The sequence below is a fragment of the Nuphar pumila genome, chromosome 9 (assembly GCF_984573655.1).
Source record: "Nuphar pumila chromosome 9, dmNupPumi1.hap1.1, whole genome shotgun sequence".
NCBI lineage: Eukaryota > Viridiplantae > Streptophyta > Magnoliopsida > Nymphaeales > Nymphaeaceae > Nuphar > Nuphar pumila.
This window is the reverse complement of record NC_143257.1, coordinates 4380296-4513388: the sequence shown is the minus strand read 5'-3', so window position 1 is coordinate 4513388 and position 133093 is coordinate 4380296. Positions and strand designations below refer to the sequence as shown.

The 133093-nt window shown below is 37.9% G+C and overlaps 4 protein-coding genes across 7 annotated transcripts; 2 read left to right on the top strand and 2 right to left on the bottom strand.

Annotated features, from left to right (window-relative positions):
• Positions 1–36549: 36549 nt before the first annotated feature.
• LOC149828258 (cation/H(+) antiporter 15-like) lies at positions 36550–46292 on the bottom strand. Its single transcript, XM_090018139.1, has 4 exons — positions 46107–46292; positions 43915–44440; positions 38797–39275; positions 36550–37863 (listed from the first exon to the last, which is right to left on the bottom strand). Exons 1-4 carry the CDS (start codon positions 46290–46292, stop codon positions 36550–36552), a joined length of 2505 nt encoding a protein of 834 aa, XP_089874265.1.
• Positions 46293–53613: 7321 nt separating this feature from the next.
• On the bottom strand, positions 53614–74089 carry LOC149828257 (RHOMBOID-like protein 1). The gene is made up of 6 exons (XM_090018138.1): positions 73845–74089; positions 72374–72537; positions 71354–71517; positions 71001–71260; positions 53830–53956; positions 53614–53736 (listed from the first exon to the last, which is right to left on the bottom strand). The coding sequence occupies exons 1-6, from the start codon at positions 74087–74089 to the stop codon at positions 53614–53616; spliced, it is 1083 nt and encodes a 360-aa protein (XP_089874264.1).
• Positions 74090–86951: 12862 nt separating this feature from the next.
• On the top strand, positions 86952–96298 carry LOC149828256 (oxysterol-binding protein-related protein 3C-like). The gene is made up of 10 exons (XM_090017480.1): positions 86952–87309; positions 89806–89899; positions 91202–91318; positions 91454–91526; positions 91618–91736; positions 92504–92625; positions 94489–94665; positions 94993–95137; positions 95452–95630; positions 95896–96298. The coding sequence occupies exons 1-10, from the start codon at positions 87221–87223 to the stop codon at positions 96137–96139; spliced, it is 1359 nt and encodes a 452-aa protein (XP_089873606.1). The 5' UTR covers positions 86952–87220; the 3' UTR covers positions 96140–96298.
• A 20773-nt stretch (positions 96299–117071) lies between these two features.
• LOC149828255 (telomere repeat-binding protein 3-like) lies at positions 117072–125472 on the top strand. 4 transcript variants are annotated; one of them, XM_090017476.1, is made up of 11 exons: positions 117072–117281; positions 117862–117940; positions 119258–119487; positions 119584–120586; positions 120765–120968; positions 121048–121110; positions 121218–121297; positions 121698–121948; positions 122246–122566; positions 123448–123511; positions 125095–125472. In XM_090017476.1, exons 3-11 carry the CDS (start codon positions 119419–119421, stop codon positions 125266–125268), a joined length of 2229 nt encoding a protein of 742 aa, XP_089873602.1. In that variant the 5' UTR covers positions 117072–117281; positions 117862–117940; positions 119258–119418; the 3' UTR covers positions 125269–125472. The 4 variants fall into 4 exon arrangements, with proteins under 4 accessions (XP_089873602.1, XP_089873603.1, XP_089873604.1 ...); XM_090017477.1 differs by having other exon boundaries at positions 117072–117286; XM_090017478.1 differs by lacking the exon at positions 117862–117940 and having other exon boundaries at positions 117072–117286.
• Positions 125473–133093: the final 7621 nt, after the last annotated feature.

Genomic DNA, 133093 nt, shown 5'->3' with positions numbered 1-133093 from the left:
TCTTCATAGTGTGCAGCATGTCTGTAAATCGATTGGCAGCCACCTTCTGCCACACCTTCCTTGTATCATTTTCTTCCACCGTAATTGCGAAACGATTCGAAGCCTACAAATATTTTCAGAAAGTTAGTAGACATTGCTTAAATAAATTAAATATGAAACACATTAACTATGAGGAACAACTGTATACCATGAATGAGGACCACAATCTGTCTAACACCTCCTTTGGGTACTCTTTCCATTGAGCAACTGGTCCTAGTAGATGTTGAAGAAGTGAATTCCTAATCTCCTGTACTACTTCTTGTGGCTCAAACCTCGTGCTGCACATGAATTGTTACACAATAAATATCAATATAAAATATTTAAAAGATATGCAATAATTGAAAACAAAATACTTACGGTCGATTATCGATATACACTATTCGAATGAGTCTTCTTGTGCCAGCCTGAGAAGACTCTGTTTCCTGTGTTGGCTGTTGACTTGTGTGATCAACTGGTGTAGGTGGGTCGTGTACAGGCGCAACATCATCTGTAAAAAAATACATTAGAAATTCTCAGAATGTGCATTTGAACTAATCAAGCATCTAATTAGTTATATGATATACCTATCACAGGAGCCCATGAAGATGAAGGTTGAGCCTGGCTACTACTGGATGAGCGACCACTATAACCTCCACGAACCATATTCTAACAAATAACATATGTCATACAATACATTCAAATAATTCACATCAAGTATTACAATGCATTCAAGTCATTCACATCAAGCATTGCAATGCATTCAAATAATTCAAATCATTGACATCAAGTATTGCACTAATTCAAATCATTCGTTAATTGCATAAATTATAATACATTCAGATAATTGAAATCATTCACATCAAGTATTACAATGCATTCGAATCATTCGTATCAAGTATTACAATACATTCAAATAAAATTTTTAATCATTCACACCAAGTATTGCAATACAACTCACATCAAGTATTACAATGCATTTAAATAGAGGTTTGTAGTATAAGATTTTGCTCACTAGGTTGAGAATTCTTTCTCGTCACTAGTTTGACTTTCTTCTTCATTGTTTGCCCATCCACTTGGTACATCATTTGGATCACATTCCTCTATGAATGTTTCATCGGCCAATGGAGATATGACATGCATATCATGCGCAACATCGTGACCATAAGCGAAGTCACAGACATCATCTGATTGATAGTAATCACTGTCTTCAGCTAACTCATCTTCCTGTAACTGATCATACTCGGGGTATAGTTTGGATTTCACCTTGCAAACTGCCCACCATTCATTTCTATCTGACTTTTTTATACTCGGATATGAAGTATAATAAACTTGTTGAGCTTGCGAGGCTAATATGAATGGTTCATATGTTCCAAACCTGAATTTATGATTCACCTCCACAATGCCTGAAGCTTTGTCGAGTCTTGTTGCAGTTGGATCAAACCAATGACACTTGAATATCGTAACCCTGTTATTCATGCCTAAATAAGTCAACTCCATTATTTCCTCTATAACACCGTAGTAATCATGTTCATTTTCACCGTAGCTGCTACCCTTGACACACACGCCACTATTTATCGTTGATTTGTTTATACCGTAGTCTTTTGTATGGAATCGATAACCATTTACGATATACCCGTTGTAGCATTGCACAACTTTGGTCGGACCATTTTCTAAATCACATATTCCTTGATCTTTAACTTCACCATTGCGAACCTACGCACAAACATAAACAATGATTGTGATCACGATCAATTAAGTAACTTAGTGTTGTTTATAAGTACAAAATTTATGTTAGCTTCTTTACCAACTGTTTCAACCACTCCACAAACTTAGTTTCACGTTCTTTTTGTACTTCTGCATCAGTGAGATGTGAAACTTCGTTTTGCAACTCCAGATCAAATCGTCTGCAAACCACAAATACTTATATTACCGAGTCATGTATCCACATATAAAACATAAAAGGATTTATAATTGAGTTGAATATACATATACTTACTCGATGTATGGGTCGATCGCTGAGCAATTAAAAAGAATATAGATGTGTGCTGCATCTTTGTAAGACCCGCAATTTTTCAGAAAATATCTGAATAAAATTCATGAGGCATTTACCGGTAAAAATAGCATTTCTTCTCAGAATGCGAAACGAATCAATTCCTGCGAGCCAGTTATACTTAGGATATTCGTCGAATCGCGAATATATGCTCAAACACTCGGGAAGCCATAACTTCCTAACTAAACGAAATCAATAGATTCGTACGAGCCAACTTTCTTAGTTACGTCAATACGAAGAAAATGGCGTACTCAGAATTTTTCGGAAAAAAATCGCCGGAAACCCGAAATTCTTGCGGGACCCACGGAAATATTGGTGGGACCCACAGAAATATTCCTCAGAAAATATCTGGTGGGACCCACAAAAATATCCCATGGAATATCCAAGTGGGCCCCACACCAAGGAACCTCTTGGAATTAAAAAGAAGCCAAGGGGGTAGTTTGGGCATGGAAAAACCAAAGAGGAGGTGGGTTTGGGCTATAAATAGCCCTCCCCACTCTCTCTCTTCTCATAAAAATCGACCCCCCCTCTCTCTCTTGCCTTCTCTCTCTCTCCTAAACCTCCCCTACCTAGCCTAGCCCACCTGAGCCCACCTGACCTGGTCTGAGCCTGCCTGACTTAGCCTGAGCCTGCCTGACCTGGTCCTAACCCACCTGACCTGGGTCTGAACCCACTTGACCTGGTCCAAACCCAGTTGACTTGACTTGAACCTAGTTGGGTTTAAAGTCAAAGTCAAAGTCCTTTTTAGTCCTAATTCCGGTTTGGGTTTCTGAACCCAGACTTAGCCTACTTGAGCTGAGTTCGAACCTGCTGAACCCAGTTGACTTGGATTGAACCCTGTTAGGTTCAAACCACTTAGGTTGAGTAGCTTGACCTGCTCTACCTCTTTCTCAACTAAGTCAGCTTCATCTGACTTAGTCTGACCTCTCGAAGGAAGGCTCGAGGCCAAAGAAGCAACCCGGAGCCGTTTCTTCCACGATTTGAAGTAAGTTCGCTTCGTTGATCCATCTCTCTCAAGTAGTTGATTGTTTGTATATAGAATATACTTTCTGAAGTAGTATCTTGCTTTAGTTCTTGGTTGAGCCCTCTAGGACGCTTCGGTGTTCACGCGCTCGCCTCGTAACTATCGTCGGATATATCTATGTTCAAACACGCAGTATATGCGTTCTTCAAAATGGTATCTCGCTTTAGTTCTTGGTTGAGCCCTTTAGGACACTTCGGTGTTCACCCGCTCGCCTCGTAACTATCGTTGGATGCGGATCTAGGTGTATATCTGCTGATTCTGCCGACGCGTCTTATATCGCACAGGCTATGTAATTTACCTTTGCCGTCGCGTCGTATGATGCCAAGGCTCCCTGTTTTCTGCACTTCCGATTATGCATTTACTTACGCCGTCGCGTCGAACGATGCCAAGGCTCCTGCTTTCTGCAATGTCTTTACTTACGCCGTCGCGTCGAACGATGCCAAGGCTTCTGCTTTGTTATATATGTAGAATATTTCGTTCAGTTACACACCCTGAACAATAGTATATGCATTTCTTTACGCCGCCGCTGTATAAAGCACAGGCTTCTGCTTATACTACATATATAGCGCATAAATGAGCGTTCAAATGGAGATCAAACTCCAAATCGCCCATGCGATTCCTTGACCGCTCCTCGTTCAAGATTCTGCTTGACGAATGAAGCCCCTATTGGAAAGGCTTCGGTTTTTTGGCAAAATGCTCTTTACGTAATGACTAAGTCAATTTCGTATGGCCTGGCTATGGCCAAGGGTTCCTGCAACCTTGATGGATGCAAAGTACGCACAACGGTGCGCATCCATTTCCCGAATTAAGCGTGGCGATTTCCTACCAAAGAGGGGAGATGCCGCTGAAATGGATAAAAGAAACGCACGCTTTCTCCGTAAAAGAGAGGAAGTGCTGCTGAAATTTCTGAAGAAGCTATGAATAGCTCAGAAAGAACGTAGCAGGATACTCTGACATATAGCAGAGTGCTACCCAGTTCATGGTTTGCCCTCTACAACGTAGAAGGGTTCGTCGCACCACTGCCGGTAGAGCAGGGGAGGTGCTGACGAAATGGTTGGCAGAAGAGCTGCCGGAACCAATGGAACGGCATAATGATGTCCGTCGATGGAACGATGCCAGATCGGCTCGTATCCTTGTGCCTGCAAGGGCACCTTGCTCGTAAGGGCCGCTGAGCCGGAGTAGAGGTTGCGCCTTGGCTAGGTTTGGACTCGTTGCGTAAAAATACGCCGAGTAGCCGATCTATTTAGATAGAGTCATATGCATGCTCATTGAGAACGGTTACACAACCAGACTCGTAAGGGCCGAAGAGCCAGAGTGTGTTGTTTCCACCCAAAGAGGTGTGATGCTCGTGGTGGCCGAAGTGCCAAAGAGCGATGTTCTGCATGCATATGAATAAGACTTAAGGTCGCACATACCCCGCGGTTGAAAATCGTGTTAGGGGTACCCCCTCAGTAATGACTGTGTTGGGGAAGACTGAATGGGGTCGGGTACATACTCCCGTAGTGCTGAAAGCACGGGCTGCCTAAATGGCATGCAGATTCTGTCCAAGTAATTGTAAGACTGGCAGACCCCTTCAGGAATTATGCTCACTGTGGAATGACAGTGATGGTACAGCCTTGAGTGACATGTATTTTACTTTGGACCTGATAGAGTCCACGATGGCCTCAGTCACTCATGGGTTTTGGGGTCGTGGTTATCCTTAAGATCTAAGGATTGAACCCAACTACTGCAAGTAGAGGATGCATCCGAATATGGGCCTAGTAGGATTCTCCCAGTTGAAACACACTGCCCTACTATGAATAGGGTCAACAGGCCTCTGGGGTATCTAAAATACATAGAATAATCAACCCCCAGAACGTCGCGTTGATGCCCGGACAATAGCTCTACCTGCGTACCAAAGGCGGGAGCGGTTAATTATCGAAACAATGCATTAGTTCTAGGTTCAGCGATGCTTTGAATGTATGAGTGGATGACGTGTTGAGTCAGTCCTGCATAACCTTTGTGAATGTGTCATGTTCGGTATACTACTGGACCGACTGGGCAAAGACCCGTGTTGTATCCGCACGACTAAGCGAAGCTCGAGGAGTTGTCCTTAGATGCGTGGGATACGGATGTGCCAAGTATGAAGACTTGAGCTAGACATCACTTTGAGACCCGGAAGAGGTCATGGCTAAGTCGTGGAGACTTAAGCGGCTATTCAAATCACAGCCCTGAAAAGGCTTGCTCTAAGTCATGAGGACTCGAGCGGATGTTCAACTCATAGCCCTGAGGAGGCTCTTGCGATATACGCTAAGTCTTGGAGGCTTGAGCGTCGTTATTGCGCATTGCGACCCTGAGTGGTCATTATTGTATTTGAGTTGAATGGATGTATGACTGCATACTTACCAGACCATCAGTGGTTCTGACCCCGTTTTATGGGGATTTCAGGTGTTGGACCTGCGTGGCGATATGCGGAGCAAGGCGGCATCGAGTTCCAGGGTTTCTCTAGACAGAGTTGTACTGCTTCCTTTTATTGAACCTACACTGCTTTTCTAAGCAGTAGTGTTGTAATAAACATGAGTTTTTCGATAAAATGGAACACCTTGGTGGTCAATGAATTGCTTGGCCACATACCTGCAACGTGCTCGGAGTTTTCTAAAACTGACGACTCATTATCGTCTGATTCCGCTGCTAAAAGCTTTTCTAAGTTCCGCTGCAAAGAAAAAAAAAAGAAATTCATGAAAATTTTAACTTATCTTTGTTTTGGAAATCCGGGGCGTTACAGAATTGGTATCAGAGCATGTGTCTGAGAAACCTGGTTCAAGATCCGTCATGGTCCCGATATCGCACTGTAAGTATATGTTTTTTTTTCTTTTGTTCTGATCTGGGTGCATCTTTGTATAGATGGCAACTCATGACTCGCGTGGATATTGCTATCGCTGCAAGGTCATGCACGATGAGTGGATATGCCCGTATGAAGTCCAAGACTGCCAATATTGTGGCGAAGATGGGCATTCCGCCAACGAATGCCAAAGGAAATATACCGCCGATATGGGTCGGCGGGCTTCAAAGGGTCTCAGGGATGAGACTTCGCGTGTCAGTGGACCGCATCACTCTAGTGTTGGGAGCAACCATACCCCAACATCTTTTGATGAATTACCAAGGCTGAGGGATTTTGATTTGAACTTCCCTGCGGAGGTCTATCACTCGCCAAGCTACCATCCGGCACCACATATGCCGAGCTTAAATGGCAGGAACAAAAGAGGGGATTCTTTCTGTTCGCCAATCATTATTCCAGACTCCCAGAGTCTTGATCTTGCTGACTGGGAAAGTGGACTGGAGTCTCTCATATATCCCCAGTATTCGCTTGCTAGTGCGGAAGTGCCGCCCAAGCCAAAGCTAGTAGTGCCTGCACCAAGGCCATGTGGCAATAGATGGACCTTTTGGAGTTCGTCTTCGTCAAAGAAATCCAAGTCTTAAAGAGACTGGTGATGTTTTGGAGTCAATAGACTCATGTATATAGTTTCTCAACGCCTAAAGTCTGCCAGTGCGGCATGACGTTTTGTTTAAGGCGATGCTTGTGTAAATGTGATGTATATTAAGTAAATAAAGCTTTTACTTCCTCATATACATCGAGAAACTAAAAACAAGTGCTTGTGTGTGCATAGATAAATGGCTCCTACGACGAGGAGAACCATACCAAGCGAGGAGTCTCATACGCAAGGATTCCTGTTGGAGACACTCAACAACCTGGTTACCGCCATCCGTGAAACGAGGCCAGAACCAGTCGCACCACGAAACGAGCACCTGGGAGGAGTGACTTATGAGAAGTTCCTCAAGCTTGACCCGCCAGTTTTCATTGGCAGAGCCGATCCTGAGCTCGCGGAGAGTTGGATCGAAGAGACAGAACGTGCCTTCTCAGTACTGGGAGTACCAGAAGAGAAGAAGACCAACTTTGGCACGTATCGATTAAAAGATAATGCACGGAAGTGGTGGGATACCACTAAGCTTATCCAGTTCTCACAAGTCGAAGTCATTCCTTGGACTGACTTTCGGAGGACTTTTATGGATAACTACTTCCCGTTGCATTCCAGAAACAAGAAAAAGATGGAGTTTCTGGAGTTGGAACAGGGCGGTATGAGTCTAATGGACTATACCACCAAATTTCAGAATCTAGAGCGCTACTGCTCTCGATTGTTCGAAACAGACCAAGAAAGGGCCGACAAATATGTGAATGGTCTGCGCGAAGGGCTGCGATCTCGAGTGATAACAAGCATGCCTTCGACTTTTCAGGCTGCGGTAGCAGCAGCTTCAAAAATCCAAGAGGACTGGGCACGATCTAAAGTGATCGTAGCAAAGAAACCCATAGTAAATGGTGGGAATCGTAAAAGGACGTTCCCAAGTGGCCAGGGTTCACGACAACCCTTTCAAAAGAAGAAGTTCCAAGGAGGGAGCAACACTCAGCAAGTCGTAAGGCCAAGACAGAACCCAACTCCGAATGGTCAGCAGTCCAACTTCAGCTGCCCAAGGTGTCGTATGAACCACCCCGGAAAGCCATGTCCTCGTGACATTGGTGGGTGCTTATATTGTGGCAAGATGGGCCACTTTATAAAGGATTGCGCCAAGAAGGCTGCAGATGAACAGAGGGGTAATGCCGGATCTGCCGGATCCTCTCGACCAGCACCACAACGTTCTCAGTTTCCACGACCTCCACCTAGAATAGAACAAAGGCCTGCTGCAGGTCGTGTATATGCTGTAACGACTGAACAAGTCGAAAATGGTGACCTGATTGAAGGCACCGTACCTGTTAATGGACATGCAGCTTACGTCTTGTTTGATTGTGGTGCTACTCATACGTTTATCTCTGACGATTTCACCGAACAACTCCACGCTTCGGTGCAACCGATTGATAAAATGATCGAAGTATATAACCCGTTGGGTTCACGCACCAAATGTATCCGGTGTGTGAAAAATTTGGATATTGAGATAGCAGGTCAACACTTGCCTACCGACGCCATCCTGATCGATATGATACAGTACGATGTCATTCTGGGAATGAATTGGTTGGCTCAGAATAATGCCAAGATTCTGTGCCGCGAGGGCAGGGTGATTCTATCTCGACCCGGATTGCCTAAGATGGAGTACCGGTTATCCAAACCTGTTCCACAGAAAAGGCTCATATCAGCACTTAAGGTACAAAAATACCTTAGGAAGGGTTGTGTGGCCTTCCTGTTGAGTCTCTCGGTGGAAAAATCCAATGACCAAACCCTTGAGAGTTTGGAAGTGGTGCGGGAGTTTCCCGATGTGTTTCCTGAGGAATTGCCAGGACTTCCGCCACTTCGTGAGGTTGAATTTGGAATTCAATCCTTACCTGGAACAGCGCCGATATCCAAAGCCCCGTATCGAATGGCGCCAGCTGAACTCAGTGAGTTGAAGTGTCAGTTGGAAGAACTGATGGAACAAGGGTTCATCCGTCCTAGTGTGTCACCGTGGGGAGCCCCGGTACTGTTTGTAAAGAAGAAGGATGGATCCCTTCGGTTATGCATCGATTATCGGATGCTTAACCAGGCAACTGTTAAAAATAAGTACCCGTTGCCTCGGATTGAGGACTTATTCGATCAACTCAGAACAGCGAGGGTGTTCTCCAAGATCGACCTCAGGTCTGGGTACCATCAACTCAGAGTAAAGGAAGAGGATATACCCAAGACTGCCTTCAGAACGAGATACGACCATTATGAGTTCGTAGTAATGCCCTTCGGACTCACTAATGCGCCTGCTGCCTTTATGGATCTAATGAACCGGATATTCAGACCATATTTGGATAGCTTTGTCATCGTCTTTATTGATGACATTCTCGTATATTCTGAGAACAAGGAACAACACGTGGAGCACTTGAAAATCGTCTTGAAAACCCTTCAAGATAACCAACTCTATGCTAAGTTTTCAAAATGTGAATTCTGGCTAGATAAAGTGATGTTCCTTGGTCATGTGATCTCAAAAGATGGAATCGCAGTGGATCCTGCGAAGGTGGAAGCTGTGATGGACTGGAAGCAGCCAGAAAATATCACTGAGGTTCGTAGCTTCCTTGGACTTGCCGGATATTATCGGAAGTTCATACAAGACTTCTCCCAAATCGCCGTACCGATGACGAAATTACTTAAAAAGGGAGTCAAGTTTGAATGGACTGACCAGTGTAAGGAGTGCTTGGAGGTTCTCAAACAGAGGCTTACCACTGCCCCTGTCCTTACCTTACCTTCTGGTCAGGGAGGCTTCGTGGCATATACCGATGCCTCAGGAACAGGTCTGGGTTGTGTGTTGATGCAGCATGGCAAAGTAATCGCCTATGCATCACGACAGTTGAGGGTCCATGAGAAAAACTATCCAACCCACGACTTGGAGCTTGCCGCGGTAGTGTTCGCGCTTAAAATCTGGCGACACTACCTGTATGGAGAGAAATTTGAGGTCATGTCGGACCATAAAAGCCTAAAATACCTCTTTTCTCAAAAAGAACTCAATATGCGGCAACGGCGATGGCTGGAATTCCTCAAAGATTATGAATTCACGCTTTCCTATCACCCTGGAAAGGCGAATGTTGTAGCAGATGCCCTTAGTCGCAAGACTGTTGGCACTCTGGCCAGCCTAACCGGACAATGGAAGTTGATGGAGGATTTCGTCAAGTGGAAGCCATTTTTGGCTGATTCAGGTAGAATCCAAATGTCATGTTTGACGATCCACATTGAGTTCCTCGATCGCATCGTAGCCGAACAGTTCAAGGATCCCTAGTACTTGGAATTAAAAGCTCGTGCTGAAAAAGATGATACTTTCTTCCATTTGAAAGAAGATGGAGGAATATGGATGGAAGAAAGGATTTGGGTTCCAAATAACCCTGAGCTAAGACAGGAAGTACTCCAGGAGGCCCATAGTAGCAAATATACTATCCACCCTGGGGGTACGAAGATGTTCCGAGATTTGCAGAGAAAGTACTGGTGGAAGGGTATGAAGCGTGATGTGGCTACGTTTGTCTCGAAGTGTTTGATCTGCCAGCAAGTTAAGATCGAACATCAGCGCCCTGGTGGAAAGATGCAACGGATCGAGATTCCAGAATGGAAATGGGAAGGCATTACGATGGATTTCATCGTTGGATTGCCTCGATCCAAGAGACAACATGACTCAATATGGGTGATCGTGGACAGACTCACCAAGTCTGCTCATTTTCTGCCAATCAACACTCGATACTCAACTGAACGATTGGCAGAGATCTACATTCGGGAAATCGTTAGACTCCATGGAGTGCCGATTTCGATCATATCTGATCGTGACCCGAAGTTCACCTCTCACTTTTGGGAGCAGCTTCAGAGAGCCCTGGGGACGAAACTCAAGTTCAGCACAGCATTCCATCCCCAAACAGATGGGCAATCAGAACGAACCATACAGACTCTTGAAGATATGCTCAGAGCCTGTATGCTGGAATGGAAAGGTGATTGGGATTCCCACCTAGCGTTGGCTGAATTTGCTTATAATAATAGCCACCACGCTAGCATTGGGATGGCGCCGTATGAAGCCTTGTATGGACGACCCTGTAGATCACCGATCCATTGGGGTGAAGTGGGTGAGCGAACCTTGGACTCGCCCATTGTGTTGCAGCATTATACTGAGCAAGTCCACATGATCAGAAAGAAGCTACTGACTGCTCAGAGTCGACAGAAGAGCTACGCCGATCAGCGGCGTAGGGAACTCACTTTTGCGGTTGGAGATAAGGTTTTTATCAAGGTCTCTCCAACCAAGAGTGTGTTTCGTTTTGGAAAGAAGGGGAAGCTCAGCCCCAGATTCGTTGGTCCCTTCGAAGTTTTGAGCCGGATCGGAGAGACTGCCTACCGAGTAGCATTGCCACCACAATACGCGCAAATACATGATGTATTTCACGTATCAATGCTTAGAAAGTACGTTCATGATCCTTCTCACGTTATTCAACATGAAGACATTGACATCCGAGAAGATATGACGGTAGAAGAAAGGCCAGTGGAGATCATGGACCGACGGGAGCAAGTGCTAAGAACGAAGGTCATTCCACTTGTTAAAGTGAGGTGGCAGCATCATGGAATCGATGATTGCACTTGGGAGCCCGAATCGGATATGCGGGATAAATATCCTGAACTCTTCACCTTGTACTCTTAGCTGAATTTCGCGGACGAAATTCCTTTAAGGGGGTAATGATGTAAGACCCGCAATTTTTCAGAAAATATCTGAATAAAATTCATGAGGCATTTACCGGTAAAAATAGCATTTCTTCTCAGAATGCGAAACGAATCAATTCCTGCGAGCCAGTTATACTTAGGATATTCGTCGAATCGCGAATATATGCTCAAACACTCGGGAAGCCATAACTTCCTAACTAAACGAAATCAATAGATTCGTACGAGCCAACTTTCTTAGTTACGTCAATACGAAGAAAATGGCGTACTCAGAATTTTTCGGAAAAAAATCGCCGGAAACCCGAAATTCTTGCGGGACCCACGGAAATATTGGTGGGACCCACAGAAATATTCCTCAGAAAATATCTGGTGGGACCCACAAAAATATCCCATGGAATATCCAAGTGGGCCCCACACCAAGGAACCTCTTGGAATTAAAAAGAAGCCAAGGGGGTAGTTTGGGCATGGAAAAACCCAAGAGGAGGTGGGTTTGGGCTATAAATAGCCCTCCCCACTCTCTCTCTTCTCATAAAAATCGACCCCCCCTCTCTCTCTTGCCTTCTCTCTCTCTCCTAAACCTCCCCTACCTAGCCTAGCCCACCTGAGCCCACCTGACCTGGTCTGAGCCTGCCTGACTTAGCCTGAGCCTGCCTGACCTGGTCCTAACCCACCTGACCTGGGTCTGAACCCACTTGACCTGGTCCAAACCCAGTTGACTTGACTTGAACCTAGTTGGGTTTAACGTCAAAGTCAAAGTCCTTTTTAGTCCTAATTCCGGTTTGGGTTTCTGAACCCAGACTTAGCCTACTTGAGCTGAGTTCGAACCTGCTGAACCCAGTTGACTTGGATTGAACCCTGTTAGGTTCAAACCACTTAGGTTGAGTAGCTTGACCTGCTCTACCTCTTTCTCAACTAAGTCAGCTTCATCTGACTTAGTCTGACCTCTCGAAGGAAGGCTCGAGGCCAAAGAAGCAACCCGGAGCCGTTTCTTCCACGATTTGAAGTAAGTTCGCTTCGTTGATCCATCTCTCTCAAGTAGTTGATTGTTTGTATATAGAATATACTTTCTGAAGTAGTATCTTGCTTTAGTTCTTGGTTGAGCCCTCTAGGACGCTTCGGTGTTCACGCGCTCGCCTCGTAACTATCGTCGGATATATCTATGTTCAAACACGCAGTATATGCGTTCTTCAAAATGGTATCTCGCTTTAGTTCTTGGTTGAGCCCTTTAGGACACTTCGGTGTTCACCCGCTCGCCTCGTAACTATCGTTGGATGCGGATCTAGGTGTATATCTGCTGATTCTGCCGACGCGTCTTATATCGCACAGGCTATGTAATTTACCTTTGCCGTCGCGTCGTATGATGCCAAGGCTCCCTGTTTTCTGCACTTCCGATTATGCATTTACTTACGCCGTCGCGTCGAACGATGCCAAGGCTCCTGCTTTCTGCAATGTCTTTACTTACGCCGTCGCGTCGAACGATGCCAAGGCTTCTGCTTTGTTATATATGTAGAATATTTCGTTCAGTTACACACCCTGAATAATAGTATATGCATTTCTTTACGCCGCCGCTGTATAAAGCACAGGCTTCTGCTTATACTACATATATAGCGCATAAATGAGCGTTCAAATGGAGATCAAACTCCAAATCGCCCATGCGATTCCTTGACCGCTCCTCGTTCAAGATTCTGCTTGACGAATGAAGCCCCTATTGGAAAGGCTTCGGTTTTTTGGCAAAATGCTCTTTACGTAATGACTAAGTCAATTTCGTATGGCCTGGCTATGGCCAAGGGTTCCTGCAACCTTGATGGATGCAAAGTACGCACAACGGTGCGCATCCATTTCCCGAATTAAGCGTGGCGATTTCCTACCAAAGAGGGGAGATGCCGCTGAAATGGATAAAAGAAACGCACGCTTTCTCCGTAAAAGAGAGGAAGTGTTGCTGAAATTTCTGAAGAAGCTATGAATAGCTCAGAAAGAACGTAGCAGGATACTCTGACATATAGCAGAGTGCTACCCAGTTCATGGTTTGCCCTCTACAACGTAGAAGGGTTCGTCGCACCACTGCCGGTAGAGCAGGGGAGGTGCTGACGAAATGGTTGGCAGAAGAGCTGCCGGAACCAATGGAACGGCATAATGATGTCCGTCGATGGAACGATGCCAGATCGGCTCGTATCCTTGTGCCTGCAAGGGCACCTTGCTCGTAAGGGCCGCTGAGCCGGAGTAGAGGTTGCGCCTTGGCTAGGTTTGGACTCGTTGCGTAAAAATACGCCGAGTAGCCGATCTATTTAGATCGAGTCATATGCATGCTCATTGAGAACGGTTACACAACCAGACTCGTAAGGGCCGAAGAGCCAGAGTGTGTTGTTTCCACCCAAAGAGGTGTGATGCTCGTGGTGGCCGAAGTGCCAAAGAGCGATGTTCTGCATGCATATGAATAAGACTTAAGGTCGCACATACCCCGCGGTTGAAAATCGTGTTAGGGGTACCCCCTCAGTAATGACTGTGTTGGGGAAGACTGAATGGGGTCGGGTACATACTCCCGTAGTGCTGAAAGCACGGGCTGCCTAAATGGCATGCAGATTCTGTCCAAGTAATTGTAAGACTGGCAGACCCCTTCAGGAATTATGCTCACTGTGGAATGACAGTGATGGTACAGCCTTGAGTGACATGTATTTTACTTTGGACCTGATAGAGTCCACGATGGCCTCAGTCACTCATGGGTTTTGGGGTCGTGGTTATCCTTAAGATCTAAGGATTGAACCCAACTACTGCAAGTAGAGGATGCATCCGAATATGGGCCTAGTAGGATTCTCCCAGTTGAAACACACTGCCCTACTATGGATAGGGTCAACAGGCCTCTGGGGTATCTAAAATACATAGAATAATCAACCCCCAGAACGTCGCGTTGATGCCCGGACAATAGCTCTACCTGCGTACCAAAGGCGGGAGCGGTTAATTATCGAAACAATGCATTAGTTCTAGGTTCAGCGATGCTTTGAATGTATGAGTGGATGACGTGTTGAGTCAGTCCTGCATAACCTTTGTGAAGGTGTCATGTTCGGTATACTACTGGACCGACTGGGCAAAGACCCGTGTTGTATCCGCACGACTAAGCGAAGCTCGAGGAGTTGTCCTTAGATGCGTGGGATACGGATGTGCCAAGTATGAAGACTTGAGCTAGACATCACTTTGAGACCCGGAAGAGGTCATGGCTAAGTCGTGGAGACTTAAGCGGCTATTCAAATCACAGCCCTGAAAAGGCTTGCTCTAAGTCATGAGGACTCGAGCGGATGTTCAACTCATAGCCCTGAGGAGGCTCTTGCGATATACGCTAAGTCTTGGAGGCTTGAGCGTCGTTATTGCGCATTGCGACCCTGAGTGGTCATTATTGTATTTGAGTTGAATGGATGTATGACTGCATACTTACCAGACCATCAGTGGTTCTGACCCCGTTTTATGGGGATTTCAGGTGTTGGACCTGCGTGGCGATATGCGGAGCAAGGCGGCATCGAGTTCCAGGGTTTCTCTAGACAGAGTTGTACTGCTTCCTTTTATTGAACCTACACTGCTTTTCTAAGCAGTAGTGTTGTAATAAACATGAGTTTTTCGATAAAATGGAACACCTTGGTGGTCAATGAATTGCTTGGCCACATACCTGCAACGTGCTCGGAGTTTTCTAAAACTGACGACTCATTATCGTCTGATTCCGCTGCTAAAAGCTTTTCTAAGTTCCGCTGCAAAGAAAAAAAAAAAGAAATTCATGAAAATTTTAACTTATCTTTGTTTTGGAAATCCGGGGCGTTACAATCTTGCTCTCAATCTGTCAATAGCCTTGATCGGCAACTACCAAATGCATGCCCAAGTGGTTGAAATATCGACAGCTTGTCAGCTACAGTTACTTATTCTCCATCATCGTTACGGGGCGGGCATGTGTAACGTGTTGGAATATGAGGTTCGAAGTACATAGATGAGAAATTTGAAATCTCTTCTAAAGTGCACGCCTCACAAATAGAGCCTTCTACTCTTGCTTTATTACGAACCTTTTTTTTAGGTCGAACATGCATCTGACAAGAATATACATTTCAAATTTTAAATATCTGTCATTAAAGAGACAAATATAAAAAAATATATACCTTTCAAATGGGTACATCCATCGATATTGCACAGGGCCACCAACCCTTAGTTCATATGGCAGATGTATGATCAAATGTTCCATAACATCGAAAAATGCTGGCGAAAATATCTTTTCTAACAGACAAACAGTGGTGATGACAGAGTCCTCGAGATTCTTTACATCTGATACAACGACCTCCGATGCGCACAATGTTATGAAAAATCCGCTCAACTCAGACAATACCCCCCATATAGGTTTGTCTAACATATCATGGAATGCTAGGGGTATCAATCGTTGCATAAAGATATGACAATCATGGCTCTTCAACCCATATAACTGTCCATCGTCAATCTTCACAGCCCGAGCAATGTTAGAGACATATCCATCTGGAAATCTCAGTTGTCTCAACCATTGACATACATGTTTTATTTGATCAGGTCCGAGCACGTACTTCGCCTTTGGTTTCAGTACTTTGCCATTATACTCTTTGAGTTCCAATTCTGGTCTTTTATATATTAATTTTAAATCCATACGGGCCTTCGGATTATCCTTCGTTTTTCCTTTAATATTCATTACTGTATTGAACACATTATCAAACACATTTTTCTCTACATGCATCACATTCAAATTATGTCGTATCAATAGGGTCGGCCAATACGGTAGTTCCCAAAAAATAGATTTTTTCGTCCAATTGTGATCCTTCCCAAATCCACGGAAGGGTGTAGGACTGCGGGCATCTGTTAATACATCTGGAAAGTATCGCAATCTTCTTAGAATCTCTATGCCAGACAATCTTGAGGATGGACCTTCCGTTTCAGTTGTGCCTGCTTTAAATGCATTCTTTTGACGTCGGAACGGATGATCGTTGGGTAGAAATCGACGATGGCAATCAAACCAGCAAGGCTTCCTTCCATGCCTCAATCTAAAAGCTTTGGAATCCTCCATGCAGTACGGACAAGCCAACCTCCCATGTGTGCTCCAACCAGATAACATACCATATGCAGGGAAGTCACTGATTGTCCATAGAACAACGGCCTTCATGTTGAAATTTTGTTTTTTGTGGGCATCATACGTGGTAACACCGTCATCCCACAGTACTTTTAATTCATCAATCAATGGCCTTAGATATACATCAAGATTTTGGCCAGGTGAGGTCGGACCAGGGATCAACAGAGACAAGAAAAGATTTGAATGTTTCATACACAAGCTTGGTGGAAGGTTGTATGGAGTTACAAATACTGGCCAGCATGAGTATGGAGTTGATCTACCCCCAAATGGATTAAATCCATCTGTACATAGACCGAGTCTAACATTTCGCACTTCCATTGCGAAGTTTTGATGAGTACGATCAAAGTGCTTCCAAGCTTCAGCGTCAACAGGATGCGTGATCTTGTTTTCATCGTGTCGAACTTTATTTGCATGTCATCTCATGTGTTTAGCTGTCCTTGAAGACATATACAATCGCTGCAATCTAGGAGTGATAGGAAAGTAGCGGAGCGACTTGTACGAAACTTCCTTTGATCTCGTGCTACCATTGCCTCTTGTCTTTGGCTTGAACCGAGGATGCCCACATGACGGGCATGATATGTCATTTTTCTGCTCCTTGAAATACAACATGCAGTGATTTGGACAAGCATCAATCTTTTTGTAACCCATACCTAGAGCGTTGACCATAACTTTCGCACGATAGAAATTTTGTGGCAATTTCTCATCTTTAGGCAACATACTCTTCACAATCATGCACAAACGGTCAAAACATGATTGACTCAAATTATACTCGGACTTCAAATTCATTAGTTGAAGAACTGCAGACAAGATAGTGTGACTCTCACAACCGTTCCAAAGTGGCTCATCAGCATCTTTAAGTAAATCATAAAATCTACTAGCTGCATCGTTTGGTGATTCTTCATCTACGGCAGTTCTTACATCACTAGAACTCATAGCAGAACCCAGTTCTGTTCCTGCAGCATCAAATATCAAATTCGTATATGGATTATCGTGCACCACATTCACCCGTGCATCAAAATCGTTTCTAAATTCTTCTCCATGAAACGTCCAGTTCTGATAATCACTTACAAAACCCTTCCTGTATAGGTGATGTCTAACGCCATGAGGTTCTACAAATCGATTATTCTTACAAATCTTGCAGGGACACCTAATCTGACCTGTGAGATCTACCGTACTGACACTTGCCATTGCAAATTCAATAAAACTGTCGACACCATCCATATATTCATGCGATAACTCATTGTCCACTATCCTACGGTACATCCATTCACGGTTTGCAGTCATTCTGTCGTATGATGTTACAAATAGTATCCTAACCAGTTAAAAGAGAACCATCAGAATGCTATGATGAAGAAAATATCAAATTTATCATGCAATATATGATGTCATATAATCACAAGAATTATGATGCATGCATTGATAACTTAATATTTTCATGTGCAAACTATTCATGACACAATATATTCATTTGAAGCATGCTTTCAGTATACAATTTCACATGGAAGACATAATCAAATTGAAAGTAACTACATGTAAGCATGGATACAATCACATCAAACATTGCAATACATCGAAATAATTCATATCAAACAAATGTCAAACATGTACCTGCAGCAAACACACTTCAATATCCCACTAACTACTACCATGCATAGCATGGACTCCGTACTCCAAAAATAAGAACACTTTCATATTCATACATTAAAATCATGCTCAGCATGATCTCCGAACTCCAACAAAGCAGTCCTAGATATCAACAACTAAGTGAGTGTGTGAACAATAAAGTGTTACATTCAATAAATTAAATAACATGTGATGCGCTTGCATCACTTACTCACCACGGGTATTTACTCGATTTGCATTGTTTTTGTCACTTACTTACCACGGGTGGCGGGGCACAAGCGAGTTCCGTTGAGAAATCTGCAAAAAACACTGTGTTAAAATGAATATTGAAGCTAATTAGGGAAACACAAACACTTATGCAATGCAAAAAACAACTAAACTGTTGATGATATATCTAATGATGAAATGCGATGAAATAAAGTGAAAAAGAAGCATTGAACATCATGGAAAAAATGAATTAAGAAGAAGCAATTCACATGTGGAGGGATTGTGATTTCTACCCTGACATAGCAATTGATACCTTATCGCATAGGTCTCTTATAAAAATCAGCAGTGACAAGGATGAGTTTGAAATGCATGACCAAATTATATAGAATTATAGAAAAGTCCTTATTTCTAACTTGTGTTTTAATGTTCTGATATCCAAGATATATTTAACTTGAAAGCAAAGTTACAATATTAGCAAATTGATGTGGTTTCTGATCCTCGATTTCAAATACCTACTCTACCTGATTTGTATCAAAAGTTGGTTACAAGTGGAAAGTCAGAAAGTTATGTCATACTAACTAGATTATTTTATTTTGTATTGACATTACTAGTTTCTATAATCACTACAGAATGAGCATTTTCAGTGATGAAGCATGTAAGATGAAAATTCGTAACAAAATGGACGACGATTTTCTTGCTGACTATATGACATTCTACATCGAACGAGAATATACTATGACTTTAGTTATAGATGACTTTTATGGGAAAAAAACAGCGTAACCAGGAAGAATAGAATTCCTATCCTTTTCGATAGGAGTTTAGAAACCAGGAATTTGGGTAATTAAAGATTGGAAAACAAATTTCAAATAATGAATCAATAATATCCCAATCACACATAGTCATGGAATGGCATTTCTAGTACCGAAATCTTATGCAATCCAAAACCTCTAAATCTGCAACTATTGTTTTGAAAGAAAAATATAACAAACTTTTTTGAAAGTTCCTCGATCACTTTCACATTGCACACATGGCAGAACCATGATGCTCAGCACATCACTTGCAGTTAGCAAATTCCACTGATCAAAAAACACCCAAAAGCACTTGAACCGTGTAAATAGGAAAAGCCTAATGCAGATCATATTACTCAATTATGACTTTCTTGGAAGTATGGACTGAAGAAGGTCTACTAGAAATAAAATGACTGGTGGATCAGCTTTCTCATCTAGACCATTCAACTCTCTACATGGATATCCACCTGACAAGGAATGCATCGGTCAACCTTTCTTTATAAAATGAAAGTATTCAGAGCAACCCTTAACTAGAGAAGAAAAACAATTTATCCTGAATGGTATTTGCTCATAGATGTGAGAAGACAAAACAAAATTTGTGAAATGATCGCCTGACTAACTTTTAATCACCTAAACCGGACAAAACCATCAGAATGGATAAACACAACAAGGTCATCAGAAAAGAGGTGGAACAAAGAGGCAAGAACAGGACAGGGTTTCTCACAGCAGGAAAGGAAAGGAATGGGTCATTGGATTTCGTACAGTTGGAGATAGGCACACAACTAGGTACTAATAGCTGAAAGAAATTGCTTTGATTTGAAAAATTACGGCAAGAAACGTGAACGCGCTTACCTCTATCAATGGCTCTGGTCGTGGCCTTTTAATTCCCACCTTCCTCCAAAACTCGTCTTCAATACCCACAAAAAACTAACGCTTTCTTCAATTACCACCACAAAATCGCAGGCCGTCCCTTTCTAAAAAAAATCAAGACATTTAGGGATTAAAAATGATGAAATATCTTAAAATCTTTCTCTTAAGGAGAAATCTCCAGAAAAAATCACAAGGATATTCTAGTTGTTTCAAGTACTGCTCTCCGAAAAAGGGACAAGGAAGAAAAATCTATGAAGAAAATAGTCAGGCCTGAGTATGCAGATGAGGAATCGGAGGCTGCAGATGAGGAATCGGAGGAAGAAGAAGAAGAAGAAGAAGAAGAAGATGCAAGTGATTACCTGCGCGTCGTCGGGCGGTGGCAGGAGGCTGACGGGGAGCGGCAGCTGGCGAGCGGTGGACGGCTGGCGAGCGGCGGCAGCCGGGCGGTGGCGAGAGCCGACGGGCGGCGGGAGGGAGAGGGCGGCGGGCGGGAGCAAGACAGCGAAACAGGAAAAAGAGAAAGAGGGATGGGATTAGGGATTTACGCGACATTTAGCGACGGAAAAATTCCGTCGCTAAGCCGTCGTAAATCAAAATACCAAAAAAGCAACGGAATATATTCTGTCGCTACGCCGTCGCTAATTAGCGACGGATTAGCGACGACAGAGTTCCCTCTCTAAATCCATCGCTAAAATGGTGTTCTTGTAATAAAAATTAGCGACAAAAAATTACAGTCGCTAATCCGTCGCTAAGTAGCGACAGATTAGCGATAAAAGTTGTTTCCTCGCTAATCCGTCGCGAATTAGCGACAGATTGTATCTCTAGCTAATCTGTCACTAATTAGCGACGGAAAAAATTCGTCGCAAATTTCCGTCGCTAATTAACAATTTTCTTGTAGTGCTCCCTCACACTTAATCCTTAGTAGTATGTTTGTTTTAATATCTTCTTTTTTTTAGTCTTACATTTCCTTCCAAAACAACCTCTCTCTCTCTCTCTCACACACACACACTTAATCTCAATATGTGTATATCTATATCTCCTGTTTTATCTTAAACATTGTCAATACAACTCTCCACCAGTCTCCTGTTTTGGGGCTTAGTCATTATTCTCTCTCTATATTTGTCTCTATCTCCTAATTTTGATCTTAAACATTATCAATACAAGTCTCCATCATTCTCCTGTTTTTTGGATTGGTCACCTCTCTCTCTCTCTCTCTCGTTTTGGTCTTAATGCTTACAAGCATGTTTCTCTCTAAATCATCTTATTTGTCCTAAAGTTATGGCACAAATATGGGTAATATTTTTTAAATAATTCATTTTTTCAATATTAATTAATACATTAAAAACAATTTCTTAATGTTTTTTTATTATACCAATATTTCCAATGATCTAGAAACTACAAAACTTATTATTTTGGCATGGGATTTTCCTTGACTATTTTATAGAGAAACAATATTTTTGACATGGGCTTGAATATTGTCAATAACTATATATATATAGTAGACCGTAAGTGTTTGAACATTAGGTGCTTGTGATATATGCTTGATGAGTTTTTAAAGTTTTTTTTTCGTTTTATTTTTAAATTCTGACCCTATTGATTTTATAGGCATCAACTCTTTAAGTCTTTGATTCGGACACATGGGTGGGTTTTTACAAGGTTCCAACAATCAACTGTCTAAAATCTTTAGAAATTTTTCAGGCTCTAAATATCATTTTTTTCATCAAAAACACATGATCCAGGTGTAGATTCCTGGTAAATCGACCAAAAACTACGCTCTACTCTCTCTCTCTCTCTCTCTCTCTCTCTCTCTCTCTCTATATATATATATATATATATATATATATATATATATATAATCTTCAAAAAATGCACCTAAACTTTAAACATTAATAAAAAAACACTTAAGTCTTGAAAAATTTTAAATACACACCTAAAAAATATCACGCTTAATTAAAAAGGCCCAAGAATTTACTACCATCAAGTTTTCTAATAAATATAATGTAAAATTACCATTTTACCCTCAACATCATATTTCCATAAAACCTCATTTGCATAGGGGTAGAAGGGTTTCTGCAGACACGCATGTGCATTTATTCGGACTAGTTTACCACGAAGAGAAGTCCATGTGGAAGGCAGTCCCTACGCACCCTCAATGCACCTAAAAAAAGAGGAAAGGAGTCTTTGAAGGGTTAACTTGTAAAATAAGTCTCTTTAAACTCTGGGTTAGTGATAACTCAGGTTAAATGGATGAAAGTTTGCTTTTTATTAAAGGTGCAAAAATTTATATAGCTCTTTTGAAAAAATTTCAAAAACTAAGTTCATTTTTTATTCATGCCCAAACTTTAGGTGGGTTTTTAAAAAAAAAAAATAGTATTAATTATTGAGATTTAGCATTTATTTATTTTATTTTTTTTTGTTAATCTAGATTTTGTGATCGCGATGGAGATGATGGAGACCTGTGGCCCAAGCAGGAGAGCCCAAAGTTAGGTCACTAGGAACATGATCGTTCTAGACGGACTCCATGTTAATTAGATCAAATTACCGTTGAATCGATAACATTCAACATGACCTGATCTGTCCTCTCTCGGCTCACTAGGACTAGTGGGAACAGTCGTACATGAGCCAGTTTGAACGAGACGGTCATCAAAGAGCCGTTCCTAACTTGGCAACTTGATCTGAACGTGATGAAGGGGGAGTTTCCAGCCACAGTTATCCAAACTTGTCAAGAGGGGCACATGGGGGCAGCTGGATTCCAATGACCTTGTAGTTGGCTTTGGCAAGGTTCAAACTTCAGTGATTATATATATATATATATATAAACTGGAAATATATGAATCAGAGTATGAACAAGGCATTTTTGGTACTCTTTGGGCAAATCCAACCCTGCAAATGCATTCGGTCTGGTCCATTTACTAGAAATTAATTCTTGAATCATGTATTTTTGATGAAAAATATGAATTTTTGATATTTGAATATTTACAAAAATTTTGAGCCATTGATTTTCAAGCCTTAAAAGATCCTTCTTATGCATCTTAATGGGATGATTAAAGAGTCTGTTTCTATAAAATCAAGCATCTAGATCACATTTGTACGGTAAAATTTAAGATAAAAATATAAAAACCTTATGAAAATCTCGAGTTTACATATTTCCAGTTAACATATTCTAGTGGCATACAATATATATATATATATATATATATATATATATATATATATATATATATATATATATAGTAGCCCGTAAAAGTGGATGAGTAAATCATCCATTGTTAATAAAATATTTTTCTGTAGTTGATTGCGCAAAGATTAGCAATAGAAAAAAAATAAAATTAAAAGAGGCATTAGTGAGGTGGAAACTATTGGTAATGCCCATTTTTCTACCCTGAGCATTAGTGGCTATTGTTACAGCCTCTCTCTCTCTCTCTCTCTCTCTCTCTCTCTATATATATATATATATATATATATATATATATATATATATATATATATATATAGGGTAAATATTGGTTACTAATGAGGGTAAGGACCTAACTAGTTCACAATTTTCTATTTTTTGTAGATCAAATGTTATGAATGTGATCTACATGGTTTGTTTAGTAGGAAACTTGTTTTGAATCATGTGATTATAACCAGTAATATGGTTTTTAAAGGGGCGCACAATGTGTCAAATTTTCATAACCAAACATACCGCTTTTTTTACATCAGAAAAATATGATCCAAGGCTTGATCCTTAGCAAACAAACCATGTTGAACATATTATGTTAGATTGAGTCGATATAATTTGCACCTATGATTTCTAGCTCATTAGTTAATTACCTTCATTAGTAGCAAACATTTTTACACACACACACACACATATATATATATAAGAGTAAGAGTGGATGCAAATCCCACATCAACAAGAAAAAGGTAGGGTATGGCTTGGAATAAAGTATGAGGCAACTAAATAATTTAGTCTCTTATATATATATATTATAAATGACATCAGGATAGGTTTCACTCCAATGGAGGGCCAATTGGGTGGTCCTCGTCGGGATGGAGAATGCCAGGGGTAGATTTGGATAAGGTTTTGGATCCGAGCACAATACGAGGCTCAACAAATAAAATCAAATAAGATCCGATTAGTTGGTTATATACATCAGTACATGGGGCTATCTTGTGTCCTTTTGGGCATGTTCAGATGTTGACACTCAATATTTTTTGGGTTTCCAACCAATATAAATGTTGACCCCTACACCATAGAGTCACTTTGATGACTCATCAAATATGAGATGGTTTGTTTATATACCAAAGAATTTGGATGTGAACTCAAAGTATCTTCATTTGCAAGACATGAGATACTTTGTAAAAGACTCTTCTGTGAAAAGATGGCAATCATCCCATGCACAATTTCACTAAAAAACATTTTTAAAAGTTGAGAGAGATATCTTTTCATAAAACCCACAAAGATCTCAAGAGTATTTCATAAATATTTTAGAAACTTTTTAGATAAATCAATTATTCACCATATTTGGCCTTCCAAACAATATCCTCCAAATGTTTTTATAAACAACTAAAAGTTTCAAGCTTTCCAACCAAACAAATACATTTCTAATTTGACCAATTCACCTTCATTTTCAACTTCAGAACATACTTCTCTAAAAACCTCACATAATTCAATCAACATTGAACTTACCTTTTTGGTAAAGATTTTTGTAAAGCCAATAGAAGAATTTGATGCATCGACAATCATGAGTTTTCAAACTTGAAATTTCTCTCTTTTAGATGTATACATCATGAGATACTTGATGAATATTCATCTAGAGCCTTCAAACTTTGCAAAATTTTGTAAAATATATTTTTTTTCTACTCTTAGAAAAACATGCAGTAGGTAAAACAATATTCGCCAGCTTCACTATACTATTGTAGAAGAAATGCATGTCTTATATTCATTGAACATTCAAATGATCCTTCAACTTCTTATCTAAATCCAATAATGTTCCAATGATTTTGTCACATATATTATTCTCAATGTGCATTACATCTAAGTTGTGCCATAATAAAATATATTCTCAATTTGACAATATAAAGAAAATATTTTTTTTCAATTATATGGCAAATCCTCATTTGTTCCCAACAGATAGAGTCCCATGTTCTAATTCACTTAACATGACAGTACCAAATATAGGAATAACAATAATTATCATTTTAATGTTTCTATTAAATGAGTATTTATCCTATCAAAATCTATGATTCATATGCAAAAACCTATGATGTCCCATATAACACATTTTTTTGCTATTTTTTAATTGATAAGAATGTGTATTCTTGTCACATAAATGACATGTCAACTTTCCTTTAGTGCTTTATCCTAACAAGTTTGCATATACTAGAAAATCATTTATAGTTTACAATAAAATTGCATGCATTTGAAACTACTCTTTTCTTGATGCATCATAAGTTTCCATGCCCTTCAATTCATGTTGCAAAAACACATTTATTTTAGTCCCAAGAGACTTTAATTCTAAAATTAAGAATGACAATGATGTAAGGTTGCTTCATACATGCCCATGGTGGAAAGTTTTACATAACAATAACAACTAGGCATATGATATAAGAAGTGCTTAAGGTTCTGAAAGGATTGAAACCATTAATTGTCAGCCCAAGTTTAACATTACAACTATCCAAAGCAAAAGATGCAGGTAAGTCATCAAAAGATTTTTAATTCAAATGAGTTTGTAGGATGCCTTAACACACTATCTTTAGTACAACCTTCATCGTGCCATCTCATCTTAGAAGCAATTTTAGATGACATAAACAACCTATTCAGTCAACATGGGTGGCTCTAAAGGATCATAATTTAATCATAAGCATCATGCTATAGAAAAGTCAAAATAAGTTTATAACAATTGGCATTTGGACTTGCAAGTTTATCCTAATAACACTTAATTTAAACAATGTGTTTGGGTGTGCATAGCATTAAAAAGTATAAATACAACAAAGCTTTAGAATTATATATTGCTGAATTAGAGGACTCCCACTAAAATACCTTGGGATACCCCTACACCAAGGTCTAACAAGAGATCAATTTTGAAGAGATGTTGAGGATAAAATATTGTCAAAATTGAACTTATTGGTCGGGCTAAACTGTGCCATTGTAGGGTGATGCTACTGATGCATGTCCTCACTAGCTATCTCCTACATTTTGTGCAAATCTTTCACATTCCAAATAAGATGAGGAAGCGCATCAATAAAACTTTTCAAATCTTTATTTGGTCAGGACATGAGGTAAAGAAAAAAATGCATTTGGTCTCATGGGAAAGCATCACCCACACCAAGGAAGATGGTGGATTGGGTATTCGAGAAGTTGAAAGATGGAACAAGGCACTATTGATCAAACGATTTTAGATGACTCTCACCCATGACAAACAGTGGGTGTAGGTTATCTAGCAAAAATATGGCCTTCAAGGCTGTCCATGAGAGTGGAGTGGAGGGTCTAAGTGGGTAGGTGGCTTCAGAATTTGGAAAGGATTGATGACGCTTATTTCTGACTTTGTCAGTGCAATTCTCATGTCGCTTGAAAATAGTACCAACACCCACTTTTGAAATGATGTACGACGTGAAGATGGTTTTTTAAAAGACCTCTACCCCACTCTCTATTGGGCTTCTCAGGGTAAGAAATCACACATTGCTTCATTTTGGAATCAACAAAATGGTTGGGATATACAATTGAGAAACAATCCCTTGCCCACCATGTTTTCCTAATGAATGTCTCTTATAAAAGAATTAACCTCCCAAAGGCCTCATGATTCACTAGATATTATACATTGGAAAGACTCTTTTAATGACGAATTTATTGTTGAATCATGCTATCGAATGCTAGGTCCTCTAATCGTACATTGGTTGTCCATCAAAGCATTGTGAAACATCACATATCTAATTAGAGGATCTTTCAATGCATGGCAGATTTTGCATAATAGGTTTCTCACTCATTAAATGCTGAAATAAAGAGGCATTTGCATTACGAACATTGTCTACTTTACCGAAGAAGAGAAGAATCTGAAAGGATCAGTGCAGATGTGTGTGAGGATTGTATACGGCCTGCTTCAGGAGGGGTTTGCGCTCTCACTTGTCTTCTTTGTATATTACTAGTGAGTAAGCCCTCTCTTGCTTAAATAAGAGAGGTTACACTAGAGTCATACTCCCTTCTGAGTAGTCAATAACCTAGCATGAAAAATGAGAATTGTTTCACGACTTGAGCTTATCTAGAATGAAGTGTGCTTCATTCTAAATAATCTGGATAAGGCCCTCAACAAGATGGTTTCACCCATTAAGGAGAGAGTGGGCCTACTTCTCTCTTTAACGGATGAGATCCTTCATGAAACATGACCACATTGATCTCTAATGGATCAATATCTCTCATTTAGCCATGTGAAACAAAAACTAGATGCAGGATTTAGCCTTCTACTAATGAAATATTTTCCTTGCATCAACATTTCTGGAATCAGTTTATTATCTAGACATATGTCTTTGTTAGATATATATTAATCTCATGCATGACACATGTTTTGAGAATATTTTTTCTAATATGCCTTTTATTAAAGGATCAATAATCATATCATATGTAGGAAAATAGATGACTTTGATTTCATTTCTTTCAATCATATTATGAATATAATGGTACTTTACAATTATATGTTTACTTTTTTAATTATTAACTTCACTCTTCATAAGAGAGATGACAACCTGATTATCACAATAAATCTGGACTGGCCCATTGGTTTTTTCCTACTTTAAATTATTAATGAAGCAGCTTATCCAAACGACAAACGTTACAGCTGCATTGCATGCAATATATTCAACTTCCTATGTATGATGTGCTACACAACCTTGATTCTTACAAGATCAGAAAATTGCTCCTCCTTCTAGGAGGAAAATATATCTAGAGGTTGATTTACTATCATTTTTGCTCTCAGCAAAGTCAACAACGGAATATTTAATTAATTCTAAAGAATCGGCTTGGAAATATAGTTTCAACTTTATAGTCTCTCTTAAATATCAAAATATTCTTTTTACTTGTCAGCGTGGCCAATTAGGATTACTCTACTAACGAGTCCAACAACAAAACTGATATCAAGCCTAGTGCATAGTAAAGTATACATCAAGCTTCAAACTGCTTAAGCATAAGAGACATTTAGTCTTTCCTATCCATCACCTAGACTATCATTCTTACTCAATTTGATACATTTTACCACAGGTGTTCTAACTGGCTTATAATTACTCATTTTAAATTTCTTGAGTATATGATTTAAATATCTTTTTTGACTCAAGCTTAAAAGTTTGGAGCTTCTATCTCGAGTGATTTTAATTCCAAGAACATAGGATGCGTCTCTCATGTTTTTCATTTTGAACTGAGAATTTAACCATGACTTGGTTTTGACAATCATATCATTATTTTTTTCAGTTAGAAGAATTTCATCCACATACAGTGAGAGAATAGCAAATTTACTCTCACTTTTCCATACATAAACATAGTGGTCAAATTTATTCGCCACAAACCCTAATGATGTAATAGCCTTATGAAACATTATGTACCACTGGTGTGGTAATTTCTTGAGTTTGTATAGAAATTTTTTTAATCTATATATTTTATCTTATTTGTCTTTTATTATATAGCTTCAGATTGCTCTATAAAAATGGTTTCCTTAAGCTCGTCATTAAGAAAGGCAATTTTAACATCCATTTAATGTAAATCTAGGTCGTAGTGAGCTACTATCGTAAGAATTATCCTTATCGAGGCAAATTTTATAACAGGTGAATATGTGTCAACATAATCTAATCATTTTTTTCTGAGAAAACGCCTTAGCAACTAATCTTGCTTTAAATTTTTCAATGCTACCATCAGACTTAAATTTCTTTTTTAAAATCTATTTACATCCAATGACTTTTTTTTTCCTAGGTAAATCAGTCAATTCCCAGACCTAATTTTTCTCAATGAACTCAATCTCCTCATCCAAGGCATTTACCTAGTGTGTTGACTCATGTAAGTTCATTACCTCACCATATGACAGGTTATCTTCCATGTTATTCATGTCTAAAGCATAACACAGTTCCTCTGATAGGTAGACATAATAGTCATCTAAGTAAGACGGATGAGCTCTAAACCTATTGTGATCAACTTGAGACTGTTAAGAAGAAGAGGATGAAGACATTTCAGAAGGTTAGTCATTGAAGGTAACTTAGACTAGATTTTCTTTCTGTCCATGACTTATAAGGGGTTGATACAATAGCTTTACATGAAACTTTATTTAAAACATATGTTGTTGTATGTATTGCTTCTCTCTAAAATACTTTGGGTAATGAAGTGTTAGATAACATACATCTAACCATATTAAAAAGAGTCCTATTGAATCTTTCAGCCACACTATTTTGTTGAAGTGTGTGCTAGGAGTAGAAGTTTGCAGTCTGATCTCATTGACTTTGTAATATTCAAAAAAATTATTTGAGGTATATTATCTTCTTCGATCAGACCGTAAAACTTTAATCTTCCTACCAAGTTGATTTTTGACTTCTTGAAAATAATCCTTAAATTTATTTAATACTTTATACTTATAAGTTATAAGACACACATAACTGTATCTATAAAAAGTGTCAGTAAATGATATAAAATATTATATTTCTTTATGAGTTTGAGTCATGAAAGGACCATAAATGTCACTGTGTATGATTTCTAATAGTTCTGATGCTCTATAATAGCATTTTGTGGAAATAATTTTCTTGTCATTTTTTCATAAATACAAGGTTTACATCTATAAAATAAAGATTCATGAAAGTCGGGTATTAATTTTAATTCAATAAGTTTTTTTATCTTTTTAAAGTTAATGTGTTCAAGTCTTTGGTGCCATACATCCACATTAAAAACAATATCAATATAAGTAGAAGTTGAAGGAATTTTATTCATATCAGAATCATGAATTTTGAACAATCTATGATTTTTTTCAAATACCTTATCAAATAGGACTTGACCATGTTTTCTCATAATAACCTTTCCTGGTAAAAAACAAACTTCAAAGCCCTTAGCAACCAAGGCCGAAACAGATACTAGATTATGTCTCATGGATGGTATAAATAGGACATTTGACAATAGAATATTGTTTTTAGAGGTTTCAATGTGATAAGTCTCGACACCCATAACATCAGAGTAAGTGTTGTTGCCCATGTACACCCGATGTTCACCAAGTTTATAGTTGATCATGTCGACCATCCCTTCTTTAGTCATTGCTATATGCCATGTTGCCCTAGAATCCACCCACCAACCAGAAAGAGCTTGGTCCACAAAGGAGCATTCCGATGTCACGTAGATTATATCTCACCTCTCCTTTTGTTGGCTATCTTTGTTGTTCCTACCAATGTTGTTTGACCGGCTCCTGCAATCTCTTTTGAAATGCCCAGGTTTTCCACACTTGAAGCACTTCACATGTGAGGCCGTTGCCTACGGCTTGCAGAATGTTGGACCTTTCTTCCTATCAAATTTGTCATTGCCTTTAAAATATTTCTTCTTAAATTGTGGGCGTCTAGAAGGGCTATAGCTGCGAGAGAAAGTAGCTTTAGCGAAGTCTAATCCGCTTTTCCTATCTTGTTGCATATGTTGTTGATCAATTTTCAGTTGAGCAGGAAGCTCCACCAAGGTTAGTTTTTTTGAATTTAACTTAAGAGTTGTTTGTACCATCTTCTAAAAGGATGGTAGACTATGCAGAATGGTGAAAATCTGCATTCGGTGAGGAATCACATTCCTAATAATTGTCAGATCCTTGGCCATAACAAGCATTTTATTGACATGGTCAACAACATTATCATTTTTCTGCATACGATATGAATTGTATTATTCTAATAGTAATTGTATGTGTGTTTCAAAAGTAGTGTCATATTTTTTTGAAATGGCTTCAAACATGAACTTAGTTGTAGGGTAATCTTCAAATACCCTAATTAGATCATCGTCCATATAAGTTAACATGATGGTTCTGGCCAACATGTTGTCCCTTTTGTATTTTAAATACGAGGCTTTGACCTCGTCAGTAGCTGTAGTACCAGGGTCGCTCATTTCAGTAGTAAGGGCATTCTCGATGCCCTCCAAAGTTAGAACAAGAGAAATCCTCCTCTTTCAAATATGAAAGTTTATGTCATTAAGTTTATCAGTTTTTGCTAGTTTAGTGGCACAAACCCTACTTATCATTTTTCTGTTTTTTGTTATTTTAAAATAGCAAAGCATGATAAGTATAAGTCCAACATTCAACAAGTAGATTAGTAAGAGAATATTAGACACGAACTCATAAAATATCGTGTTCATAATCAGCAAATTCATGATATCAAACTTATTATGTTATGCAAATACTAAAAAAAATATGGCAATCAAGTTCTTGATTTTCAATAAAAATGAGCCAATATGCAAAACTCCAAGCACTTTTTTATAATTTCAAAAAAGTCAGAGGACAATACTGCAAAAAATGATCCCTTAAAAAACAAAGGGTTTTCTACAAAAATCAAAAAACTGGCCCTATTTTAGAAATTATTTTTTGAGTGTGGGTCTTATTTTGAAATTACCAAAAAAATGAGGACTTCTGCTATAATTTAGTGACACAAAAGTAAAATACATAAAAGAGTAAAGGTATTGTTGTAATTTTATAACAAAGGAATAGAAAAGGTAATTAAACTAAAAGTAGGGGCAATACAGTAATTAAATTACAATCAGACATAACAAGCATTAATGTAAATGTGTAGGGACAAAAATGTAATTTAATTAATCGTTCAGGGACTTGATCGAGAATAATGAAAAAGACCTCGATCAAATGGTAATATTACTTGACAGCGACCAAAATTTTTGGAAATGACTAGGGGCAGTAGCATAATGTTACCTGTAAAAGAGTATAAAAATCGGCTTTCTTGAAAACTTTAGAAGCTTCTTCACATTTTTTTTATTGTTTCAGTCGATGAGAAAAACCATCGATCATTCATTGAAAAAAGGTCCATCTATGTCGATGTTTTTTTTTTCTGCAGTCGATCTATGTCAAATGGTTTGATCGCCTTATCATGGTTGTCGTCGAAAAAAAAAGAGACAGATCGTTCAGTCTGCTAGTGAATCGTTGAAAAAAATAATCAAACAACGAGAGGCATGCCATTCAGTTTGTCGATGAATCATCGAAAAAAATAATCAGCTTGCAAGAGGCACGTCGTTCGGTTTGCCAAAACAAGGTTAGGCAAGAGTGGTGAAAAAGAAAAAAATAGGTATGTTTTTTCTTTGTTTTTTTTAAGAACAGAGGTCGCCTGATTCTGGTGACCCACTGTATCCCCCCCCCCCCTTCATTTTTTTATTTTATTTTAATTTTTATTTTTTTAGGAAACCCTCTAATGTATGTCGTAGACCCCAAACGAGGTCTGTGTTCTATGTCTTTTTTTTGTGTGTAACGAGGTTGCCCGATAGTTGCGACCTTCTTAAAAAAATTGTCTAATCGAGATGAAAACAATTATATATATATATATATATATATATATATATATATATATATACTGATTTCACTCTCTAGCTTCTAGAGAGTCGACGTAGACCCCTATTCAAGGTTTGCCCCTTATTTTTTTTTTGTAATTCTCAAAAAGAATGGATGAGTGTTTTCCTTGCAGGGTTTTTCCTCAAATCAAAATAAAGCTGGAAAAAATCTCTTTTTTTTATTTACTATCATGGGCAGACCCGAGTTGAAGGTTTGTTTTCCTTGTTGTTTGCAAATAGGAATAGGGGTGGTCAGAATCTGCCGACCAGTCTGATATGTCTAAACAAAAAATAGTGACCTATTTTTGAGCATTTGATTTTCCAATAACAGTTGATCCGGTGAATGTCAATGCAGTGATGGTCATGTGCACACCTCCTAAACCTAGTTGTGATACCACTGAAAAGATCGGTGCAGATGTGTGTGAGGATTGTATACGGCCTGCTTCAGGAGGGGTTTGCGCTCTCACTCATCTTCTTTGTATATTACCAGTGAGTAAGCCTTCTTTTGCTTAAATAAGAGAGGTTATGCTAGAGTCTTACTCCTTCCTGGGTAGCCGATAACCCCCCATGAAAAATGAAAACTGTTTCATGACATGAACTTATTTTGAATGAAGTGTAATTTATTCTGGATAAGGCCCTCAACGGGATGGTTTCACTCATTAAGGAGAGAGTGGGCCCACCTCTCTCTTTAACGAATGAGATCCTTCGTGAAACATGGCCACGATGATCTCTAACGGATCAACATAATCATTATTGCATCTTTTATGAGAATGTGAATTCATGAGCAAATGTTTAAAAATGGTTTGGCAATCGGTTACCTCCACAATGGAATACACCAAACAATCTAAGAGAGGTCATAATAGCCTCGCATCTCTCATTTCAAGGACAAAAGTTCATCTTGCCTAGCGTTATTTTGTCCTTATTCTATGGCATCTGGCTGCAATACAACCAAAGAATGCATATGGAAGAAAGCCAACACCACACCACACCTTCATTGCCAAGGCCACAATCCAGGAGCCTAATGATCGATGTAAATTTAAATGGGCTGATCTGAATTTTTCTTCTTTGCAGGACCTGCGGTTCACTGCTTGTTGTAATACTTCTTATTTGAAATGAAATATTTTTCCTTAAAAAAACATTGTGAGCCTATTTGAATTGGAGCCTATCAAAACTAGAAAGCCTATTAAAATCAAGACATCTCACTTACAAATAAATGATAGATGGGGGAGACTCAATTTATTTTTAGAGAAGACTTGTCTTTTCCTGTGATGATTTATTATTATTATTTCTTATTAGTTTTTAACTTTGCTAAATAATAAAACTTAATTTTTTGTTATTTCTACTGTAGATACCAGTAGAAGTCAAGAACCCATTATAAACATTTATAAATTATAATGACAAAAATATTTAGAGTTGGAGTGGTAGGGGCAGTTATAGCTAGCTAGCTATAGCGATGTTGATTATTTACTTAGCTTGGACAGTGTCAAGGGCATTTGGAGTCTTATCTCTGGTGGCACTATTTTTGGGTTGCGAATAGTAATGGTGACAGTTGTTTTTTCTATTTTGGTATTGAAAATAAGATTTTTGAAGTGGATTTAAGAGTTACAATCACCATTATGATCACTAGATATTTAACGGCTCACCCACATGGTCGGGCCTAGATAAATCATGTTTATATTAATAATTTCATGAGAAATAAATAAATGAAGACATGCAAATATCTATATGTTTAAATCACATTATAATTTATTTTTAAATATACAACTAAATAACATGAAGAAAATAAATGCCCTTTTATGTGGTTCAATATATATAAATTAGAGCATAATGGCTCATCCATATGGGCGGGCCTATATTGTGTTAATTTTTTATGATAAATAAGATGAATAAACATATATATAAATTTATGCATTTTAAACACATTTTGTTCAAAACTTTATGCATGGGGCTGGCCAATTCCATAAATAACTTTTTTTATGGCTAATGAGAAAGGAGAGAGAGGAGTCATTTAAGGAGATATTTTAGTGGGGAGAGAGAGTTATATACGCTAACTCCAGTATTTGAAAAATTATAAAATGCCATGTAAGTATGACTTTTTCTTTTAATTATGTAAAGAAGGGTAAACAAATTTTTAATGACATTGTTTAAAACCATGGCAAGGATGTCAATTTATCAAAAGTAGCATCTAATTTTAGCCACCTATTACCCTTCTGCTTTTATAATATTTAAGATTTAGGATAGGATTACATGTATAATACTAAACATAGTTGGAAGAATCACATTATCTCGTTTTGTAGTTGGATTGTGTCAGGTCTGCTAGCCTCAAGATTGCCCTTCCTGCCTTTGTTAGGAAGCTTGCTAGAACTATCTCTATACCATATGCAATTCTTTATTTTATTTTTAATTTTTTTTTTTTTGGGGGGGGGGGGACGGTTGGGGGAGAGAGGTCGATCTTTATGGGAACTGACCAAATAAGTTTGTTAAACCTTATCTTGGTAAGGATCATTTACAATAAACTTTGTTTCATAAAGAGCCTCAAGAGAATAGGATTCATTTGGTGAAACCATCTAAAGAGACTCAAAGTCAGCTTCAATCTCATCAATTTAATCCAAACAAGTCCTAAACAAGCTTTTATGCTCTCAAGATAAATGGTCAATGATGTAACTGGTATATAATGCAAGGAAACCTCTCTCAAAGTTGTTTAGAAAGAAATAATTTGTAGACTTAGGCCACCTTAACCGAACCACGTAAAACCGTGTGTATTAAAATTTGTTCTCTCATTTTCATGTGGCTCTAACATTTTTACTAATCGATCATTGTTCATCAATTCTGCTGTACGATGTTAATCGATCATTGATCATCATTTTCGTCTTCTTAAGCTGCATATATATTAGTCCCAAGGGGGTGTTGGCGTAGTGGGGTGGAGCCTTGGCTGCTAGACCAGCAGTCAAGATTCAATTCTCATAGGCATTGATCTGTGCCAGCCAATGCATAGCATATGCCCCGGGGGCAGGGGTCCTAGCCTCAGAGTTTTATGCTTTCGGCACAGCGATAATAGGTATGGCAGGCTAAGCCAGCACGAACAGGTCTTTGTGCAGGGTGAGGTTTCTTCGGGTTATAAATTAAAAAAAAAATTATGCTGCATAGTGTTTTCCACGATTACTAAGTTTGAATGAACAGGTTGCTGGGATCTAGATGCATACTTAAAGCATTTATTGATTCGTGACTAATATAATCCACTCCCTCTAAAACAAGACTAATATATATATATATATATATATATATACACACTCTGTTAAATCCACTAGTTTATTACATGAGTGTTAGCTTTCTCTGCCTTTCAAACACAACACCTATTCCCAATCTTACACTTGATAAATTCAAGAAATTAATTCAAACAGCTAGGTTTATCTGTGTATTTTTTCATTAAAAAAAAGATAACAAAGAGAGAGAAAAGGGTGATTTTCCCTCTTCCATGCCTCAAAATTAATCATCTTTTCGAACGAAAGAAAAATGTTATTTACAAAAAGGTCTAATCATAAAGCTTAATAATTAGCTTTGAAGCTAGAAGAACTCAAGGCCTAAGAATCCAGATTTACACCATGATCTACAAAAATATTGCAAATCAGCGAGTCACTTGGTATTGATGTCTAACATCTGCACTTCGTTTCTTCTCGACTTTCACATCTTCCCCCCGAACTCTCAGGCACAGGCTTAATGGGAGAAAGAGAATGACCTGTTTCAACTGGATTTTTCTCAAGGAGAAGCACTGCATGTCCGTCTCCTTCGGGGAGATAAGATACGGCAAAAAACTTCTAGAGACAAATGCCAAAAGCTTACTGCACAGCTCTCTGACAGCGATAGTATATTGGCTCAAATTTTGGAGGGAGGATCAGGTTCAATGCGATTGCACACGAAAATGTGATGCTGCACCTGATGGCCCACACTCTGTCAGCTATGGGGCCCAACGGCAGATGATGGGTGATGATCAGGTGCAGCAGCACACTTAAAGTGTGCAATCACATTGCACCTAATTATCTCAATTCTGAATCTTGGGCATGACAAAAATCTGGTGGGAAAATAAGATCCAATATCCAATGTGTGAGAGCGTTGCATGGTCCCGGACCATACCGGTGGCCGGAATGGTCGACAGCTATCAAAAACCAGCTTGTAGGTTCCAGTGCCAGCCAAGATCCTTTTCACCTGCAGGTTGTCCAGGATAGGTTTGATTACTTTGCAATGAATCCTGTAGTAAGCTACCATCAGATTGTTTTCTTCTCTCTGCCTTTAAATTGGAGGCCTGATCATGCACATCCGTCCTCCACACATGCTGCTGCACCACCAACACTGACATTGCTGCAAAATCAGGTGATGCCAAGAAATCTCCTATCAATCCCAACTCAGGATACTCGTTCCAATCTTCCATTCCTGACATCATTGTGGAATTACCCGTCTTGTGATGCCTCCCTACTATGAATAGGTCATGAACCTGATTCAATGACTGTAAGATGTTAACTGTTTCTGCCCCATTGCGAACCCATTTCTCTGTGTATGATACTGACTTCTTCCCAGCCATCTCCATTTGGAAGAGGCTAATGCAGTAGTCATCAACCACTCTCTCTCTATTATTTTCCATGAGGGGGGATATATTGTGGTCCTCTACCAGCTTGATGTGGCCGGTAGCAGTTGCAGAATTGCGCTTGATTTGGGAAAGAGGTAGGAAGCGCACCACACTGAGGTTGGTGTCATCTTTCTTTGCCATCCTTGTTGCATAAGCGAGCGCCTCCCTATCATCTGGGCCGCCGAAGAACAGGACAGCCACGTGCTGGAACGCGTTGGTGCAGGTTCGTATCAGCCCCTGGTTGACAAGGATGCCGACCGAGCAGGGAGCGCTGGCAAGTATGTTTTGGTTCACTCCTCGCAAGAGCTTGTTGTTGGATTCCGCCTGCAGGTCGGAGAGTTCTTTATGAAAGGGAATGATTATGAACGCGGAGGAGCTCCCTACGGAGAGGTTGCAGACGTCCTCATGCATGGTGGAGTATGGTGACATTCTTGTGAAGTGTTGAATGAAGATGTTCCCGTTCAACCAGCGGTGGTTCCTGAAGGCAATGCGGATCGGGATGTTCTCGTCGGTGACGGAACTGCTGCAAAGCGACGTTTCATAGATCATGCTGACATCGCGGGTGGTGGTGTGGATGAGGTGAAGAGCAGAGAGTTTGATGGGGGATTTTGGGGTGGCTTGAGTGGCCTCGAGCAGGCTGATGAGAGAAGGGATCATTTGGTGGTCGTAGAGGCAAGCAAGGATGCTGAATGGTGCATCCGATCTCACATGTTGGATCGCTTTGCAGCTGGTGTGAGATCGTTCAGGAGTAGGCTTGTGCACCAAACTTATGATGAAGCTGATTAAGAAGTTATTCACCACAATCCCGAACACCAAGATCACATGAGATTGATCTTCCATTTTATCAACCTGCAGGAATGTCAGGTGCATCATCAGTGTTGTGGATTGTTCGTGACCACTAAGGCCCTGTTTACAAGTGGTAAAAATCTTTTGTCAGGAAGGAAGCCCACAAGGGCTCCTGCTTTTTCTGGTAGGGTTGGCTTGTGAGTGTCACCAAGTTGAAAGGATGTCACCGGTTCAAAACGAGCCAGGATCATGTGCCATCACATGGCACATTTTGAGTGTGCCTCTGCACTTGGCTGCCCTCCATCTTTGGCTGCCTATATGATGGATTCATCTAGGCAAGATCATACATAAAAACCATTTCTAACAATTACATGTTAAATACATGTAATCGGATTCAGATATTTGTCAGAATCCGATATATCCATTGGATTCACGCGGTTATGAAATCTTCAACCAAATCATGAGTTCAATTATTAATCAGATTCTGTTTTTTTTTTTAACCGAATCTGACTAATCAGAAATGGATTCCAGTCAGATTAGGGGTGTCAACGGGTCAGGTTTGGTTCAGACCCAGGTGGAACCTGGACCCGATTTTTGCGTATGGTATCGGGTCCGAACCTAGGTCTAATTGGACCCACTATAAGAAAAAACAGACCCAGATCTGATAAGAACTACATGAACCAGACCCGGACCATACCCGGTAAAACCATATTTTTTTAGCATTTTTACATTAAAATTTTGTGGGTCTTAATCAGAACTCGGGTCAGGTCCGGGTCTGACATAAAATTTCATAAACTATACCTAGGTCCATGTATAAATCGGACCTTCGGGTCCGAACTCGAGTCTTAATCAGGTCTTCTTATTCATACCCTGAGCCTATAGGGTTTGGGTTCGGGTCAGGTGCTCATTGACACCCCTAAGTCAGATGTCAGATAACATTCGACCCGTTAACACCCTAGTAGTGGTGGTAGATTGACAAGCGGCAGTGACACTAACCATATTAGATGAAGCCCAGCCCAACAATAGGGCATCAATAACTCCCTTTGAGGTCAAGAGAGTACCAGTCAGGCATCCCTCTGTGAATGAAAAGTTGTAGCTGTGAGCTATCAATGCAATAACCAGCACCTTCCCAGCATAAGTGATACAGATCAATAACAGTAAGTTCCAACCACATGACTCGCTGAACATTTGGGCGAGGTCGATGTTTTGGCCAACCATTGCGAGGAGCAGCGGCAGAAACAGTGTAACGATATCCTCCATCTTCTTGATGAATGCATTAGCGAGCAGGCCACTGGGCATGAACAGACCAGAAATGAAAGCACCTGTTGTTACATGCAGCCCAAGGATGTCTGTGAGAGCAGCGGCCGACGCCACCCCAACTAGGACAAAGCAAATGTTGAGCTCATTCACTTCATTTTTTATTCGGTCAACAACAAGACGAGCAAACGAAAACGTCAAAGCTGTGAAGATGAAGGCTGGTAGAGTGAGGCAATACAGTGAAAAAACTGCTGTTAGTTTGGTGTTATAATAGGTTGAAAAAAAAATTACATAAATGGCTCTCTCTCTCTCTCATGCATAGATGGATTCAGTATGGTTAATTTAATAGGATTTTGTCCTTAATTGTGCCTTTTTTTAAATTAGATGTGATCTTTTAAATTCGAAAAATTGCCAGTTTTACAGATGATTTTTGAATCACAGGAAAATCCCACAGGTCGGATTTTGGCAATTCAAATGCCAATTCACTTGTTTTTGTTGAAAAGTATTTACAAAATGAGAATATTTGCCTTTCTTATTAAAAATGCCAATTCACTAAATGGGTCATGTAGATCACATCTATAAGGTTAGTTTTGATCAAAATTAACAACTTTTTCAATAATATCCCAAAATGAGCGAAGCAGGTTATATGTCCCCCCCCCGAACAGGGCAGTTAGCTACATCTCATATTCGGGGGTCCCAAAGAGCACCACGTATGTAAGCATGTGCGTCTCGTATCCCCATGTTTCTCAGCATTAATTAGCGTTGGAGTTTGATGCGATTGCAAAGACTTAAGTACCCTCTCCTCCATTGGTGCAAAAAAAAAATGACGATTCTTGAAAAGGAGTGGTTGTAAAGACTTAAGTGCCCCGAAGATGATTATTTAAGACTCAGTCTCTGCACTGTAGGATTATCCGAGAAAGAAATCTCCCCTGGAGGAGGCCATGAACATCAACCCTCTCATTCAAAAAAGAAAAAACAAATAGTTCAAAAAAAGGACAAACATGTCCTCCATCCAGAAAGTCGAGGATGATGTTGACTCTTCAAAGTCTTCTTCTTCTTTCTCCGTTCAAAAAAAAGACAAACATGTCCTCCATCCAGAAAGTCGAGGATGATGTTGACTCTTCAAAGTCTTCTTCTTCTTTCTCTGTTCAAAAAAAGGACAAACATGTCCTCCATCCAGAAAGTCGATGATGATGTTGACTCTTCAAAGTCTTCTTCTTCTTTCTTCGTAAAACACTGTAAAACCCTCTTTCTCTCTCTAGAGAAGAAATCAAGGGAGGCAAAGAGTTCTCCCTGGAGAAGGCCATGAACATCAACCCTCTCACTCTCTCTCCCTTCTCTCTCTACTTCGGTGCACATCCAACAGACGATCCTACATTGCTCCATCAAACACCGACTGACCTGCACACTGACTGTAGCATCGTTCAACTTGAAGAGTTATGGAGTCTGATTCAGAGCTTTTACCCTTACAGAAGGGGAGTCTGAGGGCTCCTCCCAGTGTGGGTAACATCATTCAACTTGATGAGTTGTGGAGCCTGATTTAGAGTTTTTGCCCTTACAGGAGGGGGTCCGGGGGCTCCCCCCCGGCGCGGATCCCAACAGCGATTTGTAGTGTTATCGGGCTTTTCTACAACGATTTGTAGTATTTTTCAGGTCTCCAACAAGCCTCGCAACGATTTATAGTGTTATCCAGCTTTTCAACAGTGATTTGTAGTGTCTTCCGCAAATCGCTATAGTGATTTATAGTGTTTTTGGATCTCACTATAGCGATTTGTAGTGTCTTCCGCAAATCGCTATAGCAACTTATAGTGTTATTCAGTAAGCAAATCGCAGTAAATCGCTATCCGAATTAGGACCAACTTGTCAGGGTCATATCTCCCTAACCGGAGGTCATATTCCAAATCTGTAAAAAGTGGTGTCTTCGTTATTGAGTCTAGTTTATTTATGTAAATTTTAAGTAATTTCTATTGTCATTTTATTCCCTATTTTAACTAAAAACTAGACCCTTATTATTTTGTATTATTTGAGTTGCACAACACCATTCTCGCTTGACATCCAAATCTTGATTCTAGCATGCTCCCTGTTGGATTTTTCATTGATTTCTTCCAATCTTGCTTGGAACAAACATATGTCTTTCTCACCACGACACCTTGTGCATTTTTTTACCACGACACCCGGGACCCATGCCGGGGGGGAGCCCCCGAACCCCCCTCCTATAAGGGCAAAAACTTTAAATCAGGCTCCACAACGAATCAAGTTGAACGATGCTACCCACGCTGGGAGGAGCCCCCAAACCCTCCTCCTATAAGGGCAAAAACTTTAAATCAAGCTCCACAACTCATCAAGTTGAATGATGCTACCCACGCTGGGAGGAGCCCTCAGACCCCCCTTTCTGTAAGGGTAAAAACTCTAAATCAGACTCCACAACTCTTTAAGTTGAATGATGCTACCCACGCTGGGAGGAGGCCCCAGACCCCTCTCCTGTAAAGGTAAAAACTCTGAATCAGGATCTACAACTCATTTAGTTGAATGATGCTACCCACGCTGGGATGAGCCCCCAAACCCTCCTCCTGTAAGGGTAAAAACTCTGAATCAGGCTCCACAACAGTCAATGTGCAGGTCAGTCGGTTCTTGATGGAGCAATATAGGATCTTCTGCTGGATGTGCACAGAAGCAAAAATAGAAAGGAGAGAGAGAGTGAATCAGGCTTAAGTACCCTCTCCTCCATTGGTGCAAAAACTTTGAATCAGGCTCCACAACGAATCAAGTTGAATGATGCTATCCACGTTGGGAGGAGCCCCCAAACCCTCCTCCTATAAGGGCAAAAACTCTAAATCAAAATCCACAACTCATCAAGTTGAATGATGCTACCCACGCTGGAAGGAGCCCTCAGACCCCCCTTCTGTAAGGGTAAAAACTCTGAATCAGACTCCATAACTCTTCAAGTTGAATGATGCTACCCACGCTGGGAGGAGCCCTCAGACCCCCCTTTTTGTAAGGGTAAAAACTCGAAATCATACTCCACAACTCTTCAAGTTGAATGACGTTACCCACGCTGGGAGGAGCCCCCATACCCTTCTCCTGTAAGGGTAAAAACTCTGAATCATGATCTACAACTCATTTAGTTCAATGATGCTACCCACGCTGGGATGAGCCCCCAAACCCTCCTCCTGTAAGGGTAAAAACTCTGAATCAGGCTCCACAACAGTCAATGTGCAGGTCAGTCGGTGCTTGATGGAGCAATGTAGGATCTTCTGCTGGATGTGCACAGAAGCATAAATAGAAGGGAGGGAGAGAGTGAGAGGGTTGATGTTCATGGCCATCTCCATGGACAACTCTTTGCCTCCCTTGATTTCTTCTCTAGAGAGAGAGAGGGTTTTACAGTGTTTTACGGAGAAAAAAGAAGAAGACTTTGAAGAGTCAACGTCATCCTCGACTTTCTGGATTGAGGACATGTTTGTCCTTTTTTTTAACGGAGAAAGAAGAAGAAGACTTTGAAGAGTCAACATCATCCTCGACTTTCTGGATGGAGGACATGTTTGTCCTTTTTTTGAATGGAGAAAGAAGAAAAAGACTTTGAAGAGTCAACATCATCCTCGACTTTCTGGATGGAGGACATGTTTGTCCTTTTTTTGAACTGTTTGTTTTTCTTTTTTGAATGAAGGGCATTTTTATCATTTTCTCAAACCATCACTTTATGAGAATAGCAATAAAGGGTACTTAAGTCTTTGCAACAACACCAGAGTCTGATGCAAAGTTATGTCAACATACACGGGAATACGAGCCCCATGTGCTTGTATACGTGGTGCTCATTCAAAGCCCCGAACACAGACGTGGGATTCAGTGAATCATCGGGGCGGAACATACACCACCCTCTCCAAAATGAGGTATGCCGATAAGAATGACATAAAGGAGTGATTAGAGCCTACTCATGAGCGTCACCAAACTAAAAAGGATGCCATGAGTTAAAAACTAGGGGTGTCAAACTGGCCTGGTTTACCCCGACCCGACCTAAACCAAACCCTAGTCTAGGTATGGTGATAAATAAGAATACATGATTAAGACCCGGGTTCAGACAAGGTTTGATTAATACATGGACCTGGGTATAGTTTGTGAAATTTTATACCAGACTTGGACCCAACCTGAGTTTCGATTAAGACCCGTTCAATGTAAAAATGATAAAAAAAATATGGTTTTACCAGGTATGGTCCAAGTTTGGTTCATGTAGTTCTTATCGGGTCTGGGTATAGTTTTTCTTATAGTAGACCCAATTAGACCTGAGTCCGGACCCGATACCATGCCCAAAAATCTGATCCAAGTCTGATTCCAGCCGGGTCCGAACCAAACCCGACCCCATTGACACCCCTATTCAAAACCCACGGGAGATGGCATCTCTTGCTGCAAGGTCGAAGTCAACTGTACTCCTTTGTCAGCAGGAGGGGCCTGCAGGTGCAATGTTGACAGTATCTGTATCAGCCCTGAATCTTTTGGCCCAATGATTCAAGTGAATCTGCCAATACCGATTCTCAAATGAATCGTTCTGAATCAGCTAAAAATAATTAAAATATATTTTGTGTCAATCAGAACGTCGTGACACTTGTTAAAATCATTAAAATAAAATAAAATTTAATTTTAAGCATTTTTTACATTTATTAAAAAATAACCGATAGATTCAGGTTAGTACCATATCGATTTTCTGCCGATACTTATCGTATCGGCCGATTCAGGCCCATACTGACAACATTGCTCAAGGGTCTTACCAACTGGAGGCCTGCCAGGGTGCTGTCAGTGATGGGGAATTTTTTCCCTTGGCCTAAGACGGAAAATTAAGAAAATAAAACAAGGGGAGTAGAATACCAGAGATCACTTTCCAGATGGGAACCAATGGATGCCCTGGCACCGGTGCTGCTGAAAGAATGAAATTCATCACCACCACCAGTATGAGTTGGGTGCTGACCGCTGTAGTTATGGCAAGCCTAGCGAACCCTGTCTCGAGGAGCTTGTGCTGCACCACAGTGCTTGCTAACACACTAACAGCAGGAATTCCAATGTATGTCGCAACGAAGAGGGGTTTCCTTTTACATTTCATGCTCTTGGGGACAACCAAGTCCAGTGCAAAACTGCTGCCAAATGCTATTATGTAAGCTGAGGAAAGCCCAGCCACTGCCAATACCATGGACTTCTTATCGACCCTCTTTATCACTGACCCAACATTTAGTTGCATCCCCATCAGGAAGAACCAGTATATGATACCAACATTTCCTGCTGTCGACAGTATGACATCGCTTTTGGGGGGGAAGAGATCATTCATCAAATCAGGTGAGACACGACCAAGAACTGTGGGACCAAGAAGCAGGCCAGTCTTTCCACCATAATTCACACACTATTGTTAGTATTAAGCACCAATTTTCCAACTTCTGCAAGTTGAATTGAATGTACAGACTGTTTTCAGGAACCAATTAATATATTTGGTACTAATAAAGGCACGAAACTATCGAGTAGAAATCACCTCTTTGCATTTTCATAATTTGTTAGGCTGTGATCCACATGATTTGTCTACTCAGAAATGGGTTTTGGTTATTTTAAATCAGGTGACTGTGAAATGTAAGTAGGTTCGTTAAGATCTTCAACAAACAACAGCCCATGATGTTCCAAAATTTCATAACTTAAAAAATCATGTTCTTATGTTAGAAAACCTTTATCCAAGATCTGCTCCTTAGCAAAAAGCAAACATGCCATGTCCAACACATCTATGTTGTCAGATTGTGTCGATCCAGCTTGAACCTATGATTTCCGGCTCAATTATTATTTACTATATATATATAGAGAGAGAGAGGAGTAATATCTTAGACCATGTAAAAATATATTTTCTTAACAATAAAATTTTGGTATATTCTAAGTTGTTGATACTTATAAGATCTTAAAAACCATTCTCTCAAAAAAAAATCTTAAAAGCCCAACATGACCCAAAATTTGTTTTTTACTGAGAAATTTATATAGATTATATGTGTAAAGTTTTGATCAACAAAAAGCCAAAACAATCATAAAATATAGTCATTTCCAGTAAATGGGTATAGGTCTCCTCGAGCACCTTATCATTACGAGTTATTAGTAATAATAGGGCGTTATGGTGCTCCGAGAGCACCCACTTCCACCTGCTAGAAATCATGGGTAGAGGTTGGAAGCAGATCAAATGTTTGGGCAGCGTACTTAAGGAGAGTGTTCTGACCATCTAGGTGGAAACCACCACGTATGGCTGCCCTATAAAAAAAAGGGGCAGCCCCCTTATTAAAGGAGGCAGGATCAGGTGCCATCACATGGCACACTTTGAGTGTGGCTCTGCACTTGGCTGCCCTTCATAAGATTTTGGGCTGTCAGCCAAAGATGGAGGGCATCAGGTGGTGCAGAGCCACACTCAAAGTGTGCCATGTAATTTTGGGCTGCACAACTGACAGACTGGCCAAAGTTGGAGGGCATCATGTGCAGAAACACACTTCAAAGTGTGCCATGTGATGGCACCTTATCCTGGCTCTTATTAAAGAGGGAGACCCAGTGTACTGCCCCTCCTCCAAATAAAAGGGCCAAGACTCATAAGAGGTTACGTCTTTTCAGTAAGACCATATGGATGCATTCAACATACTTTGTTTGATAGGAATTACACTGAATCATGTTTAATTTTTTTGGATATATTTTCGAACCATGAAATATTTGGAACATTGTGAATCGTTGATACTTGAAGATCTTATAAAACCTACATGTATGTCCTAATTACACGAACCAAAACTTGCTTTCTGCTAAGGATTATATTTGTAAGGTTTTATCAACAAAAAAAACTGTATGTGTGGTTCTAGAAGGCGATTTTAGAAGCGTCAAAAGTATACCACTTAGCGCCTCTCCTCTATTGAGGTTATAATAGTTCAGGGCCTTAGGCCTCCTGAGAGAGAGAGAGAGAGAGAGAGAGAGAGAGAGAGAAAGAGAGAGAGAACTGCATACCATGATGTTTAAAAAACTCGGGCCAACTTGAAGGAGAGAGAGAGAGCACTGCGTACCATGATGTTTAAAGAAACTCGGGCGAGCTTGAAGGGTTTGAGAAGGAGTTGCAAGGCATGGCTGATCAGGGTCACAATCGACAGCTGCAAGCACAGGAGAGGGAAGGTGGAGTTCAGCGGGTTATCGCCTAACCACAACCCGTCGCTGATGACTGTTGCGTCGCCATTGCATGTTTGGTCTGTCATGGATTCTCTCTCTCTCTCAAGAGGGGCAAGAAGGAGAGAGGGGAGAACGGGGATGCAAACGGGGCAAGAAGAAAGAGAAGAAATATGTTTAAGAAGGCAAGTGGAGTTGCCAAGAAAGGGAGACTACCCGTTAACATCTCGTGTGTGTAACCGTAAATTTTTCATCTGGTGGGTGTGTGGATCAGCAAAGGTTGCAAGGCTTCTCTTTTGGTCGTTATGGTTGACAAGCTTGTTGACCGTTACAGGTGGTGTTTTCGCCTTCTTCCACCATTCTAGGGCAACCATGCAAAAAATATAGCCAAAATACTTGGTTGGCCACTTTTTCCATCCTCTCTCTCTCTCTCTCTCTCTCTCTCTCTATATATATATATATATATATATATATATATATATATAGTGACACTCAATGGTTCGATGCACGGACAAATAGAAGTGGAGCATGAGATTGAGAGCATTAGTGGTCACAACCACCGCTAATGTGTTGGGCGGAAAAATGGTGCCCATCACTGATCGGTGCACCGATCAGTGGCAAATGTTCATCTGCTAACAGTGGACAAAATGCTCACGTAACAGTGGATGCCATTGTTCGAGGCGATCAAGGGCACACACTGTTTTTGCATCAAAATAAGGTGTTTCCATGAGCTAGTTATAATATATTATAACTGAAGGAACTTTAGTGCCGGTAAAGAATGCCGCTAAATCCCCTTTATGCACAAATGCATCTGCTGTTGTGGGACATGAAGGGTGTTTGACAACACACCATTCTACGGTGCTCCGGTGGCACCTACTAGAAATCATACTTGCAGGTTGCATCTTCTCAATAAGACGTTATAGATGCACTTAATTAACGTGGTTCTTTTGATAGGAACCATGTTTTTTTACATAAAAATAAGATTTTTTAAGTCATTATATTTTGGTACATTGTGAGCCGTTGATTTTGAAGATCATAAAAAACTGGCATGTATGTCATAAATACTAATTTTAGATCATATCTGTAGGGTCTGATCCACAAAAAAAACTCAAAATTTTAAAATTTGATGTTTTTATTTGCTGGGAGTAGGTGCTTAGGGAGCACCCTATCATTAACTATATATATAAGTAACCTGTAACAAAAGACGAATATTTTGTTCACTGTTAGTCGGACACGATCACCATCAGACATTTTTCCTCCCAGACAATTAGTGGCAGTCAATGATCGTGCTAATTCTCGTAGATGGATTCTAGACGTGCATCCCACATTACTTTTTTGTGTTTTCCTATATATTGGGTTTATATTTGGTATAATAGATTGTACCTACGATCTAGTTTGAGTATCATGATGTGAGTTGTTTTGATATAATCTAACCTCATGTGCTCCATTTAGTAGGAATCGACTCTTGGATCATATTTTTTTGATGAAAAAACATGTTTTTACGAGTAAAATAAAAATCAAGGCCTTTATGGTCATTGTTTTTTTTATCGCAGGAAAACTTCTACACATGTCGGATTTGGATTATCCAAAAGTTGGTTCCCACTAAACAAAACCCGCGAATCACATTTATGGTGTGTTGCATAGGTCTTTTTTTTTTTGGATGTATTTTAGCGTAAAAAGGGCATTTTCTAGCACTTTTTTACTTCCACAGAAAAAACATGTTTTTTGGAACTTTTTTAACACCAAAAAAGTCAAATTTTCTAACGCTATTTTAGCATCAGAAAAGTCATTTTATTGTTGCCTTTTAGTGCTAGAAATGGCTTTTTTCCTCTTGCTATTTTAATGCCAATAAAACTCATTCACTGGCACTATGCATTAGCGCTAGTAATTGTAAGTTTACCTTGTAGAGGAACTTTTTAAGCTACTCTTCTTTCTAGCATTCTTTCAACTATACATTTATAAATGATATCATTGGCAAAAAAAAGGGCACCAAAAAAGGCTTTTTTTTACGCTGAAAGTGCCAGAAAAGGCATTTTTCTGGCACTTTTTTATTTCCACAAAATGCATTGTTTATGGTGCTAGTTTAGCGACAGAAAAAACATATTTTTCGAAACTTTTTAGTGCTAGAAAAGTCAATTTTTCTAGCGCTATTTTAGCACCAGAAAATTCATTTTATTGTTGTTTTTTTAGCCCCAAAAATAGCTTTTCCCCTGGCACTATTTTGACTCCAATAAAAACTCATTCACTGGCATTATGTATTAGTGCCAGTAAATATATTACTAGTCACACTTTTATTGGCGAAACTGCTGGTGCTAGGCAGACTTTTAATGACGCTAAATTAGCACCAATAAAGGACTGATTTCTTGTAGTGGATTCACTAGCTATGATAATTTTGTACGTGAATAATTTGAGGAAGGTGAGGTTAGTTTGTGGCTCGAACCAAACCCGTATTTTATGCTTAACAGTACCTTCTTTCATAACAGAATTCTTTAAAAAAACAAAAATTAGGCCACACCATAAAATTGTCTTCATGGTTGGTTGGAACGGTTCAACAAGGATCTTTGTTTACCACCTTTGGACAATAGCTATATTTGGATATGAACGTGTCCAAAAACGTGTCCCTGTACCTTGGTGTGCATTCCTTGCTCCTTGGAGTACGCTACGACCACATGAATTCCTTTCTCACTATCTTAAATAAGCACGTGATGTGGAGCATCCAACGGCAGATTCTTGATACGAGTCATCTTTGTTCACAGCAGGACCTGGCTCAAGTTATACCAGATCCATTCTTGTAAACCTTACAAATCTCACATTGAAGTTGCTTATAAATAAAATTAAACGAAGCTCTCTGAATATTATATCATTGTTCCATCAACCATGACTGTCATCGTTTGTTCAAAACCCTTCTTATTTATACTCATTTGGAATATTTTCCTCTTTCTTCCTTTCTTTCTTTCTCTTTTTTGTGGTTTATACGATATCGTCCAGATTAAGATAATTAGCACTGCCATTAGTATGCTAAATTAAAAAAATACTTTTTAGCAGCTCATCATTGATCTACGTGCGATCAGCGGTGGACGACAGTCTGATTGTTAGAATAGTGCGAAGCTTAGATTTTTATTTTTGTATAAATCTTTAATTTTTGCGGATTCAATTAGGTTGCTCTGGACTCTTTGTATTTAAAGAGGGCAATCTATTTTTTTTTAATAAGTGCATCTCAATCTTGATAGTTAATCTCAGGGCAGATTCAATTGTGTTGCCAGCACGCAGCAGAACAGGTGGGAACATGACACCGGCACGGGCTACTGCGAGACTAGGACACGACGGCGATCGGTTGAGAGGAGAGGCTTCTCCGTTGAGAGGGGAGTCCTCCACACGGACCCTCCGTATATTTCCGTCCGGTGCACCAGCATGTGCCTTCCCTGAGCTCCATGTTCAGGGTTGGCGAACCACCATCCCCTGCGCCCAATTATCTGCAGTTGGCCGTTGGTGGTCAGAACGCAGCACGCGTTGGTACTTTCTGGACACAAAATCCAATGTGTGTTGTGGTCTCTGGGTTAAAAATTCATGCCAGGAGATGAAGAAATTGAGGTCACTGGCCGAGATAGAGGTGGGTGTTGGGAAAAAGAAGTGCAAACCGAATGCAACCACTTTTCAAATGGAGGTGATGGCAACAAAGTACCTAGAAAAAGAATATTTCTATGTCTTGCACATAACAAATAGAATAACTCCTTCCACCCAAGCTCCAAAATAAAATCCTTATCATCCAAGAGATACCACAAAAATATATATACTTTGATTCACAAGAGCAAAAGATAATAAAGAAAAATAAAGAATAAAATAAGAGAGAAGCACACATCAATTTTAACGTGAAAAACTCTCTCAAAATGAAAGGTAAAAATTACGGGGTTGAGAGCAACCCAACAACAACTCCACTATGTGATATAAATAATGGTTACAAAGGGGCATGCACAATGTCTACCCACAAATCACCACAATAGAGAAACATCAAAGCAAATAAAAAAGTGAAAGTAAAAGAATATCACCTAATCAAAAGGGATGACCTTCCCACAATACAAACCGTCTTTCTCTTGCTCTAATCTTTTCAAAACAAGAAGAGAATAAAAGTCATTTGATGTGGATTTTCAGCTATGGTAGATCATATGGCCATAAGTGCATCAAAATAATAGGGGTGTCAACGGGTCAGATTTACCCTGATCCAACCCATACCAAACCCTATAGGGTTTCAGGTATGGTGATAAATAAGACAACCCGATTAAGACTCAGGTCCGAGGCATAGTTTCAATGTAAAAATGATAAAAAAAAATAGTATTTTACTGGGTATGACCCAGATCTGTTTCATGTAGTTCTTATCGGGTCCGGAAATGATTTCTTTTATAGTGGGTCTGATTGGATCCATACCTAAAATTGGGGCCAGGTCTGATTCCAGCTGGATCTGAACCAAAACCGACCCATTGGCACCTAGAAAATAGCAGCCACGTGAGTGCCTTGGAGCTCATTTAACTCGTGAAATAGGCTAGGCAAGCCAAAAACGAACAGCAAGCTAGTATTTAGCTCAGCTTGGCTCGTATAGACTTGTTATTTAGTAGTAAAATATGTTTTACATATATTTTATATCATAGAGTATAGATGTTTGAAGTACTTGGCTTACAAGCAATAAATTTAATTTTACGGTTGAAATTCCATCTATTAAACTTTGACACAATGTGTTTTTTTTTCCTAAATGAGCCAGTTTTAACTTGGCTCAGTAGGTTTAGAGTCCAAATTCTATTTTTTTTTTTTTACTTTGAAAAGTTTTTCACATACAGTGAGTGTCTCACAGGCACACAGCCCATTAAAAGATACCACATTTTTCCTAAGAGTTCTCGTTTGGTTTTATAAATTTGCTCTGTATCTTATGTTTCTTAATGGTTCCTTTTAGGCTCTGTTTGGGTGCATTGCGTTGGGATGGAAGCACGGTTTTGGAGTTGGCAACTCCACTTGTTTGGGAGTAGGGATGGCAGTGGGGCGGGGTGGGACGGGGGACAAGGTCTCCACCCCCGCCCCGCCTCAAGATTAGAACCTCCATCCCCGCACGAGGATGGATTTTAACCTCCACCCCCGCCTTCATCCCCATTTCATGCCCTCCATCCCCGGTTCAAACGGGGATGAGGCGGGGCCGGGCTATTGCGGGGAAAAGTGGCGGGGACAGGGAAAAGTGTATGTCCATCTCCGCCTCCATCCCCGGACGGTTATGGATTTTAACCTTCGTCCCTGCCTCTATCCCAGTTTCATACCGTTCATCCACAGTCCAAACGGGGCGAGGCGGGGCAGGGCCCCGCTTTCCCCCGGTCCACTGCCATCCCTATTTGGGAGCTCCTTTTGTTTTTCTGATGGTTTTAGCATCTCAATAAATTGGTGTTTTCTCCCAAACAGAGCCTTAATTCAAGTATTTTTGAAATTTGTTTTCCCCCTTAATAGAAAAATGATTCTGTGATTTGGAAGTTAAGGTAGGGGAAAGTTGCAACAGCTTTGCTACTACTTGTAAAATGTGCTGTATTTTTTCCAAAGAGCCGTCCTAATATTTTTTTTTTATATTTACACCGAGAAACCACTCCCAAGATCAGAGACCTAGCCACGCTGGCTCTGCCTGCCATATCGCTTTCCTGGCAAGTAAAACTCTGTGGGCTTACCCCTTGCCTCAAATCTCAAATCCAAGGCAATCTAAGACCCTACTGTTTTTTCTGACCTGTGATCCCTTATTTGTTTGTCCGTTGGATCTAGCATAGCCCCGTGCCAGATCTGACCTTAAACACCAAGATCTAAGGCATTCAAATAGAGCTATATTATTTCAATCTGCTAATTTTTTTCTTCTTTTTTTTTTGATAACCAAGTAGAAACTGCCTCACCGGTCACCATGTTTATTGGCATAAGACCCCAAGTCCCCCTTACCCACTGGAGAGTACACCTCGCTTTAGCCTCATGGCAAAAGACATGCACCCATAGGTTTCGAACTCCTAACGCCTCGTCAACTTGGTGACATTCACTAGTTGCCCATACCCATACAAGATGAGGAAAGCATTAGGATTAGCTTATCAGAACTCTTTCTAGTAACGAGAACAATAGTTAAATACTGCATCATAGGGATTGAGATGTGAAGCTTGTGAACATACCATGAGCATTCCAATCAAAGAATGGAAGAATTGTTCTCAACCAAAAGAAAAATAAAATAAAATAAAATCAGAGCATCAATGTAGCAATTTTTTTTATCAAATAAGGTTCTAAACCAAGAAAATGACCCAAGCATTCAGAATAGGGATGGCAGTGAACCAGCGCGGGGGCAGGGGACAAGGTCTCCACCCGTACCCCATCTCAAGATCCTGCCCTCCATCGCTGCACGGGTTTTGATTTTAACTTCTATCCCCGACTCCATCCCCGGTCCAAACGGGTCGGGGCAGGTCGGGGTCCACTGCCATTCCAAAAGAAGGATTGGGGATGGGGCAGGGCGGGGATTGGATATGGAGATGGGGCGGGGTGGGAAAAACCGTAAATCCATCCCCACCTCCATCCCCACACGGGTTTTGATTTTAACCTCCATCCCCAGTCCAAATGGGGCGAGGCAGGGTGGGGGCCCGTTTTCTCCTGGTCCACAGTCATTCCTAATTAGGAACTGAAGAGGCATGAAGACTCAAATCCGTCGTATCCCATGAAAACCAGTAGCTATCGAACAAATATCACAGTGAACCCAATATACTTTCAACATAACCCTCTGAGCAACCCGAATTAACCATTAAATAAATATTGTGGGCCCAATGAGAATTCTCTACATATTGAGAATTTTTGCCAGCATATCCAAAAGCGCAGGACAAACAGATGACCGATGCTCCATAAAATAGGGTGAAGCCTTTTCCCAGTATAATTCCACCTATTTTGTTAATTTAATCACCACAGTTCTTTTATGTACAACTGGAACTACATGCACCATAAAATATGGTGAAGCCTTTTCCCAGTCTCAGTCAACTTATTGGCCAAAGGGCTGAGCAGAATTTCCACTATGATCATCAGAAATTTCCCTGCAAAACCTAAGGCAGTACATTAGCAAGTTCATGACTGAGCTTTTCCCAGCTTCAGTGTCATGCTAAAGATTTTAGAGAGAGAGAGAGAGGACAAAATTATCTATATAACATGAGCTCAAAAAAAAAATCATCTTAGCTATGATGCAGTCAATTCTACATCAGTAACATTGGCATATCGGTTTGATGAATGTAACTCAATCATGGAGGGCAATGACAGGGTACATGCAGAAATGCTTAATGCAATCTGGCGGTGTAAATCTGGCTTAAATGCAGAATCAGATCTTCATTAAGTGGCACCGGTATGAAGCCCAACTTCACATTCAATACAGTGATATTAACTGCAGAGCTCGGTACATAGTGCCATTATCCGAGTTTGGCTTGCATTAGTCAACGGATATGTAATTGTTTTCCCATTGCTCAAGCATGTCAAGTTCAACCGATTTTCCATCTGTGAAGACTGCAGAAAAAACAATAGTTTGGTGCTCAAGTATTCAAACCAAACCATAGAGAGACTCAGTAATAAAAATGACTAATCCTGGTACCAACTCACCGAGCATGTAATGTTTCGGGGATTGCAGTTCCATATGGAAGTAGGCACGCAGCTTAAATAATGGCACCAGGAGCAGTGATCATTTCCATTAACTCCACTGAAAAGCATAACTAAACCGACAGTATACCTATAAATAAATAGTTCAGTTTCGTTCAAGAAATTTCTGAGTCAAACGGTTGAATAACTATTTTTACAAGTCAAATTTAATTATGGAAACATAATTAAGCACAAAAAAGTTAGTATCAAGTTATGAAAGGGCCAGCTCAAAAGGTTGAATACTCCAGGGTCACTAGTAGCTTCATAGAACCTCGAAACTTGCTTCCCAGGAAGCTCTCTTTGGAAGTGTGAAACTAGATGCTTCCAAAACTTAGAAGCATGCTTTCAAAGAAAGGAATATTTGCTCCACCTATTCCTTATAAAACCTACAAATTGTGAATGATTAACATCATCAGTCAATGCTGGCAATCTACAGTCTTACAGCATAAGCTGGACCAGATGAGAACAAAGTGGCAGAATCCCAATCCATATACTAGACTGCAGCAATACAGCCACTAGTCTGGACCCCAGTCCTTTATGATTAGAGTATGTTCTAGTCACTTTTGACCATTGGTTGACCTTTGCAATAACAGTTATTTTTACAGAGAAACTGGCATCCTTGAAAGTTTGCTGATCCCGCTCCATTATGTTTTCCAGATCGGATTTATTTCCTGTTTTTTCTCAATTTTTCCCCATCACTGTTAACCAAATGATTTTCAATATAATGTCCGCAATCGTGCTTATCATTTTAATTTTTTCTTTTACAGATTGATTTTTCATGAACCTCAAAAGTAACAACCAAATTTCTGCTACGAATTTGTCCTTGCTTTTGCCACTTCCAGCATATTTGCCATTGTGTTATTTCCAACACATTTTCTCTTCTACACTTCTTGAGTTTTTTGCAATGTGTTCAGATTTTAGATGCCCTATTATTCAAAATACACCATAAAACGTAGCAGTTAACCTAGAGAAGTTATTAAATCATGATAACCAGAATCATAGTTGGCAAACCCAGCGAGTCGACTAGGGAATCTCCCAAGTCGACCTGGTTCGGACCCCAACTGGGTCACGATTCAGGACTGTTGATCCAACCCATTATATAATTTTTTTATCATGTATTTTATTATTTTAATGCACAATTCTTATATAAAGTCACTTGTTATGAATAATCTAATGTTGTTCAATGAAAAAAGTTAATAATCATGTATAATTATATGTTTTTGTAACTTAGATATTGACATATTAGCTTGAAGTTTAGTTATTTTCATGTCTTATTTGTTAAGTTATATGTATAACTTCATATATACTTATATATATATATATTCAAGATATATGTAACTACAATGAATAATGTAATTTAGATTGCCCATCAGGGGCATTTTGGTCATTTTGTACAAGTTAGAAAATAAGTTTTTCTTTATTCTTATTTTTATTTCTGTATTTTTTATTTCTTTGTGTAAGGGCATTATTGTAATATGTCTCCACATAGTCGTTGGAAGTACTCCCAATGGTCATAAATATGATCATTGAAAGCCTCCCAACAACTATTTTGGAGGCTCTCACTTGGCCTCTTCTTGCCTATAAATAAGGGCTTAAGGCGCCTTGTATTAGTAAGCTTCTTTGAAGCTCCTTGATGAATAAATTCATTATTTTTAAGTGTTGTCTCTCTTTTAATATTGTATACACTCTTGTGTTTGTGTAAGCCATAGTGCTTTTTGAATTGTCCCATAGTAGACTTATGCATGTGCACTTTGTGATTGCGTTCTTCATAAGCCCTTAGTGGTTTTTGTGCTTTGGACGTTTTGTGGGTGTGATTTGTGTATCTTGAGTGAGGTGTGTGAAGACTCCTCGTTTCATTACATGGTATCAAAGCAAGGGTATTCTTGGACCTTTCAAGTGTGATCATCACGTAATCATGGTACTCGTGTGATCGTGGTGATTGTGGTACCCAAGAGGTTGTGTTGTCTACATCTTTCTCTCTCTCTTATAATCTTTCAAGTTAAATAGAACTACATGAAGTGGGCTTTGGTATGTATTCTAAAACCCTTATATATGTGACTATTTTTTAGTTCTCTATCTTTAAAAAGGTATTTATATATTTTTGAATCTTTTTTTGAAATATTATGGTTATTTTTTAATCGTATAAAATGTGTTTTCTTTAAAAATTAAATTGGAACTAAAGTTTGTGTTTTGATATTAACTCATAAGTAGCACATTATTGAGCGCTTTATGATAAATCCTCCAGTTTTTACTTTTCTACAAATATATATATTTTCTATGCTCTCGTATATATCCATTAGTAAATTTGTGTACGTGTTCATTCAAAGTACACACACACACACACACACACACACACACACACACACACACATATATATATATATATATATATATATATATATATATATATATATATTGAAAAATTTTGAACACTTTTATGATTATTGATAATTTCATGCATATGTCAAGGCATGTTCTTTGAAATCTATGTAGAGTTTTTTAAAATAAGTTAATGCTTCTTGCATGTGTTATGATCAATAAAATCAATATTTTTATCTCTTGTTCTTGTACCCCTTTAGTGGGTGTTTGTGAGTGAATGTTTTTGTGGTTCTTTGAGTATTTTTTTTTTGGTATTTTAGTGGAACTCTTTTGAATGTCCATTGTTGATGACTTAGTGTGAGCCTATTTTGTGGCTTGTGAATGTTCTTTTGGTACTTTACTGGAATTCTTTGAGTGTCCACTTTGTTGTTGTGGTAAATAATCTTTTGGAGGACCTTGTTTCCTTTCATTGGTGAACATCTTTGGAGACTTTCATTTCCTTGCATATTAATTCAAAGTATATTTTGGGTATATTAATGTCTTTATGATTATTTGTGTATATTCCTATAATATATTAAAAATTATGTTCTAAGTATGCAGTTTCTTAAGAACTCTAATTACTATGATTATATGTTTTCTATGCCTCTTCCTTTTTGTTGAACAATAAAAATTTCATTGACCCTTTTACGGATGCCCCTTTGTGGGCTTTGTTGGTGTGCCCCTAATAGACACTTATTGTGTTTGTCCACTTAGATCTTTAATAAACATTAATTTTCTTGATTAATGGTTCTTGTCATTTATAAAATGTTAAATATTATAGTAGATTTTATGTGGCCTTAAAATTATTAGATTATTGGATATGCATGAATTTTAATCTCTTTGAGAGTATCCATGATTGATTGTTCTTGGATATGCTCTTGGTCTTGTATATAGTTTGTTGAGAACCTTTGTAAGTTTTGGCCCCTTTTTATGTTGTATACGATTGTTGTCTTATAATAGACTTATAATCTATATTGAGCCCTCTCTATATAGCTTGTTTATATTGTCCATACTCATTCTTCATTATTATTGATGCAACCTTGATTGTTTTTACTTATAAGGTTTATGAAAAAATATAAATTAATATCTTGTGTGCATATGATTGCACAAATCTTTACAAGGTTTTTGCCTAACTTTATTGGACTTGATTTGAAACTTATTTTTTCAAATCGAATATTTGATATGAACTCACCTATTTGGAAATTGAATTATGTGAGTATGTATTGCCTTTTATGGCATTTGAATTGTCCATTACAGAATTTTATATGATGCATCTTTCTCTTGGCCTTGTTATTTATTCAGAAATGTTTGTTGGGGTGAGTTGTGTGCACCTTATTTTATGTCAGTTTAGATTGCCAATTGTGGTTTGACTTTAACTAACGGTTGATTAATTTCTGGATTTGGGAGTATCACTCATTTGTTGATTGGCCATTGTTATTATTATGGATGTTTATAACTCTATTTATTTGTGATGACAATCTATTGTTTGAAACCATGGTGTTTCGAAGGATTGTTAAAATTGATATTCTTTTTTTATAACATTAGTGTGTTTTCATTACAAGCTTTCTTACCTCGAGTGTCTTCTCCTTGTTATGCCTCTTATCTAAGTGTCATTACATGTATACAAGAGATGTTTGTCCACACTTTCGTGTGTATTTTTTAGCCTATTGTTGGCATTATGATTATACTCTTGATCTAGTCACTGATACACTTGTTTTTTTAGTGTCATTATATGTAGACAAGAGATGTTTGTTCACACCTTCACGTGTGATTTTAGCTCATTGTTGGCATTATGATTATGCTCTTGTTCTAGTCGTTGATAAACTTATTTTGAGTGTCATTATATGTAGACAAGAGATGTTTATATACACCTTCGTGTGTGTCTTTGGCCTTTTAGTGGCTTTATGTTTATACTCTTGTTCTAGTCGCTGATACACTTGATTTTGAGGATTTAAGGTCTAGTGAGGTGATTGTTTATGATGGTCGAACTATTGTTGAGATTTACAAACATCATTCATTGTGTTATATGAGATTTTTTAAATCTCTGCACAAAATTTCTGAATTTTTACTACTCATTTATCTTTACATGGAAAATGGTTATTGAAATATTTTCATGTATTTTGCATCGAATATGCTTTAATTGCATGATTAAGGACACTTTAAATTTGTTTCAAGATAGGCTGCCTTGTGTGTTTTGCATATATGTTACTATTTGCAAAAATATTATTTTGTGAGATTTGTGGAATTTTAAATCTCTTAGAAAAGTTTTAATTGGTCCATAAGTGAGTCTTTCATTGGCTCTAAACTAACGCATAATTCATTCATATATGCATAATTAATACTGCTTCTAAAACATAATGTTTGATCGATCCATGTTTGTCATATTTGTCTTATCTTAACCTGTATTGAATGATTTGAATTATTTCTTATATCTTTCGCTGCGTAAAAATGACTTGTTCTCAAAAGGAAATCTATTTATGAGTCAAATACTCTTCTTTGTGGGATTTTATGATTTAAACACTTTTTTATGAGTCATTTATTCATGGTATTAATATTACTCAACAAATCCTATTTCATGTCTTGCATGCATTAATATGTTGTTTCTTGATAAATATGTGTTGATTATCCTAAAGTTAACTTTTTTATTTGTTGGTCGTTTCTTGAGTTTTTTCCATATTATGCATGACTGTGAAGTTTTCTTAGTAGGTTTTACTTTCTTATTTCAAAGTATTGGGTTATTGTGCATATTTCCATAAATGTTTTCATGAATGTTTAAGTGATTAATGATTTATGCCTCCTTTCATAATATCAATATATTTTGAACAAATAATATTTTAAAATGTTCTTTGTTTTTATGATATATATGTTCTCTTGTATAGTTGGGATATTTGGCTTGTTGATCTATTTATAGGTTCCAAGGTATTGAAGAACCGTTTTTTAGCAAATGATTGAACAGAAATCTATCCCTTTATTTATAGTGTTTTTGATGTATCGGATGACCCGGAGTACGACGCTCATATGCACAGTTGTAGGAGCATGCTGAAATTGGCTTGCAGAGTGAACCGCATGAGCGATGTCTGGTCTGGTGATGGTTAGGTAAGTGAGAGATCCAATGAGTTGTCTGTAGGGTGTGGGATCTTCCAGAAGAAGCCCGTCCTTCAACTTTAATTTAGCATTAATAACCTCTAGAGTCTCTACCTTTTTATCATCTGAAATGTCAGACTTGATACATATATCTGCAGCAAACTTCATCTGTGACAAAATATATCCTTTAGGAGAATATGCAACTTCAATACCAAGAAAATATCTAAGGAAGCCTAAATCAGACATGTCAAAATTATCTTTCAACGCGGTTTTAACATCAACAATACTATTTTGATCATTTTCAGTGATAATCATGTCATCAACATAAAGCAATAAGATAACAATGCTAGTACTTGCACTTTTAACAAAGAGAGCAGTGTCAGTATAACAGGAGTGAAATCCTAATTTAACCATGATATCACTAAAATGATCATACCAAGCCTTGGGGGCTTGTTTAAGACCATATAAGGCTTTCAAGAGTTTAAGAATTTGACCTTGTCCAATATTAATTCCAGGCGGTGGATCCATATATACTTCTTCATTTAAATTTCCATTTAGAAAAGCATTTTTCACATCGAGTTGATATATAGGCCATTTTTTAGTTGATGCGACAACTATTAGAGTTCTCACACTAGTCATTCGGGCTACAGGAACGAATGTTTTCTTATAGTCGATTCCATATTCTTGCAAATATCCCTTTGCTACTAACCTGGCTTTATATCTTTCTAAGGATCCATCACTTTTAGTTTTAACTTTAAAGACCCATCGACATCCAATAGCTTTTTTATGCGGAGGGAGTTTGACTATTTCCCAAGTATTAGCCTTTTTTAGCGCATCTAATTCTATTTTCATTGCTTCAACCCAATGTGGTAGAGTCTTAGCTTGATTACAGTGAGCGGGTTCATAATATGAATGTAAGGTTATCAAACATGCTCGATAATTGGTTGATAAAGACTCATAGGATACAAACCTATTAGGGGGTATTGATTCTCTAGAAGAGTGCCAAATGGGGGGCTCTTCTGAAGATTCAGAAATTTGAGAGTATTTTTCTAAGGCACTAATAGGCCTTCCTTGATCTCTCCGGGTGTAAACATTAATATTTTCATTACTAGCACCATCACTTGATGGTGACACATCAAGATTGGGCACATCACAAGTGTCTTCTATGCTTTCAAGATGATTCATAGAGTCATCATTTATGTCATCAATACGATCATATAAAAACATATAATCATTTTCATTTGATTTTTCCATTTTTTCAAAATCATTCTCATCTTCTAAGAAAGTTACATCTTTTGAAACATATAGCTTGTCATTTTCGAAATTAAAACACTTATAGTTTTTTTTATTTTCCCCATAACCTAGAAAAACACATTCAATTGCCTTTGGAGACAACTTATCTCTCTTATGCAAGAGAACGAAGCATTTACAACAAAAAATACGAAGATGATTGAAATCCGGAGAGAATTTAAAAAGTTTTTTATAGGGAGAGGCATTCTTTAATTTTGAGGAAGGCATTCTATTGATTAGGTATGTTGAGGTTAAGACGACTTTGGCCCAAAAAAAATTGGAATATTTCTAGAGACAAGCAATGTTCTAGCGGTTTCTATGATATGCCTATGTTTTCTTTCCGCTAGTCCGTTTTGTTGTGGAGTTCTAGAACACGATTTTTTATGAAAAATTCTATTTTGAGTTAAATAATTTTGGAATTCATTAGATAAGTATTCACCACCGGAATCGGTTTTCAAAGTAGATATATTACTTTGAATTTGATTTTGAATTTTCATATGAAATTCTTTAAAGAAGGAAAATACTTCCGATTTGTGACTAAGAAAATAAATCCAAACATATCGAGTAAAGTCATCGATGAAAGTGATATAGTAGGAGTAACCCCCTTTAGACATGACCGGAGATGGTCTCCAAACATCCGAGTGCACCAATTCAAACGGTCTTGAAGAGAGAAAAGTTCTAGTTGGAAAATGAATAGACTCCATTTTTCCAAAAATACAATCTTTGCAATTCATGTCTTTTTCCTTACAAAATTTGTTTCCAAACGGAAAAAGATACATTTTTGAATAGCTTGGATGACCAAGCCTTTTATGTCAAGTTTTAATATTTTTTTCCTGGACATAAGAACAAAAATAGTTTGTAGGAAGGTTTAGATAATCCATATAGTAGAGGTCCCCCTTCCTATAGCCTTGCCCAATCCGCTTCCCGGACCAGAGATCCTGCACAAAGCAACCATTAGATGAAAAGGATATTTCACATCCATGTTCGGCAATTTGGGAGACCGAAAAAAAGTTTAAATTTAGTTTTGGGACAACTCTAACTTTTGAAACAAAAAGATTTTGAGATTTTTTTGAGTTTAGAGTTTCAATACTAGAGATTTTCAAAAAAGTTTCATCGACCGTAGAAACACAAGAGCCTTTTGAATTGGTGCAAACATCGACTAAGGCATTTTCATGAGGGGTCATATGAAAAGATGTTCCGGAGTCTAAGATCCAAGAATATGTACCGAGTGATGATGTAGACGCAATGGCCGCACCCGATGTGGAGGAAGTAACTTTAAGGATTTGTTGAAGAGTCATGGATATTTGACCAAGGGTCTCTTTGAGATCATCATTCTTGCCTTCATCTTCTTTGGTGGTAGATTCTTCAAGAGATGCTACCTTAGGTTTGAAAGTTCCATTGAGCTTTGGGCAAGCAGGTTTAATGTGACCCGGCTCATAGCAATGATGACAAACAATCATTTTTCTTCCTCCATTGTAGTTTCCTTGTTTACCAAAGTGAGGAGGTTTATAGGTTTTTACATTGTTGCCGGGTTTGGATACGGCAAGCACTTCATCAACAGTCTTACTCATGCCAAGCCTTGTTTCTTCTTGAGTGATTTCGGCAATGGCATCCTCTATTGGAGGAAAGATAGATCTCTGGAGAAGTGATAACCTCACTTGCTCAAATTCGGAACGTAACCCAAATAAGAATTGGAACAATCGATCTTGTTTAATTTGCTTTTGTCTTAATTCAACATCTTTCATAGCAACCCATTTTGGCTCTAAAAGAGCCAACTCATCCCATAGTGGATTTAAAACACTATAGTAATCTTGAATACTTGAATCAACTTGTTTGGTGGTTCTAATTTTTTCTTGCAAGAAATATGCTCTTGCAAGATCGTTTTGGGTATACATACAACAACAACAACAACAACTACGCCTTCATCCCAAAACAATTGGGGTCGGCGATATGAACCAACAAAGAAAATCATTCTGGGTCTTCCACATGAATCCTTCTCCTCCATTCATTTCTATCCAATGCCATGTCCTCGGTGAGGTTTAAAGCATTCATATCCTTTCCTATCAGCTCCATCCATGTCTTCATAGGCCTACCCCGACCTCTTTTAACTAATATATTTTCCCATTTCTCCATCCTTCTAAGTGGAGCATCATTAGGCCTTCGTCGAATATGTCCAAACCACCGTAAACGATTCTCTCTCATCTTATTTTCAATGGGTGCAACGCCTACCTGCTTACGTATCTCCTCGTTCTGAATCTTATCTTTTATTGTATTTCCACACATCGATCTCAGCATACACATCTCAGCTACACTCATTTTTTGAATATGATGTCTCTTGGCAGCCCAACATTCCGTACCATATAGTAAAGCGGGCCTAATAGTCGTCCTATAAAACTTTCCCTTCAACCGCAATGGCATTCTACGATCGCACAACACTCCAGTTGCACTCTTCCATTTCATCCACCCAACCTTTATCCTATGATTTACATCTCCATCAATTTCTCCATACTTTTGAATGATAGATCCCAAATATTTGAAAGAATCATCCACCGGTATTTCTTGCTCACCAAGCTTCACTACACTCCCATCTCTATTTTGTTGCTTACTAAATCGACATTCCATGTATTCTGTCTTACTCTTACTCAACTTAAAACCTCTTGCTTCTAATGTCTGTCTCCATAATTCTAACTTAGCATTAACCCCAGCTCTAAACTCATCAATCAAAACAATATCATCAGCAAACAACATACACCATGGCACATTTTCTTGAATTGATCTCGTAAGCTCATCCATCACTATAGCAAATAGGAAAGGGCTTAAAGCAGATCCTTGATGTAACCCAACCGTTATAGGAAAATTGGTTGTCACCCCTCCACAAGTGCGGACATTGGTTACTACTCCTTCATACATATCTTTAATTATACTAATATACTTGAGAGAAACACCTTTCTTCATCATTGTCCACCAGAGAACGTCCCTAGGTACTCTATCGTAAGCCTTCTCCAAATCAATAAAAACCATATGCAAATCTTTGTTCCTCTCTCTATTTCTCTCAATAAGTTGTCTAAGAAGATGTATAGCTTCCAGGCATAAAACCAAATTGATTCTCCGATATCATGACAATCTTCCTCAACCTAGACTCAATCACCCTCTCCCAAAGTTTCATAGTATGACTCATGAGTTTTATACCACGATAGTTTGTGCAATCTTGTATATCACCCTTATTCTTATATAGAGGCACCAAAGTACTCTTCCTCCACTCATTAGGCATCTTATTTGTCCGCCAAATCTTGTTAAAAAGATTTGTCAACCATTCTAAACCTTTCTCTCCCAAGCATTTCCAAGCCTCGATAGGTATACCATCTGGGCCAACTACCCTTCTTGATTTCATTTTCTTCAAAGCCTCTGCAATTTCTTTCTTTTGAATCTTGCACATGAAGTCACGATTCATCTCATGAAAAGGAATGGAAAAGTCTCCAAGATCCTGAGCATGACTTTTATTAAATAGCTTATCAAAATAATCTTTCCATCTCTCCTTAATCTCCTCATCTTTGACTAAAACCCTTTGCGTTTCATCTTTGATACATCTAACCATACCCAGATCCCTCGATTTCCTATCTCTCATTTTTGCAATCCTATAAATATCCTTCTCACCCTCTTTGGTATCCAACTTGTCATAAACCTCCTTATATACCTTATCTCTTGCGTTCCGAACTACTTTTTTAGCTTCCTTCTTTGCTATCATATACTTCTCCAAATTCTCATTATCACGACTTTTACTTAGATTTCTATAACACTCTCTTTTAACCTTAATAGCTAATTTGACATCCTCGTTCCACCACGATGTATCCTAAACTAGCGGTGCACCGCCTTTAGACTCACCCAATACCTCCTTAGCCGCCTTTCTCATGCCACCCGCTATCTTATTCCACATAGATTTTGAATCCTCCTCAAGACACCAATCAACTTCCTTAACTACCTGCTCTACAAACATTCCTTGTTTAGCTCCTTTCAGTGCCCACCACTTAATTCTAGGATTTATCCTATGTTTTGGGTATACATACCCTTCATAAAAAACCAAGCCTCATTGGCCCGGCGAAATTTAGCTATATTAGCACATACCTTGAGTTCGACATTGTTCATAAACCAAGCAAGGATTTTTGCGTGATTGCTTTCCCAATCTTCAACTTCTTTTTGATGATTTTCAATGGCATTGAGGCTAGCATCTCCTTTAAGAGCCTTTTATTGGCCACCTTCCATCTTTGTGAGTTCCAATCTGGGTTCCGGAATGGAACCCATAACATAACCCCAAAGTTTCTTACCTTTGAGGTTGTTCTCCATAGCCGAAGCCCACATCATGTAGTTCTTTCCATTGAGTTTGAAGGATAGGTCGATTTTTGCTTCCATAATGCCACCAAGAAGTGAGAAACGGGAGACAATAGATGAAAAATATACGTACCACACTTTTTCCTCTAAGAACCGAGTGGCTCTGATACCATATAATGAGATATGCGGAAACACAAAGAGTGCTATAAGCACTTACAATGTCCTACAATGGACAAACAAAAGAGACAATAGCCAAGTCCACAAAGGGACAACACATACACAAGCCTTGAGATAGGCAAAAACATAAAAGTCTCTTTATTGAAAGAGAGAGAGCTCTCAAGCATGAAAAAATACAAAGGGGTTCACCCCTATTTATACAAAAGAAAAGAGAGGAAGAGAGGTCACATGGCCTCAAAAGGAGAGCCACAAAAGGGGGCTCCCATGGAGTCGTTGGGAGCCCCCAACGATCACAATTGTGATCGTTGGGGGGCCCAACGACTCTATGGTGGGGGCCCTTAGGTGGCTTAAATAAATTAAAAATTAAAAAAGAAAAAATAAATAATTACAGAAAATAAAAAAGGAAGAAAAACAAGTACCCCTATTGGGTATTATGTGAAATGACCATAATACCCCTATCGGGTATTATGGTGTATTTGAAGAAATATATATATGTATTGATACATATATTTTAACATATATAAGGTAGATATTTTTAAAGAATTGTATTAAAATGTTTTTTGAAATTAGAAATTGTTGTTGTTTGATACATGAAGTATATATTTTAGATTATAGATATGTATGTTGCAAAATTATATTTTACAAGAATATATGGTTTCTTAAAATCTTATATGTGTTGCCTGTTTTACAAAACATTAAATTTTATGTTGTATTTCCCTTTTGAATGTCTCCTAACGTATGTGTATACATGTGTATGCTTGTTCTTATGCCCACATGGGTATTCATGGTTTATCTTTGAGATTTTTTTAATGTATCATGATTGTGTAACCAAAGCATGAATTTTGTGCGAACTCCTTGATTAAGATTATGAATCTTAGAGATTTTTCACATAAGTATTATCATTAGTGATAACATAGATATTTTCTATGCTCTCATAAGATCTTTCTATCATTATATGAATATATTATCCAATGTATAAGTGATATTGCCTCCTTTTAAAGTAAAATTTATTCTAAAAAATTAATGGCTTGTGTATTAAAGAATTCATACATTATATTCCTAGGTATATGCCACGAGTAGTCTATATGATTCTATTGATGGGATAATTATGGTTTGTCATCATGTATCCAAATGCATGTTTTAATAATTTTGAACATATGCATTTTGTATGCATTTCATCTTGAATCTATTTAGTCAAAAGCCCCGATCTAGGCGTAAGTAAAACGCCTAGGCTTTGCAATTCCTAGGTGGCTACCTTAAAATGTACCAATTTTGCCGACTAGGCACCAACTAAGGTGCCTAGTCGGTGACTAAGCTGCCTCCGCCTAGGCACGAGGGCACGTGTGCTTGTGTGATTTGTTCTGTGAAATCACGAAAACATGCTTAGTTATTATATTTATATATATGTGTGTGTGTGGTACTTTGCTTTTGGGATTTATTTGTGAAACATTGAAAGCATGCACAGTTAATTTTAATTGATTATGTTATTTATATATATATATATATATATATATATATATATATGTGTGTGTGTGTTACATTTTTTTTGATGAATTTTTCTATAAAAGCCTGAAAGCATGTTTAGTATTATGAATTATGTATGTGTTATTGTGCTTCTGTGAAAGGTTGAAAGCATATTTTGTTGATTATACTGAATATGTTATGAATAATTGGAATATATATATATATATATATATTTATTTATTTATTTGTGTGTACAATTATATATATATATATATATTGGTTATATATTAATATATTTTGTGAAAGCATGTGTAATTTTGTACTTGTGTAATGAAAACATCTTATTAGTAAAAGAATTAAACATATTTTTATGTATATTTTGTGTACTTTTTATATTTTAATTAGGGTACCGACTAGTCCTCAACTAGTCTTTTTAGGGTTCTACCGACTAGGCACTGCCTAACACTTTTGACTACATAGTCTTGAATAAAAATTATATTCTTTCAATGTTCTTTTAAGCACCTAAGTAGCTATTGTGTTTATGTTTCTTTCTTTGTGAGTTGGTGTTTGCCTCTTGTTTGAGGTGTGAGAGTGAGAATCTCTATATGTTTGTCTTCAATTGTCTCATAGTAGACTTATGATTTAGATCTAACTTCTTAAAGGCTTCTTTTAAATAAGATCATATATATTGGTCGTCTCTTTATTGAGAATTATTGGATCTTTTGTATGTGATATGCCTTAGTACACTTGTTCCTTGATTGGTGGATTTATGATTTCATTTTGAAGAATTCTCAAAACTTCATCTCCTCTATGTAGATTGCTTATATTGAGCATGATTCTTGTTTTCCTATTTGAGGTTGTAAAAATTTTCATGTGACATATTGTTGTGCATATGATTGCATTATATTCATTCTAAGATTTTATCACCTTTATTGGATTTAATTTGAAACTTTGTCTTTTCAAATTAGTTCCTATATATGAACTCACTTTTTTGGAAAGTGATTTTCGTGAGTATGTATTGCCTTTTTTATGACATTTGATTTATTCATTACAAATTTGTAATATGCATCATTTGTTTTTTGGCCTTGTTGTTATTAGGTCAGGGTTAGCCGTTGAGGTGAGTTATGTATGCACCTCATGTCATCTTATCAATCTGGATTCTCAAATTTACGAGTGACATGTTATTTTCCTTGGGTCTAATTGATGGTTGATTGGCCTCTGAACTCATTGTTGTTGAAAATCCGAGTTGGGCATTGGGGTGAGTTGTGTGTGCACCTCATGTCATTTTGTCAGTATAGGTATATGTCTAACTGGTAGGTGATTGACCTCGGTCTCTATGAGTGTGTTTTACCACTCATTTTTTTGTGTGGCCATTGTTACAGTATTGGATGCTTGAAATCTTGTTTTTTTTTGTAATGGTAGTTATGTTTTTGAAACCATGATATTTCAAAAAAAGGATATTCTTCTTGATGCATTAGTTTGTTTTTTATTACAAGCTCTCTTACCTCTTATGTTTCCTCCTGTTATGCCTCATATCTAAGTGTCATTATATATAGACAAGAGATGTTTATGCACACTTTTGTGTGTTTGCTTAGCCCATAAGTAGCATTGAGATTATACTTTTGTTCTAGTAGCTAATACACTTATTTTGAGTGTCATTGTATATAGATAAGAGATGTTTGTTCACATTTTTTGTGTGATTGTTTAGCTCATAAGTGGCATTGAGATTATATTCTGGTTTTATTAGCTAATACACTTGTTTTGAGTGTGATTATATGTAGACAAAAGATGTTTATTTATACTTTTGTGTGTTTATTTTTCCCATAAGTGATATTGACATTATACTCTTATTCTAGTAGTCGATACACTTGTTTTAAGTGTCACTTTATGTAGACAAGAGATATTATTCTTCAATGTGAAGAGTTATGTGCACCTATTGTACTCTTGATTTAGTGGTCGATATACTTGTTTTAAGTGTCATTATATGTAGACAAAAGATGTTGTTGGTTATTCACATTGTTTTGTCTATTTTAGCCCTTTAACGGCATTATGATTATGCTCTTCTTCTAGTCGTTGATACACTTGATTTTTTATGATTGGCAGTCTAGTGAGGTGATTGCTTGTGGTGGTCAAACTAGTGTTAAGATTTGCAAATATCATTTATTGTGTTATATGATATTTTTTAAATCTCTTCATAATTTTTCTAAACTCATTTGCTCTTGTATGAAGAATGGTTATTGAAATATTTTCATGCATTTTGCATTGAATATGCTTTAGTTGCATGATCAAGGATATTTTAAAATTTGTTCCATAATTGATTGTCTTGCGTGTTTTGCATAAGTTTAATTAATGCTTTCTAAGAATTTATTAATGAAGGATATACTATTTTTACCTTATGAGTTATTGATGTGTATTTTCATTATGTGTAATACTGTGGTCCATAAGTGACCACTATTGTATTGATAGCTCATTGTAGCCTTTGTGGCATTTCTTTGAGATATTGTTGGTTTCATTAGTTAGTTTTCTAAGCATGTGTTTTGAAAGATCCTCATTGTTATCTCTTAAAATTGGTCCATAAGTGACCTTTTTTAGTTGTATGGTTAATATTGCTTTTAAAAATGTAATAATTGATTGATTTATGAGTATTTGTCTTTTCTTAAATCTTTGTTGAATGATTGAAATCATTTCTTGTATCTTCTGCTGTGTAAAAATATTTTCATAATTTATACTCCTTTGTGAGTTATATCTTCATGATATTGATGATGTTGAAAATCCATGCATGTTATTCATTATGTGCCTTTTGTGATAGATATATGTATACATGATTTTCATGAATGATTAAAGTGATTAATGACTATCATATTTAAAATTAATGATTTTTTCAAAAATTAATTCTTACTTTAAATGATTTTGAAAAATATTAAATTGACTTATTAACTATTTCCTATATATTATATGATTGTGTGCTTGACCATCTCTCCATAATATATAACTAATGTAGTTATTCTTTGAAATTTTCTTATGATATATATGTGTATAGTTAGGATATTTTGTTAGCTCTATTTACAGGTTTTTCAAGAATTGATGATATTGAAGATCCTCTGTGTAATGGAGCATATGATTAAGTACCTCTTAAAGAAGCACCAAATGGAAGAACTTGATGAAGTCTATGAAGACATTTTATGTAATGGGGTTCTTCCTTTGTAATTGCAAACTTAGAGTAAGTCACCATAAGTTTGAGAGGGAGTGTTAAGATGGATGTCCTTTTCTTTGTATATATATACATATATACGGATATATATATATATATATATATATATATATATATATATTAATATATAATATATTTTTTTATTTATTTGTATATAATATATGTATATTATATCTTAGACAACCTAGGTTAACTTCTTCTAGCCGTTGGAGGCTAGTCCAACGGCTAGAAGGGTGCTCCCTTCTCCCCCTTGTTGTCTCTCTTCTCTCCCCTCTTCTTTCTATAAAGGTGTGGGTGTGTGCAAGTGTATGTGTTGAGAGAGTGCATGGGTAGTTTGTAGGGGTTTGAGTGTTTGAATGTTTGTATTGAGGTTGTTTGTAATTTTACATTTCTTTATGTATTATTTCAATTTCATTCTTAATGAGATTATTTATTTTGTAATTTTTGTGCTCTATTGTTATTTCTATGGTGAGTATGTATTCAAATACATTGTATTTTTTGTGCTTGGTATCCATTCCGGAGTGCATCGGGATTCATGCTGTTTTCATGACAATAATCAAAGTAAAGAACATACCTTAAATGGAAAAATATTTTCTACAATTGCTTAAATTTTCAAATGTTTTGTCTTTATTAAAATCATAAGGTATTTTGGGTTATTTATCTAAAACCCAAGTCAAGGTACAAATGTCCAAAACTGTCTTATCATTAATAAGAGCATGCATGCTATTATGTACTCTCTTGTTTATGATGTCATGCTAAATTTCATCTATTATATACTGCTTACTAGATTATTTTTTTGGATAGTCCAAGGGAGAAACCCCCCATCACTGACCACACATTGGTGGCCTCCAGTTGGTAAAACCCTTGAGGTCCCTCTGCTCACCAGGGAGGACCAGTTTCAAGTTTCAACCTTACTACTTACTAGATATAATAATATTAATAAATAAATATTTTCAAACATTACTATCCATGAGGTGTCATGGCATGTCTAGTGTTCTTGCCATTGTCATGTCATATCAACACCAGGCTTTCACATTTAAGTGTCCATGGGAACCCAAGAACCTACAATATAGCATCTAAAATAAGGATAAGAAAGCATCACAAAGATACATGAACAAAGGACACAAGATCCATTTCATTTTGGAAGAAACTGAACAGCACGAAATCGAGTAAAATGGTAATCAAATCTTATTGGTGTCAGAACATAGAAAAGGAAATTATGTACCCGATAATCAAGAGGATTAAAGCAACTACCAACAGTATGTACTGACAGATCTTGTATTTTGATTTGACAGATGCCAAATTGTATCCATGAGGCACATTTTTTCGGCTAACCCATCCATACTGTGGCTTAACCAGAAACACAAATCCAAGAAGAAATCCTGAAATAAATCCTCCTATATGAGCGAAGTTGTCGACATGAGGGAGGATCCCAACTGCCAAATTGATCGCAATGATAAACACAAGACTCACCAGAGCTGCACACTGAAATATGTACAAACTTATGTCAATTAACCAGCCTAAATATGGATGCTCCATATTCCAAAATCACATAAGAAGCACAATCTCAAGTGATACCTTGCTTGCATAAATTGACCAATTTGTGAGAAGCTCAGAAAGCATAGATCCTAACAGACCAAAAAGTGCCCCTGATGCGCCAACTGAGATACCTGATTGAATGAAAAGAGCTGACGAAAGGCTTCCACCAAATCCAGCGAGAACATATAAAACACCAAATTTCACTGTGAAAGAAACAAGTTTTTTATTTACTCCATTGGCAAGAAAATTAAGCCAAGAAAGGACACAGCCACCACCAATTTATGATCAAGTCTTGAAATAATTTTCCAAATAACTCATTTCTCTAAAGTCCCTTTCCCTGTCAACAACAATTAATCATGAAAGACTCTTCCAATCATGCAATCTCACATAAAACATATAACTCAAATGGATGCCCCCGGCCCCACCTCTCCCAAAAGTGCAACAAAAGTCAGCAGTCAATTCATTATGAAGGCTCTCCCAATAATAAATTTCATGTAAAACATATAACTCAAACGAAGAGCAAAAATTAGAAGCAATGTCATATTTCAATTCAAAGCTACCAAATAAATTATCCTTCTCCATTAAGTTCATATCTAGCATGGGACAGGGCAACATCAAATAAAACCAATCTTCCAAACAACAAAACCTTCCAAACTGAACAACCAATTTTTTTGCAGCCCAATTTTCCCGGAAAAAAAAAACTGCAGCCAAACAATCAAATCTACTAATTATATGGATTATACAGAAACTGCATGGAAAAACTAAGCAACGGAATAGCTAAGCAAGCCCATAATCTTAATGCAATCTAAACTCTTAAGAGGTTTTTAACAATGGTTTACTAAACTTTTATTTTGTCTAGACAGTAATCATATTTCAGGATGTTTCATTTCTCAAATTGTTACCTAAACAAACCCTAAAGCAATAGAAACTTCCATACTGACAATTTTAGGATCATTAAATTGAGTATTTGTAACAAATTTAGTTTGAGGTTATGCACAAACACAGACCAATTACCACAGCTCATAGAACATTTCTCGCCAAGAAGGATATGAGACATACCAAAACCAAATTCTTGCTCAAGCCGAATTCCAATGAACAGAAGACTGAACATATTTGCTAGTATATGAAAAACTCCAGCATGTAACCAAATGCAAGAAATAAGACGCCATCCCTGGTGTCCTTGCACCACTTTCTTGACCACAAGAGCCCCCATTTTGTCCAGACTGCAAGAGTAGCAATGCTAAAACTTAGGTGTAGACATGCTAAATATTATAAGAATAACCACATTTTAAAGGTAAAATGACTGAAGGTCGATCAACCGTTTTCTGATGATAATAAACATCATTACTTTTCAAGAAACAGCAAAACAGAAAAATAGTTCAGCAGCAGCAACCTTACCTAGACAAAATCCAATAAGTTTAAATAAAATAAGTCCCAAAGACACCATGTCCGGACATATTCTGGTGTTTTTTTCCTAATTGATGTTCTCTCTTATTTTGATTACTGGTCCCAGTATGATATACTTTTAACATTTATATGTTTGTTCATGCAGGTTTCACTGTGTTGTGATGCCCAAAAAAAGTCCCACTGATCTACTTGGATAAAGTAAGTTTATTTTCGGGCTTCATAGGTTTTGGGTACTTATTTAGAAGAATTTGATATTTTAGGAACTCTTTCTTATGTTCATGAGTCATACCTTTTTAGTTCATTTTCTTAAAATCATTTATAGATGACATTAATATCTAATATTTGTAGCCATGATTGGTTTAAGTAAAGAAGTTGTGAGAACAACAAATTTAATATGGTAAATGGTTAAGCTGATATTTAGGAAGAAAGAGATTATTACAGTTAAGAGGATCAACATGACAAGTTTTATCTCAAATCATTCCAGATTTTCACATCTCTCCTTAGTTTATGTAGCGTGCGAGCATATTACTAGCATTAAGAATATCATAGTAATGGTGTTAGTGTTCTAAACGAATGTAAAAGAAGAAGATGGTGGTGGCGGCAATATTTGTGGATGACATAGACGACGACCATGATAATGGTAAGAGAAAAAGAGATTATAGTATTATACTGATTATGAAAATAATACAAAACTGTATTTTGTCGTCCCAATACCCTCGATGCATTAAACTTGGTTTGAAAAGATCAATTTTCAATGAATTTATTAAAAAGACCACTTTTTGTCACCATCATCAAAGCGAGGCCTCAGTAACCTACATTTCTCTGCCCGCACAGTTCCAAAAGAATTTAACCAGAAATCAACCTGACATCAAGTTAAATTTTATAGGGGCCTTCATTTTTTTTTATAGTCTATAACATATACCAACAAGAACGTCATTCACTCGGGAACAATTTTGAACATGTAAGTACAATTCTAAAACTGAATGTACAAACCGCAAGAACTAAAAATACATCTACCACCATACAAAATAGAAAAGATAGCTAAGGTACAAATTACAAAAATAATCATCAAGGTAACAACTATAAAAGAAGTGAAAGCACAAAGAAAAGAGGATTTTCTCACGTCATCGAAGAAGGCCCAAGCAGCGGATTCTCATTGAATGGCTGAAACGCGAACCTTCCCAAGTACTCGACAGCGACGCAATCCCCGCTTGTCTTCGGGCAATCGTTGACATACATGCTGCCCGCAAAGAGGCCGATGTTTGCGAGAACGAACAAGGGGACGATCCACGGGAACCAACTCTTCTCAGGCTGGTGCGGGACAACCGCATACACCGCCGTAGGTTCGATCTCGACCGGATGGACCATATTCCCACCTCGATGATGCAGAAGCACCCTGCTTTCGATATCGCCGGGTCCTCTCCTCCCCATTCACACAAAACCCCCGAATTCGCCGACGAGGAACAGACAGGAAAACTACAACAGGTTCTCCGGATTCATCATCAGAAGCAACTCTCAAGCGGAAATCAAGACAAAATGAGTCTTGATTGTCTTGATTGACAAATGAAGGGGAATCATCAACTGATCAGCAAAAACAAGAGAAATTACGGGAAAGAAACAAATTACGAGGGATTTGAACAGGATCAGAAGGAAAGAAGAAGACCCACCAAAAAGAATGAATCGAAACCCTAGATTTCAATGAATCGATAAAGAATCGAAACAAGAAAGAATGAATCAAGCACGAAAGAAAGAAGAAGAAGATGATGATGATCGCGATCGAAAACTAAAACGATCGGAAGAGATCGAGAGAATAAAAACGGATTGTTTGATTCCAATTGGAGAAGAAAAACACAAAGAAAAGATTAAGGAAAAAAAATAATTTGGGGGAAATTAAGGAGGGACGCGCAATTTCAGTTACCGTTGGTTCGCTCCAAGAAAAGAAACGAGCACCTCGTGGCTCACTTCGGCTCGGCTCGGCTCGACAAGGGAAATCGGCCACCCGCCCTTTTGCTATTTTTAAACTCTCGGGTTGGGTCGGGTCATATATACGGAATGGGGGAGATCCAGCATTGTAGCTTCGTGCCCATGTTAGCCATCCGTTTTAGAGATGGACGCTCGGGATTTTGTGGAAGATGATTAGGCATGTTGTCGGTTGGATCCTGGACTGGTGATGCCTAACCCGATCCAAGTAAGAGGTTTCACTTTCTGTTTGTTGAACTAAATGGGTAAATGGGAGCCCCTGTGGAACTTGGACCTGGTGTTGTGTTCAGACCCGAACAAAGATCCGATACCACAGGGAGTCAATGGTTCGGACCTTCAGCACACATGGGTGCATCAGGTCCAGGATGCAACTCTGAGGTGCTGGTACCCGATCAGGATCCATGGGCTTACTAGGTATGTTTGGCATGATCGATTTACTTGGTATCAAAGCTCAGGTTATGTGTTTTCAATGAAAAAAATGCTATTTGGAGCATAAAAAATTTACAAAGATTTTGAACCGTTGATTTTTCGAACCTTGATTCAGATCCATAGATATGTTTGGCATGATCGATTTACTAGGTATCATCACTCAGGTTATGTGATTTCAATGAAAAAAATGATATTTGGAGCATAAAAAATTTACAAAAATTTTGAACCGTTGATTTTTCGAACACATCTGTGGAGTCAGAATTTAAAAAGAAAAAAGAAAAAAAAAACGAAAACACTATTTAGCATGTTTGCATCGTTCCATAAACCAGATCCAGTACAATAATGTTTTTTAAATATTTTTACATTAGAAATTTTCGGATCGCAATCAAAATTGGGTAAAACCCAGGTCCGGTATGAAATCTCAGAAGGCTCCATATTCTAATCGGAATCTATGGTTCCAATCCGAATAGTCAATCGAGCCTGTTTCTTTATTACCAAATCCAGAACTTACGTGATCTGGTACAAGTTTGGATAGGGTCATGCTCAGCCATTTTACACACCTAGTCTGACCCAATTGATATGATATGGTGATATCTAAGTAGATAGGATCCACGTCATGAAAGCTGGATCCAATATGGTTGCAACCATAGCAAATCCATTTGCATATGGGCCTGGATCTACTGTGGGATCCCGAGGGTTTTATCTGGATCTGGACCTATCTTACTGAACTCACGATTTCCATCTGAATACAAACTGCCATACACATCAGGCTTGATCTTGATCTACTCACAAAAATCGTAATTTGAATTCTAATCCAAATCTGAAAAGTCAATTGACTGAATCCAAATCCAATTTGTTTACACATTCAATTTTATTTTAAGATCCATATCCGGGAATAAGGTTCCTGGTTGGGTTTGGAGGTTTGACCAATCAAAACCAATTTAAACTTGTTAGTCATTGTAGGGAAAGAAGTTAAGGGTGTGTTTGGATTTGTGGAAATTGATGAAGTTAAAATCCAATTTCATCAAACATTGGAAGGGATGGATTCTAATTCTACCAAATCCCACAAATCCAAATATAAAGAACTGGATATCATTGAGTAGGATTTTTTGGTCAATATTGCATATGATATTATGTAATTAGGTATGCCTAACCCCAGCTTTATCATAAAAAATGCAATTAGGGATTTAAACAGGTCGGACTCAATTCAGATTTATGCACTGCTAAATCCAGTCTAATTCAGATTTGTATTCAGTGTTTGATGGGAAAAGGTAATACCAAACAAGGATCTGAATCGCGAATAGGATGTGTCTTATATAGTCAGATTGGATTAGCCATCAGATTCAATTTTGGTTTGGACTTGAATTTGGATTTGGATACAGATGTGCATACCAAATGAGAATCCCATTATTAATTGGATGCTGCTTTGTTTAGTGAATCCAACAACTGGATTCAGATTCAATCAAATATCTGACCCAAACTCGACCCATTGACATCCCTAGATGTATATTGGGTTGACGTGGAACTTACTCAAGGTGTCAAGCATAGTGACAGAAGTTAAAAATGGCAACATATCGGCAGCTAAAAACTTGTTTTTTTTTTTTGGCAAAATCTCAGCAATAAAAAATAAATTTAAAATATAAAAAATAAAATTATTACAAGGAAATATAAATAAAAATATTCAAAAATAAAAAAACCACGTATTTATTCATGATAAATAGCCAATAAAAATATAAAATATCACATTTAAAACACGATATTTATGTTTTTGACAAAAACACAAGAAATTGAAAATATCATGAGAAATTGGTGTTTCTAACTTTGGGGTAATTTCTCATGATATTTTTGTGAGATTTTCATAAAACTCGCGATATTTGTCACTATGGTGTCAAGCCCCTCTGAGTGAAGTTCCTTATTTAGATGGTAAACCCCAGACCAAGGACTCCAGCTCGCAAATGACCCCGACCCCGATCATGATTTTATCATAGGTGCTAACTTGGGGAGTCGAGTGCAAGATGCTCAAGAGAGCTTAAGAACTTCCCAAGAGGTCACTCATCCCAGTTAGTTATGATTGGCTATGAAAAATAGTCCATGCGCTTATGGAAACATGAGGGCATGAGAACAAAAATTATCCCACAACCCGAATTTCTTTGGGAGGGGGGGTTGTTGATCCAGAAAATACTGAAAAGGTTCAATTATATCAAGAACAAATTAAAATGCGGATATGATCGAATGGTAAATTTCATGGTGAGCATGTAAAATAGAGTGTGCCAAAGGACAAGACAATCACGTCATATACAAACACATTCAAGAATTGATTGCCTAGAACTTGATTGCCTAGAACTTAATTGCCAAGGACTCTAATTCATATGTTTGGATTCTCTCATGGAATTGGCTTCCAATTCCACTAATTGTATTACATTATGGAAATTAAACGGATTTCATATTTTTTTCTATACAGAATTAAAGCTATATTGATTGGATAATTGGTGAATAATTATAAAAGGTTGGTTTTGTTGTGTAGATACTACAACTCCCCAAAGTGCATGTGGAGGCAATTGATTCTTATAATACCCTCTAGGTATGCAAATGGGTGTAATATGGGAATGTCATGTTTGACCCAACATGGATCCAATTATGAAAAGATCTAGATATGGATCTAGATCTGGATCTAGATCTGGTTTGGACCTCACAATAGAATTCCAGTTCTGGTTATGATATAAGGCCCTGCAGTAGGGTGTCAACGGGTCATTTTTTACCCAGACCAAACCCTATAGGGTCCGAGTATGGTAACAAATAGGTAGATTCAAAGGTCCGATTAATACATCACAATCAATTTGACCCGATTTCTTAAAAACCTTGTAATTTTTTATATTCTCTTGATATCCAAAAATGTAAATATCCGGCATTGTTAGGACCATTTTACCCTTCACAACTCTAGATTGAGGCTTTATTATGATAAAATTATACCACTTCTCGGCTAGGTCCAACTTTCACTTAAATCCAGAATCACAAGTTTTTTTATACGAAACTCACGAACTCACATAAATTTATTTGCACATTTTTTCGTGAAACTAAAACCAACAAAATTGCAAATATCTAATGCTTTTGCATATGGTTTCAGTTTTTTAAGTGAATATTCACGTATAACAACCCAAAGAACAATGAATGTAAGCAAATAGACATTCAAATGATATAAACATTCAAATGATTTTAAAATATATAAACATATAAATAATGACATTATATACAAATCATTCAAGAGTGCTTTCAATTTAAACATTCAAATCATTTAATAACATTTAATTGACTTTATATAAAAAATTATTCGTAGAAACATTCAATCAATCACATTCAAATGACTTTATATAAAAAATATTTAAATGACATTATATACAAATCAATGAGTTATAATGTTGATCTTCAAATACATAAGATAAAACAATCAAATGAATTTTTCTAGTTGAGGTTGTTGTGATTGTTGTAATCGTAACTCCTTGATAACCTTATTTGCGTTCTCAAGAAAGTCAACTTGAGTATATATCATATCCTCTTGAGTACGTATAATATTTTTTAGGATGCAGATTTTTTCAAGTGCAAGAGTCAACTCTCCATCTGATGCACTTACGATCTTTTTGTGCTTCTCTCCTTCCCGTGAAAGACCCCTTTTGTCATTGAAGAATATGCAACTTGTTGAGTGACTACAAAATCATCATTTATGGCACGTGTCATAGACACCAGACCGATGTCTTTGACGCCCTCGCACCAATCTTGAAGTTCAAAGTTGAATCTCGTGGGGTAATCTTTCGTGGCATGCGATAGAAATTTGCTAACCATGAGATGACTACTGGGTGATTGCTGAACAAACCCAAATTATCGAATGACTCAATTGGCCATTTAGCGCTCAACTTTGTTCATGTTATGCAACCAAATATCCTTCCTCGTAATACCCTTTGCCCTCACAACTACATTAGCATTCATCTCCTCCTCCAACGCGCCTTCATATGAGTACTAGTTTACCTATATTTCCTTTATAGTTAGGCTTATATACATATATTTGTTAGAAAAACATATGAAATATCAACAACAATACTTATTTTTGCCTTAGTCAGTATGCAAAGTGATGTAATGCATTCAACACGTGACATGCGAGGACCCATCAATCTTCAATCACGACCCTCTTTGTTAAATGACTGACTCTATATTGCAATACGTGAAAAATCATGGGCAACATCACACATCTAGGACTTCTTTATGGATATGTGCTCCCATATTCAAACCTACATAATAAAGATTAATATACAATGTGTATCAAAATAAAGTATGTAAGTATATGAATAACTATAAATCAAAAGTTTAGGTACAATGAAAGAATAAATACCTTAGAAACACCAACATCCTGTCAAAGTTTTTTCTTCCGCTCCTTATGCTATTCAAACTTTCATACACGTGTGCAAGTATGATTGCTCCTCATGCGTATTGATTAACAGGATTGAGGTTTTCCAACAGTTCGATGTACGATGCATGGACCAAATTTTTACTAGTATCGATGAATAAGTATGAGCTAAAGAAGTATATCAAGAATGCTCTCACCATCTTGTTCACCCTACTACCATTATTTTCTCTAACACACAGTAGTTTCACCTTAATCCTTCTTGCTTTATTGGGGTCATAGTAGCTCTTAAGCCATGAAAACTTGATCTTATTGCCTTTGAATGCATCATCATTTACTTGTAAATAAATATCACTTAATTGCTTGAAATCTCTTCACTATTATCCATTAACTAGCTCCCTATAGTATTTTAATCATTTTGTACAATGTCCTCCAATGTGATAGTCGTCTTAAGATCACTGAATTGGAATGTGTTGGTTGTGGGATTTCAAAACTGCACAACATCCTCTAAGAGAAAGTGATTGATGCTCCATGGTATAATATCCAAGAATTTATAAAAATGCATTTGATTCAACAACTCCTTTGCTTCTTACATTAGTGTTAAAAACTATTAGTATGCATGGTTCTAATTTTACCAATGCATGCAAAGGCTAACTCTTATGAATCAATTGACTAAGAATCCTGGAATCCAAATTAAGTTTACTGAAATAAATCAATTTCAATGAATAGTAACAACATTGAACTAGTCAATGATTTAATGTATATATGTATAGTAGCAATTTTAATTGTATTCATAGATAATAGTAATATATATTTTTATATATATTCTAATTTAATCAATAAAATCAGTCAGTTTCAATAAATTTTTATATGTTTCACAAATACATGATAAACTAATAAAAGTCAATTTCAATCAATAGTAATAGCATTAAACTAATCAATGATTAAATGTATATATGTATACTAGTAATTTCAATTTTAATTTCAATTACAATCATAAATAGTAGCAATATATATTAATCTAATCAATAAAATCAGTCAATTTTAATAGATTTTTACATATTTCACACATGACAAACTAATCAAAGTCAATTTTAATGAATAATAGCAACATTATTGAATGTTTATATGTATAATAGCAATTTTAATTTTAATTACATTCATAGATAGTAGCAATATATATATATCATAATTTAATCAATAAAATTATTTAATTTCAAAGAATTTCTACATGTCTTACAAATACATGGCAAACTAATCAAAGTCAATTTTAATGAATAGTAACATTAAATTAATCAATGATTGAATGCATATATGTATAGTAGCAATTTTATTTTCATTTTCAATTACATTCATAGATAGTAGCAATATATATATCAATGAAATCAGTCATTTTCAATAAATTTCTACATGTTTCACACATACATGACAAACTAATCAAAGTCAATTTCAATGAATAGTAGTAACATTAAACTAATCAATGATTTGATGTATATATGTATAGTAGCAATTTCAATTACATTCATGGATAGTAACAATACATGTCCATGAGTACCTAACATTCTTTTTCACTGTGACTTCTTCATCGAAACTTGCACTTTCACTTTCACACAAATAGCAACATCAGACTTATGAACAATGTTCGCATCCGATCCAGCCACATGACCCTCACTTACATCTACTTCTTGAGGAGGATCCACATTAACCTCAGCTCCATGGTCAGGTACCTCCTCTGCACTCTCACAATTGACCGCATCTCCATCTTCATTTATCCAGGCATTGAAATTAGCAACAACCTAAATGCCACCCAATGGGTCATCCTCCCCGTCCTTAGATGTTTTCATGATGGGAGGCAAGAATATGCCTATAAACTGCTCAACTTTTTCTGCACAATCTACCTTAGATATAAGCCACTTTGACATTTGTAGTTGTTGATTATACGCCAATTTAGGTTTTCCTTTCAACTCATTGTTTTAGCGCAATTGCATGTGATCACTCAAAGTAATTTTTTTGTGAAAAATGTTGGACACCCATATTTTTTATTTTGGATGTGGCTCTCTCTACCTATTTTTGCATACTAAGTCGTGTTTCCAAATTACCAGGATGACCCAATTCATAGTTCTTCGTTGACTTTTATTGTTGTACTACAACAATAGAAGATGATGTGGGTGTGGACCCCTTCGTTGTCTTCTTTTTATTAGCCATGTTGTATTAATAAAAAAATTAAAATTTTTCTATAATAACAAGCATTGCAAAAAACAAACAAATAATTTGTGTTTCAAAAAGCATTTAAAAAAAAAGAAACATTATGCTTACCAAAAATATTAAAAAAATATTTTATTAAAAAAAACCAAAAACATAAGAGAACATTGTTTGATTCCGTTAAACAAAAGGCAACAATGCTTGATTCAACCATTAAACAAAAGAAAACATTGTGTGTACCAAAAAAATACACCATCAATGGTTTAGCAGCTATGACGTGCCTCCTATAAATAGTTGCCAAAAATAGTTTATGGAAATAGTTGCGGGAAGGGAAGCAAGTTGGGGACAAAAGACAAAAAAAATCCTAGAGTATGCAAAAATAATCATGTTGGGGATCACAACGGGTTTATATATGATTCGAAAAAAATATTTTGCAAAAAATAAAAAATATCGCATATTTGTCATAATTGTGCAAATATTTAAGTACCATATTTGCGATATAAGGAGATTCACAAATTACTTTATGTGAGACCATGCAATATATATGAATAAGTAAGATATTTACGAATTTAGTGGTAAGTGGAATTTCACAGATAAATTTATGTGATTTTTTAAAGTATATGTAAAAAACTAGGATATTTGCGAATTTAGTAATAAGTTTCAGAGATAATTAAATTTATGTGATTTTTGGATGTATATGCAAAAAAGTATGATATTTACGAATTTTATGGTAAATGGAGTTTCACAAATAAATTTATGTGATTTCGTGGATGATAGGCAAAAGCGTAGGATATTTGTAATTTTGGTAGTTTTAGTTTCACAAAAAATTTATAAATAAATTTATGCAAGTTTGTGAGCCCCACATTAAAAAACCAACGATTTTGGATTTAAGTGAGAGTTGGACCTAACAGATGGGCAATACAATTTTATCACAATAAGGCATCAATTCACAATTGTGAAGGGTAAAAGGTCATAACAATGTCTAATATTTGTGATCTAAGACATCAATAGAATATAAAAAATTGCAGGGCTTTTAGGAAATCAAGTCAAATTATCATAAAGTAGGGTCATTTTCTATAAAAAAATCCACCAAAATAAATAACAAGCTCTATTACAACAAAATTCTTATAAAACAAAAATCCTACCAATATCAAACAAATAAAAGTGGAGTTTGTTTGTTTTTTTCACAAAAAGCCATCGTACATTCCAAGCTCAAAAATGTGGTATAGAACAAGAAGCCTGGAGGCTACTTTTTAACGAGACAGCAGGCAAGGCTCCAAGTTCAGAAGTGCTTTCTCAATCACCATTGAACGTAATAAAAGTGTAAAGGAAATAGTCAGCACCTCTTGGGACAATCTTATTCTAAGTAGGGTGTCAACCGGTCAGGTTTACCCGGACCCAACCCGTACCAAACTCTATAGGGTTCGGGTATGGTGATAAATATGAAGACCCGATTAAGACCCAGGTTCGGCCATGGAGCTGAGTATAGTTTGCAAAATTTTACACCAGACCCGAGGCTTGACCCGAGTTCCGATTAAGACCCGCAAATTTTCAATATAAAAATGATAAAAATATCATTTTATTGGGTATGGTTCATGTAGTTTTTATTGGGTCTGGGTATGACGTCTCTTATGGTGGGTCTGATTAGACCTGGGTCGGGACTCAATACGATACTCAAAAATTGGGTCCAGGTCTGGTTTCACCCCTGTCCAACCGACCCATTGACACCCCTAATTATAAACGTAGATATCTTCATATGTTCTAGCATTTTTCAAAAAAAATCAGCAACAAAAGAGGGTAAAAGAGATGACCTGATTTGGACCCAAATCTTTCCATTAGGTCTTGTTTGCATCTCAGGACAAACGCCACGTGAACAAAGCGTGTACAGTTTGTCCTAGACTTACCAGTCACACCCCCAAGGGTGCGATTGGTGCGTCTTGTGCACCTCTTTATAAAAGGCCTGAACATGACATGGTTTATCATGTCCTGAAAACCACACGCCCTACATATCAAACGCGGGACAACACCCAGGCATGGATCTGTCAGTCTCCACATGGGTGTGTCCCGCGTATCAAACAAATCTTTACATAACAATAGTTAGGCCTAGAAAAACTTGACCATGCCACGACCCTTTAGACTTAGCTCTGGTGAATGTTAATAGATTATTTTTTAATAAATACAAAATACCAAAAATTAATTGTTTGATATTATTTTAATAGTTTTATCACGATGTCACGTTATGATTGATATATAATAAATTATTATTATTTTTGGAACGATACAAAATGATTCACTTGAGTATCGGTATTGGAATCAGTGGCCAAACTATTCAGGGCTGATACCCATACCAACAACTGCTGCTTTGGTGCTTCCAGTTGTTATTTATTAGTTTTTATTTTATTTTTTTGTAAACCAACCAAACACTTGAAATACAAGTTTGGAAAAAATGTGTTTTTTGCGCCCACAAGGGCTTAGCTCATATGGTAGGGGCAACTTGTGAATGTAATCAAATTAGCGGGCTTTACAAGTTCGAAACCCACAGGCAGCATCCCTTGCCACAAGGTCGAAGCTAGGTGTACTCTCTAGTAGGCAGGGGGGACCTCAAGGGTTTTACCAATTAGGAGGCCAGCTAATGTGCGGTAGACGATGAGAGGGGCTCCCCGTCATTCAAACAGGCCCTTAGTGGTATTTTTTTCCACATATGACCTTCGAGATAATCTGCATGTTTTGTTTAGTGAAAAGCTCCCATGGATCATGTTTTTTGGGATTTAATGGATTTTTCAACAGTTGAAAAATCAATGGCCTACAATGTATAAATTTTTAATATTTAAAAATCTTATTTATGTTGAAAAAATACAATCTAAAGGTTGATTCCTATTATTTTGACCATGCTTAGCATGCCTATGAGGTCATGCTTGGTAAAGCAACTTTACCTATGAATACCTAACATGGCAAAAGTGCTTTACATTATTATTTTTTAATAAAACCATACGGCAAAAGTGCTTTAAGCGGTTTGGTTAGTGGGAATCATAGTCTTTTGAATGGTCTATGATACATAAACATGATTTTATGAGCTTTAAAAAATCAACTTGTAATATTCAAATTTTATTGATTCGATAAAGTCACATTATTTAAGTAAGAAACATGATCCAAGAGCTAGTTTATAACATTTGGGCCATGCTAAATCTAGCTATGGAGTTCCAATGCGCCCATAAAGCCTGTTTGATAGCTAGTTCTAGATTGGACAAAATGAAGAAACAAAATGAATAGAACACTCATTCTTTGTTCCATAACAAGGGTACAAAGTCTAACATTTGTTTCGATCATACATGGATGATGTGTTCTAAATGTCTGTTGTTTGATGGCGATGTGCAAACAACTTGGACAATCATGGATAATGCGTAGGATAATTTCATTTTGAATAATATGACCTAGTAAACCCATCATTTTACATGTTTTAACAAGTTTTTTATAGATTTTTACCTTGAATATGGATCTCGAATTGGATTTAAATACCATAACATAAAAAAAGTTTAAAATCTAAAATATCGGATTAGATTTTAAAACTAAAAAATGTTTAAAATTTGAGTATTTTGAAAAAAAATAAGAATTGATATTTTTTATATATAAATGATTTAATCAATGTCATATCACATCTAATTATACATCTAATTATGAAGGTTTATCGTAAAAATATGAAGCCTTAAAAGCAAATTATCAAATCCTATTAAATCATAAATGCTTAAAATACAATAATATATAAAACCCCTAATTCAAACCCTAACCAAAGAAAAAAAATATTAATCAAATTATAAAACCTTAAAATATAATAAAATAAACCATAAATAAACAAAAAAATCCTAAACTATAGGAACAAATCAAAGAATTAAATAAAAACCCCTCATTCAAACCCTAACCAAAGAAAAAAATCTAAAATCAAATTAACTAATCTTAAAATGCAATAAAATAAATTATAAATAAACCAAAAAACCTTAAACTATAGGAAAAAAATAAATAAATGAAAAATATCGTAATTCAAACCCTAACCAAATACAAGAAAATCCATAATCAAATTAACTATAAAAAGCTTTAAAACAATTTATTCAAAGCCCTATTCATAAAAAATTAAAGAAAAACTCTAATCAAATCAAAGAAAACCCAAATCAAATTAACTATAAAAAGCCTTAATTTAAAAAATTTGTTTCAAAAAACCCAATCAATGCAAAAAAAAACCTTAAATAGTATAAATCAATACAACAAAGAAGAAAAAGAATGAAGAAAAACGAACAAGTGAGAGAGACACAAAGACAGGAACGAAGAAGGGGAAGAAAGAAGGAAAGAGAGAGCGAGAGTTGTGGTAGGTCACCGGTGGCATTGTCGGCTGCTGGTGGCCTCGCCCGGCCTGCACAGGGGAGAGAGAGTTGGGGGCACTCCTTCCACCAACTTTTTTTTGTAACACCCCCGTTCCTTGTGTTCATGTTCTAAATGTAACATAAGGGGTATTGCCAAAATTACAATATTTTTTGGATGCGGTGGATGTGTTCTGTCCACCACATCCAAAGTTTGTTTTATCACTCTGATCCCTGTGTGATTTTCGTTCGAAATGGTACAGGAATAGGGGATGAAAGTTTAAAAAGGCAAAATATCTCAAAAAATTTGCAAAAATAAAAAAAAAACTTGCATTTTGGCAAAATATTGTTAATAAAAAAATTAATTATTGGAAATAAATACAAAAAAATTTAAAAAAAAAAAACACAAGTTTTTTTTTTTAGAAAAATATGAACATCACTTTAAAATGCAATATTTATGTTTTATGAAAAAATCATGATATTTTGAAAATATTACAAAAAATTACCTTTTAAACCTTTTGGGTAATTTCTTGCAATATTTTCATAAATGTTGTGATATTTGTCATACAGACTGCACCCATGATTTCTCGCTCATTCGGACAGTCAAGTTGACATGATCAATTATTTTCCATTTTTTATAAAATGGCTTGTACAATAAATCAAACTTGAGGGTATTTAAGTCATTTATGTAAGTACTCAATTGGAAGGAATGATTGCCCGTGAAATATAAATGAAAGAACAAAGGTTAAGTGTAAAAAATGAAAACAAGTGCCAGCTTTCTATAAATATCTGATAAGTGAGGTTGTTTTTTGTAAAATTACTCGAACGCCAGCTTTGCGCGATCGTTTTCAATGAAGTTCCTGGTTTTCGCTTCAAACGCGCAAAGCGCCAAACGCTGCCTTCCTCTTCTCTTCGCCTTCTGCAACTCATCCCTCTCTCCTTCTCCATAAATATCCTCGACCCCGTCGAGCTCCCCAGAAATTTCCGCTCGGGGGTTCCTTCCCGAGCAAGCCTTTTCGGGATCTTGACTCGGAATTCCTTCCCTTTTCCGATCCCAATTCTCTCTTCTCCGGCGGCCGCCGCCGTCGTCTGTGGTTCTGATCAGTGAGAGCAGGGGTATTAGCGTTTTTTACAATCCCGATAGAGATGGCTTCGAAGGATCAGAAAGGGTTCTTCTCATCCATCGCATCCAGCCTCTCCAATTTGGGTAGCGCGATGCACAAATCCGTCAACGGGTACGCCGTCTCTCTCTCTCTCTCTCGTTCGCGGTTATTCGGGATTTTGATTGCTAATCTATATTTTTGTTTGTGTTATCGTTGCGTTCGATTGGTTGTCTGACCTAGTTTTGATGTGAATTTGTTACTCGGTAATCGCGTTGTTGGTATGGGCGTTTTCTGTGGTTTTCTGGATTTTTGAGGGAGAATCGAGTGGGATTACGCAAAATCTTGTCCTGTTGAATGATCCATGCGCCTTTTTGCGATGAGATCGGACCTTAAATATCAAAGATTCGCGACAAATCAAAATCGCATTTTCCGTGGGTGTTGGTACTTCTGAGGCGAAAGAGATCAAAACGTCGTAACTGATTTTAATTCGAATTACTGTATTTTTATGTGGGTATTTGGATGTATCAATGCATAGAAGCTTTGCGGAGTTCAGGATTGAGTTAGCGTGCAAGGATTCGCTTGATCTCTGGCGAATATCTTCATAATTCTGGTCCTGATCGGGATTGGGATCTGTTCTCGCATCCTAAGTGTGTCGCCAATACGGGTTTGCATTTACAAATGTTACGGAGTCTGTTGGATGAAGCTTTGCATAGCAGTTTAATCTTCCATTGTGACTTTTATGACGAGATTCTTTTGGTCTCTATTCTTGATTGTTGTTTTTATTTAGGAACAATCCATGATACATCTATTTTCGCTCGAGCTCTTCGGAGTTTGTATGGTGGATATCTTCAGAGATTTTTCCTCACCATATTTGTCTTCCCCTCGATAATTACGGTGTTTGCACAGGATAGTGTCGTATCGTGCTCCATTGTGTCAATGTTGTATATTAATTGGCATTGCACACCCCTTTTTCTGCATGTAATTTCGTTTAGAGTTGGGATGTGGTTAAGGGCTGAAATAATCTTTGAGTTACTTGGCTGTAATGTTCCCTGAGTAGCACCAATCGGGTGACCATTCAATTGCTGCAGTCTGGTGCTGTGAACTTTATTGATTCACCATTTTCAACAATTTATTCAAACTATTGCTTAGTTACCATGTGCATAGCTTCTTTTCTACTCTCGATTTTTTTCTAATAGGCGATTAGAGACAGCATACTAAGTAATGGATGACTTTTATGGGACGGCTTTTATGAGATAAAGGCATGGTTGTGATCACGTTAGCATCATCAGAAATTTTGTGCTATACATTGTACATATGTGTTTTTTAAAATGCACACTTATTTTATGGAGGTTAAGTGGGTCTTGTTTTGGAGGGAAACAAAAAGTCAAATACACTTTTTAAAAAGTGATATGGTGCTTTAATACTTTGAATTTGAAAAGCGAGTGACTTTTTTGGTCCCAAAAAGTAACAATATATATTAAAAGTGCCAATACTTTACAACACGTTTGATTCAAGGACATCCCTGGACAAGGACGTGGTGTCCTGTCCTGTCCACCAGTATCCCTGTCCAAGGCTCTCCGTCGACACTTTTATGTTTTTTTGAAGGAAAAGTTTTATAGGACGACTATTAGGCCAGCTTTACTATATGGTACATAATGTTGGGCTGCCAAGAGACATCATATTCAAAAAATGAGTGTAGCTGAGATGCGTATGCTTAGATGGATGTGTGGAAATACAATAAAAGATATGATTCGGAACGAGGAGATACGTAAGAAGGTAGGCGTTGCATCCATTGAAAGTAAGATGAGAGAGAAACGTTTACGGTGGTTTGGACATATTCGGCGAAGGCCTAATGATGCTCCAGTTAGAAGGATGGAGAAATGGGAAAATATATTAGTTAAAAGAGGTCGGGGTAGGCCTAGGAAGACTTGGATGGAGATGATAGGAAAGGATATGAATGCTTTGAACCTCACCGAGGACATAGCATTGGATAAAAATGATTGGAGGAGAAGGATTCATGTGGAAGACCCAGAATGATTTTCTTTTTGGTTCATATCGCCGACCCCAATTGTTTTGGGATGAAGGCGTAGTTGTTGTTGTTGTTGTGTCTAGGGGTGTCCTGTCCTCCCATATTCTAGGGAGGAGGGCGGAACTCCCACGGACACCAAAAAGCATCCCAGAGGGATGCACAGAATGTGGTGTCCCACGCCTTTGGGCATCCTGCGTTTGCATGGGTGTGTGGGCCCCACATGATGCGTGGATGGTGGACACCACTATCCGTGCAATCAAACATGCACTTAAGGGTCTTTTGGGCATTTTAATCAGTTGAATGCTGCTAACATGCTAACATTAATATAATTGGTTTGCCTTTAGATAAAACCTATACGTGTACCTATACATATGTATGTATATATTATCCTATGGTTGTCTTGATATATTCTCTTTTCTACATACCATCATTAAGAACTAGGTTTCAAAATGCCTTTTTACGAATCTTTGATTGCAATTGTTCATTAAAACTATTATTCGTAATATGGTTCTTGCCTACTTCTTGAATATGGCACTTAATTCTTTGATTGACTGGTTCTTTTTAACAGTGACTTATAAATATGTATATTTTGTCCTTAGGTTGCTCGGATATGAAGGACTAGAAGTTATAAATCCTGAAGGGGGTAAAGAAGATGCCGAGGAGGAAGCTCAGAGAGGGAGATGGAAACAAGAGGTGCATTATTGTTATTTAATATTTTTTCTATCCAGTGATTCAATACTTCAATTATGGACCAGTTGTCATGTTTCTGTGATTCTGTGAAAGAACATTGTAGATTTCAACAGATTGCTAGATATACCTCCACAAGTCATGAATGATAAAAATTAAATTGTTGATATATATATATATATATAGGAGAGAGAGAGTTTTTCATTTGTATGGATTTGTTGGTCCCAACGGAAAAAGAAAGAAAACTGCAACTGTCAATTCTGTGGACATTGAGAATTTTATAAATTTCTTTATACATGTCTGAAGATTTAGTCTTTCTACGTGACAAAAGTTTTAGGCTCCTGTCTGGATTGAGTCCTTAATATGGTCATTAGTTGCTGTGTTGGGTTTTATCTGTCCTGTTCCTTCATAGTGCCAATGCTTGCTATTAAACCATCAATGTAGGGCTCAACAATAGGTCCATTTAGCCATGTTATTGTATGAGCAGAACAAATGATTGAAATGAGGCCACTGTTGTAAATTTCATGAGGCAGGGCATAGGCTTGTTAGATGTAAGCGTCATAAACATCTAACCAAACAATTTAGAAAATGGTGAAATAATGTATTTTCTCTGTTGGTATTTAAGCAGTAAAATTGCTGTCTCTGCATCTGATGGAACTCAAATTATGGGTGTTTCTTAGTCAGCACACGTTGTTCCTACTTTGTGAACATCAATAGAATGAAATATGAAATGTGTGAGCTTAAGGGTCATCCAGTGAAGTTCCACCCTCTTTGCAGCTTCTCCATTTGATATCTTTTGCAGAATCAGACTGTTGATTTGTAGCTTGCTTGTTTTTCTTCCACATGCTTTCACCCTTCCCCTTGCAGTGGTTACATGGGCTGTTAATATGATATTGAAGGCAATATTTAAAGTTTTGAAGAGACAAAAGTTGTCTCTGAGCACTTGATTGAGGAGCTGACAAGCTTGAGTCGATATAAAGACTATAACCAGACTATAACCAAATTGGCATTGATGATGTTTTGTCTAATACCATTTTATGGTTTGTTACTTTGTTTAGTGATGTGAGTGCATGTTTTTATGTTTTGATGTTGCAGAGTATTTTCTTTTACTTTCACTTCCACACTTGTAAAAAATGCATGCTGATTTCTTGTTTTAGTCATTATCTTTTGCTGGTTTTATACTCTTAACTAATTTGGTTCTTTAAATTATTAGCAATCTTTATCACTGCACCTTTTGGAGGATTTCTGCAAGTCCCTCCGCTGTTGCTTATAAACCTTGTGTCACTAAACAGAAAACTTGCTTTATAGGAACGGGAAAGCTATTGGAAGATGATGCAGAAGTATATCGGTGCAGATATTACATCATTGGTAACACTTCCTGTTATCATTTTCGAGCCAATGACAATGATCCAGAAAATGGCTGAGGTGAATATTGTGCTGGTTTTGAACTGGATTCTATCTAGCAGTGTTTTCGTTTATGATGCTTGTTGATTTATGTGCACAGGGATGCACTTTTTTTATTCTTTTCATAAATTTTGAAATTCAAAATGGTTGCTGCAGTTAATGGAGTATTCTAGCTTGTTAGACCAGGCAGATGAATGTGAGGACCCTTATATGCGGTTGGTCTATGCTTGTAAGAGTGCTCTTCTGAGGTTTCCTTCCTTTTTTCGGTTGAAATTATATTCGTTTGGTACTGTCCTGGAACTCACTCATTATTTTTTCAGCATCATGGGCAATTTCTGTGTACTTTGCATATCAACGAACCTGGAAACCTTTCAATCCCATTCTTGGAGAGACTTATGAAATGGTTAATCATGGAGGAATTACATTCATAGCAGAGCAGGTTTGTGATCCATCATGCTTGTTTTCTTCTTTCCTCGCTTCCTTATTTGCTATATCACAGGGATACAAGCACCAATACAGGGTACGATAAGGGTATAAAGGTTACAACATGAATTTCTGAAAAGATGGGTGCACACTGCACACTCATACACACACATACACTTATACAAGCTACATCTAAATATGAAGTTATGGACTAACTCAGGAACACTTACCATACAGGCTCTTGTGTTGAGCATTGAAAACTAAAAGAACCTGAAGACAAAAAAAAAGGCAAAATGGACAAAGTTATTGGCCAGGTCCAAAAATTGGACCATTTTGTTTGGTGCTTGTTGATTGCACCTGTCTGCTTGTTGAATCCTAAAGTATATATAAAAAACTTGGACAAAATTGGCTAAGTTCACTTATCGAATCCAAAAGTGCATAGAATTGGTCGATCCAATGTTGGCTGACTTTAAATATTGGACAAATATGGTTGGCTGTTGTTGATCACATTGACTCTTTGCTGATCCATGCTCGGCTGCAGCCACAGCTGTACCTGAACCTGTACCCTGGTTGCTTTCTGTTGGCATGGGTACTTTGCCCTTCGAATAGTGTCTATGTTACATAGCTTTCTGGCTGTGTTGTTTTAGAAAACAAGTTTGTAGTAGTTTCTTTGTAAGTTGTCTCATGTTGGACAATTCAATTGTTATCATTTTGGTTTGGTTCTGTAATGACAGTATCTTTCTGATGTTTCTTAAGTGAATATTGACGTATTTTGTTGAACAGGTAAGTCATCATCCTCCCATGAGTGCTGGGCATGCTGAAAATGAACATTTTACTTATGATGTATCATCCAAGTTAAAGACAAAATTTCTGGGAAACTCGGTGGATGTTTACCCTGTTGGAAGGTAAATTCTACATGCCTAGCTCCTCCCTCTAGGAATATCGATCTGCCTATTCAGTCCTTCCATTTTAGATGCCATGAGTTGGGGTGGACAATGGGCCAGGCTGCTCGATGGACCAAGCCGACCCGGCCTGCCTTGGGCTCGGTTTGGGCCAAGGTTTTAGGCCGGGGCCCATTAGGTACCGAGCTGAAACCCGGCCCATTATATACGTTGGCTGGGCTTGGGCCGGACCGCGGGCTACCGGCCTGGCCCGATGGGCTTGAGTTATTTATTAATATAAAAATTAAAATTAAAAATAATAACTATTGCATAGTAACTTGGTAACTATTACTATTTACCTAATTAGTTACATTAATTTTATGAAACTAGAAAGATAATTAATTGGGTGCATGGGAAGTTAAAAACTTGTTAATTATTACTATTTGCAAATGAATTTGGGTCGGGTCGGACCGGACCCGACCCACTTCACATTGGCCCGTTGGGCCAATGGGCCAGGCCATGGCTTCTCTTCAAACCCGAGCCCATTTACTAACGGGCCGGGACACACTTAAAGCCCGGCGGGCCGAACTCTAAACGGGCCCGGGCCGGCCCGATGCCCACCCCTAGCCATGTGTGTTTTATTCTGTCGCAATTTGTGGTGGTTATAAATTATTTTAGAGGAAAATATTTATCAAACAAGGGCAGAGGGTTGGAACTATCACTCCCAAAGAATGTAACAAGAAAAGAAGAAGCACAAAGAAAGGTTAATGTAATTGTTAGGAAGATAATTTGTGGCCATGCAACAACTGCCTTTTATGTTAAGCCTAAACCTGCCATGCAGTGAATGTTGAAGTTCCCTTCGGCAGCAATCAGTTATTGGGGTTTTGGAATATGCAGGAGTTAGGAAATTTATTGTTTAATTTCCACTTGCCTACACTGGTTTTGAATGCAATTTATTACTCTGCAGGCTCCAAACTGCCCTTACTCCCATATCACCAGTATTTGTTACACTGGCTGTTAGTAATAATTTTCATGGATGTTAAGGAGGAAGAAGCTTTTAGAGAGGAAGTTGTTTTACCAATCCTTTTCTCATAGTGTGGAGGCTGCACACTTCTTTTTTTATTAGTAATAAAGAAGCCCTAATTGTCTGGTACACAAAAGTCAACACAATGATAATTATTTACAACAATGCCACTCCAAGGCATATTACAAAAGAGGCATAGAGAATACATGTGAAACAAAGAAACACCAAATGAATAACTGAAATAAAGAATATATGAAATGAGTTCAGCCAATCCATGATGGGTAGCGCAGGAAGATGTAAAAGATGAAAACGCCTCTACTCCATTAATACCTGATTCTCAACAGTTAGGACTTAAGGAATCTGATGCAATTTCTTATAAATAAATTTGGTTAGGTAGTTCTATTGCTTGACTTGTTTTCTCCTAATGTTACTTGTTACTTTTGCATCCTTGTCATGCAACTAGGATCCTCCTTTTATCATGGAAAGGAAAGTTGAGAATAATACTAAATCAACTTCACTTATTACTTCATAACTATTTATCACCCTAAACTCTGCAAGTAGATGCATTACAAATAGTGCTTCACTGTCTTGTCGTTGTTAATTTATTTCAACTTTACAGTATGAGTTATCAGTATATGCCAGATACCGATGCTTTTTTATTTTTGGATTGGCAAGCCAGGGGTTAACCCCCATGAAATTCGATCCGGGACCCCTTGGTTATGATTGCATGACCTAACCGTCCATCTGTCTTATTCAATCCAATATCGATGCATGTTTCCAAGAAAAAGAAAACAATTTTTTTGACTTAGTGTTGAGCAATAATTTTTTGTCTGATTTCTGTTCTTATATTTCATTACATGCAGAACACGTGTAACCCTGAAGAAAACTGGTGTGGTTCTAGATCTGGTTCCCCCTCCAACCAAAGTTAACAATCTCATATTTGGGCGAACTTGGGTTGATTCACCAGGGGAGATGATCATGACAAATTTAACCACTGGGGACAAAGCTGTGCTGTATTTTCAACCATGTGGATGGTTTGGGTATGATTAAATTTTTATGCTTCTATTGGATGTATATTTTGAAAGTTAAAAGCCAACTTGGAGAAGTTTGTTCAGACTCAGACAGCCTTTTATGTAGCCTTTTAATGGTTGGGACTACCTTGGGTGTGTTTTATGTCTTTTTTTGGAATATGTCTATGAATGTAAAAACATGTTGGAATCACATAGTAAGAGGTCTTAACCATCCTTGATTAATTCTGTCCCTTTTGTCTTGACCATTCTTGATTAAGTCCGTCACTTTTGTTTCTCATTTTTTGGTAAATGCCTTCACATGGTTGGTAGCTTATTAGAATTGGTATATATTTGCAGTTCTGGTCGTTATGAAGTGGATGGATATGTCTATAATGCTGATGAGGAACCTAAAATTTTAATGACTGGAAAATGGAATGAATCCATGAGTTATCAGCATTGTGACCTAGAAGGAGAGCCTCTTCCTGGCACAGAACTGGAGGAGGTAAATTTTATTGTCAAGGTTTCTATTCATTCACATGCTTAGCATTTCACCTTGTTGCATGATAATATGTAGTTTGTTTCTCTCTGTTAAAGCAACTTCATACATTATTTGGCATTCACCGAAGAAACACTTGTCTTTGGATATGCTATCAGCCAAGAAATCGAAATTGTTAGAGGAAATAAAACTTTATCAAGTTGCTTCACTGATCAACTAACTTGGATGATTCTTTTACTTGGGCTCATTAGATTAGTGCAACAAACCTCCATTAGAAAAGCTTGGGGTGTAATTTTCCCTGTTGTGGAAATTTGTTATAGGTATGGAGAATTGCAGCAGTTCCAGAGAATGACAAATTCCAGTACACATATTTTGCACATAGAATTAACAGTTTTGACACTGCTCCAAAGAATTTGCTCACATCGGACTCTCGATTACGTCCTGATCGCTATGCTCTTGAAATGGGTGATGTATCAAAAGCTGGTGCAGAAAAGAGCAGGTATGCTGCTTTACATGTTGATATCATTAAATTGCTATCAGGAGATTAAAGATAGAATCTTCAGTCAATATCACATAGATGATGATTATTGATCTCTTTATTGCTATTTTCCATGATACTGGGTACTCTACTACAAAGTTATCTACTTATTCATGGTTAAGATAATTGTGACTGCTAGAGAATTATGCATCTGTGGATAGATGGTTTCAGTTAAGTATCATCCTGTGCATGATCTGTAACGTCTGAGACATTATTATTCTTTTAGTTTGGAAGAGAGACAAAGAGCTGAAAAGCGGAACAGAGAGGCCAATGATGACAAATTTATGCCAAGATGGTTCAGTCTAACAGGAGAAGTCACTCAGACTCCTTGGGGAGAATTGGAAGTTTATGAATACAATGGAAAATACACAGAACATCGTGTTGCAATTGAGAGCTCAGGTAGCAGTGTTGAAGTTGATGTGAAGTCTATTGAGTTCAACCCCTGGCAGTATGGTACATTGTCTGTGTAATAAATGTATTTTATGTATGCCTCTTTTCTTTATTTGCTCCCAATTACTATTGGGTGTATATTTTTTTGTTTTTACCTTCTATATGGTAGTTGGAGCATGGTTGTCAATGTGATGTTAACAACTTTCATTCCTATATTTATATCAGGGATTCTCAGGAAATGTTATTGTTTTCATCAAGTTCTTTGAACTTCTTTGTCTACTCACCAGGTATTGGGGTGTCACGAACTATTCTGTGATTCCCACCAGGTACTGGACCTAAGTTTCATTAACTTGTGGCATGTTTCAGTTGAAGAGGCCCAAGTATAGGGTTCCCAAAAGAACAGAGAACTTATATAAGCACAGGGATTTCTACTCCTTGAAGAAGAAGTAGGAATGTGTTCCAGCAAAAAGCTAAAGCCACTCATGAGTTAGATTGCAAGTTTTTTGGATTATTATCAACTTTTTTGACAGGAATATATGTTCCAAACTTAAAGTACTTCTTTATGAATATTCTATGTATACTGCATCTTAATTTGCTTCAGAGAATGGAAATTGGTTTAAAAGTGTTGAACCATGCCAAATATTTAAAACAATTGGAATTCTAAATGTCGAGTAAGTGTGTATGTCCATTCATGAATTTAGTGAAAAATGGACTTATGCAAAATCTTTAAGGCAATTTAAGTTTTAAATGTCAACTACTCTTGCTTCCATGCATAAATGTTGTGTGAAACAACTATCCAATATGAGGAGCAGTATTAGTAGTTTTAGATGTCATATATCAATTAAGGAGTCATATCCTGTGTGATTCTTATCCATAATGCAGTGTTACTAATTGAAGTCCTGAAAAGTTTAATTGCTTTCTCTCCACCAAATTGTATGGAGCCCCTAGGGACGCTAAGTATCCATCTTGATGAGGGTGGCTACTGGCTAAGGTTGGTGCTGGAGGCTATCATATTTTTGTATGTCAAACTTGCCCCAGGGATACTGATGAGTTAGGCAAAGAAATTGTGCTTCCTTGAAATCTCAAAAATTTCTGATAAGAATCTTGCTTGACTTTCTCTAGTTTTAGTACTAATGTCGAGCTTGGGCTATCTATTATGCTTGTTTAGATAGGCGAGCAGGAATCAGCAGCCATCTATGTCACATGAGTGTGTGTGTGTACTATAGTGTGTGTACTATAGTTGAAACTGGACTTTGTTAGGGTTAACTGAGTCCAGTTTTGGACAGAAATAGATCCCGATGAGGTTGACCACACTTGACACTGTGGAAGCCACGTCCAAGTGTCGCACTCATGTGACACAGGTGTGTGGACCTTTTAGAAGTATCAATGTTACATAGGGAGCCATAAATAAGAATGATTGTTGGAGCTTTTGAACTTGTTTCTCAAAGAATCTTAGCTAACATTTGTTGGCCCTTTCCAGTGACAGGATAAACAAAAAACCTGAATTTAACAGTTGCTAATGGCCTGTTAATTATATTTTACTGTTTTAAACTTTCTTGGATGATCTATTGATTTTTCTCTCTATGCAGCACTTATTTGCTCTGTTCATTTTTTTTGGAATTATGGCCATATCTCTGTTTTTCACCTACTTTCTTCCATTCTTATTTTTTTTTTCTAAATAATTTTGATGAAAATGGTATAGCAAAGCTCTTGTCCTGATTTGGGCTAAGGTGGGAAACATGTATTGTTGAATCGTTATAGTCAGGGCCATCCATTATGTTCATGAAGAAAAGACGTTGGCTTTTATTTTCATAGTGGATCTTAATAGGTCTATCGTTCAATTGATTAGGTCTTTCACATCACCTTTGTGAGCATGGTTTATAATCATTGCCCAGATTGTATACATGGAATAATTTGACCTGCTTTAGTTTCATGGACTCAGCTGAATTATATACTGTATGTCTGTATCTTAGGAGATGACTAACTCTTCGGCAGAAAATTCTGTTCTCCAATGATGAGGTGCAGAAATTAAAACTATAAAAAGGGTTTGAGAATGACATTCATCTGAAAAATTGCCTGAACAATTTGACTATGAGATTACCAAATACATTGAGGTCAAGAGCCTTCTTGGAGGAGGGAATGAAGGGTTTGGGCACTAGGGAGAAGAAGAGTCTAGAAGGGAAAATCCACAAATGTCGAAGATTCTGCAGAGATATATAGGTTCTTTTTCTTTCCCCATTGATGAACAACAGGTAAATGTTCAAATGAAGCTTACCTCATCCTTATGTCTTGAATCTCTTGATTATATTAACTGCCTGTTGGTTTAAGCATAGGACTAAGGCTGGTCTATTGCTTTATCCCCCAAACTGAAGCCAATTGGGCCTCTACCTCCACTTTTTGTCCTACAGTGCCTTCTTTTGTTAAACCTGATAAATAAGGCTTGGTATATGTCTTGGGCACACATTGCTTTAATACCATGTCTGCCTTTCATTCATAGTAGCAGATAAGTTGATCCAGAAAGGACCTTGTCATTCCTATTACACTGATCTCTTGTTTCCAGAAGATTAGTAACATGAATCATTCCACAATAGGAGGAAGCAGTTATTGTTCTTGCAGCTGAATGGCAGTTTCCCACTCGAGGCTTCTTACAGGATTAAGCAGCCAGGCCAACGTAGCTTGAATTAGTGCACCTTTCTCTGGCCCTAAAGAGGAGCATGAGGGATATTTTGAGTCAGAAGCAAGCACCTTAATGCCCTGTGTTTCTGAAGTCCCTTTGAACAGAGCCTAAAGATGCCTACAATGATACACTTTCTCCTATCCTCAGAAATTCAGGACCAGATGGTGTCATCAATACAAAAATATAAAACTGCAGCTACTGCAAGTTTCATAATATGTTCCAACCCTCCTTTCTGGATTGTGCAATTTTTACTTGCTTTTCTTCTTTCTTTGCTTTTGATTTCCTTCCCCTAAGCACATTGCCAATTGTTTAGGTTTCCTGCCCTAATATAGTTTGAAGATTCACCTTTCCAAATTCATTTTGCAGCTCTAGAAACTGCTGGCAGAACGTACATTTATATGCAACAAATGTGTGTCTGATTTTCTTAAGTTTTTGACATCATGAACATTCTTCATAATCACCTACTTTTTATAAGGTAATTTACGATCTTCTAAATCATGTGATTAGGATAACTTGATTCAGTAAATGATTACCCAAACATAATGTTCTGTTTGCTTCCTGGTTTTCCTTTTCTTAGGAGGTCAAAATCTATAATGCCATAATTAAGAAGCATTATATAATGCCATAATTAAGAAGCATAGCATCTTTTGGGGGAATGGTGTTGTACATGAACAGAAATCTATATGTTGTCCTTCTATCTGTTTTACATTATTATGGCTAGAAATGACAAGAATGTGGTAGTTTTGTACACTACAGTGCACTATCAGGAGTAACAACCGTAAAAGAGATCTGCCTTAAGTGGATCCATGAGCTACGAGACATTCAAGTGAACATAGAAACATAGGCATGTGTTTCTTGTTATTGAATACTAGATCAATACAAATTCCCTCCACACACATCACTATTTGGATACAGGCCCAGTCTGCAGCTGGTCGCGACTTCGACCAATGTTGTCAGTATCACTTGTATTGTACGAAAATCAATATGCCATTTTTTTAATAAATGTGAAAAATACTTTAGTAATTGTTACTTGGGTATCTAGAATGTCTTTTTCTAGGGGTTAGGCAGACCCTTACCAGTTATAAAACCATATCATTAGGGGTTCGAACTTGCAACGTCCCAACACAAGGTGACATGCACTAACTGCTCATGCCAGACAAGCGGAGCCCCCGTTGGTCTAGAATATCCATGTCTCGAGACAAAAAAAAAAAATGAATAATGAAAGATGAGTATATCCGTTAGTAGCATATAGTCTTCTCAATGTGGGACATCCTATTATCACATGTTCAATCTTATACAGATAGTTCCCTTTTCTGTTCTATCTCCATTGGATGCGAAAAAATGATCTTTATAGCTTCATGAAAAAGCGTATATCATGATATGTTTCACATATCAGATGTGAAAAAATACCTTTCTTTCTTTGTTAGGCCAAGAGAAAACCCTCCCATTCATCAACTGCATATTGGTAGGCCTTTGGTTGGTGAAACCCTTTGAGGTACCCGTCTAACCACCAAGGAGTACACCTCGTTTCGAACTTGTGGTAAGGGGTGCCTCCCTTGAGCTTTGAATTCATGACCTCCGATCAACTTGATGACATTCACAAGAGTCCTTGTGGGTAGGGATGGCAGTGGACCGGGGGAAAGCGGGACCCCGCCTCGCCTCGCCCCCTTTGGACCGGGGATGAAGGGTATGAAACGGGGATGGAGGCGGGGATGAAGGTTAAAATCCATCCCCGTCCGGGGGTGGAGACGGGGATGGACATGCACTTTTCCCCGCCCCGCTACGATCCCCGCCTCATCCCCGTTTGAACCGGGGATGGAGGACATGAAACGGGGATGAAGGCAGGGATGGAGGATAAAATCCATTCCCCGCCAAGGATGGAGGCGGGGGTGGAGGATAAAATCTTGAGGCAGGGCGGGGGTGGAGACCTTGTCCCCCGCCTCGCCCCACTGCCATCCCTACTTGTGGGCACATAGTTTTTTTTTATTTACATGGAGAAATCGCCCCCAAGATCATAGACCTAGTTGTGCTCACTCTGTTTGTCGTACTTTCAATCACTGTCATGGCAGCGTAAAACTCTGTGGGCTTACCCCTTGCCCCCAAGAAGTCGCCACACTTCCGCTTGTGTAAGAAGTGACACCCATGAGATTTGAACCTAGATTGTCTGCCTAACGCACTAGGCCCCATCCCACTGCCGGGTTGGGCTTAAGCCAACCCGTTTAATAAACGGGTAGACCCGCGTAACCCGTTTATTAAACAGGTCGGGTTCGGGTTGGGGGTATGCCAACCCGGCTGACCCGTTTAATAAACGGGTTAGGCGGGTGGGTCAACCCGCCAACCCGTATGCCGACCCGCCAACCCGACCCGTCAACCCGACCCGCGAACCTGAGAACCCGTTTACCCGATCGGGTTACCCGTTTATTAAACGGGTCGGGTTCGTGTTTGCCACAGCCGACCCGTTTAATAAACGGGTCGGGTTCGGGTTGAGGTATGCTGACCCGCCAACCCGTCGGGTCGACCCACCAACCCGACAACCCGACACGATTGCCACCCCTAGTAGAATGCATATTGGTCATCTACCAAATGAAGGAAAATCATTCGCTTACGTTGCAATTTTCAACTCTAGTGATTGTCCTTATGACGTCAATAGGAATCTTGATTTGGGGCCCTTTTTCTCAATAATTTGTTTCATTATTATTAATTATTTAATAACTATGCAGGATAAACAATATTTATCAACCTCTAGTTGATGTATTATAGACATGGGCTCATGGTCCCCTACCACACCACACATCACCCTAGTGACGGCAGTAGCATATTCCGTGTACGGTAACCAGACCTTTTAAGTCATCGGACGGATGAGAAAATGAGATATGGACTGCCAAAATCTCAACTTGATGATGTGATGTCAATAATTTAATAATAGTACTTACGCTTTGTGATGCTTTCTTGTTGGTACAGGTAAAGCTATATATATATATATATATATATATATATATATATATATATATATATATATATATATATATATAATTGCTACAGTCTGTGGGTAAGAAACTTTTAGTGAAAACTGTAATATTTTTTATTTTTATCAGTTTTTTTGTACATTTGACCCTCTAATGCAATCTACATGAAACTAACCTAGATCATGTTTAGCAGAAACTGACATAGATCATGTTTTTCTGTCATGTATGTTAGATTTTACTAGGATAAACAAATTAATGGTCTACAATGTATCAAATTTTCATGCATCAAAAAATATATTCTTAGGTTAAAAAAAAAAACTATGATCTAAGAGTCGATTTTACTATTTTGACCATGCTGCATTCATCCTTGATATTAGATTAGTTTTAAACACCCTCTTATGGGTTCCACCCCGCATGCTATCCCTATTTATATATATATATATAGCTAGAGAGAGAGAGAGAGAGAGAGAGAGAGAGAGAGAGAGATGGAAAAATTGCCTTTTGAGTCCCTTTGAGTGGGGGCACTTTTATCATTTTATCTAAACGTGCATGGGCATTAATCCAGGATGGTGTTGTCGACAAATGGACAAGGGATCTGGGCCACCCCCACAATGTGGGTGACATCACCCACAACCAATTTGGGATGCCAACGGTTCTGGACCCAAGCTGACCTGACATGTCCAGATTTAGACCCGCCTAGATGGCAGGTGAGATTGGCTTGTCAGGTTGGTTGCTTAGGCTTTTACTTTCTGAGCTTACTTGGACCACCAATTCCTCTTGACAAGTTTTGTCCCCGATCCGGATCTGAAAACGAGGTGCAAGAAACTGTAAATGATGCAAAAAAGGAAGAAAAAAAACTGGGGTAATTCAATTATTTTGGGCCCAACTCAAGCTGATGTGGACTTATCCATAATCCACCAATATAAGTTCAATGCTGCAAGCATCTGGGTCCACCCTGATAAGACCCATAGATACCCAAATACTAGTGGAAGGGGGGGGGGGGGGGGGGATTTTTTGTTCTATTATGAGCAGGTTCCATTTTGGGTTTAAATTATGCTGTACTACCAAAGTTACACTAGGATTTCATGGAAAAGGGCTAAGCTGGAATCCCTTTCCTTCCCTTTCATGTTGCAGGGTGAAACAAATATTCAACTATCATGATGGTAAAGTATCATACTGACATAGGTAGGCCCCAGCTTTATCCATCATACCTCTCACCGTGGGTTTACCCTGACCCGACCCAAACCGAACCAAACCCTATAGGGTGATGATAAATAAGACCTGATTAAGAGTCACTACAACATGGATCCGATTAATACATGGATCTGGGTATAGTTTGTGAAATTTTATACCAGACCGGGCCCGACCCGAGTTCCGATTAAGACCCATAAATTTTCAATGTAAACATGATAAAAAATATGGTTTTACTGGGTATGGCCCGGGTATGGTTCATGTAGTTCTTATTGGATCCAGGTATGGTCTCTTATGGTGGGTCTGATTAGACCCGAGTCCAGACCTGATACCATTCCCAAAAATCGAGGTCAGGTCTAGTTCCACCTGGGTCCAAACCAAACCCCAGCCGTTGACACCCCTACTCTCACCATATGAAAGAACTTTCATGAGAAAACTGAGCTAACAGGAGCTTTTAGGAACCTAGAAACCTGTCCTTTTCTCCTAGTGCCCCCATTGTAAGATGTAAACTGTTTGGATTCAGATTGGATGTGACCAACACTAGATCCAACTAATCATTCAGATGTTGCTTGAGGGTATTTTGATTTGAATTTGAATTTGGATGAAAAAACTCATACCAAATCCACCTTTTTTACATGTGTTTAGATTCAGATATCCATCAAATCTGAATACCCATCAGATTCGGTAGCAAAAATAAAAATCATGTCCGCATCCGATTATTTCATATTGTAATTTGAAACCCTAGAGGCTAAAGTTTGTGTAGCGTAAGACTTTAACTTCTTGTTTTTGCTGTTTCTTTGAATATATTATGATCTTGAAGCTTGCGAACATTATATACTAAGCTAATTATAGGAGAGGTGCTGGATGCACTGAACAAGACTTTTACATATCTTATTCCACATGGCCCACCATTGCTCGTTCAAGTTGAGACATGGTTCTCTCTCTCTCTCTCTCTCTATATATATATATATATATATATATATATAGAGAGAGAGAGAGAGAGAGAGAGAGAGAGAGAGAGAGAGAGAGAGAGAGAGAGAAATGAAAACCTACAAAATACAAAATTTGTAAATGAGACATGTTATTGGATTTTCATGAATTTTTTGTGTTTTTTCGAAATTTTGACAGTGATCTATATGTTTGTTTTTATAGGAATCACTTAATTGGAACATTTGATTCTGATGCATAGATAGGTTTTTATAAGGTTTAAAAAAATCAAAAGCCTACAATTTTTATAAATTTTTGAGGTTTCAAATACCATTTTTTTCATCCAAAATGCATGATCCAAGTATTGATTTAGAGTAAATCAATCATGTTGAACACATCTATGGGGTCAGAATTTTGAAAAAACAAAAACAGAATTTTAACTATCATGTTTCATATAGTAGGTTTTCATTTTAGTATATATATATTGGTCTGCCCATCCAAATTTGACTATGAACTTGGTATGAAAAGTCATAGTTGTAGGAGTTTTTACTTTATGCAACTTATAGATGTATTTATCATAAAATATTTTCATTGAATTGTTTTGATAAAGAACACTCTATTTCTTTCATTGCAAAGTTTTAGCCTAATATGGAATCATTGAACTTTTTTATTTGTTCAAAAACCAATGTTAGCATAAGAAATTCCTCATCCAATATATGTTTTGTGCTAAATAAACTAAATACATCACATTGCTCTATTAACAAAAACGCGTGATAGAATATAAAAAAGCAGTCTGTATGAATCTAAAACTCAATTAAGATCCAAAATGTAGCAAAAAAAATCCAATATTTTACTTAAATAATTAAAAAAATCAAATAACCAAAATGGATCGGAACGAACCCTATGGGCCCGGTAGTGTATCGCTCTCTCCTGCATCGGAATGTCTCTTGTCACAGGGTTGAAACTAGCTAGGTGTAATCTCAATGGGTAAGATGGACCTCTAAGGATTTTACCAGCTGGAGTTGGCCAATATGTGTTCATTAATATATGGAATTTCCTCCAGCCTAAACCCCACAAAAAAAAAGTCAGCTTAAGGGCCCTAAATAAGATGAACATCTTTTTCTTTTTGTGCATTTTCTTTTATTGCTTTGATTTGTTTTAAGTAGGGGTGGCAAAACCTGACACAACCCGCCAACCCGCCTCTTAGGCGGGTTCGGGTTGGGCAAAAACGAACCCGTTTAATAAACGGGTCAACCCGCCTAACCCGTTTATTAAACGGGTCGGGTTCATGTTAGGGGTATGCCAACCCGCCATCCCAGCTGACCCGTTTAATAAATGGGTTAGGCGGGCGGATCCACCCGCCAACCTGACCCGCTAACCCGCCAACCTGTTTACCATACCCAACCAGTTTATTAAGCGGGTTGGCGGGTCGTGTCGGGTTACCCGTTTAATAAACGGGTCGGGTTCGTGTTTGCCACAGCCAACCCGTTTAATAAACGGGTTGGGTTCGGGTTGAGGTATGCCGACCCGCCAACCCGACCCGATTGCCACCCCTAGTTTTAAGGCAGAAGACTTAGAAGGACATCTGTTAATTCAGTTTTTTAAAGTGGGCTTGGAGGAAATCATACTTTATTTTTATATTTGTTATGGTTTTAGATAGGTTTCAATAATGCAAGTCATGAAGGACATTAAATTATGCTTCTTGATTGTGAATTCTTGACTTCTCTAGAGAGAAGTGATGACAAGGCATTCCTTGAGTTGCATGGCCAGTTGTACTAGTCCTTGTGTTATGGAGGAAATGAGCTTAAAAACTTGAAATAACTGAGGACAAAAGACGTTTGATGGGCAACCTAGGTTCAAATTTCATGGGCGTCCCCAAAGCTTGGTGACTCTCTAGGATCAAGAGGTAAGCCCTCGGAGTTTTATGCTGACATGAACATAGACCGCGCAAGTACGGCAGGCTGATCCAGTGCAGCTAGGTCTCTGTGCCTGAAATGGTTTCCCTGGTAAAAAAAAAAAATTTGAGGAAAAAAAAATGACGAAAACCAATGAAGAACAAGAACAAGAACAAGAAGAAAGAGTATATATAAAATGGAATAGGATAAAAGTTGGGAAAATCTGTCATTTTTTCTTAAGGTGTTTGCATCCATGTACGTGCGCCACCCAAACATGGCAGTTCAGTTCATCCCTCATCATCATACCCCTCGTAAATCTTATGATACAAGTTGTTTGGATCAAATCCTACTTTATAATTGCATTGAACATGGTCAATTTAGTAAGGATCTATCTTTGGATCATAATTTTCTCAACAAAAAATGTGAATTCTTTTAAATTTTGTGTTTTTTCAACCATTGATTTTTGAATGGACAAAAAAATCCTGCATACAAGTTGAATTTAGGCAATTTAAATGTTGATATTCACTAAATGAATGGTGCATGTCACATCTATGAAATCCGATTCGATCAAAACAACTTACATCAGTGAAAATCCCAAAGAGGGGTACAAAGATAGGGATGATTTCGAGTGCGAAGATAGGCCCCATCCAAATGTGTCAATCACGGGACAACATTACCATGTGGACCACTTTGTCTGGAGTCGAATTTTGTCCCGCATTTCAAATGAACCTTTAAGGTAAGGTGCCAACGGGTCGGGTTCGGTTCAGACCCATGTGAAACTAGACTTGGACCTGATTTTTGGGTATGGTATCGGGTTCAGACCCAAGTCTAATCAGGTCTATTATAAGAGAAACCATACCCGAACCCCATAAAAACTACATGAACCAGACCCGGACCATACCCGGTAAAATAATAATTTTTTTTATCATTTTTATATTGAAAAATCGCATCTCTTAATCAGAACTTGGGTCAGGCCCGGGTCTGGTATAAAATTTCACAAACTATACCCAGATCCATGTATTAATCTGACCTTCAGGATCTGGACCTGGGGCTTAATCGGGTCTTCTTATTTATCACCATACCCGGAGCCTATAGGGTTTCATCTGGGTCGGGTCCGGGTAAATCAGACCCATGCATTGACATCCCTACTTTAAGGTGCATTTGGTTGCTCCGATTTGAAGGATCTGAAAACAAATATCAAATATCATGTTTGAGGGATGACAGAGAAAGGGAAGGATTTATGGTTCTTTCATCTTTGGCCTGACCAGTGTTCCTCTGGGCAAAAAAAATTGAGGATCCTAGACCAAATTAAGGATCTAAGATCCTCTGGTTCTCTCAGCCCTTTAATTCGGCTTAGGCCCCATGCCAGGTTAGATCAATGTTGCTGGTATTGGTGTGTATCTGCAGAAAATCGATACGCTTCACTCTTGAATCGGATATTTTTAATAAATGTAAAAAATACTTAAAATACATTTTTTAATATTATTTTAATGGTTTTAACACATGTCACATTCTGATTGACACTTAATATTTTTATTACTTTTTAGCTGATTCAGAACGATTCACTTGAGTATCGGTAGCGGCCGATTCACCTAAATCATTGGTCAAACGATACAGGGTGAATACGGATACTGACAACATTGGGTCAGATCCTCAGATCTGAGATCCGAATCCATCAAATACAGCCTTTTGTGAATGATCTGTTCAACTTCATTGGGGTTTTAGAATCCCTAAAAAGGATCTGGTTTTGGAAGGCAAACCTAAAAGGTGTTGTTAAAGCCTATCCCTATAAAACATAAAGGACTATCATATTGCTTATTTGATAAATTGGTGCATTACTTTATAGTAAAGAAAAAAAAAAGAACAAGGACCTTATGCCAATGCAGAGGTGGGTCACATGAAACTGTGAATGGAAAATGACAGAATTTATAGTAAGAAAAGAGGTTTAGCAGTTGGTTGTGACTTGTGAGCTCACCTACCCAACTTTGCATCTATCTTTATACCCTACCCTGACCTAGAGGAAGGTAGACCTAAATTATTCCCTAACCAGAAAATTACAATCCTGCCCAAGGAATCGGATTTTATCCGATATTCGACCGAGTTTGATTCCATTTAGTTGCTTTTGGTGAGCCAAAACCATCGAATCCGACAAATATCCGATATTAACGGATATCCAAATCCATTTACATGAAAAAAAGTGGATCCGGTATGGGCTTTTTACCATCAGAATCCGAATTTGAATCTGTTTAACCAACATCCAATTAATAGGATATGGTCCTGGCCACGTCTGATCCGGATATGAGGCTATATATTTCCTCGTTACCTGGAAATGGAATTTTCTAATGATGATATTAATACTAAGGGCCTGTTTGTTGCAAGGGATGGGAAGGAGAGGAGTTTTCCTATTATTGGCACAAATTCATTTGTTTCATTCCCATGGAAGTAGGGGTGTCAATGGGCCTGGTTTAGTGTAAAAATGAAAAAAATTATGGTTTTATCGGGTATGGTCCGGGTTTGGTTCATATAGTTCTTATCAGGTTTGGGTATGGTTTTTTTTTTTTTTTATAGTGGAACTGATTAGACCCGGGTCCGGTCCTGATACCATACCCCAAAATCTGATCCAAGTCTGGTTCCACCTAGGTCCAAACCAAAACCTGACCAGTTGACACCCCTACATGGAAGGAAAGGGTCTTTAATGAGAAATAGCGTGAGTTTGTAAAATCTTTTTTCACCTCAGCTTTCTCTTAAAAATTCTTTCATAAAAGGGAAGTATGAAGGGATTTACTCATGAAAAGGAAAGGTGTGGGAAGCAAACTAGGACAGCATGACATTTTCCCACCATGATGCTAAGATTCTTGTTCATATCCATGATGAGCAAGGGTGGGAAATGGATGTCAGCTCGGCAATTTCTCATGAAAACTAAATGAAACATATGTAAGACAGTAGCGACTGAAGGATGAAAAACAATTTACACAAGGTGGAAGATATGAACAAAAAAAACACGTGAAAAAGAGGGGTGAGAACATACAAATATCGCTGATATTTTGAAAATATCATGATATTTTTCAAAGAGTAACGTTATAAAAAAGATTGATATTTTCAAGATATTGTATGATTTGAAAATATCACGATTTTAACTGATAATTATAACATGATATATTTTTTCTTAGTCTTTATATTATTTAGGTTTTTAGTATTATTGTTGTATATTTAATGTATTCGTATACACTGATATTTCCTCGAGATTTTCCCTTGGCAATATTTTCTCAAGAAAGGGATTTGTGACAACGGGTAAGGACAGCAAGGGAAATACCTACCAGCATGGACTTTGCTTTCCCATTATTGTGCTGTTCGTTTCATCAATGACGAGAAAAGTTAGGACTTTCTATCCTATCATTTTCCCATGAAAAAGCCTTGAAACAAATGGGCCCTAATAGCTAGTTGGTTTTTTATTCCTTGACATTTGCTTGAAATTTGACATTTATAAGGCTTCACTTGTTTCACCCATTTTACACATGAAAATGAGTGGTTTACATAAGAAATCTCCCATTTTCCTATGTAAGTGAAACAAATATACCCCGTGGTTGGTATGAGTTGTCAGTGCACTTCTCTGTGTGGTAGGACTTATGCAGGTTCAAAACCCAGTGGTACGCTTGAATAATAACTGGTGGGGTCTGCCAAACCCCAACTTGCCTTTCAAAAATAAATTCATTTTCCTGTGGGGCCCACAGTCAACAAGGTTTTTTTTTTAAATTAACCCTGCATTTAATAAGAAAACTTATTCACCACCCCCTTGTGAATGGAAATATGTATGGGTTTTTGATGCCCTTCCCATGTTTAACTTAAAAAAAATAAATTAAGAGACTAATTTCAAAATTAATAAAAATATTGCCTCATGACATCTTTCCTACATTGGCCAATAGGGCAGTTAGGTATAAGTAACACATGTCTGCATGCATTTGCATTTTTTTTAGGGGGAGTTTGTCTTGCAAGGGCATGGAGCCTCTTTCTGGTAAATGATGTTCAACCAGGGATGTAAATGCCCCAAAGGGGTTTGGAATAGTGGGATGGGGGCCTAGGCCGCTAGGCGGGCAGTGTAGGTTCAAATCCCATGGGCATCACTCCTTGAGTAAGTTGAAGCATGGTGACTCCCTAGGGGAAAGGGATGAACCCACGAAGTTTTACGCTGCCAGGACAGTGATCGTAAGTAGGGCAGGTAGAGCCAGCACAGCTAGGTTTCTGATCTTGGGTGCAGTTTCTCTCTGTAAATATAAAAAAACAGGGATGTAAATGGGTCGGAATCGGGGCAGATCTCGACATTACCAAGTCTGACTTAATCAGGTTTGTTCAAATCAGGTTCGGAGTCAGATTCAGATAAAAAAAAAGATAAAATCAAACCTGGAACCTACTAGCCTAAAACACTGTATTTACACTTAATTGGGCCGAGTTTTTAGTTGGATTCGGGTAAGAGTTTGAATGCAAAACTTAATGCCAAACCCATGTCCAATTTTTAATCAGATCCAGATTTGACTACCAAACCCTCTTAATGGACTTGGATTCTTGTTGGGTAAACCATTTGCATCCCTAAGATCAACCCATGAATCACATATGATGGACCAATAGACCTCTGGATTCTTCTGAAGGATAATCCCCCAGATTGGTTTCTTTTGAGATTATCTTTGATGTAATTGTTTGTTACTGATTTAAATTCAATGAATAGGCAGGGCACCCCAGCTTTATAATAATAATAATAATAATAAAGAAATATGACCAATAGACCAATGTTGTCAGTATCGGTATCAGCCCTGAATCGTTGCGCCACTGATAAAACTGTATCGGCCGATACCAATACTCAAGCTAATCATTCTGTATTGGACAGAAAATAATAATCATTAAAATAAATTTTTTAGTACTTTTTATATTTATTAAAAAATAGCCGATTCAAGAGCGAATGATATTGATTTTCTGCCGATACGATACGCCGATACTGATAACATTTAGTTGAGCAATTAGTACCTCCTACTTCCTCTAATGGGATTAAGTTTTGTACATAAAGAAGTTAAAATCAACTCTTAATTTGAAGCCAAAGATAATGAGTGTTTGTTTTGAAAGGTAAGTACTAAATGTGGTCCTTGAATGCCTTAATCACTATCATTGAAAGTTTATAAACTATTAAAAAAAAAAGTTTGAAAGAAGCAAAAGGGTTGTATCATGTGCCACCCACAATTAATGAATGCAAAAATAACATAAAGAATGTGAACACAAACACAAGGAGTGAAATATAAAAGGGAACAAAATGGGCCCCACATCATTAACAACAATATGCCTTCCTTTTGGTATATATTCATGTTGCATGGGAAAGGTGAACCTCCCCACAGGCAGGCAAGGCCTGACAAGTAACATGAAGCTTCACCAATCAGCCAACTCATGCCTCCATAGAGCTTCTTCCCTGTACCACTTTTCCATTTATTTACTAAATATAGATCTTCAATTCCAAGAACAGATAAGTATTTTTATTTACTAATCATTGCTTTAAATATCACATTCTCTATCTCTTTTCCTCTTCATGTGGATTGACAGGCAAAGCTTTAAGGATCATGTGGTAGATCTTTAGGCAAGTTACTGGTGATGTCATTAATCAGATTGCTAAAGATTTCATACTTCTGTACTTTTGAACACAGTCCATGTTCAGAGAATCAAAGCAAATATTTCATTTTGGGCATAATAATACAGGTTCTAAGGAAGGAAACCTTACATGGCCACTTCCTGGGGTAAAGGGTAAGCCCAAGTGGACAGTGATCGTAAGTACTACAGGTAAGGTAAAGAGAGCATGACTAGATATCTGATCTTGGGGGTGGTTTCTTCAGTACATATCAAAAAAAGAAAGAAAACCTTATCATCCCAAAAAAAAGTACTCAATGATTGATAATACATCTCTCTCTCTCTCCATATATATATATATATATATATATATATATATATATATATATATATATATACACAAAGTGTTTGATGACAGTCGGACGGTTTTTTGCCGCTGATCTTGCATGATCAGCGGCATACAACAACAACAACTACGCCTTCATCCCAAAACAATTGGGGTCGGCGATATGAACCAACAAAGAAAATCATTCTGGGTCTTCCACATGAATCCTTCTCCTCCATTCATTTCTATCCAATGCCATGTCCTCGGTGAGGTTCAAAGCTTTCTATGTCTAAAAAAAAAAAAGTATATTTAGCAAATCAAACTCCACACGTGTTCAGAATAGACGTTAGAAGAACCACCTAGGATTATATATATATATATATATATATATATATATATATATATATATATATATATATATATATATATATATATATATAGTAATGGGTAGGTGCTAAACCCATTTGGTACTAAAACCGCATTCTAAATAGGTTTTTCGGGCTATTTTCATTTTATTTTTAAATTATGACCATGTGATCTATGTACTTGATTTTATAGGGATCAGCTCTTGAAGCATTTGATTCCAACACATGGGTGGGTTTTTATAAAGTTAAAAAAATCAACAGTCCAAAATCTTTGTAAATTTTCGAGGCTCCAAACATCAGTTTTTTCATCAAAAACATATGATCCAGGTGTGGATTCTTAGTAAATAGATCATCCCCAAGACATTTATAGGACTGGAACTACATAAAAAGTAGTGGAGAAGCTGAAAAACCCATTTAGCTTGTGCTTTAGCACCAAATGGGTTTAGCATGGACCCATTACTCTCTTTCTTTCTCTCTCTCTCTCTCTCTCTCTATATATATATATATATATATATATATATATATATATATATATATATATATATATATATAAAGAGAGAGAGAGAGCCTAAAGTAATTCAACATTACCACTCATGAAGATCAACAAAATGTTGAACCCATGAACTGAACAAGAACAAAAGCCAAAACAAATAAAGAAAGCACAAGAGAAAAGAACATTAGACAGATAAAATGGGCCCGGTTTTGAGTCACAAGATAGGTCCTAAGAAGTTGGATTCAATCTGGTTGTAATCTATTAGAATTAGATCCAAATCTAGATAAGTTGGATCATTCTCACAAATTTCAGTGAGCTTAAATTGGACCCAAATGTGAATCGTATACCAAAATCTATGAGAGGGTGATGTTCACTCTAATATCAAATCGGAATTCCACTTGATATAGGTTGGGATATATCAGATCAAAATTTAAGAACCCTGTAACATAAAACAGGTTGAACGCTATATACAGGTAGGGATATAAATGGTTCGGATTTGGGTCGGATGTGGCCAATAACAAATCCGATTAATTGGATGTTACTTAAACGGGTCCGGATTTAGATTCAGATTCAGATGGTGAAAAGCTCATGACAAATCTGCCTTTTTAAGTGTAATCAGTTTCAGATATCCATGGAATCTGGTTATCTTTCGGACTTTTCCTGATCAAATACAAGAAATCTGATCCTGTTACATATCATATCCGAATATGCATTCAGTTCTTAGACTAGAATATTCTTTCTGGTTTGGATCGAAGGTCTGTAATCGAGTGGTCTAGATTTAATCGGTTAACACACACATATACACAGGGGCTGTCAACGGGTTGGACCTGTGCCAGCCCTGGATCTGACCTTGAGGTGCTATTACCGGTTCTGGATCAGGGTCCAACTGGAACTATTTTAGACACGACCAGACGAGCCGGAATACATGCAGCGCAAACCAAACCAATCAAATCCTTTTCCTTTTTAGTTTTTAACATTGAAAAATAGTGGATCCTAATCTGGACTTCAGTTTGACCAAGGTCTGGTATGAAATTTTCTAAACCAGAACCCGGTCCATATATACCAGAATCCTGCAGGTCCGACCCAATTAACTCATCAGACTACTACACTCAGTTTGAATACTGTTCCTATCGGATCCATTCTTGGATCACACACACATACACAAGTCAAATCAAATACCAAAGGACAGATCCCGGTCTTCCGGGTACAGACCCAAGCCCGAACCCGAACCCGAACCCGAACCCCAAAACCTGCGGTCCTCTGTTGTCATTTTTGGCTTCTTTTTGGGATATTTTAGTCATTTATGGTCTCGGTGAATGGAGACCACGAATTCCCACCATCTCCCAACCACACGCTTCTCGGGGCTGGCTCAAGTGGCACGTGTCACACATCGCACGTGCCAAGGAGGCGATGCTTTTTTGACGGGGTTGGGTGTGGGGTGGGGTCCACTCATCGTTGGGGGAGCTTTACGTATTGCGGGGCCCACCCTTCTCGTCGGGCCCCATGACTCCGACCCCCACAAAACTTCCCTGCTTATCTCCGGAACTGTCGACGGATCGGGTTTGGTACAGACCCAGGTGGAACCAAACTGGGCTTCAATTTTCGGGTACGGTATCGGATCTGAATTGAGTCTAATCAGATTCACGTAAGAAAAACATACCCGGATCCGATAAAAAATACATGAACTAGACCCAGCAAAATAATTTTTTTTATCATTTTGCATTTTACATTGAAGAATTATGGGTCTTAATCGGAACTCTGGTCGGGCCTGAGTCTGATATAAAATTCTACAAACTATACACGGCCCTATATGTATTAATCGGACTTTCTTATTCGGGTCTTCTTATTTATCACCATACCCGAGACATATAGGTTTTGGAACGGGTTGGGCCCGGGTAAACCCGACCCATTGACACTCCTATCCGTAGGACCGTAACTAACGTCGTCGAACCTCGTGGCTTTCACCCCTGCCACGTCATCACCACCGACGCCCCCACCTCTTTGCCCCGTCACTATCAGTACGCCACCTTTTTTTTTTAATTGGGATTCCTTTTGTTTTTTTCTTGGCCAAAATAAATCAACGATTTTTTTAATTTGGGAAATTAGGATAATATTGCCCGAAAGAGAACCCTTTTCGCCTACGTGGCGCTCATGCATTTGTCATTACGTGGCACGCGATTCTCCTTTCTTTGCCCTTTGTATTTTTAGAAAGTACGTCTGAGTCCCTGCCGGGAGAATGGTTTGTGGGTAGCGGGTGGGTTCGGTTTTGCGGACTTAGGTCCGAGCCTTGAAGGTAAGCCCTGGCTCGTTTTAGAGGCGTATACTCTATGCTGGGTCGGATCATGAGTCTGGCATGGTGGCTTTGTCTGCGTTTGTTTTGTTTTAGGCAATGTTATGACTTATCAGCATCGGTGCGTATCGGCCCGATACGATACACATTGTATCAGGCAGAATTTTGATATGCTTCACCCTGAATCGGCTATTTTTTAAATAAAAACCAAAAATACTAACAACTAAAATTTTCTTATTTTAATACTATTTTAATGGTTTTAACACATGTCATGTTATGATTCACACATTTTTTTTATTTTCTTAACATATAGAACGATTCAGCGGAGTATCGGTATTGGCCGATACAGCTGAATTGGTGGCCGACTGATTCAGGGCCCGATTCCGATACTAACAACTTTTTGGGCTCAACTTTTAGGTCACATGAACAATTCACTTAGCATGAGTGTCCTGGGTCGACACGACACGACACTACATCAGACATATCGCGACACTTTATGAACAATGTCAATTATGTCCCTTAACTTTTACCTTTTTTTTATCTTTATTACTTATATTTCATATTTACTCACAATTTTTGTTCAAACAAATTGACATTCAATACATTATATTTAAAATTTGAAGTTATATTTAATATTTAAGTTTTTATATATAAGGATCTATAATTATTGTTCTAAAATGAATATTGAATTTCCATACACAAAGAGCCTCTTCCTTCCATAGTTTAAAAACTCATCCTGTCAACCCAGTGACTTGGTTGACTTGGCCCAGATAGCTCAGTTACTGGGTTTGAGCAAGTCATATATATATATATATTATAAATATTATATATATATTATATATACAAATATAATTATACATGTATTAATAAAATTATACATTACATATTTTATAAAAATATCATATAACACATTATTATATGATATTGGTAAACTACTATAAAATATAGATAGTATATACATATATTTTATATAAAATATAAAATTAATATGACCGGTTGACATGGCTGAGTCACGAGTCAAGGATGAGCAGAGTGACGAGTCACTGGGTTTTAAAACCATGCTTCGTTCAACAGCAGACGATTCGGATGGGTTAACTGTTCCGAGACGTGTCGTGTCGCGTCGGGTCGCCTTGGATCTCATTGCATCAGGCTTGGGTTCCTCTTCGTTAAGGAAAACATTTTTTTCTCTGAAAATCTCATGAAACGAAAACCCACGAAAATTCCTTCCCGATTTAAAGTATTTCATTTCTGGGAAATTGTCAACGGCTCAGATCAAGAGTTTCGTTCTATGGACGGTCGGGATTGTCTGATACCTGAACGGGGTTCATCCTTCTGACATTTTGTTTGCGCTGGAGTACAATGACATCAATTGCCCCCCATCTTCTGGGAAGGACAGATTCAGAGTTGTCTCCATTCGCGTTGGGTGAAAATGAGCTGGCTCTAAAAGCAGCTTGGGAGCCTTCGGCTCGTGATGGGTCTATGCCCACGACTTAGTTGCACGGCTCGCTCAACCAGAACGCTGTTTGACTTGGTGAGTCTAACAAGGATGGGCTCGGCTCACGGGTTCGATGCTTGCAGTCAATGCAGTGTGACCGCGGTGAGGCTCGAATTCGGGAGAGTTCCGTAGCCGATCAAGAGATGAGAAGACCACGGCTTCAATGAACCTGAGCCCGTTTCATCTATCTATGCCTGAAAACCACTGTTAGACGAAGCCGGCTCTGACTTAGTCGAGTTAAAGTGTGGCTTGGAACACAGAGGCCAAAGCCGTGGACCAAGCAGCTGTGGCATAAGGGTACTATCGTCATTTCATACGAGATCAATTTCGTAATTATCCTATTCTATTTACTCGTAAAAAAATTACAAAAACGTTAACTACTCTCGTTTTAACTGCAAAGAACCGAGAGATCAGATCAAGTGAAATCAGTAAAAAAATGATTTGGCATCCTCACCCTCCACAATGTACACAAGGAGATGAGGTCCTTGTTGGATGAAGCAATGGACGGTGAAGATTTTAAATCACTTTTTTAAAATAATTTGACGGATCACCTGATCTGCTCTCGAGTAGGGGGCAGGAGCACCTCGACATGGGACCGCGTACATACCGTAGGATGAAAAGATATTGCCACGTGGCACTAATCTATCAGCTCAATGCAGGATGGGATCAACCCCGAGGAAGTGGTCCGGTTGGTGTGGACAACGGGGAGTGGCCGGTTGTCCCGGGCTTCCCACCGGACTAGCCGGTTGGAGGGGTCAAAGGTATAAGAGTTGGGGTTTAAGGAAAAAAGGGTGGAGAGAATTTGCTTTCAGGGTTTTGTCGAAGAGAGAAAGCGTCATCTTCACCAATTTCCGATCTGTTTCTCATTGGAATTCTCGTTATCCGGGAACCAAACGCTTGTTATCCGGCACCTACGAGCCTCTGTCGCCGGAATTATGGTTTTCCGCCATGGATCTCTCTGTACGACGGAAATTCTCAAAGATGGAATTTTGCGGAGGTTAGGTTGTGAATTTATCTCCCTGGAATGTTTAGTTTTCCAGAATTCGATCGGTTAGGATTTCTGTATGTTTATCCATCTTGAGGTTTTTGTTGAGCGATTTTGATTTATTTTGAAAAAATTCCCGTTTTGTGGTGGAATTTTCCATTTGGACGATCCGATTCGATCTTTCGCGCTTTAATGTGCCCTTCTGTGTGGTTGATCTGTGTTTTCCTCAAAAACTTTGTCTAATTGTGCTTTAATTATCGAAGATCGTTCTCGAGCAATTCCTTTTGCCATCATTCTTCGATAATAATAAAGGATCCTTTCGAGTTTGAGTTTGTCCTTTTTTCGAATCTGTTTTCTTTTATTTCCTTCAACATTTATTTCTGTATTTATGAACAAATTTTCGTGAACATATGAGATCTACTCTCTGAATCTTGAATTTCACGGAGATTTGTCTCGCTTTGGGTTTTAGATCTCAGGTTTTCTTTTGATTCCATTTACGGATTTCCCTCATCTCTTGAGGAGTTCCTGTTTTTTCTTGTTTGTTTTTCAGATTTCTCGATTCTGATTATGAAATTTGTGTATTCTTTTGCAGGGTTTTCCAATTTTTAAGAGAGCGTGCCATTTCTCCATCTCGATTAATAATGAGAAAACATCTGTTCTGAGGCCAAAATGTAAGATCTTAGCTGCTTTTGATTCATTTTTTAAATTTAGAAATTCATCAAAGTTTTAAATTTTAGTCGGTTATTTTTAAGCTTCTTTATATGTAATGAGGAAATAATTTTTCTGAGGACAAAAGTTTTAATTTTTAATTGGTTTTTTCATGAGCAACTCTCTCTCTCTCTCTCTCTCTCTCTATATATATATATATATATATATATATATATATATATATATATATATATATATATATACCGGAGATATCTTCAAAATATCGCAATATTGTCGCTGTAAATTCAACAAACGATAATATAGGTAAAATATTGCGATATTTTGAACATATCAATACGATATTATCAATTAGTTTCACTGTTTTTATTTATTTTTTTACATTTTAAATATGCTTAATTCTTTCTTTTACATTTTTTACTTATTTCTTTTATTATTTATGTATTTTCCTACTTATTTTTGTTATTTTTATATTTTTAAGACCCAAGATTTTCGGGAGATTTATCACCAAACCTATAATATCGCAAGAAATAGCCTCGCCGAGATATAGCCGATACCGACATTTGTGACTATATATATATATATATTCTAGTCATTGGTTTTTGATGGTTCGTCTTTATTTGATTTTTGAGATTGTTCAATTAAATTGTTGTTTGGAGCTTATATATATGGTTTTTGGTTTTTGATGGTTCGCCTTTATTTAATTCTTGACCTTGTTCAATTAAATTATTGTTTGGAGTTTTACACTTTTCTCTCCTTTGCTTTTTATTTTTAATTCTTGAAAGTAAGACATCATGTCATGTTTCAGGCACTCGCTCTCAGAAAGAAAGTTCTTAACTTTGTCTTTCTTCTGTGGGGTTGTAGCTGTTCTGTTTCATTTCTTTTGTGGGATATTCGTAAAATGCCGTTTATTTGCGTTTCTGGTCTTATTGAGCACTGCTGCACAATTGCGAATGATTATCCTGCAAATTTAGAAGGGCATTAGGAACCTCTCTCGAAGCTTATTTTGGTCTATTTCTAAACCTCGATTGAGGTTTTCAATGTAATCTCTGTTCCATCTCTCAGATGGATGGTTTTCAACATGTTCAAACAATGGTGTTTTCATTGTGTTGAAAAATGTCCATCCGACAGGAAAATTGGTGCATTACAGGGCGCAATGACAGGCAAAATTTTTGTTTTCAAACAGTTTTCATTTCCAAGTATCCGGATGTTAGTTGTAGGTTTATTGCTTTATTTTGGATCTAGTTTTGTTGCATGCACAGACGCACTTGTTCTTGCAAGGCACCTGAACGTGGGCACTGATTGTTTCAACTGTATGGCAGGGCCTTGTGCTTACCGTGTCCACTTTTCCATGATGGGTCGTGGATTGTAAATCAAATGTATTGCTGATTTTCTAGATTTTCAGACTGCTTTTGTGGATGACTCCAATGATGAATTTGATACTTACTTGCTGAATTTCCCCTCGGTGTTGTAAGAAATAGTAATGCAGAAAAGGTTGGTCTATGGATTCAATGGTGACCAGGCAGTGCCCCGAGCTACGAGATCAGCTAGGGTATATTCCCAGGCATTCAATTAATTCCGTTATATTTCATTTAATTGTGTACTCGAATGTCTTTTTAACTGCATCCTTGTTCTAATCTTTATTTAGGGGAAGGGCTCGTCCAGAAAAAAAGTCAGTGACAATCAGATGTCTGCTTTTGAATTACTGGCTACTGTTGCTGGCAAGTTATTATGTGAGAACGAAACATCGCCTGCTAATCGTGATTCTTCAGTTGGAAAAACCACAGAATGTACTAAGCCATTCAAATATAGTGAAGCCCATTATATGAAGAGAGCTGGTTGGGCTCTTACCGTTTTAGACAGTTCCCTTTCTGTTTCAAGTGAACCCGTTAAGCAGGAGTTGCAGGATGATGTGAAGCTATTTAAACTGGAAGTATGTGATCAAGGAAGCTCTGATGAGGGCCCCATAGCATCTAAAAGTGGTCTACGTTGGCCGCTTTGTCAGGACCAGAACTATAACCTGGAGGAGGATTCACATGCTCATAATGATGATGCTTCAGGATCTGTTTCAATAATCACCAAGTGTGATAGCTCACCGCAGGCTTCTTGTTATGGCAATTCAGTGTTTGAAGCAGGAAGTAATGGCTTGGGAGGCTTCTCTGGAGCACAAGAAAGATGCAAACTTGAGGCAGACATGCTTCAAGGAAAATGCGATGAAATTAAAAGCAACCCTGTGTCCATGAAATCTCGTGAATTGAAAAGGGGGAATGAAATCAGTGGACACATGGAAGATGATCAGCAGAGGGTCGGGGGCCTCTTAAAGGAGCCCGCATCCGATATATGCAGTTTGGAAGAGCCTATGGATGTGGAGACAAAGCCTCCTCCATTAGTTAGTTCAGATAGTAGCGATGAGGTCCCTTTATTTGTTGGAAGGATACCTTGTAGTTCCCTTCCTGTTTATTGGGAGGATGTAAAAATAGTTGGTAAAGATGATGACGATAACTCTTGTGGGTGTAGTCAACCTAGCAATATAGCTCTAAAAGCTTATCGACCTCCACACCTTGGAGAAATGAAAATCAGAAAGTTACTTTCCTCTAAGCTGCGGAAAGTGGCTCCTGCTGTATTAAAAGATGGGAGCCCCTCTATTAACGGTACACTGGATACTCTTAGAGTTGTTTGCGAGTTTCGTAATCTTCCTTTAGAGTTTTGTGGTTATGTAACTTATGTGTGTTTAAGATGTGGTTGAAGAGACAACTCTGAATTAATATTTTCTCCACTTGAATCACTTATATCTTTCTGTTTATACTAATTGTCTGTACTGCTCTTCAGATGTTGAAACGAAACCTACATTCCACAATAAGACAACTAATTATAAACGACAAAGAAGTCAAAGGAGTTCTCCTGTCAAGAGGAGAAGATTGTTTCATCAGAGTTTTGTTGCTGATGGTGGGGCTGACAGTGAAGGTGTTTCTAATTCACCAGAGAAATGTGTGTGCGATGAGGATTGTGGCCCTGCTGCAAGGATGAATCAAGGTATTAGTCGAATCAATGACTGGCTTTTGTTTTAATTTTGCTGTTATGTTTCTAAAAGCTTCAAAGCTGTCATGTGCAGCCAGTCGGGCATCTTCTCCAATGAAAAATATAAAACCACCTATGAAGTGTACTGACGCAAAAGGTAGGCCGACCATCCATTTATTATGCTTTATTCTTCCATCACTATTTTGATGCTGAATGTAATGATTCTTGTATTGTTTTCCTTTTGGTGGGTGTTAAACTGAGCAGTGAAGCTGAGTATCAAATCATTCAAGGTTCCCGAACTCTTCATTGAGATGCCTGAAACTGCAACTATTGGGACACTGAAAGTGAGTTTTTTGTCTAATCCTTCATCACTCATCAGTGTATAAAACTAGTTACATGTTTCCAACATTGTCATTAAATGAAAGATGCAGCAGGGAATTCATTAGTTCTGTTATTTATCTTTCTTCTGAAGTGCTCTTCATTTGGTTTTCCTATTAGTGTGGCCTTGATCTAGCCAATGTTTCTTCCATTGTATTCTGATACTTTAAATGCGAGCAAAGAAGCCTATTTGTTAGGCAACCACAAGTATTTCTTTTAATAAGTGAAAAGTTTTCCGTCCCCACTGCAATACCAGTCTTCTTGGTAGTCTTCTCTTGCATTATGCACCTGAAATTCCACCGTAATGTTATCATGCCGAGCAAATATTTGACTGTTCTACTAAGCTGGCTGGCAATTCATTTTCAGAGGGCTGTAATGGAGGCTGTTACATCCATGCTTGGAGATGGGCTAAGAGTCAGCGTTCTACTGCAAGGGAGTAAAATCTGTGACGACACCAAAACGCTACTCCAGACAGGGATCCCCTATAGCAGCAAGCTTGATGATGATGATGATGTAGGTTTCTTGCTGGAACCTAACAACACTGTTGATACTCCAAAGCCATCTTCAAAAGATCCTTGCCCCCCACTCTCTTCCCACGAAACTGTGCCATTAAACAGGTACCTATGTCAACATGGTTACTCCTTTTCACTCCGGTACCTATCCCTTTATATGCTAGTCATATTGAAAAACTTCATAAAAAGATGGCAGTATTCTCATATTCACCAAATGTATCCTGCCAGGAACAATTGAGTCTTACTGCAATTGTGATAGCTCTCTGTTTTTCCTTAGCTTGGTCTTTGTGCAGATAATCGGTATACTTGGATATTGCAAATATATGCATTACTAGAATTGATATGGACTGAAGTTGAATTCTCATGTTTGGTTTTTTCTTGGACTATTCGATGTCCCTGCAGGTGCAACCCATTATCCGATAATTCAGATATGGGCCCAAATGGGCTCACTGCTGTTGGACCTTTAATGCCTGATAGCAGCAACTGGGGGGAGAGCAACTATGATCAGAGCATGTCCCCTTCTGATCTCTCACTGGAGAAGGCGATGCCGAATTCCAGGGCATTGATCACCGTACCAACCATAAGTATAGAGTCCTTGGCAGTTGTGCCGCTGCACCGCAAGCCGCACCGTGCCAAGCTGGTGCAACGGCGAACCCGGCGGCCCTTCTCTGTTTCAGAAGTAGAAGCGTTGGTGGAGGCAGTAGAGAAGATTGGAACTGGGAGGTGTGTGCTTTACCAAATGCTAGTTTTTATGCCCTTCTCTTCTTTACTGACCCTCAAGTCCGAAAAGATCTCAAGTACGAAAAGAGGTGTGGATGAGGGACTTGGCCCGAGCCAAGATCTCTAGCAAAACTTGGCCGTGGCTCGCTGGGTAGGGATGGCAATGGACAGGGGGGAAAATGGAGCTCCGCCCCGCCATGCCTCATTTGGACCGGGGATGGAGGACATGAAACAGGGCTGGACTTACGCTTTCCCCTGCCTTGCCCCATACCCGTCTCCAATCCCCGCCTTGCCTCACCCCGCCCCGCCCCGTTCCCCATCATTTTTTAGGGATGGCAGTGGACCGAGGAGAAACAGGCCAATCTCGCCTCACCCTATTTGGACCGGGGATTAAGGTTAAAATCAAGACCCGTGCAGGGATGAAAGGCAGAATTTTGAGACAGGGCTAGGGATGGCAGTGGGGCAGCCGCCTCAAGATTTCATCCTCCACCCCGCCTCCCTGGCGGGGATGGATTTTATGCTCCACCCCCGTTTCATGTCCTCCATCCTCGGTTCAAACAGGGATGAGGCGGGGCGGGGATATTGCAGGGAAAAGTGGTCGGGGCGGGGAAAAGTGCACGTCCATCCCCGCCTCCACCCCCGGACGGGGATGGATTTTAACCTTCGTCCCCGCCTCCATCCCGGTTTCATACCCTTCATCCCCGGTCCAAACGGGGCGAGGCGGGGAGGGGCCCCGCTTTCACCGGTCCACTGCCATCCCTAGACGGGGCAGAAGCGGAGACCTTGTCCCCCGCCCCCACTGCCATCCCTATCGCTGGGTTCCTACCGCGAATGCTTGCCGTGTTATGTTCTTATTGGAGTTTCTTTTGATTCATCCTTTTCAGATGGAGAGATGTAAAGCTGCTAGCGTTTGACGACGCAAAGCATCGCACGTATGTCGATTTGAAGGTTAGTTGCTTTTCGGTTCCGTTGCGTCCTTTTATTTTTATTTTTTCTTCACCCTTTCTTCCTCCCCACTTCACGTAATCTTGCTCAAACCAACACAATGGTTTTCCCATTAAAAAAAAAATCCTTTTAAAACTCGGATCTGTTCCGAGGCCCACCTGTCTCTTAGTAACGGTGTTTTCCAGTTAGGTTTTTGAATAAAAAGATAAGATGTTAAGAAAGAAGAGACGTACAGGTACGTGTCTGTCTTTTTAGAGAAGTTTTTTTTTTACTCGGAGAAACCGTCTAGGTGCTGGCTTATCGTACTTTCAGGTCCCGACTCAGGTTTTAATTGGGTCTTCTTATTTAACCCTATAGGTTCGGTATGAGTCGGATCCAGATAAACCCAACCCGCTGGTACCCCTACTAATCACGTGGTCGAGGGAAAGAAAGAAAAAACAGGAAACAGATAAGGCCATAAGGGTGGTTGGGGTTTCTGGTAAGAGTCACGGTTGAACTTAGTTTGCTTGGCTAGGTTGCAAAATGTGTCACCTGGTTTCTAGGTTACGCATAGCCAAATGAACTGACAGGTAATGTTGGGTTGTCAAAGAAATTGCCGTATAAGCATATGGGGGTGTTGAACTCCTTTGGACGAATTTCAGCCGTTCATCTACCAAAATATATGGCTCAAATTTTTTTTGTGGGGACCATCTACATGGAGGCCATCTTATTTGATGGGTTTTGGGTACCGTTCATCATCTCCATCGAGGGACGGAATCCAAGGTGCCTTGGATGGTTTTCTGTCCAAGTCCCCTTGTACCTGATCCGTTCTCCCATTCTTGTGCTTCTACGTATGTCCACCAACCAATCGAAGTAACCCAAAAGTCACTCAGCACTACCTGCTACCTGAGTCAGATACCCAGCTATGTGACAGGGACGCACCTTTTTTTGCAATGTGACACGAGGATGCGACGCGTTTCATTCTCATGACACGCACAAACTATCTACTCTGAAAAAATAACTTCAAGAGATATGGGAAACTTAAATACGTTTATCAATCAAATATGTTTGCTGGTAAGAATTGAGATTTTCATAGGGCTTTTTTTGCAAATCTTACCATTCAGCATGGTACATTTTGCTAAGAATCTACTGTTGGATCATTGTAAACTGATCAAGAAATGCGATTTTTTATGCTTGAATATTTATGAAAATTCTAAGCCATTGATTTTTAACCTTTAAAAGATTCTTATACATGGAAATTGGATGATCCAAGAGTCTGTTTTATAAAACCAAGCGTTTAGATTGCAGTGAAATTTTTGAAAAAATAAATAACCCATTAAAAACTTAGTTCATACTCTTAAACATATTTGGTTGGTAAACATATTTTAGTTATCTCTAATCAAGTATAATATAAAAAATACCGTGTCTGTGTATCTTATTTACCAAAAAAAAAAAAGTGGTCTCATGTCTCTCGAACTAGTGCCCCTGTCTCGCGAGTTAACGGTTCGTGTCCGTATCTCTGTGACATAGATTTCCCAGTTTCATGAAAACGCCATGGCTTTCGAAGTGGTTGTGTGGTGATGATATATCGAATGTTTGTTTTGCAGGACAAATGGAAGACTCTGGTGCACACGGCGAGGATCTCCCCTCAGCAGAGGAGGGGGGAGCCTGTACCGCAGGAGCTGCTGGACCGGGTGCTCTCTGCTCACTCTCACTGGTCACAGCAGCAGGCCAAGCATCAGCTCAGGCAGCAGCAAGCAGAGACGCGCTTGCTTCTCTGATTCCCAACTTTTAAAAAGGATCCAACCGACGAAACCTGTAATGTTGTTCTCTCACTAGTGATTCTTGCCGGGACTTTCCCTTTTTCTTTACTTGCAAGGGAGGTCTGGTATGTATATGCTGAAATAAAAGTGCTGGCTTGTGGAAATGTGAAGCTAACAGAAATATTTGCCTGTCAAAAGATTGACAGGCATGCCATTTCTATCTCTTATTTTTATTTATTTTTAACAATCTGTCGACTCTTCACATTTGTTTAGTCTGATTTGATTGGGAAGAAGGGGTTTCTGTGGGTTATTATTGGGGGTTGGTTATTGCGATTGGATGAGAAATAAGGGGTTTCTGTGAGTCATATTGGGGGTTATGTCCATTGAAAGGATGGGTGATTAATTTTCTTGTTAGTTTTTTCTTTATTATTTAAAGATTCAAGTCAAATTATGTGCAGTTCTTTTCTATTTGTGCGAAATTCGTGATTTGGATGAAAATATCATGCAAATTTCAGTTTTAGTGAGATTTAACCAGTGTTGTGAGAGGCGTACGCCTCAGTACCTGAAGCGTACGCCTCAGTACCTGAAGCGTACGCCTCAGAGGCGAGGCGCACGCTCAAGGTACTGAGGCGTTGCTGTGATGCGCCCCTCATCAACCTCCGACCAGTTGTGACCACCGACCACCGGAGTTGCTGTGCTGCAGCTGCTGCTCAATCTTCTCCGACCACCGGACGACCGGCATATCCCTCGCTTCCGTACCAGCTGGGCGGGTGGTCCTTCTCTTACTGCCTCCCCTCCCACAGCTTCACTTCCATTCCAGTTGTGAGAGGCGTACGCCTCAGTACCTGAGGCCTCAGAGGCGAAGCGCAGGCTCAATGCCTCGCTTAGCCTCATCGCATTTAACAACCTTGGATTTAACGATAGGGAGAGTGTAACCCCCAAAAATTGAGAGATCCCCTTGTGTTGAGGGTAAAAATATCAAAAAAAAAAAGTCAAAAACCTATAAAATTGGACATCGGGCTAATTTCAAAATTTGCGAAGCATTTGAAGAAACACGGCAAATTTATCGTACGGTAGTACCATAACTTTTCATTTTTTTTTAATCTCTATCATTCCTTTTTTTTTTTTAGTTTATTTTTTTTCTGATTATGCCATCCCCAATTTCAATTATCTCATGTTACTGCCAATAAGATAACTAATAGGTAGGGATGACTGGATTTGAAGCCAACACATTTTGTACCCAAAACAAACTAGCTACCAAAATATGACTGAACGTTAATAGTTTGAAATCCTCCTGTTAATATGGTGGCAAACACTCTCTGTGACCTCCCAAATATATGGCAGTGTATTCACCCAGTTTATACGATCATGCTTCCTACCATATGAGCAGTTTCGAACTTGCGGCAAAAGGGACACCCCCATGAGTTTCAAAGTCATGCCCAATGTTGTCAGTATCAGCAGAAAATCAATACGATACTAAACTAAATCGATTATTTTTAATAAATGTAAAAAAATACTTAAAATTAAATTATTATTATTATTTTAATAGTTTTAACACGGGTCATGTTCTGATTGACAAAAAATATTTTTTAGTCGATTCATAACGATTCACTTGAGAACTGGGGTTGGCCCATATATTCATTCACTTGAATCATTGGCCAAATCGATTCAGGGCTGATACTGACAACATTGCTTGTGATGTCCTGTTAACTTGATGAATTTCATAGGCCGCTAGCGGCTAAGTGCCATGGCTATTTGACACAGGTAATCACATGACAGCACTTTATGTGGGGCCTACACTATGTAGCTGTAGGCCCCATGCAATGCTGTGGCTGGTGTCACATAGGCATGGCACTTAGCTGCTCCTTTGATCACAACTCCTAGTAGACGAGTGGAGCCTTGTGGGTTTGGAAAGGTCTTCTTTGCATTCTTTTGTCGTCTTATTTTCTGTCATGATGCTGCTTTTCTGGTTTAGCAATGGTTTTAGAAAACACAAATAAAGAGCTTAAGTGCTTCTCTCAAGAGTGAAAAATAAAAAGACCGGTTCTCTTCAAAAGAAAAAAAAAAACAAAAAAAAAATCAGTACAAAAGCGTTTTATTCCAAAATGTGATCGGTGCTTAGGAATATTATTGAGATAGTGGGATGAGTGTGTCATAAAGCAGATGCAATAAGCATAGATGATTTTTTTTTATGACGAAGGAATTGGGTCACTTAATGGCCCCATCTTCTTGTGAAATAAAACTTTGGGTTGAAAACATGATCACCCAACCTTATGTGCCCCAACTATGATAAAGCAACAAAGATCCCATGCGCTCGATTTATAACTCAATTTTTAGAATTATTTTTTTATGTAAGACTTTATTTATGATATTGCTTCAACTTGACTAAGCTCTAGAGAGTTAGTTTGTATGCAAGCGCTACCGTTTAATAACTTTCTAGAACTAAGGTTGAAAAAGAGACATCAAAAGACAATACCCCTTTATCAAGAAATCGAGAATGCTACTAACATCATATCAAACTAACAATTATTCAAATAAATTTTATACAACAACAACTACGCCTTCATCCCAAAATTCAAATAAATTTTAAAATTATCATTCACACTGAATTAAGTAAAATTGTTCATAATAAGTCAGGTTCGAAACCAATAAGCCAATCTCATAGTCTAGTGCCAAAACCCCATAGCATCTCAAAGCAAAGTTCAACCACAGTTTAGTCGACCAAGTCCAAAAAGAACTATTCTATCATACTTCATCACCTAAAATGTTAAAATTATTAGGGTGAGAACAACGTCCCCAAGTATGAAAAAATTTACACAAACAATGTACATATTAGGATATCATTAAATAATTTCAATTTCGGGCACAAGCATACAATAATTAAAACATAGAATCAATATGCAAATCACTTCATGTATGCATTACAACATTAACTTAATCCTGCATTCAGTGTAAATAAGCATATCATCTTGCTTCACATATTCCATATCACGTTACATGTAAGCATATCATAACATTATGCTGCAAAACATCATGCAAGCATACTAACATATCTTGCAGTTCATTTTAGCATTGTAACAAAAAAATACAGCATAAAAATTTAATTATGTTAAAAAATTAAAGCATAATCATACAACCTCATTAGGCTTACACACTATACACTAACAGATTGCGTGTCTATCATGTTCAGCTCTGAAACCAAATTATGTTTAACTGGTTCAATTTTAGAAGTATAACATGCTTCAATATCAAGTTCTCAATTCAAAATGTTATGCAAAAATTCTTTCATAACCCATACAAAATGATTAGTTCTAAAATTTTTACTATAGATTCACACGGATGTTAACGGTCTAGAGAAAAAAAACCTAGACCCAAAGTTATTCTGGATCAGAGAATAAAATTTTTAGAACCATCGACTATTTTTTGTTCACAAAACAATTCTGTTCGATTAAGTCATTATAAAGAAATATCAACCATACATTACACACAATTAAATAAATTTTGAGGTTTTTATTGAGAGTAGATTGACATGTCTGACACAAGTTAAAAAAACCTTAGGTTACAACTCGTTTTCAACAGAAAAAAATCATGCAACATAGGATACTTCTCTTATTTAACAAACTGTTTTCTAAAAATTACAAATCCTGGAATGATACTGCATGAATTTTAATTTTCAAATTATAAAGAATTAGACTACAAGATTTTTATCGTGTATTTATCGTTATATAAATTAACATATATAAAATTATTAGTTATAAATCCAGAATATATTGAGAGCTATGCTTTTTAAAAAAATATACAACCTATATAGATTTTCTATCGGGACAAAAATTATGTATTGATTTGTAGGGGTCGTATATTACAACCAGAAACTCATTTGAGCCCATTTTTTTTGAGATTGCTTCTATATGTCTGACACATCTCTCTAATTTTTTAGGATTTATAGGTTCACCGTTTTGGAGAACCAGGTTTTTCTTTAGGCTGGTCAAAATAAAAATACAAAAAACATATAATTTTTAAGAAAACACATTAAGAACTTTATGTATTTTATAAAAACACCAAAACATACATCCAACAATTTTTATTCATTAATCACACATTATATTCATGAATATACACATCTAAACATGCTGAAAACATAGAGATATCATACATATCATGAATTAAATATATGATCTAATACTTTTACATAAGAAAAATAGTTTTTTCAAAACGATTTTCGAAAAAAGATTTCAGATAATTAAAACCTCTAAACAAAAAAACATATCAGATCCTCCATGAATCAAATCTTTATATGACAATCTGACCATGCACCATGCTAAATACACAAAAGAATACAAGAATCAAAGTTGAGTTAATCCAGAATTCAAATCTCATACTTTCATAGTGTCGTTTTGAGTAGTTTCAAAGAAATCGATGCTAAACTCACTCATAGATTCAATCCATGGCTTTAAACCATGAACTTGAATTAAGATTTAGATTAACATGAATCAATCCCAGATCTGAACCTATTTGTATAGATTTTTCATACCTGTTACCGAAAACTTTATATTGAATGGTTTCCTCCAACGTATATGCACTACCAAATGGATGCAGCCACCACCAAGACCAGCTCTTTCTCCAAGAAAAGGCATGGGGGAAGAAGAACGAAGAGGGAGAGAGAGAAATAGGGAGAAAAAACCTAAGGGGTATATGGGAGGGGGTGAAAAGCTCCCATTCTTATAAGTTCTTATGAGATTTCTTAAATAAACTTCTCTAATTTCTATCCAAGTTAAAGTTTACTTTAATTTCATATAAATTTAAGAATCCTAGTTAAATTAGAATATCTACGTAATTAAGAAACTATGAGATACCTAAGATAACTAGTCTCATTTATAAAATAGGAAACTGCTGACTCGTTTGATTTTAGAACAAAGTAGAAGATTTTGGAACCTACACAGGGCCCACAAAGGGGAGGAAGCGGTCTTATCCTATGGCTCAACTTCCTAATTAATTCTCCAAATTAAAATTAAATTCTAAATTAAATTCAAATTAAATTTTAAATAAAATTCAATTTCAATTAAATTCAAATTCAAACACATTTAATTTAAATCCAAATTAAATTGCAACTCAAATTTAAATTCACATTTAATTCAAATTAACATGAGATTCAAATTCAAATTGACACTCAATGAATACTAATTCAACCCAAATTTTAAGACATAAAATATATCTTTATAGATAAAATAATTACAAAAAATTTGCAGGTGACATAGGACCCCCACTATAAGAAAAATGCATATTAGCGATGGACGTGCTAATTCTATCATGCTCATATGTGTTCTAAGGCAGTAAAAAAACTTTATACATTATTCTATCATGCTCATATGTGTTCTAAGGCAGTAAAAAAAACTCTATATGTGATTCTATCATGCCACTACAAGAAAATACGTTGTTAGCGATAGAATTAATCTGTCGCTTGTTAGCGACGGATTAACGAGCGACGAACATCCATCGCTATAATTAATGAAGCTTACGAAAATAGCGACGAACAATAGTCTGTCACTACTTAGCGACGGATTTTGCGACATACTGTTTTGTCGTTACGACCGCACCATTTGCCGACGCAGTTTGCGACCGAATCTAGTCCGTCGCTAATTAGCGACGGATTTGTCGCCAGAATATAGTCCGTCACTCGTTCCGTAAATTTGATTTACGTTGGCTTAGCGACAAAATTAATCCGTCGCTAAGCCGTCACTAATTTTCGAATTAACCCTAATCCCAAACAGCTTTTCCTTTTCTTCTTTCATTGCTCCCACTGTTCGTTGCTCCCGTCGTTCGCCGGTCCCACTCCCGCCGTTCGTCGGTCCCACCATCCACCGATCCCACAGTTCGCTGGTCCCACCGTCCGTCGGTCCCACCGCCCGGAGACAGGTAAAGGACTCTCCGGTTAACCCCCTATGTTCCGTAAGGGAGTCGACCCCCTGCCGGAACAACAGGGGAGTCGACCCCTTGCTAGAACAACCTCTTTTTTTGTGACTTTATTTTAAAACAGTGTTTTTTTGTGCAGATTTTTCAACGAAACTAGCTCGTGCTCAGCCACCTGTGGTAAGTAAGTGACAAAAACAATGCAAATCGGGTAAATACCCGTGGTAAGTAAGTGATGTAAGCGTATCACATGTTATTTAATTTATTAGATATAACACTTTATTGTTTACACACTCACTTAGTTGTTGATATTTAGGGTTGCTTTTTTTGAGTTCGGAGATCATGCTGAGCATGATTTTAATGTATGAATATTGAAGTGTTCTTATTTTTGGAGTACGGAGTCCATGCTAGGCATGATAGTAGTTAGTGAGATATTAAAGTGTGTTTGCTGCAGGTACATGTTTGCTATTTGTTTGATATGAATGATTACAATGTATTGCAATGTTTGATGTAATTGTATCCACGCTTGCATGTAGTTACATTCAATTTGATTATGACTTCCATGTGAAATTATATAATGAATGCATGTTTCAAATGATTGTATCGTTTGCACATGAAAATATTAAGTTATCAATACATGCATCAAAATTCTTGTTATTGTATGACATCATATATTGCATGATAAATTTGATATTTTCTTCATCGTAGCATTCTGATTGTTCTCTTTTAATTTGTTAGGCTATTATTTGTAACATCATAAGAAAATGACTGCAAATGTGAATGAATGTACCGTAGGATAGTGGACAATGAGTTATTGCATGAATATATGGATGGTGTTGACAATTTTATTGAATTTGCAACGACAAGTGTCAGTATAGTAGATCCCACAGGTCAGATTAGGTGTCCCTGCAAGATTTGTAAGAATAATCGATTTGTAGAACCTCATAGCGTTAGACATCACCTATACAGAAAGGGTTTTGTGAGTGATTATCAGAACTGGACGTTTCATGGAGAAGAATTTAGAAACGATTTTGATGCATGGGTGAATGTGGTGCACGATAATCCATATACGGATTTAATATTTGATGCTGCAGGAACAGAACTGGATTCTGCTATGAGTTCTAGTGATGTAAGAACTGCCGTAGATGAAGAATCACCAAACGATGCAGCTAGTAGATTTTATGATTTACTTAGAGATGCTGGTGAGCCACTTTAGAACAGTTGTGAGAGTCACACTATCTTGTTTGCAGTTCTTCAACTAATGAATTTGAAGTCCGAGTATAATTTGAATCAATCATGTTTTGACCGTTTGTGCATAATTGTGAAGAGTATGTTGCCCAAAGATGAGAAATTGCCGCAAACTTTCTATCGTGCGAAAGTTATAGTCAACGCTCTGGGTATGGGTTACAAAAATATTGATGCTTGTCCAAAGCATTACATTTTGTATTTCAAGAAGCAGAAAAACAACATATCATGCCCGTCATGTGGGCATCCTCGGTTCAAGCCAAAGACAAAAGGCAATGGTAGCACGAGATCAAAGGAAGTTTCATACAAGTCGCTCTGCTACTTTCCTATCACTCCTAGATTGCAACGATTGTATATGTCTTCAAGGACAACTAAACACATGAGATGACATGCAAATAAAGTTTGACACGATGAAAACAAGATTACACATCCTGTTGATGCTGAAGCTTGGAAGCACTTTTATCGTACTCATCAGAACTTCGCAATGAAAGTGCGAAATGTTAGACTCGGTCTATGTACAGATGAATTTAATCCATTTGGGGGTAGATCAACTCCATACTCATGTTGGTCAGTATTTGTAACTCCATACAACCTTCCACCAAGCTTGTGTATGAAACGTCACAATCTTTTCTTGTCTCTATTGATCCCTGGTCCGACCTCACCTGGCCAAAATCTTGATGTATATTTAAGG

What these genes read in the sequence shown, in the direction of transcription:
- LOC149828256 (XM_090017480.1), top strand. Translation starts at nt 87,221, where the DNA reads ATGGCTTCGAAGGATCAGAAAGGGTTCTTCTCATCCATCGCATCCAGC. An exon ending in ATGCACAAATCCGTCAACGG is followed by an intron (nt 87,310 to 89,805) that starts GTACGCCGTCTC and finishes TTTTGTCCTTAG; the next exon opens with GTTGCTCGGATATGAAGGAC. An exon ending in CTGGCACAGAACTGGAGGAG is followed by an intron (nt 95,138 to 95,451) that starts GTAAATTTTATT and finishes AATTTGTTATAG; the next exon opens with GTATGGAGAATTGCAGCAGT.
- LOC149828257 (XM_090018138.1), bottom strand. Translation starts at nt 74,089, where the DNA reads ATGGTCCATCCGGTCGAGATCGAACCTACGGCGGTGTATGCGGTTGTC. An exon ending in GGTCAATTTATGCAAGCAAG is followed by an intron (nt 71,261 to 71,353) that starts GTATCACTTGAG and finishes TACATATTTCAG; the next exon opens with TGTGCAGCTCTGGTGAGTCT. An exon ending in TTAATCCTCTTGATTATCGG is followed by an intron (nt 53,957 to 71,000) that starts GTACATAATTTC and finishes ATTTATTTATAG; the next exon opens with GTATACTGTCGGTTTAGTTA.
- LOC149828255 (XM_090017476.1), top strand. Translation starts at nt 119,419, where the DNA reads ATGCAGAAAAGGTTGGTCTATGGATTCAATGGTGACCAGGCAGTGCCC. An exon ending in GAAGTGTACTGACGCAAAAG is followed by an intron (nt 121,111 to 121,217) that starts GTAGGCCGACCA and finishes TAAACTGAGCAG; the next exon opens with TGAAGCTGAGTATCAAATCA. An exon ending in CAACTATTGGGACACTGAAA is followed by an intron (nt 121,298 to 121,697) that starts GTGAGTTTTTTG and finishes ATTCATTTTCAG; the next exon opens with AGGGCTGTAATGGAGGCTGT.
- LOC149828258 (XM_090018139.1), bottom strand. Translation starts at nt 46,292, where the DNA reads ATGACAGACCAAACATGCAATGGCGACGCAACAGTCATCAGCGACGGG. An exon ending in GAGTTTCTTTAAACATCATG is followed by an intron (nt 44,441 to 46,106) that starts GTACGCAGTGCT and finishes TACTAACAATAG; the next exon opens with TGTGTGAATTATGGTGGAAA. An exon ending in CATCTGGAAAGTGATCTCTG is followed by an intron (nt 39,276 to 43,914) that starts GTATTCTACTCC and finishes TCACTCTACCAG; the next exon opens with CCTTCATCTTCACAGCTTTG.